The 144,179-nt window shown below is 39.5% G+C and overlaps 2 protein-coding genes across 9 annotated transcripts in view; both read right to left on the minus strand.

Moving 5' to 3' along the window:
* Positions 1 to 9,011: 9,011 nt before the first annotated feature.
* Positions 9,012 to 110,145, minus strand: ltbp1 (latent transforming growth factor beta binding protein 1). Of its 8 annotated transcripts, XM_079833436.1 has the most exons (34): positions 109,449 to 110,145; positions 108,367 to 108,437; positions 93,306 to 93,648; positions 75,012 to 75,166; positions 59,914 to 60,081; positions 54,347 to 54,550; positions 53,475 to 53,734; positions 52,377 to 52,479; positions 47,682 to 47,741; positions 41,926 to 42,048; positions 40,628 to 40,795; positions 39,953 to 40,168; positions 38,998 to 39,017; positions 37,330 to 37,432; positions 36,869 to 36,955; positions 36,504 to 36,629; positions 35,102 to 35,227; positions 33,483 to 33,602; positions 33,220 to 33,342; positions 32,741 to 32,863; positions 32,519 to 32,644; positions 31,309 to 31,437; positions 30,774 to 30,896; positions 30,537 to 30,668; positions 28,499 to 28,627; positions 22,198 to 22,338; positions 19,956 to 20,117; positions 18,524 to 18,616; positions 17,693 to 17,821; positions 13,893 to 14,030; positions 12,854 to 13,021; positions 12,386 to 12,562; positions 12,151 to 12,300; positions 9,012 to 10,158 (listed from the first exon to the last, which is right to left on the minus strand). In XM_079833436.1, the coding sequence occupies exons 1-34, from the start codon at positions 109,775 to 109,777 to the stop codon at positions 9,986 to 9,988; spliced, it is 4,998 nt and encodes a 1,665-aa protein (XP_079689562.1). In that variant the 5' UTR covers positions 109,778 to 110,145; the 3' UTR covers positions 9,012 to 9,985. The 8 variants fall into 8 exon arrangements, with proteins under 8 accessions (XP_079689562.1, XP_079689564.1, XP_079689563.1 ...); XM_079833438.1 differs by lacking the exon at positions 40,628 to 40,795 and having other exon boundaries at positions 109,449 to 110,104; XM_079833437.1 differs by lacking the exons at positions 37,330 to 37,432; positions 38,998 to 39,017 and having other exon boundaries at positions 109,449 to 110,104.
* Positions 110,146 to 119,969: 9,824 nt separating this feature from the next.
* ttc27 (tetratricopeptide repeat domain 27) overlaps positions 119,970 to 144,179 on the minus strand; it is a 98,523-nt gene continuing 74,313 nt past the window's right edge. Inside the window, exons 14-21 of the mRNA XM_079832563.1 lie at positions 137,254 to 137,481; positions 135,299 to 135,397; positions 134,821 to 134,873; positions 130,415 to 130,580; positions 124,342 to 124,539; positions 123,762 to 123,873; positions 121,132 to 121,232; positions 119,970 to 120,437 (exon numbers count right to left, since the gene is read on the minus strand). Coding sequence (XP_079688689.1) covers positions 120,318 to 120,437; positions 121,132 to 121,232; positions 123,762 to 123,873; positions 124,342 to 124,539; positions 130,415 to 130,580; positions 134,821 to 134,873; positions 135,299 to 135,397; positions 137,254 to 137,481 — 1,077 coding nt within the window. The 3' untranslated portion in view covers positions 119,970 to 120,317. The remainder of the gene's footprint in view (positions 120,438 to 121,131; positions 121,233 to 123,761; positions 123,874 to 124,341; positions 124,540 to 130,414; positions 130,581 to 134,820; positions 134,874 to 135,298; positions 135,398 to 137,253; positions 137,482 to 144,179) is intronic.

A 144,179-nucleotide genomic window follows, 5' to 3' on the forward strand; every position in this document is an offset into this window, starting at 1 on the left:
CATCCTTGCTGGATTGTCTTTCAGCTTATCTTGGCAAATATTAATAATCAGTAAAAAAACTACTATACACTGATAGCATTGGAATAAAATAGCATGGAAGTTTGAGAAATATTGTAGCCTACATACCAGCACATGCAGGTGTATTGGTATTTGTACCGTGATGGTACATCAAAGAATAACAGGGTAGGCTATGTACAAAATTAATTAATGTTGTTTTATCTACGTTACCTGTTTTATTGTGAGCTACTCAGGTCAGTGAACTTCATTGCCTTATGATGTGTGCTTTGAGAAAAAGATTTACAGACAAATTGAGAAAAAAGGTGCAAATAAAGCACACAAATATTTTTCCAAATTCCAAAGTGTGACGTAAAAATAGAAAGAAAGAAAAAACTTACTATCGCTAGTGATGGTGAAATAGTTCTCCGTCAGCACCAAGTATAGAGGGTCATAGATACTACTATTTATATAGATATGCACATGATATGAACATGCCCCCTCAGCCAGGACTGACTGAGACTGAGAGAGACCTGAGTGGCAGAAGAGCCTGCATGCCTGGACGATTATGTTCATCGATATGTTCCTTACAACTAGGCTACCAAAGATCCAGTGATCCATGGATATTGACATGCAGCCAGGAATCGTGTTTTCCTGACATTTATATGAGACTGATTTTGATACATAGATATTTATCACTGTCTGTCAGTCCTCACAATTTCGAGAGTGAAATCCGCCAGTAACTTAGGCCTATACGCGGATAAGCGCTATTGCGCGCATGTGGCCACTTGTCAAGAATGGAAAACAAACGTTTTATTCAAATTCCATATTAGACCTAGGTCTATAATATATATGGAATTTGAATAAAACGTTTGTATTTTACATATTTATATATTATATTTTAGCACCTAGACTAGGCGCCCTTAATCACTGAAAGCTGTCACTCATTCAACGAACATGATGGATCTTTTTATAGGCTGCACCGGATCTTTTGTCAACTCCTTTTCGCTAATAATAGCATAGCCTATGCTATTATTACGAATTCTTACAGAGAATTATAGATCTTAGACCAGCAGCGTTGGGCAGTTTTATATATATATATATATATATATATATATATATATATATATATATATATATATATATATATATATATATATATATATATATATATATATATATAAATTACTGATTTTGTGGTAAATTTCCCCGCGTAGAGGATAATTAAGTAGGCTAATCAAGTAAACATAGCCTCGTGTTTTCCCCCGTTGTTGTTGTTTGATTAACATTAATGACAGACTAGCGGATGCTATATTAGATTGCGTTCACTGGACCTATAGTATCCTAATGCGCAGATTCAACATTGACACACGTCTCCCAATCTTGTTCACTCAAGACATAACCACCAATATGGACATAGGCATAATGATGTGTGTATTTGATCGTTCAAGGGCAATAAACGAACCTAAATAGAACATATTCAGCATCTGGCATCTGTGTGGCAGTAGCTTACCGAATTGAGTAGGCCTACGTGTTTTACATCACTTTTATTAACTCTTTTTTTAGTGATATCGTAGGCCTACGTTTTGGTAATTCACTTGCGTCGCTTTGCCCGGTCCTTAATTGGCGCTTATGCGAAACGTCAGGTGAAAAATGTAATGGATCGCCTTCGCTCTCACAAACGCGGAACTGGAGCAGTATTAGCTGACAAATAAAATCAGTTTTGTTTCTGTGGTACAATCAGAAAGAGATTGGCTGTAATGGGCTATACGATGCATGTTGGTCTCAAAAATACAGGCGGCAGGGCCGTACACAGAGGGGTGGCCCGGTGGGATTGAGCCACTGCCCCTGCTCTCATCGACTGAGGGCACGTTGCCCCTCTCGCCCACCTCACTTCCTTTCCTCCACTCACAGCCAGAGGATTCCCATGAAAGCATTATCGCTCCGCTAAAGATCCACTGATTCTGCTAATCCGCTTCGTGTTTTCCCCGCTCGCTCCCCAGCATCTACTCTGGAGAACGGAGAGGAGACGACAGTTCCAGAATGTGTCGTCCCATTGACAGGTAGATAACAAATTACAATCCACATTACAGTGGTTTATCGGCGGAATTAGTAATTTGGTAGTTTGTTTTTGTATTTCTGTCGGTAATGTTTTGCCCCTAATAGTGCTAACAACTTGTACACAATATCTAAGAGAATTAGAATTATTGTCTAATCAAACTATTTTACCAGATCTGATCTAATATAAATAACATTTGCTGACCAAACACTTTGTTGACCAATAACAATGCCTGCACACTGTCACAGGGTGTTTGGTGTTTGTTCATTGTTCTTGGTTCTGTTTTCAGTTTATCATGTTCATGGTTATGTTTGAGTTTGTCATGTTCACAGTCTTGTCATGCACTTCCTGGTCTTGTCATGTGATTCCCATGCCCTCATGTGATCTTGTGTCTTGTCCTGTCATTGGTTCATTGTCTCATCACTGTTTACAGGTGTCACTTGTCTTGTCATTAGTCTGTGTGTGTATTTAAGCCCTCATGTTTGCCATGTGTCTTTGTCTGTTATGTTTAATCAAGCCAAGTTTATTGTCAAGCCAAGTTTTGTTTGTTGTTTTGCCAAGTTTTGAGTTATGTTAGGATTTATGTTTGGATAAATAAATGCTGCACATGGGTTCTGAACATTTGCCTCCAGTGGATCTATATGTTACAGAATAACAGACCGCCATTATGAACCCAGCAGTTACCATTGCCCACCCTTGTCAAGGCCAGCGTCCCATAGGGGACTATGTCAGAGACTTTATTCGGTTCATGGATTTGTTGCCCTGGAATGAGACCTTACTTAAGAGGTGCTTTTGTTCCGGTTTGGACTCTGACATTGCAGCCCTCATGCCATCAGAGGAACACCCCTGCAGCTTCTGGCAATGCATTGATTTTATTTTGTTTCTAAGTGGCTCAGATTGGACGGTAGGAGAGGCAAAGGACTATTATAGCCACGTCCATGCTCCAGCCCACGTCCATGCTCCAGCCCACGGCCCCGTCCAGGCTCCAGCCCACGGCCACGTCCAGGCTCCAGCCCACGGCCCCGTCCAGGCTCCAGCCCACGGCCCCGTCCAGGCTCCAGCCCACGGCCCCGTCCAGGCTCCAGCCCAAGGCCCCGTCCAGGCTCCAGCCCACGGCCCCGTCCAGGCTCCAGCCCACGGCCCCGTCCAGGCTCCAGCCCACGGCCCCGTCCAGGCTCCAGCCCACGGCCCCGTCCAGGCTCCAGCCCAAGGCCCCGTCCAGGCTCCAGCCCACGGCCCCGTCCAGGCTCCAGCCCACGGCCCCGTCCAGGCTCCAGCCCACGGCCCCGTCCAGGCTCCAGCCCACGGCCCCACTGTCCCGCCCAAGAAAATTTTGGGGGGGGGCAAGGGGTACATGGAGGCCATGAAGGCCACGCCTCTGTGGCCCCCTGAACCGCCATTACTGCCATGGCCTGTAGAACTGCCGTTGCCGCCATGGCCGCCCACGCCACAGGGTCCAGGTCCGCCCACGCCACAGGGTCCAGGTCCGCCCACGCCACAGGGTCCAGGTCCGCCTACGCCACAGGGTCCAGGTCCGCCTACGCCACAGGGTCCAGGTCCGCCTACGCCACAGGGTCCAGGTCCGCCTACGCCACAGGGTCCAGGTCCGCCCACGCCACAGGGTCCAGGTCCGCCCATGCCACAGGGTCCAGGTCCGCCCACGCCACAGGGTCCAGGTCCGCCCACGCTCCCAGGCCCGGCCGTGTCATGTCTGGGTCCGATGCCCCTGCACGGGCCTGGCCCACCATCCCTCCCCCAAGACCGCCCCCCAAGACTTTTTGTTAAGACTCTTTGTTAGGTTATTGATGTGTTGGTGTTGTTTGGGCGTCAGGGGCCGCCCATAGAGGGGGGGATCTGTCACAGGGTGTTTGGTGTTTGTTCATTGTTCTTGGTTCTGTTTTCAGTTTATCATGTTCATGGTTATGTTTGAGTTTGTCATGTTCACAGTCTTGTCATGCACTTCCTGGTCTTGTCATGTGATTCCCATGCCCTCATGTGATCTTGTGTCTTGTCCTGTCATTGGTTCATTGTCTCATCACTGTTTACAGGTGTCACTTGTCTTGTCATTAGTCTGTGTGTGTATTTAAGCCCTCATGTTTGCCATGTGTCTTTGTCTGTTATGTTTAATCAAGCCAAGTTTATTGTCAAGCCAAGTTTTGTTTGTTGTTTTGCCAAGTTTTGAGTTATGTTAGGATTTATGTTTGGATAAATAAATGCTGCACATGGGTTCTGAACATTTGCCTCCAGTGGATCTATATGTTACACACACACACACAAAATAAATAAATCATCATAGCCTATAGAATATTTAGCAGACAGTTTGTCACATTTAACTCCTGTAAAGTAGGCTATATTTCCCGTTATAAACAATTGGCTTCCTTAGTTGATACTAATCTATAATCATATTTATAATATTTTATTAAGACCATATTAATGGTAGGCTACACATTTAAAAAAAAATAAAAGGGAAATATAGGCTACTACACATGTTCTAAATGAGTTGTATAGCTAGTATATAGCTAATATAGCTATATGGTGTATAATACTAATTAAATGTCTACTACTTCCATTCCAGATGAGGCAGAGGCAGGCTCACAGTGAGGGAGAGACCACTGAGCTTCAGCTAAACCATTAAACTGGCTGAGTAAAGGAAATGCTAGAGTGTGATAAGAAGAAAGATACATTAAATTATTTGAATGGATGAGTAATTACAATAACATACATTTAATTAGACAACAACATACATTGAATTAGCACTAAGTCTAACAATTGTATTTATAATATGATTGTAAAAGGTTTGTTATTCATTTTCTACATTAAGATGATACTGCCTCAGGGTTGTGGGATTACAAATTTAAGAATCTGTTTAAAACTAAGGGAAGTAGCTACATTGTATTTAGCATTTAAGGTAACGATGATGACATCAGATGAATTATTCTGTTATGCAAAGTTTCCAGCAAGATATTTCTGCCAGTTCCTGTTCTCTTTATTGTAGCCTAAGTCAAATGAGCCAGCTTACTGAGATTCTCACCTTTTTGTCTTTTGTCCCATTTTTGAATCATTATGCTGATTGGATTAGTATTGGAGTCTGGTGGAAGTCTCTTTACCTGAATAATTAATTTGTATGCCTTGTTTAAGGTCGTCACCCATTTGCTGTGTAATCCCTCCGCCTAAAATGTATATAACCTACAGTTTTACTGTTTAAATCAGACTTGATGACTGCAGCTACCGACAGCACGTGTTCTCAATAAAGAATCCTGCTGAAGATATATCCAAGTCTCCTGGTCTTTGGCTTCTTATAATTTATCACAACTCACCAAAAAAATTAATCTGTGAACATAATATTGATTTTATGATCCATTGCAATGTTAAAAACATCACAACAATATCTCTTAATATAAAAGCCCAAGTATGTAACATTTTTGGTGGTAAAATAATGTATCGTATTGCAGCTTAAAGGTGCTGTATGTACGTTTTTGACTGTACTAAAACATAAAAAGACCATAATATATTTGCAAATATTTAGGAAACACGCAGAGTTCAGATAGCACTCGTTTCTTCACAAAAAAATGCTACAGCCAGTTATTCTACTTTGAAATGCGTTCGGTGTCGGAATGTCTGTTTTTGTTTTGGTCTGTGCGATAAAACACGTTGCCAATTTACCAATAGTATTTCGAAACCACAGGTTGCCAGTTGACAGAAAACACATCATATTGCTGCCATGGGTCAGAGACATAGACCGTAAAAAAGGTCAGAGATCTCAGATTCTACCTGACCTTAAAAAGTCTCTACATCCATCTAAAAATCTCTATGAACGGAAGCACGCTATAGCACGCTTGTCCGACCAATGGCAGATGGGGGGCGTATTCAAGGAAATAATGGCTGCATGATGCATCCGAAATCGCATATTCTATTGATTAGGTACTTATTTTGAAGTAATTACTTCACGACCGCTAAAAAGTACATCCTATATAGTATGAATGTGTGTAGTATGAATGAAATCTGGACATACTGTATTCGCCACACTGCCATTATGTGACATAACCTTCAGTTATGCCTACTCTTTTATGAGAACCAAATTCGGACATAAGCTGCGTTTCCACCGCAGGAACTAGGAACTTTGGAGTGGTACTCTGTGTGTTTCGACCGCAGGAAACAGGGTCCATAGTTGCCAAGTCCGCGTATAACACGCAACTTTGGGCTTCTTTTTTTTGTCAAGTCGCGTTAAAAAATCACTTGACGAGTTGCGTTTTTTTAGGCTTATTTTAAAAAATTTGGTTGCTTGTTAGGAAAATATAACAAGCAACTTCGTTTCTTTACATTTATGGTCACTATTTTGTCCAATACATTGACTGACACTGTCTTCTCGCAGCTAATAGCCATTCAGTGCAACGATACAAGTGATGTAATCCGTCCTCATATAATCTCGCCTCCTTCTCCCCCTCACTGAAGAAAAATCGCGTTCCACGTGCAGGTATGTGACGTTATAAATGCACGTAATGATAGTTAGTAGGCTTAAATAGACGTATACATTTTTACAAACAATGCCACCAGCAGAGATGTACAGAGATGGAGAGGAAACAGGGAGGAAAGGCACCTAATTTAATTTAAAAAATATTTTTGTAATGTATTTAAAATTACAGGCTATTATAAAAAAACAAGCATACTAATAATAACAGTTGGTATGGTTTGAATGTATTTTATTATAAATATGTGGCTATATTGCAGCGCTCCCTTAGTGCTTGCCTGTGTCCCAATTTGCATACTATCCATCCTAAATAGTATGTGACAGTCATTTTCAATACTATTTATGGCAGATAGTGTGCACATTGAGATGTAGGGCTTATCTTTTTCAAGGTTTGCAGTGTGTGTGTTCACTACTCACTGCCCCTAATATATGTGCACTAACTCCAACTATGGGTTACCATAATTGGCCTTCATGTCACTTTTTTTTTTTTTTTTCAAACCTCTTCTGTTCACAGCTGATCGGAGGATATTGTGTGTCCTTTATTGCAATTTGATGATTTTTGTAAAATCACACCTGTTTTTGCTTTTCAAACTCTGAGAGGTTTCAGTTTAATATGTTGCAGGCTCATTTATTGATAAACAAATAATATAAATAATATTGATGATAATAAATAATATATTCATATTGGGCTTGTTTTTGAATCTGCGGTTGCTTATTTGTCTCGCGAGAGTTGGCAACACTGCCAGGGTCTAAATTAAGTTCCGGGTAAATATTTCCCCCTCCAAGAGGCCCTGCTTGCGAGGGTAGTACTTTTTCAAAGTTCAGGAACTTTCGGAGGTGGGACTTGAGCGCTGAACATGCTGATTGGTTGAGCTCGCAACATTTTATTTCAACCGGTATTTTTAAAAGTCTTGCGAGGTTGGTTCTGCGTTCAGTAAATATCAGTCTTGCTCTTTCTGTCCGATGGCATGGCGTGCGTTGTCTCAGCAATCGCATGGTCAACGTCCCTAATAGCTGATTATAACATACGTCGTCTTATTTTAAATCTAGCTTTCAGAATACGGTCTAGTATCAGTTGTCTCTTTTCCGCCATTTTGTTAATTACATCTTTAGTAAACCAATACATAACTAGCAAAAGCAGCGCTGCTTGCATCTCCTCCATACTTGTTATTGTTGCAGACAGTATCGCACAAAAAATGATTACAGTGTCGCGCAGTCCCACGTCTCTGGACTATATTGCCTAATCTTCACGGTACTTTAGACCGCAGTTGAAACACAGACAATAGCAGGTTCAAAAAAAGTTCCTGGTACAAATTGTTTCGGTGGAAACGATATACTGTTTTTTGCTTAGTACTATGTAGTAGGGAAGTATGTGTTTAGGGATGCAGCCAATGTTTATATTTCCAGAAATCACATACTTGGAATTCACATACACATCAGGCCTACATGATAATAGAGCTGAACTATTAATGTTAAAACTATACCTAGTTTTAGGTATGAGTTTCACATGTTTCATGAAACATGACTGCAGTCATTTCAACCACACATTATCATTATTGCAAATATTCAAATTATCACAGAAGTACTGGAATTAAAGTTTATAGTTTATATATAAATACTGATGTCTACAGAAGCTATCAAAATGACCTTTTGAAAGTAACTAGTTCCCACTTGCCAAATAATGATTGTATCATTGCTGCGCCAGTAGGTGGCGACAAGTGACTGTTAAAAACAATTCATTCAAGAGATTCATTCAGAAACGCTGATTCATCCAGTAATTAAACAAGTCAAATATTTGTGAGTGAGTCATTGAATCATTCATTCAAACAGATATTTTAAATAATTATTTCAAATTAATAAAAAAAAATATATAGACTGCAGCAATTAGGCTAACATTTGATCAGAAATGTACACATTATTTTGTTTAGTTGTCTGTTCAGAATCATAGGAGAATTGTGATCAATATTTGGAAAAAAGTGATTCTGAACTCTACATGATAGTAGCGTTGGTTTCACTTACCCAGATGTCTTCTACAGTTACCACTGATGGCAGGGAATATTAGGAAACATCAGCAGACCTCTGGATGGCGCCAATGACCAATCGGGATCCAGTATTCAAGAGAGCCATACAATAATGAGTCATAACATCCATTTGATATCAAAGCCATTAGTTAAGTTTGAGCCATTGTATTTACTGATGTGACTCATAAGTCACCTGACTTCTCACACAAGATTACTTCTCAAAATAAACAGGTAAGACCAAGGACATCCTTTCCATTGGACCATTTGTGACAACAGAACAATTTGGTGTAAATCTACTTTGGACTACCCCATTATTTGAGGTGATGGTGTAATGATATTCTGCGCTTTGTCAGACCCCAACGATTGTTTGAAACATTGTTTTGTTTTTTCTGTCTGCGACCCAACAACCCATATTTGGCCATGACCCAGTTGAGAAGCACCGATATACAAATGTAGAGAACGCAGCATAGCTAAATGTGTGTAAACATCACCATCTCCAATTTATTTCAAGAGTTATATATGGATATTCAGACGGTATTTATTCATGTACAAATTACAAATACATAGTTTTTAATAAACTCTTCAGTTTAAATGTACAAAAAAAGAAAAAAAAGTGAAAATACCAACGGCTGTTTAATAGCAGCTTTGCAACCTGGCAAGACATTTCGCCCACTCAATCAAATGCAGTAAAAGATTTCTGTAAAAAAAAAAAAAAATACATAAAAGGCACTTCATTTTATTATTTTCTTTTTAAAGAAACATAATAATAATAATAAAATTCTAGAAGAAAGGTGAGGTTAAAGGTCATGCCTGCTCCACAGGGCAGACATCTGCAGTGGACTAATGTCCCAGACACAGAGAATTAGCTGGCGTCTGTCATTAATACAAAGCAGCTTGTATAAAAAGCTTATTTTAAAGACTTGACACTGAAAACATGTGCATGTTTCTTATGTTTGGTGTGGTCTGCCTCACTAAAATCACGTGAAAGTAAATAGAAAAGAAAAGAGCGATAAAAAGAAAAATCAGCCGATAAACGATTTAGAAACAGAATAAAAGAAGAAATCAAACGAAAAGAAAAGTGGAACGAGTCTGGCTTTTGCACTAGTAAAATATCCACACGCTCGGTGTCTTTGACTGGGTAAAATAAAGCAGTCCCCCAGCTTAAGGTCATAGGGTTTGTCAGTTTGCTGAAATATCACCTCTGCTGTGTTCAAACAGCCTTTCTACTTCCTAATACAGTAAAAATAATACACTTACATAGACCAATAAAACAAATATTTTATACAGTTCTCTCATAGACACCATTAGATAGCACATTAAACTCTTCATCTCAAGTAGGATTTTTTTCTAGGTTTGTTTTTGGGTGTTTGTTTTATACAGTGCAGAGTATATGGGCCTTGATTAAATAAGAGTGTTTTTAGTATATCTTGCGCCCTCTGCTGGTCACTCTGTGCTTGTGCTGGTTGCATTCTGTCTGTGAGGCACGCAGTAGTTGTGCTGGGCGGAGTGGACAAATCCTGGCAGACACACACACTTGTATGAGCCTTGCGTGTTGATGCACTTGCCGTTCTTGCAAAGAGACATCTTAGTATTCAGCTCTGAACATTCGTTGATATCTGGAACACAAACCACAAACCGTGTCAGCGTTTGGGACTAAACAATTCAAATAATAATTATCTTGGTTTTCATAAAGGAAATGGAATTTCAAAATGTGCTTTTTTAAAAATGACGAAATGTGGTATGATTTCATTCATTTCTCATACAATACTACTGACAAAACATACTGTATGTGTATCTTTAACTAGGCTACATGTTGTCATATCAACCAGTCAGACACTACAGTATGCTGATCTAGTCTCACAGAAAGCTGTTTTTTTTTTTTTTTGGTCACTAAAATAACTTATAAGAGTCATTCATTTACAATTTGCATACACTAGTTATGTTGAATGTTTTTGATTCACTAAAAAGAACCAATTCATAAGAATCATTCATTTGAGAATTGGACTACATTGGTTGCGTGGTGCATTGTTGATTCACTAAAAAGAACAGATTCATAAGAATCATTTATTTGGGAACCGGAATACACTGGTTGCGTCGTGCATTTTTGATTCACTCAAAAAAGAACCAATTCATGAGAATCATTGGCTGCATCCGAAAACTGAAAAATGCTGCCTTTGAAGGACACATTTCAAGGTAGGAATGCATCAAGACACGCCCGAATCTAATGTTAGCTTCACTTCCTGTCTCTTGAGATCCCTTCATCTGATCAATTTTTGAAGGCAGCATAGATGTATCCTTCGCTGCCTCTTATATCCCACAATCCTATGCGTTCCATTCGGTGACAGTTGAGCTAGAAAAAGAAAGATGCCGTCTGAAATTTGCGGTTGCTAGTCAGTTTCGGTAACACTTTATAATAAGGTTCATTAGTTAACATTAGTTAACTACATTAGTTAACATGAACTAATAATGAACTGCACATATAAACTATATAAACATTAGTTAATGCACTGTGAACTAACATGAACAAACCATGAACAGCTGGATTTTTAAGAACTAACGTTAAAAAAGATTGACTAATGTTAACGAATACAACTTTATTGTAAAGTGTTACCGTTTAGTTTTTACTAAAGCGCACTTTATTTTGCTGTGGATCATTCAACTGTTACTGTTTCGTGAGGTACCTTCATGCTCTTACGCTGCCTTTCAAGTCATTGCCTCATAAGGCAGCGAGGAAACAAGTCAGCTGCCAAGGTTTTCGGGTGCAGCCATTTATTCGGGAAATGGACTACACTGGTTGCATGGTACATTTTGATTCACTAAAAAGAACCGATTCATAAGAATCATTTATTCAGGAAATGGACTACACTGGTTGGTAATTGATAAACAAATTGGTTTGAAAGTAGTATGAATCATACTACTTTGGTTGTGCAGTATATTTTTATAGACTAAAAATAACTGACTCTAGAGTCATTCGTTTAGGTATTGAACTGCATTGGTTCAGTATGTTTTTGATTCACTAAAAGAACCAATTCATAAGAATCATTCTTTCGGGAATCAGACTTCTTTGGTCTCACTGTCTGTTTCTTGCTGTAGATTCTGTAGTAGTGTTGCAATGTCACTGAATAAGTATTGTCATTTTTTTGAACTGGTTCTGAATAGGAACCAGTTCTTGGTTCGCAACTCTGTGCCGGGGCGTATATCATCTGCTCAGTCATGCCTCATTTCAAGAGATTAGCCGTTATAATCACATCACTTTTCTCTGACAAGGTGGGAAAAGCATTCACTGGTAAAGACAATTTTGAAGTTGCCTGACAGATGAGGTTTTGAATTACCTCCAACCATTTGAGCTTTTATGCCTTAACATCCACAAATTAAACACAGTCACGTATAAAATTACTCTACATACTACTGATTAATTGTATTATTTTTATCTCATTTTGATTTATCCTGAAGCTCAGACACTTGTGCAGGAACATTTGCACCCAACAGCACCTAATTATTAATATAGTAAATGCATAGATTTTTAAATAAATTCTTTACGGTTGAAACGATCTGAAATTTAAACCCTGAGCTAATCCCACCCCCCCCCATGTGAGACTCTTGCTCACCCACGCAGGCCATGCGGGACATGTCGAGTGTGTATCCATCGAAGCAGTCACAGGTATATCCCTCCTGCACCCGCACACACCGGCCGTTCTCACATCCGTTCAGCACACCGCATTCCTCTGCTCGCAGTCCTTCAAATGCATCATATGGATCTGTGAGGGAGAGAGAGGTTTTGACAGAGTAAATGAATGACAATTTACATTTTAGGGTAAACTTAAAGTGTAAAATTGTACTCACTTCTTGGTGCTTCGTAATCATCATAGAAGGGCAGCGTGCTGTCAGGATTTGGGGGCCTAAAGTCATATTCAGGGCTGATCTCGTATTCATGAACTGGGCCAGCAACCAGAGCATCCTGACCATATGGCCGACGGGAATCACCAAACTGACGGATATTACACATAGTGGCATAGGCAGCTGGATGAGAGTGAAAAAGAAAAAAATCTATTTTTGCAGGTTCTTTGTGTCCCCGCAATTGTGCAAGAAAATAATTACAGGCCAGTCAGATCTGTGTGGGAAGTCTACAATCATTTTCAGAAAGAAGACGCATGTCTTGAGGTATAATATAAACACATAACTTTGGAAATAAAGCTGCATCCCTAATAGCTAATTTCAATACCAAACTAACTAATTTTCCAAATGGAAAGGCTTTCAAAGCTGATACTGTATGGTTTTTCTGTGTTTCAATGTGTAGTTGTGTATTTATACCTGTATTTTTCTGTGGGCAGAGAGCACAATCCATGCCCCAGGCCTCTCCGTATAAACAGCAGCACTCTGTGAATGTGGTTTGTCTGATGGTGAAGGGCTTTGTGCAGGTCAGCCTTTCTGACACGGTCTCCCAGCAAACACCTTCGTACACGTCATCTTCTCTTTGCCCTGTAAAAACACAAACATCCTTCATCTGATCTTTTCTAGTAAATGAGCATTTTAAGTGGTGACGAAAAAGTGTGACAATAACAGAAAACTGAAACATGTTTATGTAAAGTAAACTGTGAGAAAAGAAATCCATAGAAAAATTGATATTGTCCTGGCAAATTGCCAGTACGTTTTCTGGATATTTCCGTCAACTCTTAAAACACAATGCAATGCGTAATTCAAAATGTGACAAATCAATATGGAAAATTCTATATGGGCCGTATTTTTACAGACTTTTCTTAGAGTGTAGAAATAATTTTGGTGCCAGGCAATGGCAGAAACTGTAGTTTCTACAAAGCTTCTTTCAATCCTAAAACCTAAAAGAAATGGAACTGCTTTTTACCCTCTAGATGGCAGTATGACACTGTATAGAATTGTTTTGTGATCGAGACGATCAATAGAGGTTAGAGATGATCAAATAATGATCTTAGAAACAAAAGGTTTAGTTTGGTGTGTTTAAAAGGTAAATTGTAGGGTTTCAGAGGACAGAATACAGGTTTTAGAGAATCTAGGGCTTGGATTAAAGGATTTAGAGCATTGCTTCTCAATCCAGCTCCTTGAGGAAGCCCAACAATGCATATTTTAGGTGGCTCACTAATCTGACACACTCAATTCAGGTCATGGAGAACTCTACTAATAAGATAATGAGATAAATAAGTGTGCTAGATAAGGAAGACATCCAAAATGTGTGATGATGATGATGGCCTCCATGATGGATTGTGGGATTTAAGAGTTTATGGTGTGAGTTTTAAGGTGTAGTCTTTGGATTTTCGGTGTGCAGGGATTTGGTTGTGGGGTGTAGGGTTTTCAGGTACATAATAGTTGACTTTACCTGCCAATGCGGGTGGAATGCAGCGTGCGCTGTCTTGTGCAAGAACCAGGGGAGGAGTGCAGAAACACTGATATGACCCAAGTGTGTTCAAACATTTACCATCTATACAGTTCGACTCATCTGTACATTCATCAGCATCTGCAGAGCCCAGAGGCGGAGAGAAAAACAAAGATAAACAGACTCCGTGAACAGGTTCAAGTTGCTCAAAATATACACAATATAGATGCAAAAACAATTTCACCAGAATTCACCACTTCTGCAGTATTCAAAAATCCTTCATAAGAGACAAATAAAAATGGATTATACTATGGGGCTGCAGAATGCTTTATTCTGATTGGTTGATAAACACAAAGGTGTGCAGTTAGTTTCCAGTAAATGCACAGCTAGAGTAGTTCCAGGCAGGTTGTAACCAAATTACAGTCCCATATCACTTTACTTTTCAAAAGTTCTTATAGCCTACAGCAGAAAAATAACCAAAACCCACAAAGATACTGGCTGTCACAAACTGCTCTCAAATGGGTTGAGGATCCAAACGCAGCTTTGATTAGGGTAATCCACATTTGTAATCCATATGACAGGCAAGGATCAAAACCATAGGGAAGACAATGCAAAACAAACAACATAGTAGAAAGCACGGTCAAACGGGGGAATCCAGGATATCGGGCAGAAGGTCAGAACCAAAACACAAGACAAGAGAGTGTGACAAGACTTCACAATGAGTGACTGAAGAAACATGGGCTGAATCTGAATTCGCCTCCTAAACCCTCAATCACTATTCCCTACATTAGTCCACTATACAGTTCATTTGAAGGAGTGAGTGAACCTCGGACAGCCGTTGAGTGTACATCGGCTGTACACTTATTGTTGCGGTGCAATGTGGGATATAATGAGTGCACACGATAATGTCCACTATGGTTTCGGACACCAGTTAAATGGCTGTCCTCTCAAATAATGCCCTATTGAGAGTATAGTGGGTGATTTCAGATTCAGCCAGGGCTTATGTAGGCAGAGTTAACAAGGGTAATGACACACAGGTGGAAGTGATCAAACAATAATGAGTCCAGGCACTGGGTTATGGGAAATATAGTTCATGATGGAAGAGCCAACTCAGTAAATATAACACAAAAAAAAGGATAAAAATGACAAACTATTGCCATGTTTTTACCATAAAATTTTGTTTTATTATCTATGGAAAGCGTGCTCTCTTTCTCCCATACAACTCCAACACATACAGTACACACACACTAGCACACACACACGAAAACATGTATGTGCACAGAACGAATTAGTTATTTTTTAGTAGCAAGGTAGTAACGTCACTGTTCTTGAAGCAGTTAAACTTTTAGCTTCACTATTAGTAGAGACACTGTTTCTGAACACTGATAAGAGCCGCACAGACACATTTAATCAATCAATTTTTCTCTTGCTCCCTCATAACTGTATATGAATGGCTCAAGCATCCGTTACTAACTCTAAAATTATGCTTTGGAATTAGCAACAGCGGCTTAGATTGAGATGCGCAAGAAAATAGACAAAGACAAATGCCTTGAAATAAAACATGGTAAATCGTAACAGGAATAATAGATTGACATAAGAATAGAAAACTCTTATTTATTATTAATTTTACTATTATAGTATTTATTAATAATTTAAATTAGCTTTGGTTTTTATGTTTCCAGTTTTAATTTCATTAATTTTCAACTTTCATGTTTAGTCATTTTATGTGCTTTTGCCATTTTTATTCGTTAAATTTATATATATAGCTTTGATTTATTTTATTTCTGTTTTAGTTATTTTAGTTGCCATTCATCTAATATTTATATTTGTTAGAAATCAATGAAAATAGAGAAATCAATGTTAAGTGGTCTCTTAATTTTTTCCAGAGCTGTATATACATTGCTTCAGTCCAACTAAAATCAAACATTTAAAGTGCATGTAAATGCACTTAGTGTGTGTTTGTGTACATACAACCAGATCTGCCCACAATGTGTATGTAACATTTTGCGGCCTTCTCCAGAACCTCCACCCACTGAGTTAAAAAAGACTGACACATGAAATCAGAGACATATTTGTATGTGTGTGAAAAGTTTGGAAAAGTAAGTGGGTGTTCATATATATATATGTGTGTGTGTGTGTGTGTGTGTCAGAGGGTGTAGGAAATCAAATGGTTGTGGCTACACTGAATATGTGTGTGTGAGGCAGGCAGGGGTGTGGCAGCTTTGAGGCAGTGCGGCCGGGTAAGACTCCTTGGCCGTGGGTCTGTGGTTTGTGTGAGTGAGTGTGTGTATGTGTGTTTAGGCAGGCAGACAGCCTGCGGTGCACCATAGAGCTGTGGCCTGGATCATAACGGCTGTGCCGCCCCGACCCGTCGCGAAATGTAGCCTTTGACCCATGCTCACGCACAGATATTACCTGCCATCACGATGCACGCATAATGTGGCCGCAAGCCACAAGCCGCGGCAGGTTTAAAACTTAAATTTAAATCCAATTGAAATGTGTTGGCGTTATGGTGAGCCAAACTAGGCCAACACTTACATTCACACACACACACACACACACACACACACACAAACTATCTATTCAGCATGTAAGCTTATATGCACCCACACAAAAACACCCACACAAAAACACACACACACACACACACACACACACACACACACACACACACACACACACACACACACACACACACACACACACACACACACACACACACACACACACACACACACACACACACACACACACACACAAGCCTGTCATTCCAAACCGACAAAAGTACACAGTGACAATCCAAGGCCAAACATCACAAGCAATAAACGACTAAAGCTGGATGCTATAAATAACAAACCCTTCTAAGATTACTTGCTAACCTTTCTAAGAATACTTGGAATAAAATAAAACGCTTTCATGTAACTTTTTATGTTTCTGAATACTGTCTAATATTTATTCATCAGGATGCTTTGTGTGTGCAGTGATATAAACAGCACTATGAGAAACACTAGAATATAATATTTAATCATTTCTTTACATTCATTACATTTGTGTATTTCAACATGTGCATGTATGTTTGTTGTTCAGACAGGCAGCAAAAATCAGTTTTTTTTGCCTATTCTGTTTCTGATTTCTTAGACTAAATAAATAGATCAGTCATTTTCTGACGTCACTTGTTGACAAGAACAACGTGCGTTTCTCGGCAGCTATTAAATGTCATCAATGTGATTCTTAATGGACACGATAAGGGTGTAAAAGACAACAGAACATGCTGAATGCTTTTCTTACCGTAGCCTGCTAATCCTGAAGTTAACGGCCCTCTTCAAAAATGTAGAGTATGAATGCACTTTTTGTAGGTCTTTACCCCTCACTAAACTGTGGTAGTGATAGCAGCAACAAATACTGCATGTAGCACCATTTCACATTTTGGACACTTTTCTGTGTTCAGACTTGGATACTGGATACCCTCATGAAAAACATGAAACATCTATTGCTAGAATTTCATGCATGCCGAACCAAGTTTACCTTGTTGCTATGACAAATGTGGACATGCTACAAATGTGGACGTGCTAGCAAAAGCCTGTCTGAACAGAACAAAACCCTGATCTGGATACATCTAACCTGTAATCAATCTAAAAAACATTTCCATTCACTTAAACCTGTTTGACGTTTTTTTCTTCTTTTGTGCTCTGCAAAAGACTTTGGAACAACATGAGGGAAGCATAATCAACTGTCCCTGTAGATGAGACTGCAAATTAACAGATGTTCAGAGATTACATGCCGATTGTGATTTTGGACCTTACCAACACACTGTAGTTTGCTCTCATCATAGTAGAGTCCAGCCTTGCAGTAACACTCGTACCCACCAAGGGTATTGAGACAAAAGCCGTCTTTGCAGATCTCGTTTTCAAAAAGCTTGCATTCATCTGCGTCTGCAAAAGAGACAAATCAACACGGTTTCATTATTTCATTCTAAAACATGTGAGCCTGAAACCCTGGACCACACCTACAGATCAGCATGCATCTGGCAGCATACAGACTCTCCACTGAAGACGCAATTACTCTGGTTAGTGTTCTTATTTGGGGATCTGCTACATGCAGAAATGTCATTTGACTGGAGACCGATGGGGAGGAAATGTCCTTTCCATCCATAAGCATTCCATTCAAAAGTACACCGACACACACACACACACACACACACACACACACACACACACACACATATCCCGACCACATTGCATTTACTCGCACTGCCACCAGCCAAAGAGAAACCACACTCTCGCTGCATTCATAAATTAAATCAGTGCATTAGACTGGCCCTGGGACTGAGGTTTCCCCACACTGGGAAGCAGGCTGCTGAGTGTGTGTGTTTCAGCATATGTAGGTCAGATGCTAAGCCATGTCTGCGGCTGCTTCCACACATTACAAAGTCAAAAATATGTGTATAAAATGGGGGTTAAAAGTGCAAGACACAGTTGTTTGGACCCCTTTGACTTTCACTGTATAGACCAAAAATCTTCAAAATATCTTCTTTTGTGTTAAACAGTAGAAAGTAATTCATACAGGTTCGGAACAACATAACATTTAAAAATTTTAGGATAACGATCCCTTTAAAATTACATAGACACACAGACCGTTGAAGCTTTCTGGTAAGCTGGTTGTAGGAATTATGGGATCACCAGGAGGAATGTAACCCTGGCCAGCCGGACACATCTGTGAGAACTGATCTGCATAAGAGAGTGTCAGTAGTTAATACAGGAAACTGTCTGCTGTATTTATTCAATAATAGCCATTATTATTTGAAAAGTGCAATATAGAGTTGTAATTATGGCTTTGGTAAAGCAAAATAAACATGAGAGTGATTGTTTATCATTTATAAGATATCCAGATTCATTCAGGTGAATCATTAGTTGCAGAAAGGTGCATATTCTTCTGCATTGAACCTTATCTATCTGATAACAATCCTATTTGATCTGCCTGTCTGAAATTAAGAAAAATGACTAGACGGATTCATAAGCACTAATGTGCAACACGACAAGTGCACTTTGATGGAAAAAGTGCAGGTTTAAAATAAGAATCATTACAGTTTAAAATTATAATAGGTTTAAACATGTTCCGTCTCTCTTTAATTCATTTTTCCTACTTTGAATTTCCTACATGGAGTTGAATTTCTCTAGTTTGGGCTTATCTTTTTAAGTTCCTCAGATTCCCCACCATAATATTTTTTTAAAAGAGTGTTAAAATAAGGAAAATTAAATTCTACTTCCAGTTTGAAAGGAATATGTCGCACGCAGGGCGAGGCCGAGAGCCGTGGGAACGGAGCGAGGCCTTTGGCGCAATTGCGCGCCACACCACACTGTAAAAAAAATTCAGGTCTCCAATTGAAAATTTTCTAGTGACCGATCACATCTAAATTTTTCAGTTGGCCAAATTGAATTTCTGTGAATTAAACTGCATTATTTCACAGAAAATCAATTTGGCCAAATGAAAAATTTAGATGTGATCGGTCACTAGAACATTTTCAATTGGAGACCTGAATTGTTTTTTACAGTGCAGCCGAGTCTCACTGTCGTCACTCCTCCTTTTCGCCTCCGGAGCGGCTCCGTGAGACTCGAGGCCGTTGTGGCATGCTCATTAGCAATCGCACCACCGGCTCTCTGCCCCACCCAGCTTGCGACAGAATATCTGAAATGAACCAGGTCAACTGATTCACTGCAAAGAATTATCTCAAAACAATGATTTGTTCACTATTCTCAAATTTAACTAACTGACTCGATCTATACAAAGGTGTCCTCACAGTTTCTATTTTGAGTTGAATTTCTCTAATTTCGGCTTATCTTTCTAAGTTCCTCACCATGATATTTTTTCAAAAAGTGTTACGTTTTACTTCCAGTTTAAAAGCAATAGTTAATCTAAAATTCACTGCAACGAATTGAATTTGTTCACTATCCTCAAATTCAACTCACTGACTCAATGATCCATCTATACAAAAGGGTTCTTACAGTTCTATATACTGTACTTTTTTTATACTGTACTTTGTGTGTTGTGCATTATGTAAATCAGTACCTGTTCCCGGTATGGGGCAGGGATGGACCTCACAGTTGTCCCCCCAGCCTGCTCCCAGCGTACAGCAGCACTCCTCTTTAGTCATGCTGCTGGCCAGCACCTTATCACACAGGTTCTCATCATTCAAGTTGAAGTAGCACTCTTTCCTCTCCACCGATGTGTCTGCAGGGTACAAGACAACAAACAAAGCAACACAGATAACTCAGACAGTTGTCCTTTTCTCTTAAAATATTCAGCCAGTTTTGACACAAAGCATAAAAAAAAAAGATTTGGAGGAAAGAATCAATAAATAAACATAATATTTCACTGCAACACGGTTATCCACAAATGAAGAATACCTTAAAAACTTAAAGGGTTACTTCAGCGATTTAGCATTAAGCTTTGTATCAGTAGAAACCCGGTAGTTTATTCAAATTATCGTAATTTCCCCCCTCATGTCCCGCTGAGACGAGAGAATTATGCATTTTATTTACCAATGACGCAAATAGACTGCTCAGCTCCTCACTCTTGTGATGAATGAAATCTGACTCCTGCTGCGTTTGTGTTGTGACTTTCGTTCGGCTCACTCACACTTTATTGAAAAAACACGTTCAGTTTTTAATTGTAGTGTCTGTTCTCTAACTGAACGAAATGATTGTATTACTATGAAAATCAAAACGACGGTGGGGGCGGTGTCATGGTGGGCAAGTGATAACCAATAGCCGTGGCTTTGGGAGTGGCCTCGTAGGGCAGCAAAGCAAGTGCATTCTGGGAGTTGTTGTCTTTCATCCACATGAGACAAAAATACATTTTCTGTCTTTTCTCAGTCTAGAAGGCACCAAAATCAAAAATAATTTCACATTTCTCCTACATAAATGACCCAGTTTAAATACACATTCATCTTCCCAGCGCTGAAGTACCCCTTTAAGAACCAATGTCAAGAGCACAACAGGAACTGTGCATGACATCAGAGAGCAGTTTTACAGTTCAGCCTTGTCTTTTCAGTCACTGAGAGATACTTTTGAAGATTTCCAGATTTTTTAAAAATTCTATTGTGATTCTAGTTTTATGGTGTTCTGCCGCCATCCTTAAATGCAAAAAAGCATGATTTACAGCTCTGGTAAGAGATACTAGGGTACTTCTTGCAAAAATAAAAAATAATGTTTATACTCAGGAGACAGTGCGGTTTTATGGGGGTGGGAGGAGGATTAGGTGGGTGGATTTGAACAAAAGTCCTTAACTAAAACAGTTGGCTAAGATCTAAGGAAATGCTTCCTGTTATTTGATCTTCCAGGCACAGCTGGTGTGCAGCAACTCACACACATATATCCAATCAACATTATTCTTTTATTTCCCAGTTTCACCATGTTCTTCAACTGGAGCACTAGAGGAACAAATTGATTCCAGTCTAGCCAGTGCCAACCCTTAAAACTAGAACTATTTATTTAACATTTTTAATATCTTTCACGCCTGTTCTTCTTTAGTCCATTTATTTTACAGGTAAAGAAAACTTCCCAGATTTAGTGGCTCACTTTACTTTTGAAGAAATCAATTTTGCGGCCTGCAAGTTGGGGACCTGCTTATGCAAATTGCGTTGAGGTTACATTAGGTTGCTATATATTAGGTTGCTATTTTTTGGTTATATTTCATAAATGTCATGCCAAAAACAACTTAGACAATATGCAAATAAACACTAGCAGCAGGCATTGTTTAAAGAAGAACAATAACACTAATACAACTAAATATAGGCCAATCAGGAGAGTTTTAAAAGCAGATATCTCATTCTGATGGGCCTTCCTGTATTACTCTCCGTACTGGTCTTTTTTATCTGAGCGTGGGAGCTCCTTTTTGGCTCTTACGTGCTTCGGGGCCCATGGTGCTTGGGTCCCTCTCTAATCCTCAGACTGAATCTCATTTCTCTCCTGCCAGATCGTTTACAACCCCCATTTATCACGCCTTGCCTCCCTCTGTTCTACTCGGAGCTGGACCCTGATGATAGGAAGTTAATGTCCTGTTGCACTAGAGGATCTCTATGGCTGAGATTAAAACGTGAAGAGCTTCAGAATCATTTCAGGTACACTGTGAAGCCAAGAAGTTTCATAGGATGAGGACAGGGGTCATCTGTCCAGATAAAACGTAACCTGTGGAGTAATGGTAGCCTTGCAGGTTTGGGTTAGGGCACTGTTCGTGGAAAACATTTGGATTTCTGTAGCATAATGATTTGGTCGATCACGTTGCGGTGGTTTCCATTAGACTACATTACCTGGTGGTGTAGAGAAGCATTTGCCCAAATTCCGGTCAAATTCTTGCGTATCATCAGGACACAAACACAGGTAGGAGCCTTCGTGATTCTCACAGATGGCCTCACCACACACATTACCGAGCAGCTCACACTCATTCACATCTGCAGGTAAGAAAATATGTTTCATTATTGAACTGAACAATCTGAACTCCAGGAGTGAAAGTATTTTGCGTTGTCAAGTGCAGATGTGATCGATCGTTGTTCTACCACTAACAAGCTTCTAGTTTAAAAGGAATAGTTCACACAAAAAATGCTCACTTAACGGATTCAGTAAAAGAGTTTAAAAGAATAATTCATTCACTTTTCTCGAGTTCAACTCAATGATTCGGTGGAAGTGGTTCTTGTCTAGAGTGGAAGATCAGTGAATAACTTTTGAATAAAATAAGTGAATATCTATGAATATATAGCTATCTTGTGGCTTCTAAAGGTTTGGAAATATATAATTAGTTGTATGGACTGCATGTATGATAATTTTTGGTTTTTTTTAAGCTTTAAAATAATAATAATGAACACCATACCGGTTTGGAATGAAATGAGGGTCATAATAAATAGTATTATAATCTCTACAGCAATAAATATTACAAATATAAATAACTATAATAAATGATAGTATAAATAAATGAACTAAAATAAAAATAAATTCCAATTAAAAAAAAAGCTGAAAAAAAATAAGACTTAGAATTATTTTTTGTTGAAATAAGAATTGTTTGTTGTCACAAAAAAAAAAAAAAAAAAAAAAGACTATAGAAACAACTGTTTCATCAGACCTCTGGGGCTTTCACAACCACAAACTTATTTGAACTCCAAAGCCCATGAAACATTGGTCATTATCTAGTTACAGTTTATCATTTCTATAGCTTTGTCCTAATTGGCTCAGAGCCTTCTGCAGAGTTTTCATACATTTTCCTTATCAAAACGGTGGCTTTTGGGAACCTCATAGAGCAATGACAAACTGTGCGCACGGACGACTTCAGTAAATAAAACAGCCCAATTTTTCTGCCGACTGTCTCTGACAGCTTGAATTTATGACGACCAAAGTAGCACCATAATGCAAGTGTCTGCTTCCTGCAACATGGCTCTCTTTTCCTTTCTCTCTTTCTTTCTCAATGCTTCACACATCTGTGACTCTCATTCTCTCGCTTTTATCAATCATCTCAGAGCACCACGTACAAAAGGATGCAATAAATCAACTTATGTGGAGAGCCTTTATGTGCAATAGACTCTGAATGTTCTAATGGAGCCATCCTGCCTGCCAGACGCACACACGTACACACTCCAGACCCTCTCAGTGATGGTGGGCCAGCTCGTCAATGAGCCTGTAAGTGTTAAACGGTTGTCTGGAGTCGGTAGCAGCGTGGGTGCTGCACCACTAGGAAATGATAAAAAGTTGGAAAAGGATTTCAGTGCCAGAAGAACAATGTAAAAGACAGATACGACCTCATAAGAGCTGATATATACTAGTGGCTTTTCATGCACTCCAGAATAAAGTAGGGTTTGATGGGTAATTTTTTTTTTTCATGTATGCAGTGCTTTCTGCACCGCTTCTTAATCTACAACACCATAACAATTAAAATTATTATAACTGTGAGTTTGCAGTCTGAATTGAATTTGATAAGTTAAAAAGATTTCTATTTCTGTTACATTGTCACTGATGGCTGAACTCAAAGCAAACATACACCACATCCAGTGTATTCTGATTCACATTCAAATTACTCTTATGAGCTCTTTAAATGATTCACAAACTCTGTTTAAATCAGTCTGACGAATCCTTCTCTGAATATGTCAGAGCGGCTCCTGAATCAACATGTGACTCACTTACTGAACTGCAAACCTTTACTCTAGTGTCCCACTCAAAATTAATCTGCTATATGTATTTAAGGTTCATGAAACTTGAATCAGTGTCCTGAGCTCCTCTAACAATGCTAAGCTTCAATCCCCAGAGAATGCATGAACTGATATGTTTGCATTTGCCAAAATGCTTAAATGTAAAACAACTCTGATTTGTTGTTCGTATAATTAAGATACAGAACTGTTTTTTTTTTTTAAATCTATTTTTGTAATTCATTTAAAATAGAATCAAATGAATGAACAAATCATTTCAAAATTAAACTGTGAAATAAAAATGTCAAACATTAAATGTATATTATTTATAGGTGTTTGTGTGGATGGGAGAGCAAAACATACTTCTGTTCAGTTTATTAGGAATTCTGGCAACACAGTGAGAAGCAATTTATTTTTTGGCGGCAACAAACAGAATAAGAAATTGATTCAGAATGGCTTTTCCATAATGCTTTAATGATCCCCCCCCCCCCAAGTAGAGCAGGAGTTAAGATGTTCAGTCTCTGGAAAGGGATTAGATGTTATCCTTTTGCTTCATTAATACATAGTTCAAGACACAGAGAAGCTGGCTGGCACAGAAGGGCTAAAACTGATCTTTAGAAACGTCTACAGATCATATATGTCTGATCTGGCATTTGTTTTTGTTCTTGTTGACTGCATAGGGCAAGAAAAGCTGGCCTAGCTAATGTACAAGCTACAGACACATTGAAATGGGGTGCTCAGTGATGCAGGAATCTTGTTGCATCGCATTTGGTCACAATATTATGCCCGAGATCTTTCTCTGTCTAGGTAAATGGTGGACAAAGGGATGAGAGGGGAAGAGAAAGAATAATGGATGCGGTAACAAGAGAAACTGAGGAGGGAGATGGAAGAATGGATAAGGGTAGGAAGAGAAAGAGAGATAAGTGGGAGGAAAAGTGGAATTCAGGTCTTGTGTGTATTAGCATTTGTGTGTATTAGTGTGTGTTACGACTGTGGGAAACCAGAAACTATGGAGGTTGTTTGTGGCCAGTTACATAAGCCAACAAGACAAACAACCTCTGTTCAGAGACTGAGAGAGAATGGGTGCATGGCTCACTGTTTGTTTGCTACAGTGTGTATGAAAATTCTCTCCTCAAATTAAACACAGAGTGAGAACAACACAGATAACAATATACTGTATATAGGGGTGGATGGAATAAATATCATATTATGATACAATATATAATTCAATATCATGGTATAAGGGGTGGGAGGAAAAAAATAAATAAAACAAATTTTAAAAAAAATGTATAAAAAAAAAAATAATAATAAATTGGGATTTTCACGCACAACCATTTCTAGGGTTTACAAAGAATGGTGTGAAAAGGGAAAAACATCCAGTATGCGGCAGTCCTGTGTGCGAAAATGCCTTGTTGATGCTAGAGGTCAGAGGAGAATGGGCCGACTGATTCAAGCTGATAGAAGAGCTGTATATACTGTATATACACTCACTTAAAGGATTATTAGGAACACCATACTAATACTGTGTTTGACCCCCTTTCGCCTTCAGAACTGCCTTAATTCTACGCGGCATTGATTCAACAAGGTGCTGAAAGCATTCTTTAGACATGTTGGCCCATATTGATAGGATAGCATCTTGCAGTTGATGGAGATTTGTGGGATTCACATCCAGGGCATGAAGCTCCCGTTCCACCACATCCCAAAAATGCTCTATTGGGTTGAGATCTGGTGACTGTGGGGGCCATTTTTGTACAGTGAACTCATTGTCATGTTCAAGAAACCCATTTGAAATTATTCGAGCTTTGTGACATGGTGCATTATCCTGCTGGAAGTAGCCATCAGAGGATGGGTACATGGTGGTCATAAAGGGATGGACATGGTCAGAGACAATGCTCAGGTAGGCCGAGGCATTTAAACGATGCCCAATTGGCACTAAGGGGCCTAAACCAGGCAACATTTTTACAGTCTTCAACTGTCCAATTTTGGTGAGCTTGTGCAAATTGTAGCCTCTTTTTCCTATTTGTAGTGGAGATGAGTGGTACCCGGTGGGGTCTTCTGCTGTTGTAGCCCATCCACCTCAAGGTTGTGCGTGTTGTGGCTTCACAAATGCTTTGCTGCATACCTCGGTTGTAACGAGTGGTTATTTCAGTCAAAGTTGCTCTTCTATCAGCTTGAATCAGTCGGCCCATTCTCCTCTGACCTCTAGCATCAACAAGGCATTTTCGCCCATAGGACTGTGGCATACTGGATGTTTTTCCCTTTTCACACCATTCTTTGTAAACCCTAGAAATGGTTGTGCCTGAAAATCCCAGTAACTGAGCAGATTGTGAAATACTCAAACCGGCCCGTCTGGCACCAACAACCATGCCACGCTCAAAATTGCTTAAATCACCTTTCTTTCCCATTCTGACATTCAGTTTGGAGTTCAGGAGATTGTCTTGACCAGGACCACACCCCTAAATGCATCGAAGCAACTGCCATGTGATTGGTTGATTAGATAATTGCATTAATGAGAAATTGAACAGGTGTTCCTAATAATCCTTTAGGTGAGTGTGTATATATATATATATATATATGGCATTGACTTATTTTACAAGAAGTCACAATACCACAATATGGCTTATTATTGCTGGAAATTCACCACATTTTTTGTCTGACAGCCTATTTTTGTATAATATAGTCAATTAAAATAATTTAAATGAAAGATATTTAATCCAATTTGATGTCTATCTCATTTATGATTATTCATAAATTAATTTTGCATAATACTGTCATTCAACTGAGCCCTACTCGTAAAATGAAGGCAAAACTTTCTCTTTCTCCTCTCTTGCTCTCTTTTAGAAGGTGGGCTGCACAAGAACAGTCAAGATGAAAACATGTGTTATTTTAAAATAGCTACCAACTACAGAGCTCTCAACATAAGGACACAAAAATACATGTGGCTTCATCACTTTAATAGGACTTGACTCTGTGTCAGTGTATTAACGTGTCTGTGTGTATGTGGGGGCCATTGATGTGTTTAACCCTGGTCGCTGTGTTTTAAACATAACCAGGGTCTGTGTCGTCCACTCTCAGACTGGAAGAAACTATCAGAAACATCAATCATGGTTCTAGCAAAACGTCTGCCACCTTTTTTATGTTGTCTGAAAGGAAGTGGCAAAAAATCTCAGAAAGTGGACTCGGTTCAAATCCAACACTGGTTTACGAGGTCTTTACGAGCTTTACAAACAGACCAGACCACATATCCATTAGTTTGACAAGATACAGTTTGAGACATATTACAGGTGCACTAAATATTTTTTCCACTTAAAAAAAAATTAAAGGGTTAGTTCACCCAAAAATGAAAATTCTGTCATTAATTACTTACCCTCATGTTGTTCCACACCCGTAAGACTTTTGTTCATCTTCGGAACACATATTAAGATATTTTTGTTGAAATCCGGCTCAGAAAGGCCTCCATTGGCAGCAATGACATTTCCTCTCTCAAGACCCATAAAAGGTACTGAAGACGTTGTTAAAAAGTCCATCTCACTACAGTGGTTCTACAATAATTGTATGAAGCGACGAGAATAGTTTTTGTGTGCAAAAAAATCAAAAAAATGACTTTATTCAACAAGTTCTTGTCTTCTGTCTGGGCCTCTGACGTGAACGCACGAAGCACCACGACGCATAAAAGTCTTTCTAAAAGTCTTCCTAAAAGTCTTCTGAAGTCACACATTTGCTTTGCTTGAGGAGTAGACCAAAATTTAAGTCCAGTACTCATTATTTGCTAAAAATTATTCCTTCCTCTGCAGCTCTTTGTCAGAGTAATGGGTTTGTTTTGTATGTTTTGACCGTCTTCCTGTCATTACTAATATGATTTTATCTTTGTTTCCTAGCTAACTCATTAATTAGTCGTTTTGTTCATCTGGTTTTCATTAGTTCCTTTTGTCTGCTCCTGTGTATTTAAACATTCTAATCTTTGTCTGATCTTGTCGAAATTCTCTCTAATTTGCTGTGTTCCATTTTCTCCAGTGTATCTCCAGCTCTTCTTTGTGTTAGTAATACAGTCATTTCATAGTACTGTTCGTTTTCGTGAGGTTCTTACACAGCAACTTGTGACTCTTACATGTCACTCTCAAACTTGGTGCTTGAAGACGTGTTGCACCAGAAGTTTGCCAAAAGTTTGATAATGTGAAAGTGTAAAATATTTCTATTTGTGTTTCATGCGGAAAAATAAAGTCATCAAGCTTTGAAACAACATGAGGGTGAGTAAATGATGACAGAATTGTAATTTTTTTGGTTGAACTATCCCTCAAACAAGAAGCAATGACCACACCTTAGCTGTTAAGTTTAAGTTAGGTTTCTAACAGTGATCATTCATTGAAAATACTGTTCATTTTATGTCTACTTTTAAATTGTAGAATGAAAATAACAGAAACTAGAAAGGGAAAAAACGTACCCACACAGCCCTGTCCATCCTGAGAGTCCTTGAATCCCTGGTCGCATTGGCAGCTGAAGGAGCCTATTGTATTCTGACAAGCACCATGACTTCCACAGGTATTCTCATTCAGAGAACACTCATCCACGTCTAGAACGAGAGAGGGAGGGACAATAAGACAGAAAGCAGGAGATAGTAGAGCTCTTTGTGTGCTGAAATTGGCAGAGATGAATGGATGAGAGAAGCTCTAAAATCACATACACTTCTAAACATAAGTTTGGGTTTTTGAAAGAAAAAAAACTCACCAAGGCTGCATTTATTTGATCAAAAATACAGTAAAAACAGCCATATTCAAATATTATTACAATTTAAAATAACTGTTTTCTATTTGAATATATTTTCAATTGTAATTTATTCCTGTGATGGCAAAGCTGAATTTTCAGCATCATTACTCCAGTCTTTAGTTTCACATGATCCTTCAGAAATAATTCTTATATGATGATTTGGTGCTCAAAAAACATTCCTTTTTATTATCAATATTAAAAATAATTGTGGAAACTGTGATCCACATTTTCATGATTAAAAAGTTCAAAAGAATACCATTTATTTTTTTAACATTCAAATAAAATGGCATTACTGTCACTTTTGATCATTTTACGCAGTCTTTCTGAATAATAGTATTATTATGGACAGGTTTGGTGGTATAGGTAGGTTTTGGGTGAGTTAAGCTGTGAACACACTTAATGACTAGCCAGGTGCGACGCAAGTGTTTTTTGCTAGTTTCAGCCAGACACCGTTATCATTTTCATGTCCTGTGCCACGTTGTTTAAATAGCAAATGCACTCGCGCGCATCTGTTCGCCCATGGGTGTGCTGGTCTGAAAACAAGGTATTTCCAGGCGCATTGTTGGCACGTTGCTATTTTGAGGCAACTGAAAGCAACTGCGCCATTGACCAAATGAAACCTGGTCAAAGTCAATGGTGTAGTATTTTTTGTGTTATTTATAGGGCGCGTTAGTAATATGCGCCTATAGGCGGATGCACAACGTGCATACACTCTGCTTGTTACACACACAGGGACGCGCAGCAGCGCACAAACATTTTTAAGTATTAAAAATAAAAGATTCCTCTCTGAAGAAGCTCGCAAATTCCGCCATGTAAATAGCAAATCTGCCATGGTGCAAGCACCACTAGCTTTTAAAAGGACTGGGAGATCAGGCTAATTGGTTTATAGCATATTACGACCAAAACACACCAATGACTCATTATTTTTCCGTTTTTTCAGACCATGCACACAGATCGTTAAAAAAGGGCCCTAGGATTGAACTCAACACACTTAAAAGACTGTTTCCATCGACTGGAGCAGATTTAAGTCTTTAACAGTCAGAGAGGAGCACAAACTTAACCACTGAGTAAGTCACAGCGGGATATTCTGCCAAACAGTGCGAGATCTTACTGAAAAAAACATGGATGTCAACAGACAGCTGCCGCTACTTATTTGCAGTGCACCGACTGTAAACACAGACTGAGCGCAACTCGAACAAACGCTGAGCATGATCAGTCGTAACGACCAAATTACATTCATAATCTGCCTGTTTTTTTATACACAGTCATGTAGTGTGTTCCCGGCTTTAAGAGGTAAGGGAAGGACCATCAGTGTAATTATGGATGTAATTAAAGAAATTAATTACAGCTGTAAATACATGCAGGTATTTTTCAAATATAAGTAAAATGTAAAAACATGTATGTACACAATAAGTGCATTGTATCAAATTATTAATTTAAATGTTAGTACATCGTAGTTACAGACATCTTATATAAAGTGCGACCAATAACAGTTACTAAATTGAACATGGAATGATGGGTAAACATGGAATGATGGGTCTGAACGGGAAGAAAATTGCAATCTGCAGTGTTAATTAGCAAATGTTAAAGCCACATGAGAAAAAGAAACAGCTCTGGTCATAACCAGAAAATGGAGATGTGCAGTGCAACAATGCGAGCTGGGTGGATTTAAGGCGATGACATCATGGCTGAAGCTAGTGCCTTTGGGCACTCACCAACGCAGATGCCGTGTTCGCCTCGGGAAAGGCCAGGGGGGCAGGGCACCTCACATCGGTAAGAGCCCGGTGTGTTCTGACAGGCCCAAACCCCACAAATAGACGTCCCCAAGTCAGCACACTCATCAATATCTGACAGACAGTACAACCAACCAATCAGTTTACTAATCAACCAATCAGCAAAACGTTTCTGGGGGAGGGGGAGAAAGCGAATTGTTTTGGATTCTAGGTTTTTACCCTGGCATGTCTGATTGGTCGGCTCCAGGCGGTAGCCTCCTTCACAGTGGCAGAGATACGAGCCCTCTGTGTTTGAACAGGTACCATTTACACATCTGGTGTCATCCACACATTCATCTACATCTGAAAAAGCCAGCAGACACACATTGGTTTCGAGTGGGCCATTTTAAAAGAATATAGTTCTTGTTGTCTAGACATCCAGCTCAAACGCTTCCTTCTTTCCGTTTTATTGCTGGACGGGGCATTTAAACCAACTCTGGCACCTCACTGGGCCCCAGGAGCACATACATACGTCCCACCAGGAAAAAAAATAACATTGGCTCATATGTGAAACCCATTAGACACACAATACGTTTCTTTCTCTCACTCTCTCTTGTGCTGCCAAAGACTAGGGCTTTTCAACAAAACAACAGATTAATTTTGCCTAAACATCAGATAAATATCAACACAGCACCGCTGAGAATCAGGACAAACCACAGCAGGATGCATCGATGAGAGAATATGTTTGTGTCTGTGTGTGTGTGTGTGTACGTACCCTCACAGCCTGGCGGATCCCTGGTGGACACAAAGCCGGCATCACACACACACAGGAATGAACCCTCTGTGTTCAAACACTCTCCGTTCAGGACGCACAGTTGTGTATCATCCTCACACTCATTAACATCTATTGGGATGGAGAGATGAAATCAGTGACAGTTTAAGACTTTCATTCTGGTGTACTGCATACTGCTTTCTATTATTTGTTTTTTAGATAGTATGAAATATAGAACAATACATATTAAAACATTACTGAATTTTCCATGTTTAATTAGGAAGTGGCATCCAGTTCTCTTTCTCGAAATGAAACTGTTGATTACAGCTTTTAAGTTAATGTAGTGTGAAAATTACAAACTTTTGACAGTCCAATCTTAAAAATGAGATAGAAACCAGGCTTAATATTGCTTTCCATTGCACTGGAAATAGGAGGTCAGGTCATGTGCATTGCATCATGGGTAACATTATTCCAAGCAGTGAGCTGCCTGCTAAAAAATAAAACACACACACACACTTAAAGCCTAAGTTGGTTTTCTAGTCATTGCTGGTTTAAAGTTAATCTCCCCAGCCTGGCCAAGGTGGTGTTTAGCTAGGCAGCCAGATGTTCTCCCAGACTGATCAGTAGACAAATGCCCAAAACCTCTCTAAAAACGACAAGTTTTTTCCCAGCAGGACACAGCTGCATACTTCACATTTTGGCAAATGTTGTAGAGCTCATCCAGGTGCTTTAAGCACAGACAATTTACAAAAAGCCCAATTAAATTCGCAAATGCACACCAGCACTCAAAAGTTTGGATGTATTAAAGTGATCAAATGTGAATTGAATAATCTAAGCTTTCTATTTATCAAAGAATCCTCAAGAAATGCATCACCATTTCCACAAAAATATTAAGCAGCAAAGCTGTTTTCAATAATGATCAAATAAAACAAATGCTTAAACACCAAATCAGCATATTAGAATGATTTGGAATACATTTTAAATATGTTAAAATAGAAAACAGTCATTTTTAAAGTTGTAATAATTTATAATATTACTAGCCTAGGTGAATGTGAGAATTCTTTTAAATACATTTTTAAAATCTTACTGACCCCAAACCTTTGAATGATAGTGTACTACATTCTGCACTAACAATAAGAGTAGTATAACAATATCCTATTCCAAACACAGCCTCTGTACTGTATGTGTGCGTTTGTTTGATGGATTGTCTCACCGTGGCAGCTGGTGCCACTGACTTGTCTATATCCCTGTGGACAATTGCACTGGTAAGAACCCAGGATATTGACACACTGCCCCACACCATCACAGGTCTGAGGTAACTCCAAACACTCGTCCACATCTGTAAACATCAGAATATCTCAACATCACACAATCATACAATCAATCCCGACACCCATAACACAAATACATGAATACATATCACACACTTTCGTACCGTCACATTGGTCTCCTGTGGACGACAATTTAAAGCCGGGCACACAGTTGCAGATAAATGACCCCTCTGTGTTCTGACAGTGACCTTGGGTACACACGTTGTCATCCTGGCATTCGTCAATGTCTGTGACATACAAAGTTGCTCATTCGCATTTTATCTTTTTGTGTTTAACCTGATTGTATGACAATCACAAATATTAAATTCCTAATAAAATGTAACGGTGGTAGCCCTTCAAAAGTATTTTTATTAATAATTAATAATTCTCCAAAGGAAACAAAACCAAAAAAACACACCAAACGATTTGAAACACCACAATTCAAAGTACAAAATAAAAAAAAAACAACAAGACTAGACAAAACCAAAATAACTTGAAAATATCTTAAAAGTTGAAGAGCTTATCTGTCATTTGTTAGACAAGACAGAGACAAACAAAATCTTTGAAAAATACTAAAAGCTGCTAAACTGTGAACGGATAGTACCTGTGCAGGCCTTGCCATCAGGAGTGAGCGAGAACCCTTCATCACACGTACAGATGAAATAGCCCTCCAGATTCGAGCACTGACCATGAGCGCACACTCTTTCATCCAGACACTCATTTATATCTGCACAGAGAAGGTCACGCACACAATACATCTGAAGAAAGACACCTCTGTGGATCACATTTATAAATGCCCTCACATTTGTCAAAAAGTAGCTGTGCTAAACACATATTGTATAAAAGCAAGCAAAAATAGCGTCATACCAACACATTGGCCATTTCTCCCTTCGAACCCATCCGGACATGGAGAACACATGAAAGAGCCCAGAGTGTTATAGCAGAGACCGGATGGACACACTCTCCCGTCCTGACATTCATCGATATCTAAATAGACACAAGAAGAAATAATCAGACTTAAACAAAATATATGAGTTCATGATATTCATCCAGCCAGTTGCATGGCAGCAGAGGTCTGCATGTGCCAGCTGTGAAGGTTTGATAGGAGGAGAGTATGTTCTTATGGACGGGTGTTATTGCCATCCGACTGTGAGGAGAACAGGATACGATTGACTCGTGCAAGAAAGCTCATTCCATTACACCATTATTAATGTTACTTGAAGAAAAACATCTTAACTGCGAAACCGCTCTGGTAGCGATACCATGATGTACGATGGTTTCATTCACCATGGATGCTTCATTCTACACATTCAACCATTCATTCACCTTTATTACCGCTTCCAACGGCTGCCAAAGTCTCTTCATCTCTATACTGAATGGATGTGTTACATTAAAACAGTTAGAGTGTGAAAACACATCACCTAATCACAACCGCAACAGATTTTTAAAGAGCTTTACATTAGATCAGACAGCTGCATTTACGACAACACATTTTCAGTAACCCTAAATTTACATGAAAAAAAAGAAGAGCTCTGGGCATGTTGAGGTGCTCAAATCTGGCTTGTGATTCTATTAGTAGTCTGTCATTTAACATATGGAGAGACTGAAAAATAAAGAAATTGTCAGGATCTTGCATAAGCAAAGAGTAAAATCTGTAAAAGTAATTTCTGTCTCATAGGCTGGCTTAAAGCATACAAACAACGCCCCCATTCCGTGGCAGTTTTACAAATTCTATATTGTGGAATAAAGGTGGGACAGATTGCTAAATGGAAAAGTGAAACCACTTTACTGGAACAGATTACTGGGTCAGTTAAACCTGTTAACCAGATAAACCAATGTGCTGGCCATATCAGTTTAAATGGATGTAATGAGTAACTCTGGGCAAAAGCTTCCGGATATCTTGTACTTTGGATTTCCTAATATGAGGAGAAGATGTGTTTTCCAAGTACCGTGAACATTTCCTCATCTGCAGCAGCAGCGCTGAGGTATTTGGGTGACTCGGTTGAGGGTACGATAATACCTCTCTTCTTCCTCCACAAACCTCAAAGTGTGTCACAGGGAGGTGGTTTCTACCTCGTCTGCAAACCCTGAAAACCAGCTAATGACACACACACACACACAGGATGTGTTTGGAGTTGAGAAAGAGACAGAGCTGTGCCTGTATTTAGACAACCACATTGCGGTTCAAGACCAAAAGCAGACTTCATATGAGTGCTGATCTGTCTGAATCAAAATAAGAGCCAAGAAAGGGGAGGAAAGAACTTGTAATGGCTCACGAGGAAGGATACAGAGCTCCAAACGAGCCATTTTTTCACTTGTGAACATGTCCACAAAATAACTAACAGATCAAAGATTCTTCAATTCTGAACAGCTGAAGAAATTAAATAGTAAAAATATATGTAACAGACAAATATTGTGAACCCTACTTTGACTCGCTCAGTTTGTGTACATGGGTGAGTTTATATGGGACAGAGACTTGTAATTACCGGAGCAGCTGGTGCCCTGCTCGTTAGGCATGAAGCCAGGTTCACACGCACACAGGAATCCACCCGGAGTGTTCTGACAGTGACCATTAGCGCACAAACCCGGGCTCTCCGCACACTCGTCGACATCTGTCAAAAATAATCATCAGGTAATCAATGGAGTTTTCATAACAAATCGTCTACTGAGATGTCGTCATGAAGTCTTATAGACTAAGGAATAGACTAAAAATGGTGACTGATGAAGTGAAAAAGAGTAAAATTATATATAAATGGTAATTCTTCCACATTATGACCATTTATTAGCCTAGAAATCTAGACGCACCCTAGCGGCAGCAAATCTAATTTGCAGCCAGGGTCGTCTAGCAACTCTCCGTTGGCTTGCGAGCTGGAAAAAGCCAAACTCTGGTCAGGCCAATCACATCGTGTATAGAGTCGGTGGGCGGGCTTAACACAATGACGGCAGAGTTGCGGCGGTTCCGCATGCTACTTGTAAACAAAGAAGCAGGCGAACAGCGGTCTTTGGAATCGGCTTTGGCTTTTGAAGTTAAGTTTTTCTTTGAGAAAAGAAAAAAGAACTGAAGTCATTCTTAAGAAAGCAAGATGTGTTCAGAGTTATGCCGACCGGATACAGCGAAAGTTTAAACTATCAACTAGCTCCGCTTCACCTTCTTCGTTGCTCTGGTTGGTTGTATCGCTATCCTATTGCGTGCAGAGGGAATTTTAAAGACAACCGTTTATCCCGCCGCTCGGATTGAGCCCTGCCAATGGTGTGTTCCCAGACACAACATCTTGATGTGGGTCTGGCTTGTCAGGCTAACCATTTATACATAGAAAAAAAATTGTTGCCTGGTTATGTCTGAAGATCATTTCCTTTGTTTTAGATTATTAGATGTGACGTTATGGTGACTAAGAAGCCTGTTTTCTTGAATGGATAGTTACACTTAAATATAATATAAGTTATATCAAAAATAATACTTCTGTTCTCATTGTTTACACTTTATTTTGATGGCCCCCTTCCGACATGTCAACTAACTCTCATTTAGAATATTAGTTGAGTATTAGTAGACTATTATGCAAAATAAAGTGTTACCTTATAATTTCCTCACTCTCATGTAATTTCAAACCTGTATAACCTTCGGTGGAACCCAAAAGAACGTATTGTGAAAAATGCCGTCTTTTTTGTCCATAAGATGAAATTCAAATGGAATCTAGTCTTGTACAAAAACAGTTAAAATATTTTCTAAAAACCTTTAGAGTTTAATCAGTGACGGACTATATCACATAGATGTATGATGGATTTATGGATGCATTACATCAGTTGGATACGAGATCCAGTTCTTGGTAGTGATAAAAGATAAACTGCAGTATCAATACTGTGTATATAGTTTAACCTTTGACCTCTCACCTACACATGTGGTGCCCTCACTGTCTGTTCTATAGCCGTCGTCACAGATGCATGTGTAGCTGTCAGGGGTGTTATAACAGATTCCTGCACCACAAATATCAGGTCTCACTTGACACTCATCAATCTCTATGAAAACAGGGAAAAAAGAAAAAGATCTTGAAATATGCCCATAGGAAAACAAAAGAGAGAGGGTGCTAGCACTTAAATTATTGATTTTTAGTGTTTTAGTGTATCATAGAGTATTTATTTATACAAAATAGTATATATTGACTATTTCAGTTATTGGCCATACCATTAATATAATTATGCACTTATCAGTAAAATTGTGCATCCCAAATATATAGTATACGATGGATGAGACTCACCTGCCAGCTGTGTTGGGGAGATGCCCTGACTTTCTCTGGAAGGCAGAATTGCTACTGGAGCAGGTGGTGACACTTTCTCCACCACCTCTGGAGAGTGACAAGGAATGGGGCAACATAAGAAGAGAAAGAAAAGAGATGTAAGACATTCCACAATCTGCTCAGAAGTCCTGCTACAGTACATGCCAAGAACAAGGTTTGTTACAAAACAAACTCTCTCAATATGATCAACAAAAACTGAACATGTCCATCATCTGGCACCACAGCAGCTGATCACAGATCAACCCTTCGTTGTCGTCATCTGGATGTGTTATTTGGGGCCACTTCTACACATTTTAAATGAAATCTCAATTGAAACAGCACTTCAGAAAACTTTGCATAAACCAGTGGGTCGACTATAACATTAAAAGAGGTGAAGAGGTGTTTATGGGGATATGCATGTACAATACAAGTGGGACTGAGACCTGGGAGGGCAGGATCCATCCTGATTGTAGATACCCCAGGTGACAGCTGGGCCTGTTCAGGCTGAACTACTGACCTATCAACACTCATGTGGGTAAAAAGCTCCTTCAAACAGATAAGAAACAAATGACACACACAATAATTGACTGATCCACAAAGAGATATACTGTAGCAAATGTATGGGCAACTAAAGCAAATGGGTAAGCTGCTTCTGCTCTGACTGCATGGGGCGTTAAAGTCGGCAGAGCTGTAAATATAAACGGCCCTGTCCCAAATGACACACTTAATGCACACCTGATGCATACTCTTTGTAATTTTAGGCATCAGAAAGGTTCTCAAGAGCGCACCCCTGAGACAAGGTGGCACTGATGTGGACTACTATCTCACAGTCTATGCAGAATTACATCAACAAAGTGTGGAAATGGACTGCAAAGTGCTTAGGGTGGCATTTGGGACAGAGTCAGTTAAGTGGAAGAAAGCCATGTGCAATCTCACAGATCTGCAACCCTCTCTCTCTCTCTCTCTCTCTCTCTCTCTCTCTTTCTCACACACACACACACACACACACACACACACACACACACACACACACACACACACACACACACACACACACACACACACACACACACACACACACACACACACACACACAAAACACATGGAAAAACTCTCGATTTACTTCTAAGAAGAGATCATTAAACTGTAAAAATTGAAATACTTGTGGAACAAATCGGGGGTTCTTCAGATTGTCACACTGACAGAACCCTTCAGAAAACCTCTAGGCAACCTTTGAAGGTCCCTCAAATATTAGTATGTATTTCAAGTGAAACAAAACCTGACAGGGTTAATGGAGGAACCATTGACAGACTTTGCAGTTCTTGAAGAAGCTTACGGGTTACGTTTTGTACATTTCTCAGAGAACTGCCTTTTTGATAGGGTGCCTAGAGGTTCCTCCAGTGGGGCAGTCTGGGGAAGTATCTTTCATTTTTAAACTCATATGCTGTGGGCGGTAAAATGAAATGTGTTTTGTTCCACACACAGACCAGACACATTAAAATAAGCCTCTTTATTTCACCTGAAAACCGTGCTTTCCTAAACTGGGCTATTAAACAGTCTCAAAGACCTGACCACATAGCAAGATCTTCCCTAATTACTTCATTCAAGAGTGCTCTTTAATTTGTATGCCCTCTTGAAATAGTTGACCATTTTATAATCTCTATCTTTCATAGACTGAAGAGACATTTAGGGGCAAACCAACTAAACACTATATAGGCCTAATCCAATTCTTATTGAGGTAAAAGTTTGTAAATGTTCTCCAACAGTTTTAGATAACCAAATCATAAATCTTAAACTTTAAAATCTTAAAAACTACAACTTAAAACGACTATTTTCTAAACGTTAACATTGGCTGGACAAATATAAACATTAAAAACACAGGTCACATCCATCATACACAAAGCGACGGACACACAATGACACACACGCAGAATGCTGAGCGCACAGAGCAGTCATGCAGTAGTGATGACATGATGTCATGCTTTGAATGACTTTTAAAGAAGTTTTTAGCTGCCATTTTGCAGTGCTGCTTTGACGTGTGCGTTAAAGCATCAGCATCAGCTGTGCAGCGCATTTAGCAGATCTTTACTGCTGAATCAAACCCAACCTACCTGACGGGGAACTGTGGGACCTGTACAGCAGACCATTACGTCATATAAAAACACAAAAATAAACTGTCACACAAAGATGTGAAACAAATAGTCATACATATGTGAATTCAATACAGTAGCGCTGGCAACAATGCTTCTGAATTCACGGAAAAATAAAATAAATGAAAATAAAATAATCAAATAAAATATCCACATACTTTTGGTCATGTAGTATGTAAGGGGCTCAACTTTAGTTCCAGAGCGACTTTGAAACACGGTCTCCCAGCAACAAAACTTAATAAAGCCCAAGGACAAATTCTTTCTCTCTGAACCTGGCCCACCTCCACCGCACATTTCAGCAGTGCAATGCTTTTATGGGCTGCTTTTGCAGAGAGGCTATAAAAATCTGTGCAGTTCATTTTGTGCGAGAGAAGTGAAAGGAGAAAATATGATGTGATGCACTGATCTTCTGGAATCCTTCATCAGCTTTGACATTGGTTTTGCAAAAGGTGGAAGCAATACTAATGACTCTCTCCCACACGCCAAAGAGAGAACAGTTTTGTGTTCACTTTCTATAGGAACAACAGAGGCTTGGCTACATTTTGAATCTCAGTCTTCTCCAGACCAATGCCAAGTCTCATTCCATTGCCTGGTGCCAAGTGTACATGTGATGACATTTAAAAGAGAAGAAAAGGACAGGGAAGAGGGTGAAAGAGTTCTTGCTGGTGTAGCTTTTGCGTGAATGTGCCTCTCCTTCATAAAACGCATCCAGGCAGGACATCATCTAAATAAACTTTGCATCACAAACCCAATTCTGGCAGCTTTCCTTCACACGTGTTTGTGATATTCTGCATGAGGCAAAACATACAAAACCCAATGTCTGTATATTCACAGACATAATTCAGACTGTTGGATAGAGCAGCTTAAAGTCATTCATAGTTTTTGTCCTGTGTGGCTAATAACTTGTGCAACTCACCAGGTAGCTGCCTCTCTGTGATGCCGAGAGCTTCCACAGGCTGCTGTAAGGTGGGGAAGGGCATGGGAGGGTCCACGGGCGCTTGGTGTCTGATGGTGGGCTTGCTCTGGCCCGGACCGTCTGAATGGCTGTGTACATTGGGCGGTTTGGGCTTATAAATGTACGGTGTGGTGACATGGTATCCCATACCTCCTGGACAAATGTCTTTAAACGCAGCTGAGAGAAAGAAAAAAACACTCACCAACATATTCATAGCACAAATCTATCTATCCGTCTGTGCATCCATCCATCCATCCATCCATTCTTCCATCCATCTATCAAGCCATTAAAATTGATTTAAAAAAAAATCTCAAAAATCAACAAAAAATATTATACAATCCATTAAATATATGGAGACTGTATCATTATTGTTGCCCAATATAACTTTCCTTACCTACCAATACTGTAAAGCAAAATGCTGACATTTAATTTAGTGAAGGTAAATACAAACGGGACTTAGTATGAAAACGAAACAAATCTACAGGAGAACTAAAAAAAAGAGTGAAGGCGTGTAAAAGCATCTACGTAGCAGAGCTGTGGAACACACATGCACACCACAAAGAACTGGAGGACAGAGATGGAATGATACCAGTAGAATAGGTGGGGTTGATAGGGGGCGTGTCTCAGGCAGCTTACCTGTCCCAGGTAGAGGGCAGCGGTCACAATGAGGACCCCAGGCCTTGCCCACACTACAACAGCATAACTGTTTACTCAGCTGAGTGGACACAGGGTGCAAGCACTGCCTCCCCGGACTGACAAATCGGAAGCAATCACCCTTCTCCTCAGGAAGAGCAGGTGTTTCGGCTGGTTACCATGGAGATGGAAGGAGGGAGTGAGGGGAGGAGTGTACACGGTGTATGACACAAACATGGAAGAGAGAGAGAGAGAAATAGAGAACAACAGAAGAGAAAAGAGATTCCCTTCACCTTGGGTTCCATCTATGCACAACTACAATGCCATAACAAAAGAACAACTCCCCCTATATAACCACATTAAGAGTGCAGGGGACAGATATCGTGTATGAAAAGTGATACTTTTTTCAAGACACAAGATAGACAAGAACACAGGACAAGAATACAGCTAACAGTGCAAAGAGGTCAGTTAAGCAGGAAGCATTTAAGTAAGGTTATATACAAGGCATGATCTAAGGTGACGGTAAAGACTTTTACATAGTCAAAAGCAAAATTCGATTTCAAAGAAATGCTCTTTTGTATTAAATGATCGTTTTTAAGCAACACTTCTCACAATATTATACTTTTTAATGTATTTTATAATTAAATAACTGCGGCCTTGGTGAGCTTAAAATATTTTTCCATTCATTTCATTTACCACTTTAACAATGTATAATTCAAATTTTCATATAGAAGATAAAAGATTTGTGTTGACAGACCTTATACTGTCAGCCAAAACACACTGTATACATGAGCAAAGAAATGATTGACTGAGGGCTAAAAGGAGGATTAAAATTATTCTCTGATCTTCTCTGAAAAAAAGGACATGACGGCGTGTTCCAGAGGTATAATTTGGCAAATGCTGGAATGCTTCCAGGAGAAGGATCAGCCTCTATATTTATCACAATAACACAGACAGCACACTCAGGTTACCTCATTAGATCACAGAGAAAGCTTGAGTGTGTTTGTGCCCCACTGACCGACTGCACGAATGATTCCAGAACGTTACAACCTCGCCTGAACAGCAGACAACCGTACGCTCTTGTGACAGCCACAGTTAGTGTTAGAAGTCATGCTAAATCATGCTGCTATCTAGACTAATCAGCACATCTTACTGGTACAAGCTGAAGTGGTTAGCTGCACTGAATCAATTTACATTTGTAGAGTAGGTACATTTGTCTTTGAGCAGGTAAGCATGGAAACAGAAGGAACATGCCAAAGACATCAGCCATCCAAGTTAGCCGGAGAGGAGAGGAGACTTACGGAAACAGGTGGTCAGGGTGGGGTCAGGCACAAAGCCTGGGTTGCAGATACACCTGAAGCTGCCCATGGTGTTGATGCATTTTCCATTGGGACAAACACCTTGAATCTGGCATTCATCAATATCTGAGGGTGATAACAAACATTAGGAACTCATTTTCATCTTTTTTTGGTGGAACACAAAATGATATATTTTGAAGAATGTTTCATGCCATAACAACATTGACCTTCATTATATGGACATTAAACACTGAGGATTATCTTATTTTGTGTTCCACAGAAGAAAGTCATACAAGTTTTTAAGGGGGGGGGGGGGGGGGGGGGGTGAAATGCTGTTTCATGCATAGTGAGCTTTTTACACTGTTAAAGACTTGGATTCCCAAGGTAAACATGGACAAAAGTTGGACGTTTGATGTCCTGTGGCAAAAATACTCATTCCGGTTTCTCATAAGTTTCGGAACGTTTTTTTAGAGTATGGGCCAAAGTGACATCAACAAGGGCGGAATGTCCTTGTACGGACCGTACGGGTTCTTCTCCCGGAAGGGCGCGCGCGCGACTAGAGCGAGAGAGCAAACACTCGCCCATTAACGCGCTGTGCTCAGCTGCAGTCACAGGACTTCACGAAATCAACAATGTCACCAAATATGTGTGTTTTTGGTTGTCAGGGCAAGAAAACCCTGCACAGCTTCCCAAAGAACCCAGTGTTAATGGGACAGTGGATGGAGTTTGTTTTTCCGGAGCAGCAACAGAGTTGTGGAAGTGTTTTTGTTTGTTCCCTGAATTTCGGCGACGATGGTTTATAAACAAGCCACAGTTCAATTCCAGATTTGTAGCTTGTCTAGTGCTGAAAGATGGAGCAGTCCCAGCCATTAAGGTTCACAGTCGTGCATTGGAAGCAGGCGGTGAGTAAAACTGCTTCAAATGTCTTTGTGTTGTTAGCTATCGACTCGTTCATTCAAATGCGCTACTATTCCATTGTTTTTTCTATGTAAACACGCACTAGTCTGATGTGCAAAACCGATCCGCTTGCTACTGCTATCATTAAATCGCATACAATAGCCCATAAACCAAATGTTGTACCAATGTTGTAAAACTCGCACATGACAAGCCTCTAACGAAGTATTTAAGTTACAGTTACAGTACATACCATAAAGACATCCTGCTGTAGTCGTCGTTGCTGCTTCTCCTGTTCAATTTCAGCCTCTAGATCTGATTCTGGATCATATATGTATGGCTAAATCTGATTGATCTCCATAGTTTATTTAGGATAACGTTTTTTTTTCAACGTTTAAGGATGTCACAGCTTTCAGACGCTCTCAACGCAATAGCTGCGCGCCCTCGTGATTTTTTAGCTCCGCTCAGAAGATACGCCTCCAGGCGCTCGTTTTTTTTTTAGGAAAGACTCGGTACAGCCTATCTTTCTTTTATAAATATAATAAAACTAAAGACTTTTCGGAGATATGAAGGATGCAATACTACTCTAAAGGTACTCAAGATTGACATGAGATTGACTGAAACTGACTGTTTCACCCCCCCCCCCCCCCTTTAAATGACATAAAAGATGGCAGAATTTTCATTCTGGATGTTCTATCCATTTGATATTTAAACATATAATAAAATAATACTGTAACAGCAGTCATTACATTGGCAGTAGAAGAAAGGAGGCTTGAGACACACACACACTGCAATATATACATACTGTATATATACACATACATGCATACATACATACATACATACATACATATATCCACTGTATATATTAGTTCTGATTGGCTCTGAGAGTGATTCCAGTGATATTGTTCTTCTGTGTTGTTAACGGTATAGTTACGGTGTGTACTCATTTACTATTCTCATTTAATTGGAATAATTAAGTTATCATTTTAATTATATTTAGTCATCATACTTGGTATGAACGGGCCGTAGATCTCTAAACTAAATTGTGTTAGATTTATGTTTAAAACAACAACAAATATTTCACAATAAATAATAAGGGTCATCAAAATAAAACAATTCAAGATTTCCTGACAACAATTCATGATATATCGCAAATTTGCCTCACAAGTATGTATCTTTAAGGATGTTTAAATTTTTTTAAAAACAAGACAATACTAATAAATATATGTCTTTTTGCGGTACACACACACACACACACATAGAGATGCATGTGATTCTGTACAAACTGTATATTCTATCCACTTACACACTAAACTGAAAACTTTATGCATTTTTACATTTTCAAAAAACATAATCTAGTCTGATTTATAAGCTGTTTTCCTCATGGGGTCCAAACATGGGGACGTTTTCTCCTCATAATGTAGGGTTTACCTGAACCACACACAGACACACGTTGGGTTTTTGTGCTTTATGAGGACTCTCCACAGATATTATTTTATACTGAACAGATTTTACATTCTCTTAGCACTAACCCTACACCTAAACCGAACCCTTACAGAAAGCATTCTGCATTTTTACACACACACTTACCACACAAATACTTCTCCAAGAGGCCATTGAGTGCATGTTAAGGGTGTGGGCAGTCATCATTCCCAGTCACTTAGAGTGAGACACACATCCAACACATGTCCTAATGTAATGCTAATGTGTTCATGATGACAGTGATGCTCATGCAGAGAGGGCATACACTCAATCCCTCAAGCATCCAAACATCTGCACCAGAACACAGATTTAGAGGAGCTGTCAATCACTGCTATGACATCATAATGTCCCTATTATACAATGATACCCTACATCTCTATACAAAGTACACAGAATGACCTGAAAATCTCACTAAGGAACTGCGTCATTTTTGTACATATTTCAGCAGCCTGGTTCAGTGGTTCAGAGACAAAAAAAAAAGTATGGAGACCAGGCGGATTATTCTCTGTCAGAAATGTTTATGTAAACGTAAACCTGCCAATGTGGACAAGATTATGACTAATGACAGGAAAAGAGATTCGACAGCATCAGAGCCTGGCAGAAAACCCAAGCCACAGGAGACTCGTCCATTTACACAGTAAAAGCTTTGGCCTGACGCAAGAAAGCGCCAAAGGTTTAGTGGGCCCTCAGGCTGTGTTATCAGGACAGTGATTAAGTTCAAACTTAACGGAACTCTGAGGGCTAAAGACGTCGCCTCAGAGAACAGCACATACTGAAATATTTATTAAAATATGGAGCCCATACTGCTTTCAGGACTGTTTATTAAAACTATCTAGGGTACATCCTACATACCTATTCATTGATGCTAATGATGTGAAGAAATTAAAGAAGCACTACACCTACAAAATTAAATAGTACTCTTGAGAAATGTAGTGATCTTAACATAAGATCACATGAGCAACAACTATGCTTTTGCAGACCATAAACAAAAATGGCTTCGCAGTTTTAATGAGTGCAATACCTCATATAAAAATTATATTTGGCTTATTTGATAGTTCACTGGAGACTTATTGTTATTAGTTTTATGCATTTCTTTTTTTTCCTAATCAAGGTTTTATCTCTCCTGACCCAGAGTGCCTGTGGCCAGGCCACACGCTGGGCACTTCCCCTAACACAGCCTGCTTCACTTTTAGCTGCGGTTCAGCTCTGGGTTTGGCAGACTGAGACAGCTGGTGGTGGCTGCTAACAGCAGATGTGTTTGGCTGTAGGTGTGTGGAGATAAAAAAAATTGACTGGCGCCAAACTTTTGAACAGTTATGAAATTAAGAGTTTTCAAAACATAATTAAGAGTGCAATTTTATAACTGATTAACATTAATTAAAGGCACAATATGTACTTTTTTGCCACTAGAGGTCACCTATTTTAAAAAAAAAGGTGCAGCTTGATGATGCTAAGATTAAGTGTGGAATTTTGGGCGTTGTCTTCACCTCTACAGCCGATGGAAAAGAACCAGGACGGGACTCGGGCAGAAATCATGATCATGGATGAGCTTATTAACTTTACTGTAGTATGAAGCAGAGCAGGGCCGAGTGCTGTGGGAGCTGAACGAGGTTAGCGATTGCTGATAAGAGACAAGCCCGACACGGCTTGACAGCAGCGGAACTTTTATTATGCCACAGTCACCACTTCCGCTTCTTCGGGTCAAGTGTATGTGGGGTAACGCAGCGCTGTTCATATTAGATACATTAGAGTGTGTTGAAAATTATGCTATAACGTTACTCTGTGCATTCGTACCGCGGCTGCTATGAGACACTTGTTGCACATTGCAGTAAGCTAGATCAATAATAGAATATCATATTAATAAATACTGGATGGCATGCAATTAATAAAAAAAAAAAACATATTGTATGATGGAGAAAATGCTGTGCTACTGTTACTAAAAATAAAGCTGCATCTGATTATGCTATGTTAGCCAGCCACTTGACAAAATAGTGTTTTTCTCTGAGGCATGGTGAACATGCAGTCACGGAAATCAAGAAAATGAGATTCAAATAATAAGTCCTAGTCCACAAGTAAACAGGTATTTTTATAAACTGAGTTTTTCCTATGAAGCGCTGTCAAGAGCATGCCAAATCAACAGGTGGCTATATAACCCTAACCGTAAAGCCATGTTGGCCAATTAGAAGCCTGGAAAAAAGGTTATTGCCAGTTCCGGTTCTGACGTAACAAGCCAAAATCTCTGGTTTTGCTCTCCACACGATAACACTGCAACCAGAGTTTCTAAAAATGTTCACCCTGGCAGGAGTTTTCAAAAAAGTTCTGTTTCAGTGACTGGATACTGCGTTTGCATGTGGACAAACGGCAAAACCACATATAAAAAGCTGTGGTTTTGAAAATACCCGTGTTCGTGTGGACAGGGCCTAAACGTTTTGAGCTATATAACAATAATTAGTTTTCTGTCTATAAGTGTATCCAAACAGCTGGTCCCTTGACTAATAAAACATATAAATATATTAAAGCATCTTTGGTGTTTCCATGGTTTCTTCAAGATAAAACCAAGGGTAAGGCAGGCATGACATCATTGATAGGCGACGTACGTACAAGGTCCATGTCCTGGTTAAAATTTCTCTAGATTTAAACATTATTGGAAACATCCGGGATAATGTAAGTACACAAGTCAACAAAATATCTAACACTGATATTTTAATCCAAAAATCTTACATTTTGTGCCTTTAATTAACAAATAATTAAAACAATTTTTTTAAATAAATAAATTTATTTTTAATTAAATGTATTTATTAAAATATTTTTATTTACAATTAAGCTATTCTAATCTCAAAATGTATAAAGAAGTATTATTAACATGCTAAACAAAAGTTTACTTTGCTAAAGCATACATTAACAATATATGGCAGTATGAGCATTACTTCACTTTGATTCTAAGGCTGAGCAAAAGCACTGAAATCTTTCTGGCTGCCGGCCCTGATGTGTTGGATCTCTGGCTATTACATCCAACTTCAACATAGATTAGAAAGATCTATCAAAGATGCCACCTGTCTCTCCTCCTGTCTGTCCTCGTAACTGTGAAAGAGAGTCTTCTCTGTGATAGATCTGTGTGGCAATTTAATAAAAGGAACAGTACATAGCTTACGTGGACAGTTGTGACATGCAGAGGCCAGTGGGGGGCGAAATGAATTATATATTCAGTATGTGACACTGACACATACACTCTTATCAAAATCATCACAATCGATGCACAACTACATAAACACAAAAATGTTCCACAAACATACAGTCCACACACACTCACTGCAGGGCTAAAAATACACAATTAAAGCATATGCATGAATGCGCAAGCAGAAACAAGCCGTGGCTCTTACCGATACAGCGAGTGGCATTCAGCCTCTTATAGCCTTGAGGACATTCAATCAAAGGAATCGCTTTGGAGGAAAGAGAGAGAGAGAGAGAAATAACAGCACATTTAGTTACAGCTTTATAGACAAACATTCCAGCAAATGTAAGGAAACTTTGGTGTAGTGAGAATACATATAAAATCTAGTCTTACTCAAATTTGTAAAAAAAAAACATGAAATTACAAGCAATAAGTGATTGTCCACTGTTACAATAATCCATCATGATAACCATTGTAAGCGCCAAAATACCATAGTTACCAAAGAAATCATTCAAATAAGCTTATTTTGTCAGGATTCTTTGATGACTATAAAGTTCAAAATAGCAGTATTTGAAAAAGAAATCTTCGCAATGTTATAAAAGACCTTGCCAAATAAACCTTACTGACCCAAAACTTTTGAACAGTTATATATAAAAAGGTTTTTTACGTCACTTTTTTTTTCTAAGGCAGTGATGGTAAATTTCAAGTTGCTATTACATTATTAATGCAGCAATAACTATTGTACCTATGGTATTTGGCCAGATGATTACCATGGTTCATTTTTGTACAGGACATCCACAAGAGTTCAGATCCTTAATCAATTCACACAAGAAACTAACAGGATATAATGGAGAACAAAATTACATTTTGTTCTTACGTGTTTTTACATGTTCTACACAAGCACACTAAACACAAACACATTCACACATAGATCATTAATCACTCTACAGTGTGATGTTAAACACACGATTGTCTTTGAGCTCATCACCTTCAGATTAATAAAGCAAGCAAAAACACTGTACATAGTTCTGTAGTGACTGTTTTAAGGTTTGTCTCTGTCTATGGTTGTTCTTTGTGACTGGGAAATGTAATAAATAACATAAATAGAACTAAATAGACTGGGAATCATGGGTAATAAATAACATAAATAGAACAAAGAGAGAAAGTGAGACAGAATGACTCGGTTGAAACAGAACACATTGTCACCGACATTTCCAAGGGTCATATTTTGGGCCTGCTTCAAAAATAAAAGGGGGCTGAACTCCAGACTTGTTTGCATCTTCATTACCCCCAACACTTGTGTAACGTTACTGCCGTGCACTTCTATTTCCATTCAGTGCCAGCTGCTGATGTCCTAGTAAGTGCTCGCCTACAGCTGCTGCAAACAGACCTCAGAGACAGCGGTAATGTCACATCAACTTCACACCACTCATTGCTATATTGAATCGCTGGTTCCTCCAAATGGAGTAAACATCAATGTAACTGAAATGAACAAGTGTGAGATGAACAAACCACACTTTTCAAGTAAAGAAATAACATTTTAATTGGCCTTAGAATATTAAAAAAAAAACTTAAATATTTCATACAATCATGAAAGTTTGTTTTGGTGAGGTCCATAAGGTTTAAATCAGCGATATGTCTGGGAATGCACAGAATGCAGGGACGCCCATATATGGGCAGAGAATTTCACAAACATCTACGGACATACTGTGAAGGGAAAGCGCGGAAGAGAGAGAGAGCGATAGGGGTGGTACGCTAACAGTTTTCTGTAGGGACTAACTTCAGTGAAGTGACTAAGCAATAAGGAATCATGACTGTATGAGTAAATGTGTGTGTATGTGAGGAAGCATTACTAAAGCTGGAGTGGGTGCCAGGTGAGTCAGCATGTCAGTAAGTTCAACACAGTGTGTGTAACCAGATACCTTACAGCTTTCTCTTTCCTTTGCTCACTCATTACGTACTTGCCTTTTCTCTGTGGAATGCATCCCTTTCCTCTTATTCTTGATATTAGGAACATGTGTCTGTTGAGTCACAGCCACTTGGAGGTTTGACATTAAATAGTTTTTAGAAGTACCCATCATAGTCTCTTTTAGTTAGTGAGAAATCAAGGCTGGGCCTGTTGATGAATCATTGCTTTCTTGCTCTTTTGGGACCGCACTACTGTGGAATACTCGGCACAATCATACTGTAAGTGTGATTCACCTCAAATGAGGCCCAGACATAGTGAAGTTTAACACTGTGTCTCACTCTGAACATACAATAGTTTGTTTCAGTCATTTTGGTCATTCAATAAACAGATTACAAGTGAAAATGTAAGACATATGCTTGAGTGTGAGACAGATATTTGTGTGTGTGAATGTAAAACAGATGTTTTAACGAGAGAGAGACTAAGGGTTATGTGAGAGTGAGACAGGCATTTTTGTCTGTGAAAGTGAAGCAGATTGTCTGCATGAAGGAGAGATAGATGTTTTTGTATGTGATGGTGAGACAGGTATTTTTGTGTGTGAGTGGAAAATGTACTTCTATTGTCTGCATTCTGCTCTGGTTCGAGGACAGTCTGTGTGACAATTTTCATCATCAGTACACTCCGCTGATGTCTATGTGCAGCTCGGATTTTGTTATTTGAGCATATTTATTTGAGCAAAATGTCCATAATTAGTGTGCAGACCCAGAACGTGTCCATAGGCTCAGGGTCAATAGTGAATACATTAAAGTAGGGCTGGAAGGTATGACCTAAAATCAAAATCTCGATTAATTGAATGCATTACCTCGGTTACGATTAATGAACAAGGTTTGTACTGTAAATATGCTCAACTATTAAAGTTGGGATATTTTTTTTAATGAAACAGTGCATTTCTTATCTTTGTCATTTTAAAATAATTGAAGGAAACTAAATTTGATGATGACTTGATAAAAACCTTGAACCGGGACTCAAACTCAGGTCGCCTTGCAGAGCTATGGCAAAGTTCATATTGCTCCGACATAACAACTCACTTTCAGCAGTTATTTTGTCTATGGGTCATAATTTTTTTTTTTACTGATTTCTACTCATTTTAAATCATATGCAGATAAATTTAGCAGAGTACAGGTACATTAGACCCTTTTCAAATTTACGGGTTTCTCAGAAGCGGAAGTCGTCATAGTTGGGTTAACTTTTATAGCGGTGAATGAGAGAATACATTATTCAATATATTTTTTGTGTTCCCATTTGCTCCAATAGCAAAAAGAAAAACTCCACAATAGTGATTTTATAACTTTCAAAAAGAGGGGAAAAATAGAGTGAGATTGAGAACGAGAGAAATATGTTAATTTTACTGTAACTCCCATAGACGCTGTATTAGAAACACAGCAACGCTTAATTGTTTTTTTGTAATTTGTTGCAAAACTAAAATAATAAAGTATTAGTGTCATAAATGTACATCATTTAAAAAAAAAATTTTAATACAAAAAGCGTTGCAGGATTTGCGATATTGATGACCGTTAAAACGCGTCATCACAGTCTGTGAAAAGGGTCTTTTATTTGAATGCATTAATGAGAGAGCGATTGCGTGTGTGAATTAGTCATACCATATCTCTATTAATTGTGAAGCTGTGTGTTGTAGTTACTATGCTATAACTGTTTTTCTAAGCTACTTTAGTGATAAATCACAGGACAGAGTTGACACAGGACAGCTCCTGAATGTTTCTCTGCGTGCGATCTTCACCGGATGTGTGAGCTGCGAGTCTGTTTGAGTTCAATATAATGATACATCCAATGGTCTAAAATCGATTGAATGTTAAAACTGGCAAGCCTTAAAACACCTACAATTGACAAAGTTTACTGATGACGCAAGTGAAAGTGATCTGGCTTTGGGGCTTGCGCGTTGTCAAAGACATGACACGGCTCGGCTCTGTCACAGAAAACAGCTCACTGAAGTGCAATGTTTTCCATGTTGTTTTTGAATGGTGTAAAACCGCTTGAATGTTTAAACTGGCAAGCCTTTAAACACATACAATTGACACTTTCGTGAGGACGCAAACGAAAGTGATCTCGCTTTCCTCGCAGTTTTTGTGTGAAAGTGAGCAAGTGTTTTTGCATGTGAGGGTGAGACAGGTGTTTTTGTTTGTGAAAGTGAGGGAGATGATTGTCTGTGTGAAAGTTAGAAAGTGTTTTTGCATGTGAGGGTGAGACGGGTCTTTTTGTTTGTGAAACTGAGGCAGATGTTTGTCTGTGTCAAAGTAAGACAGGTGTTTTTGCATGTGAGGGTGAGACGGGTGTTTTTGTTTGTGAAAGTAAGGGAGATTATGGTCTGTTAGACTGAGACTGATGTTTATGCATGTGAGGGTGAGACGGGTGTTTTTGTTTGTGAAGCGAGGGAGATTATGGTCTGTTAGACTGAGACTGATGTTTATGCATGCGAGGGTGAGGTGGGTGTTTTTGTTTGTGAAGCGAGGGAGATTATAGTCTCTGAGACTGAGAATTGATGTTTTTGCATGTGAGGGTGAGACGGGTGTTTTTGTGTATGAAAGTGAGGCAGATGTTCGTCTGTGTGAAAGTGAGACAGGTGTTTTTGCATGTGAGGGTGAGACGGGTGTTCTTTTTTGTGAAAGCGAGGGAGATGATTGTCTCTGAGACTGAGAATTTATGTTTTTGCATGTGAGGGTGAGACGGGTGTTTTTGTGTATGAAAGTGAGGCAGATGTTTGTCTGTGTGAACGTGAGACAGGTGTTTTTGCATGTGAGGGTGAGACGGGTGTTCTTTTTTGTGAAATCGAGGGAGATGATCGTCTCTGAGACTGAGACCGATGTTTTTGCATGTGAGGATGAGACGGGTGCTTTTGCTTGTAAAAAAAACGAGGCACATAGTTGCCTGTGTGAGAGTCTAATGGGAGTTTTTGTTTGTGAGAGTGAGACAGTAGCTTACATGTTTTCTTGGGGCATTTTTGGCATTTGTGGAATCCCCATGATGTTCCCACCGTCCCACAACAGGCATCTTGTTTAGACAGGCCAGGCAGAGCTTTCCCACACTACAACAAAATAAAACACGATCAAACCAAATAAGTTAACGAAAGAAAGAAAAAGAGAGAGATACTCATCTAAACCATTCACCACACAAAATAAATAATTCTGCTCACACACAGCTCTTGATCCCGGTTCTTTCTGATCAACACTCTGATATCTCCCTCCTGACTGAATCTAATCTGCTGAACCAGGCACGAATTGAACAACAATCTGAGAGACAGCAATGATATACAACTCAAACAACCTGATAACACCCCACTCTCTGGTGACATGAAAAGACAAAGTTGCAAATTAAGTCTGAATGGTTGCAAAAACATCCACTGCACTTTACGTTCAGAGAGAGTAAACAAACAAGACTGAGGTGAACTTGATGATAATAACTTGATAGACTAACAACTGTGGGAGCGGAAGACAACTAGATGTTCTATTAAGCTGGAGGCAGGTACTGAGTCATAACTCTTGAGAATCATTCTTTTGCGTTTCATTTGCAGTTCTCTTCTAGACAGATGTTCCCTTGAGCACCACAATGTTCTGGAGAGAGTCTCATCTCACTATTCATTTTGTCTTTTGCTCTATTTGATTATCCAATGATAGCTGAAATTGAGTTAGTTTAAAAGACATTAAAAGTGAGAGACAGAGTAATAGAGGATGATTCACAGCTCACAGCAGTGGCGAGATGGATAGAGATGAAGAGAAAGGTAAAGTTAGAAAAATATATTTTAAAGAGTGCTTCTGTCCAGTCAATGCAATTCAAAATAACTCTGGAGCCCATTGACTTTCATTGTATGAATCAAAACTCTGAACTCTAAAAGAATAAAGAATAGTCATAGAGTTTTGAAACAACATGAGGGAGAGTAAACGATGACGGAATTTTTATTTTTAGGTGAAAAATCTACAAAGCTCTATGGAAGCAGGGGTGCATTTCAGATGCAAACCCTTCGATATTCAATACCAACATCAGTATGAGTTTATATATTCAAACACTTATGGTCTCTCTTACTTGCATCCCGGCAGTCTCCTGGAAGCAGCGTCCAAGCTGGCTCTTGGATGTCACCGGCTGGTATTGGAGGTATGTTTGTTGGTTGGGGTAAATGGCGCCGCTGTGAGCATGTCCATGCTGGATGCTCTGGCTGCTGCTGTGGTAGGTGAAGGAGTGGCTGGACTGCGTGTTCTTCACCTGCCCGTTACTGTCCACTGGAGACACCTGATGGATCTGGACTGAGGCTTCGGGGGGATGTTTCACATGGACATTCACCAAACCTACAGAAAAGTAACGCTCATTCAATATTCAAAGTATTCAATATAAATTCATATGGGTTCAGTACAGGTTTAATACAAGTAAAGCTCAAAAGACAGTATATGGCGTAATGTTGATTACCTAAAAATAATTTAGCTCGGTCCTTGTTTTCTTTAACATACAAGTGAAAGTCAACGGGTACAATTTCCGTAGCTGAATAGCTGAAATGTGAAACTTATAATTTTATAAAAGCACTTCTATCAAAAAAAAATTGTTATTTGAGATGTAAAGCTGTTTTAAAGTTTTTACAGTCATTTAAGAGTTTTATGGTATATGGTGTTGTGTTGTCATGGAAATGACGGTGTTAGTAAGCATTTTGCTGGTGTATTGTGGCTATAATACTGAAACAATAAGTATTTAAATGTTTATTCTCTTCCATTTTAAGTGCCTCACTGTAACCCAGATTGTTCATTTGTTTTTTAAAGAAAACAAAGGGCAAGTGTAAATACATTTTTGTGGTTATTCTAAACCCTGAATATTCCTTCAATAACAACAGAGCCATGTATGAATAATAGCAGAAGCCAGATTTAAAGATTAGTAAGTGATTGGTAAGAACAGAGAAATAAAAGCGTTACCCTGGTTTTGTCCAGTGCCGTAGGTGAGAGGTAATGTGTGTGTTGAGTGGACGTGCGTCTTCTGCCCGTTTACAAGTGTATGTTGCCCCTGGTGACTGTTTGGATTTGCCATTTGGCAGAATTTTCCAGTAAAGTTTGGCGGGCACTGGCACTTGTCCCGAGCACTGCATTTTCCTCCATTCATGCAGGGCAAATGGCAAACAACTAAAACACACACACACAAACAGAGCAAAGCGAGGTTAATCACTGCTATGTCGGGTAACATTTTTCAATGTTTAGTTTAGCGACTTCCTGTTCAGAGACCCATCACATTTAATTATACACAGATGAACCAACAAAATTATCATGAAACTTTAGTTTTGTCCAGTGTTTGAGCAAGTGTTTGCTTGCGGGCCGTTGTGTGCGTGTGTATGGGCTTAAATGCTTCACAGAAAATCAATTTAGGAACTTTTGTGGTGGCATGTAAGAGAGTTCTACGTGACACATTTTCACTAAAACATGCCATTATGGTGACGGACCATTCTTTCCCTCTTTCTCTCTCCCTTGCTCGCTTTTAGCCATTTTTCACAGTGCTTAAATCTCACTTGAGCTTGGGCTCAGTATTAATACCAGAAAAATGATGAATGGATTTAATTATCCCACAGCTGAGGTAAATAAACGTTTTGGGGCTTGATATTTTACAGCAATAAGTTTGTGTTGTGGTATAGGACATTATTTCAGACATACCTCATACCTCATTCTCCTGTCATGATATTTTTTAAAAACCTTCCCAAACCAAAAGCCACATCATATAATTAACCATCATGAACTAATCACGCTAAATGCTCATTAAAAAAGCATGGCTGTCCTAACCACCATTCCCACATGGCACAATGTGCTGCAATTTCCTCTCACACCGCATATACCTCCTGTGGCCAGACGCACAGTCCATTACGACTTCAGAGATCGGAGGGAGGAAAGACTAAATGACAACATAGCGTAGTCTTCTATTATATTTTATACACACTTTTTTTTGCCTTTATTAGAGATTTAAAAAGCAGTATTTTATTCATGAAGAATTATTTCATTAATTTTTCCAAATGAAGGCATCCCCGAATGTCCCTAAGGGAAGGATGTGTCATATTTAACTCTCTTCCAGGGACATTTTTTTTTGCCTTCAAAGTATAGCAAAACAAACCCACACTCACACACAAACAAATAGATACACATATTTTCTCCGATACATTGCTGCATTTATATAAATATTTACATGCACTCTGACAAAATATGATTTATACACAACATGTGCACACACACACATTCATTATTTCTGCTCTAGTGGGAAATCTAGGACTATTCCACAGTGCCTACACTGAACCTCAGGCAATATCTTGACACACTCATGTATCAACATTGAATCACGCACACTCATACACATAGACACACGCTTCCCATCCTAGCTAGTGAACAGCACTGCACTACTCTCTCCCGGATAGGAGGAAATAGAGCAGCATGACAGTAAACAAATGAAATGTGGCCGAAATGGTAAGATAACCAGCAGGAGCAGGATGACAGACCACATTAACTTTCACTCTCTGACACACATAAATGACTGCTCTTACATGGTTCATTTGATAAAAGAGGAATGTACTAATGTACACGCTACTAATATGGTGGTGAGATGATTTTTATTGTCAGAACTGGCAACTGACTCTCAGATAAGCTGACAGCCAGGATAGTCTCCAGTATAGTTGTTTTCATACTTGCTGAATATCTCTGGTGGAATAAACATGAAAATCCAACTAGGTGCAAATGAAAATTTGAAAAAGAAATAAAAAGAAAACAAGTCTGGTTTCTATTTTAATATATTTTAAAATGTAATTTATTACCATTTTTGACAAACATACCTCACAAAATCACAAAATATTTTTTATAATTGTCAATTATGAAAACAGTTGTAATGCTTAATTTTTGCATTAATACATTTTTTTGTGTGGAAAACGTGCTACATATTTTTAAGGATTTTTTGAAGTGATGTGACATAAAGGACAAGTTTTGGTAACCCATACTCGGAATTTGTCCATTTAACCCATCCCACACACATTAGAAGCAGTGAGTAGTGCACACACGCACACACACACACACACACACACACACACACACACACACACACACACACACACACACACACACACACACACACACACACACACACACACACACACACACACACACACACACACACACACACACACACACACACACACACACACACACACACACTACAAACTGTGGACACACACAAAGCAAAACATAGACATACACACCAGGAAAAGTGGGCAGACAATTTTTTTTGGTGGTATTGAAAATCGAACCTGCAACCTTCGGGTTTACCAGTCTGACTCTCTGACCATTGGGCCACGACTGCCCTTTGATGAATATAAAGTTTAAAAAAACATTATTTATTTGACATAGAATTTTTGGGTAACAAAATAAATGTCTTTACTGACACTTTAGATCACTTTATTTCACCCTTGTTAAATAAAAGTATTCATTCTTAAAAAAAATTCTGACCCCATACATTTGAATGGTAGTGTATGATGTCCAGTTCTCGAGACTCAGACTTCCTTCAAATGTACACCACTCTGAACTACAAATTATCACCACACACACACACACATAAACACACACACCCAAAAGCTTTCCAAAACCGGCAAATGATTTTCACACAAATGAGAACACAAAAGCAAGCCTTAGAGCTTTATCCAATCGAGATGTCATTAGCCCACCTGGAATACCCTTTCATCTGAAAAAAAGAGAGTATCCACCCACAGCCCTTAAACAGATGGAGTAACATTTTCCTGTAAACCCCAACATCTCTGCTAGTACAGACAGGTTCACTGGCAGCTCCATGCGGATGACTGTTAAAACATCCAACACAAATGCGTCCAACAACGTGTACAGGTGAGGCATATATAAAGAAAACAATTCAACAGTCTGGACAACACTGAGGATGTTCAGAAGCGCAGTGATACATTCCCATCAGTGCAATCATGTATAAGGAACATGCAGCCACATATCGATCTGCTATGATAATGCTTTAGTATTTCCATGAGACAGTTTATTGATCCATGACTGTCAGAACCAAGCATGGATCAATGATTCACAGGTTTGTACGGCACATTCTCACTGTGTGCATGGAGTAAATAAAATACCATGATACAATGTCATTTTGCCAATTTTGTACTTGACCCATACGACAATATGTTGCTATATGCGCAGTTTGGCGGTTCATGCAGTTTGATGTGAAATTTTAAAGCTTATGCAATCATGTATGAGACTCGATGTTTTTTAATGAATTTGTCTAAATTTCTGAATTGTATAATGTTTTTATCAGACAACAGAGGTCAGACACAACCATTCAAAAGATTGGGGTCAGTAAGATTTTTGTATTTTAATTAAATTAATAGTTTTATTCATCAAGCATGCATTACATTGATCAAAAGTCATTGTGAAGACTTTTACTCTGTTACTAAAAAAATATATTTCAAATAATCAAAAATTGATGATTAAGTTAAAGAATATATTAATAATTATAAGAAATGTTACTTGAGAATCAAAACAGCATATTAGAATGATTTCTGAAGGATCATGTGACACTGAAGAAAAGCTGAATTCAGCTTTGTCATCACACAAATAAATTAAATAATAAATTAATAAAAAAAAAATTAAAATCTTACCAACCCCAAACTTTTGAATAGTACAGTATGGTTTAAGTTATATTTAATTATTGCATACTTGCACTGAGATCATCAAATTACTGAATGTATTGATAGCTCATTTCATTTTATCACTCGCCTGAGGTTGTTTATTTGTTGCTTAAGGAATCGATTTAGCATCATCACTGAGGTACGAGACGCTGGTTCAGAGAACCGAAGCCCAAATCTTGGTATTGATCCAACCCTAATGAGTGTATGTGCGTGTGTTTCTCCATTATCCACAGTGCTGGAGCTCGGCCTGCGATCTCTCCTCCCAGCTGTGTCTGGATCAGAGCTGACAGAACGTTCTGTGTTCCTTATAAGGCCGCACACACTCACACACTCACCCACTCCAGACGTTCACCTCATTCAGTAAGAGAGACAGACAGAGAGAATGACATCTTAGCACCACGCACAGCCTCTGCTTACACTGAGATTAGCCATTCGAACACTACGCTTCTGAGCTTACCTGACCCTCTTATATGGAATACAATTTCAGCTGCTCACCCTGTTGGGCGCAGATTACAAAACCCACTGGTGAAAACAAACCTTAGCTGAATGCTACCCTTTTGTCCACAGAGTAATTGGATTCAAAAGTAAGCCTTATGTAACCACCATGGGTATAAATTGTGTCTATTGCTTCATTCTTGACCTTAATGAAAGACTTGCAAGTCACAAAGTTACTTTCTACCATCCACGATAAGGGACCATAAAGAGCAGAAGGCTAAGAAGTGAAAGTACCAAGCTATGTTAGCTCTTAGCAAACTTTTTGACTTTACTTAGAAAGGACTACAATGTTATTTTATTTACAATTTAAATTGTATTAATATTTCAGTACCCCTTCATTCAAAAGGTACTAAAGTATTAATACACATATTAATAAATATAAGAAAAAAAATAGATGTTTATAAATGCTAAATAGTATTATGATAAATGCTAAATAGTATTATGATGAGTTAACTGTCCATTATTTGAATGATTCATTTTAAAACGCCATCTTTACATCAAACGACTATGTCAAAAACTCACAAAGTAGCTTCTGCTGTCTGCTATAATAAGACACCTGAGTTCGTTTGTCTTTCAAAGATTTTGACAGTTCTGGGATAATCACAGAGACACGTTCACAGAGATAAACCTAATGCCAAATATTCTTATAAATGACATCTAGATGGAATGTTTAACAAAAGTAATTTGCACTCGTTGTATAGTGGAATTTAAATATGGTAGTATGAAACTTCACTCATGTTGAGCAAATACACCATAGGTTGTGCAAACGAGAAAAAAAAAACTCTACTAAGACAAAATCTAATTATTTCCAAGTAACCCTGATTGGGAATGACTGGACTACACAACTAAGAAATGTGCAAAGAACCCAGACTGCTCTATTTCCATTTGGTAAATGAATGTGGACCGACTGAACCAGAGGGCAGAAGACGTTCGGCTGTGTCATAACCACATGCTCTTGAGCCATTCTGAGCCCTTGTTGTGAAATATCACTGCTGCAACCGGAACTGAAGTCAAATAATGTAGGCTTTTCAGACACAATCTAAAGCAACTTTTCCACAATATCTGCCAGGCAAGTAAAAAAATCCCAGCCGAAATGCGACTAGAAACACATCCAAACATCAGCCATAATTATAGACCTGTCTGAGGCTGGACATGATGTAACAGGCCCACGGCCAGCTGTTCTCTGTTCAGTATACAGCAACGCAAGCGTACACACATACATTCAACACAGTCGAGGAATTAGATGTTCAACAAAGCCCTGGATGAATGAAAACTTCACACTTTTCCCACAATACACTGAGAAGAAGAGCTGATACCACTCACCGACTCTGAAGTTGGGGGCGGTGAGTGTGTCTGTAGCGTGCCCGTTCTCACTGATGATAGTGGTGGTGTTGCCCTTCTGACAGCTGTTCTGACAGCGGCTGTTGGTGCAGGTCATCTTGCAGATAGTCGGGGTGAAGACCACCTTGATCCGTCCGGTATGGTTCCCTACTGCAGTCCAGCACAGCAGAGATATCAACAGAGAGAAGAGAGAAAACTCCATCAGTCTGGATGGCATGGCTTTCATAAACAACACTCTTTCACTTTTGTAGGCAGTGTCTGGCAGATCGGCTCAGGAGTTCAGCTTTAAGAAAGTGAAACGAGAGAGGGAGCGAGAGGCAGAGAGGCTGGAGAAAGGAAAAAAAGGCTTTCTGTTGTCTTGTCTTTTCTTAGTCTCCTGTACGTATTCCCCTGTGACTGTCTGATTCCTTTTTCGTCCATTCCCTCCTTTTCTCTGTCCTTGGTCCAATATCTCAGTCTCTGGAACATGAGGAGGTGACTGGGGGAAAAAAAAATAGGAGCAAAAGAGCGAGAGAGAAAGAGAGAGAGAGACGCCAGCAAACAACTCTGGGATCAGACCCAGTTCTTCATGAAGGATTTGGACAAAGTGGCCACAACTCCAAGCCTTATACAGAGACGAAAAGAGGAATGTTGGCTTTTCCCAACTAACTTCTAATCATTTCCTTTCTAACTAAGGTTACCATAAAAAAAAAACATTAATATTATGATAATATATATATATATATATATATATATATATATATATATATATATATATATATATATATATATATATATATATATATATATATATATATATATATATATATATATATATATATATATATATATATATAATGATACAAATTTTCCAAAATCCATTTAATTTAAATGATGTTACTTCAAATTTTACTTCAAAAATTTACCCACAATCTCCTTTAGTTAATTAATTAATTGTATTAGCAAGTACTGTATATGGTTTAAATTACAGTATGATAATCTCCTGGCATCACTGTCTCACTGAATATTTTCCAGTCAGGTCTCTGCAGACATTTATGGCCGGTTTTCTTCTTGATTACCAGACTGATTTTATGTCTGCTTCCGGTTTTGATTGTTTCTTCATCTCTATCCCTTCCACTATCATTCATACTCCATCTATCCAAAATGGCATCTTGTCACAGAATTATTTCACAGAAAAATACTAAATTAATAATAATAAACTTCAGGCATAAAATACAGTTCAATGTGCTTTACCTACAATGATATAGTCAATTAAAGCGGCAAGCAGTGATGAAAGGGCCCTTGCACCAGGAGGCCTCAGGAAAACAGCAAATAGTGGGCGACATGCATTTAAGCGGGTAAATATAGGAGAAAAATAGCAAAGTCATTTTAATGTGCCACATTTCCTTTTGCCATCAGGTGCGCTTTGATAATAACTGAATATTGCCATGTAGATGTCTTCAGGTCAGGACTATTATCAAACGTGAAGTTTGAGTTACAACTTCCTGTTTTGTGGCGTTAATCGCATACATTAGCACTTAGCCATGTGTTGCATGATTTAATGTGTTTCTAGCATGTTCAGCAGTACTTCATGGCATATTTGAATACATTTCTGGGAGTGAATTACAGGTGGCGCTATGACTTACTGAATATTGGCATGTAGATGTCTTCAGGCCAGGACTCTTATAAAACATGTGAAGTTTGGGGCAGATCGGACATTGTATGCCTGACTTCCGGTTTTATGGCGAAACATCAGACTTTGTCAGGCCGCCACTGACAAGCCCTTCAGCGAAAACTGAAATCTTCACAATTTAACATCGCAAAGGCCTTAAGATTAGACTGTGCAGATATGATGTTGATCTGATTAAATCTCTAGGAGGAGTTTGTTAAAGTACAGCAAAAACTGCACATTTTTGCAGAGAAAATTCTAAATATCTGACTTCCTGTTGGTTTTCAGATTTTGCACTTACAGACTTTTTTGTAGGTATTGGGCTGTTACATGTGTGTACCAAATTTCATACTCGTATGTGAAACGTATCGCGTATGGCGCTTAATTGAAATTTTGTAGGTGGCACTATCGAGCCATTTTGCCCCGTCTAATTCTGAAACACATATAAGATTTAAATTGTCACAATTCTGGCATGTGTGCAAAGTTTCATGAGTTTTCAAGCATGTTTAGGTCCTCAAAAATACTATTAATTTCGAAGAAGAAGAATAATAGGCTGAGCAATCCCAATAGGGATTCACACCATCGGTGCTCGGACCCTAAATATCCAGAGCAACATCACATTCAATACAAGCATGTGCACCAAACATAAGAGATACAAGAAATTAAATGCAACCCATACAGGATAAATATATAAAAATATGAAGAAAAAATATAAAAGTAATCAGCTACAACAATCTAATAAGAAACGCTAAAACATACAGGAGACCATTTATTAATAAGTAACTAAATAAATGCCAGAGTAAAAAGATACGTTTTAAACTTTCTTTTAAAAATACTAACTGCACTAGCTTCCCTAATATCTGATAGTAGTGTGCTCCACAGTTTTGGCGCATAATTTGCAAAGGCCGCATCACAGATTTTCTTTCGTCTAGCTGGGAACCTCCAATAGACCTGCATCAGAAGGTTCTTGATGAAATATAATTATGGTGTTATTGGTGTTTTATGTTCTCTTTTTTAGTTCTGGTTAGTAACAGAGCTGCTGAATTTTGGAGTCTATTAAGTCTATTAATTCATTTTTGATGGGAAACCAGTAAAAAGTGCATTCCAGTAGAATTAACAACTAAAAACATATATGATTAGCCGTCATGTCGTTCCAAATCCATGATAATAAATACCATGAAAACATAGTAAAAAAGTTTCATATCAGAAACGTTTTACAAAAGTAGTCCATAGGACAGATTTGAGTGAAATTTGAATTTAATTTGGCTGTGCTTTTGAGTCACTCCAGATTTAAAGGGTTAGTTCACACCCAAAAATAAAAATTCTGTCAATTCCTCACCCTCATGTCGTTCCAAACCCATAAATGACCTTCGTTCATCTTTGGAACACAAATCAAGATATCTTTTATGAAATCCAAGAGCTCTCTGACCCCTTCATAGACAGAAATGTAATTAACACTTTCAAGGTCCAGAAAGGTAGTACAAATATTGTTAAAATAGTCCATATAACTACAGTGGTTCAACCTTAATTTAATGAAGCGACTAGAATGCAAAAACAAACAAAAATAACTTCTTTATGCAACAATTTCGTTCTAGCCTGTGCCAGTCTCCTACGCAGTTTACGTTGTAAAAACAGTGCAGCTCCCGCGTCCTCACGCATGCATCGGCTGCTGTAAAACTCGAATTCTGCACTAAACTGCATAGGAGACTGGCAGAGGCTAGAATGAAATTGTTGAATAAAGTCATTATTTTTGTTTGTTTTTGTGCAAGTATTCTAGTTGCTTCATAAACCACTGGAGTCTTGCAAAAGAATTGTATGATGAATGTATTGATTATTGAAAGCTATTTCTGAAAAGGACTGATCTAGATAAAAGAATATAGGTATAGGAGGTAGTTGGAAAAGGTATGTTGAGATCTTGATACCTACTCCTAACCAGCAGGTGGCGGTAATGCACCTCGAAGTTGTATGCCAACCGCCATAAATCCATAGACAGTAAAAGAAATGGACACAGCGACCCCATAGACTTCAACGGACAAAAGTGAAGTCAAGTAGAAGCACTCACTTCCTGATGGCTGAGAGTACTGCGCAGCCTCAGACTGAGCTTGACGACGTAGATGTGACGTGAGCAACCAGTCTGACAGTTGTAAGTCTTCTAGTAGTTGTGCAAAGTGAAATCTGAATCACGTTGTTGAAATATTTTGTCCCGTGGCTTTTGGCTCTCTATGGGTTTCTCCCCATGCTTCTCCCTTGACTTTATTGTACTTTATGCCTCCACGTCCCCCCGATTGCCTCAAAGACAGTAAAAGATTGCCTGCGAGCTTCTCCTCCTGTCTACACGGTAATTTCTCAACTATGCGACAGAGTCGGGAGGTTTTGATGCAATCATTAGCCTATTTTTACAAAAAAGGCTTCTACTGGGCGATAGTGTAAGATACAAGGTAATGGAGCCTTTTATACATTGTTGTGTTTCTTTAGAAATAAACAAAGGACAAATGGAGTCTTTAAACGCCTCAGATGTAAAGTTATTCGCTGTCAAAGTGACGCAAAAATGAATGGGAATCAATGGGATGCTAACAGCAGGTGATGGCTTGGTTAGCAATGGCTGCCCCTATGGATGGTACGCTTTCCGGATGCTGGATTACCCCCTTACATAAATCAAGAAGAACCACCACCGGAGTCATATGGACTATTTTAACAATGTTTTTATACCTTTCTGGGCCTTGAAAGTTGTAATTAAATAGCTGTCTATGGAGGGGCCTGAGAGCTCTCGGATTTCATCAGAAAAATATTAATTTGTGCTCTGAAGACGAACAAAGGTCTTACAGTTTGGAACGACATGAGGGTGAGAATTTTCATTATTGGGTAAACTATCCCTTTAAGTATGTAAGTCCACCAAAGTCTCTATCATAACCAGTGATGGGAATAACGGCGTTACAGATAAACAATAGGTTACTGTCGTAACCCCGGTTCTCTGAAACATCGAGTGGAGAGATCCACCTATGGGAAGGGCATCCGTACCTGACCTCTGCAGAAGCATCCAATTGCACCAAGTCTGACAAGACAGGCAGGAGCGCGCAGCCAATGCCCGGTAAGGCCCCGCCCCTTACCTGCGGGCATATATAGCCTGCACGCGCTACTGTACTCCAGCTTCTCGTGCGGCAAGCGGGGCAAGGCTGGTGGATCTCTCCACTCGATGTTTCAGAGAACCGGGGTTAAGACAGTAACCTATTGTTCTCTTTCATCATCTCGTGTTCGAGATCCACCTATGGGAGAGACATGGACAGCTCCCCGATTGCCCAATATACTCACAGTGAGGTCCTGTTAGCCAGAAAAAGACGGTCACCCCCAAGGGGGCGGTGCTTGACACGTCTCATAATCATGAACCCGCCAAACAGACGCACACACGTAACTGCGGTGTGCAAGCAGGACATGAAACGTGTGTGGCACACACAAAAGAAGGCAGGGTCAGGAAGACCCCACCCCCAAGACCGAATGTGCTACCGAGGTTCTGGTGACATCCAGCCAATAGTAACGCACACATGTATGGGGAGAAGCCCAACTGGCAGCAGAGCAGATATCCTGCAGTGGTACTCCCCTGAACAGAGCCCAAGAGGCGGCTAAGCCCCTCGTGGAATGAGCTCTGATGCCCCCTGGGGGGTTGCACTCCCTTTGATTCGTAAGCCAAAACTATAGCGTCCACAAACCAATGTGAAAGGCATTGTTTAGACAGGGGATCCCCTTTGTGGGGAGGAGCCCATGAAACAAAGAGTTGGTCACTCTTCCGGAAAGCACTGGTCCTAGCCAAATACGTCTGTAACGCACAGACCGGACACAGGGCATTCAGCCTTTGATCCTCCGCGGAGGAAAAAGGGCAGAGGGTGAAAAGCGGAAAGCTCCAACACCTCCGATGTGAACGCAGGAAAACATTTCGGCATTAAGGCTGGATTAGGGAAAACCTTAAGCCTAAAACCTGAGGATGGAGGCGCCAATCTCCGAAGAGCGGGTTCCCCCTCGATAGAAGATCCGCGCCTCTGTTCAGAATGCCCAGAACATGAGTCGCGCGTAACGACAGGAAAAATCGACTGCTCCATACCAAAAGCTTGTAAGCTAGAGCATGGAGTTTCGACGAGCGCACCGCCGCCGCCTTGACGATTGATATAAGCCACTGCCGTGGTATTGTCTCAGCGTACGAGCACATTATGTCCCTGCAGACGGGGCAGAAAATTATTCAGAGCCTTCCAAATAGTCAGAAGCTCTAAATAATTTATGTGCTCTGAACGTAGTTTGCTCGGCCACAAACCGTTCACAGTTCTGCCCTCTTGGGTGGCACCCCAGCCTGTTATGGACGCATCTGTCGTCACAACTTTCCGCAACATAACCGTCCCGAGAGGGGCGCCCTGTGCGTAAAAGTCCACGCTCTTCCAGTGGCGCAGAGCTGCAGCGCGGGTGCGCGTCACTGTCACAGAACGGCAAAGATCGTGTAACGGGCTGAAATGTAGTGACAAAACCCACTTCATGAACGCCCTCATTCTCAGGAGTCCTAGTGGCAAAACCTGGATAGATGGAGCCATAAGACCCTGTAGCCTGAGACATGTGCGATATTGCACCCTCGCCCCTTCTCTGAACTGCGACAAACAGTTCATCAGAGAGAGAACGCGCTCCTGTGAGAGACGCGCTCGCATGGAGACTGAGTTAAGCTCCATGCCCAGGAATATCACATTCTGGCTGGGTGTAAAATTGCTTTTGTTCACATTCACCCTGAAGCCCAGAGATGTTATGTGCGCGAGCACGCGGCAGGTGTCCTGCAACACCTTTCCCCTCGAATCGGCTATGATGAGCCAATCGTCTATGTATGTCAGGATCCGTAGACCAGACATTCTCAGGGGAGTCAAGCCCGCTTCCGCACACAGACAGGAGCTGCGAGGGCTTAGACTCATCAAACGGCAGGATCGTGAATTCGTAACAAATGCCTTGATAGGCGAAACGAAGACACTTCCTGTGAGGTGGATAAATGCTTATGTGGAAAAAAGCATCTTTCAGATCGACCGATGTGAACCAGTCGTTCCGTTTTATGGCGCGGGCGAGCGAACCATGAGTTAACATTCTGATATTGTATTTCCTCAAATGTTTGTTCAACACCCTGATGTTCAGAATAGGACGGGGGGAACCGTCCTTCTTTGGAACCAGGAAATAACGAGAATGAAAACCCTGGTTTATCAGATTGGGGTACCACCTGAATCGCACCTTTGCTCAGCAGAGAGGAGATTTCCTCTTTCAGAACGCGCGCCGTGTTTTCCTCTGTGTGAGAAAAACGAACGCTGCTGAAAAGTGGGGGTTTCATTGCAAACTGCAGACGATAGCCCTGCGATATTGTACACAATACCCATACGGGTGGTTCTGCAGCTCGCGAAGCAGACACACGGCTCACGAGCGTGCCCACTCGCACCGTGCTGGCTTCGTGTTTGCCCAGCTGGCTTAGTGTTTGCCCAGCTGGCTTATTTGTGATGCATTGACACCCTCTAGTGGAGAAACTAGGGACGGCATGCGTGGGTTCAGAGAGCTGTCCACTCTTTGCAGAGAAAAGTGCTTTCCCTGCAGAGAGAGGGTATCTCTCTGTAACGAATTAATATGATTCGTCTGATTTAACGTGTTTTTGTGTGTTTTGTTTTAGGGAAAACACTGGGGTTTGGGAAAACTGGGGCCGAAGCCTTTATTAGCTGAGTGAGGGGACACAGTATGTGCGGTGTGGTGACACTGCTTTTGCACTTTCCCTCACAACAGACCCCCTGAATGGGGTGGAGACACACCCCATCCACTAAACACATAGGCTGGGCAGCCACGGGAGGGGGGCACCCTCCAGAAGAAACCCTCCGTCTTTTGGACAGGGTTCCTGCAGAAGGAGAGTTCAAAGAGCTTGTCGCTCGAGACACACCCCATCCACTAAACACATAGGCTGGGCAGCCACGGGAGGGGGGCACCCTCCAGAAGAAACCCTCCGTCTTTTGGACAGGGTTACTGCAGAAAGAGAGTTCAAAGAGCTTGTCGCTCGAGAACGGTTTTGATGAAAGTTACGTCCCGGGGCCGGGGAATTAGGCAAACGTGCCTGGCTAGGGGCCGCCTTCCTAAGAAGGCACAACTTGAAGGCCTCGTCCTCCTCCTCCTCCTGGTCACATTCTACAAAGCAAAGTGCCATGGAGCGCCCAAAGGTTTGAAAGGCCTGACGAGCGTTATGGAGAAACGAGGTTGTGAACCGTGATGATCTCCTTCCATAATGCAGGAGAGGAAGATCCCTAGCTGTTGGCCCAGGTCGTCCAAAATTTCCGCCTGGTAAGCGGAGAGGAGGAGACATTTAGGGCCCTAACAGCCAAGGCCGAGGATTGGCCTGGTGCACCGAAGCAGAAAACGGTTCATCAGGGCGAGCAGCCCTCCCTGGACTGGGTTGAGGTGCCTGGCGATCGCTCAATAGCGGGCGGTTAACCCAAGCCGAGAGCCGCCATATTTTAACCTCCAGACCCGCGAGACCGAGCTTTAAGGTCGAGCGGGTCGCTCCAGTAATGCCGTGTGTGCTCAGCGCACGCTAGGAGAACGTGAAAGTTGTTACCTCAGGCCGAGGGGAGCTCCCAGCATTTTACCGTCGTAAATATCCCTCTCCTGGTCGGTGGCGCTCTGTGGAGCCGATGTTGAGACAAGCGGCCGCTCGCTGACACATCCAGGAAGATGGGTTGAGGCAAGGCTGCGGGGGCGCTAGCCTGGGGAATGCCAGAGGGTGGGATGGCCTCCTCGTCCTCTGATGGTGCGTTCACACCGGACGCGAATGAAACGTTTCGCGCGAGTGATTTACATGTTAAGTTACATTTCATGTTAAGTCAATGCAAAGACGCGAATAGGCATTCTGCAGCGCAATTTGCGTGAATGAGAAGTCCCGCACGTCGTCATCACCGGACCCTGCCGGATCGTCGGCGAGCGGGGGGTTTCCCGCAAAGATGTCCTCTTCGGGGAACTTGTCTGGTCAGCCCAGACAAGAGCAGTCACGCCCCGGGAGGTCCCCGGTGGCGGGCTGTCGTCACTATGTCCCACTGAGTAGCAGCACCTTATGGTGGCGTCGCAGGAGTAACTAGGCAGCACCAGGCAGTGACTGCAGTTCTCCGGATTCTCTATGGCCTCTTCCGCGTGCTTGAGGCCCGAGCAGACCGTGCAGAAAGGGTGAATATCATAGCGGCAAGAGCACCACACGCGGCCGGGCAGGCCCGTGATAAACTAGCGCCGGAAAGAAGCAGGAATAGAGAGCGACATACCGGCGAAGAACTCAGAACAAATCTGTAGCGGCAGCCGTGGAACAGGAATGACGAGGAAGAGCGTGGGCGGCTCCAAGAGCAGACACAGAGAAACTGGCAGAATAGGAACTGTCACGCCCGGCGGAGGCTGATACGAATATATTTCCTCCTGCAGACAATAAGTGAGCAGCGCAAATTCGACCGAGCTGTGTCAGTGCAGAGATCGCGAGAAGCGAATGTCAACTGGAGTACAGTAGCGCGTGCAGGCTATATATGCCCGCAGGTAAGGGGCGGGGCCTTACCGGGCATTGGCTGCGCGCTCCTGCCTGTCTTGTCAGACTTGGTGCAATTGGATGCTTCTGCAGAGGTCAGGTACGGATGCCCTTCCCATAGGTGGATCTCGAACACGAGATGATGAAAGAGAACGGCGTTACTAACGGAATTATTTTTTTCAGTAACGAGTAATCAAACGAATTACTGTTTCTCCCGTTACAACACCGTTAGCGTTACTGAGGAAAAAAAATGCGGCGTTAGTCGCGTTACTATAATTGAGCTCACTGAAGCGCTTTTCATCCGAACAGGCTCTCTGTCAGTCGGACCTGCAACGTGTGTGTGTGTGTGTGTGTGTGTGTGTGCGTGTGTGCGCGCACCAGCCATGCGTGTTGGGGGTGGGTGCGGTGGTACACATAACTGATGATGATTGGGGGGTGGGAGACAAGGTTGAAGTTGATAGGTTGAGTTCACACCTATTTTTTTTCACGGTCTATGGTTCACACACACACCTATGACGCACACGCATATGCACATTCAGCGATGGTCCAACGACTTCAAAGGTAGCTTTCGCAAACTGGAAGTATAAGCGCTACTTTTTCCTCGTTGAGGTGAAAGGTAAGAATATTTATGTAACGTGCAACTTATGCCCAGGAAGAAAGAGTCTCTCCACGTCGGTGGCAAGTGATTCTGAAGCGCCTCACATCATCATATGCCACAAAATTAGTGGCTAAAAACCCAGGTGATAACGTGAGCTCCTCTACCAAAGGAAAGTATAGTACTGATAATATTTACACAATATTTACACTATAGTAGGCCTACTGATAATATTTAAAATAATGCATTGAATTTGATAGGTGTCTCACATTCTCCCACAGCAACATTACAATAGTGTACATTAATGTACAATGTTTTATAATAATAATTTATTCTATTTAGTGTCCAATTCATTCATTTAACATATCTAATATTGGGGGCATCCAAGTTTGACATATTTGAACATTTGGAAAAGAAAAAAAAAGTAATGCAGTAATTACTTTCCCTGGTAATTAGTTACTTTTATAATGATGTAACTCAGTTACTATTTGTAAGAAGTAACTAGTAACTATAACTAATTACTTTTTTAAAGTAACGTGCCCAACACTGATCATAACATTATGTCTCCCTCCCCCCTCCCTCTGTTATGTAAAGCAAATCCACCAGAAGCTAACATATAACCTTTCCTCAAAGATCAAACACCGTCTCCACAGACATCAGTCAGCAACTGATGACACTAACACACACCTAGAGCTGTAATGAAATGAGAGATTAAGGTAAATTGAGGAAAGCATACTAAGATTATTCAGCAACAGTGAGAAGTAGACGACAGGAGACGAATGGCTTTACCAGCACACAACCACACACAACCACACACACACACACACACACACACACACACACACACACGCACACACACACACGCACACACGCACACACACACACACACAGGGCTGCTGACAGGCTGTCTCTCATGTGGGACAGACCTCACCGGGTGCCAGACGCCTAAGACATTGAGAAACTAGTCAGTCTGCTACATCTACCTTTAGCCACACACGCATGTTTACTTGGCAATTCTAAATTACCATAGGAAATACCATAGACTTGTTTTGTTTTTATATAAAAGTAATTATAAAACCCCAGGTTTGGTGCTAGGATTTCAGCCCCCTACTTGAACATGAGCTGATTTGGCTTAGAGGAATATTTCTTGCCTTTCACGCAGAAGATTGCAGATTTTTTCTTATAAATTCATGTATAAACTGTTTCATCGTCTATATTAGCATCTGGCACACTAATTCTAATGTTACCTCTTTAGTCTTTTTCGAATGATTCATTAAAAGGAATTTGCTAATGTATCACTACTCTGATTGCTTTTTTTTTGATTGGTCTGCAAACTTGAGTAATATACAGATTTTATTTTTATTTAAAGAATTGAGATCAATCAAATTAAGACATTCTTAACCCTACCCTACCTGTGTCTACTTCTAACAGATTGTGCTAGTTTGCATTAACTTATCTATGAATTGTTTTTAACTTGAAAAACGCACCCGAATGTACGTTTTTGTCAGATTTAGCTTGAATTGAATGTAATGATATACATATACAAATTACACGTATTGCAAATATTGCGATTATTATTAAGATTTCTGTTCAGATTGTAGATCTAATTCCTCTCCCCTCTCTCCTTCAATCAATCAAATCTATATATCCAATCCAAACTACAAATGTAACCTGAGGTCAACAGGAAATCAGTCAGATGCTTGTCTCTTATGACCTTCAGACTAATGTAATGTAATATGTAAAGGTCTGTCTCCTCTGAGTGAACCCGGTCATTTCTGTATGATCCGACATCCAGTCAGAGTGCGGTTTGGCTGAGTTTCAAAGCAGCGAGAAATGGCATGTCAGACCATAACACCGTGCAAAAACAGTTACCCAATACCCCACGGGCTCCTCCTTGCATTAGTATTACAGCAGAGCTCTGGCTGTATTTGGCTGAGTTGTGTAATGCTGCCAGTCTGCAGGACAGGAAGAGGGATAATAGATGTCATGCTACACATTAGTTCTGCCGATCCACCGTCCCCTCATTCACATGCAGGACTACTGTATCTAATCGTCTCACCTGCCTCCTAAGAGTACTTCTCTTAATGACCGTTTATCGTAACGCTCTGTCATTTAATTTCCCCCCTCTCTTTTCTCTGGTTCTTGCCTTCCCTCATGGCTGGGCTTTTATCTAAAATTACCCAGAGAAAATGAGGCTAATAACTCACTTTAGACAGTGCAGCGCACAAGGCAATGCTTAAGTCTTTATATGATTTCAACCAGAGGATCCACTTGAAAAAAAACAATGGGGCCATAACTTAAGGGCCGACCTGCAGCAATACAAAATTACAATAAATGAGACTACAGCAGCAGAAGTGCGCGAGAGAAAGGAAGTGAGAAAGTGGGGTCTAAAATGCACATGCCTGTGGTTGTGAACCATCTCACCACTAATTTGTACGGTGGATTTCATTTCCCACACCTTTTGATCACTGAATTTCCTTTGCTTTTCCATGACATTTCTATTTTCCTGTTGTTTGTGATGGATAAAGATGTTTAACAATCGTAGTAAACGCATAGAGCGTTGAGATTGTAGTTTGAGATTAGCTTGAATAAATTTCAATATTGCATACATTTTCATGACTCATCCATTCTTGGAAATCAGTTTTAATATTCATCTTTAATATTGATGACTGTGGGAGCCCTGTTCTATCATGGTTTTCAACTCTACTACAGCTGTAAGACAAAATCGTACTGTCATCTCACAGCATTGCCGACACAGAGCTAAATGTTTCTAAGCGAGTCAGACATGCTGTCACTCTCCTCATGGAATATTCCACGGTGTGTGTGTGATCCGTCATTCCGTCAAACACCCGCGGCTTCATGCGGAGTCAGCGAGACTTGTTGAAAAATAAAAACTGATACACGAAATAACATTTTGAGATGCTGATGTCACTAGATCTTAAATTTCCCCAACAGAAGGAGATGCTTTGGGATTATCAACATGTCAAAATTATAGAGAGTGGCAGCCAAGACATGCACTAACGTTCAAAACTTTGGGGTTGGCAAGACACATTTGCCCACCAGGAATGAATTTATTTAAAACAACTGTTCTGCATTTTAATATATTTTAAAATGTAATTTATTCCTGTGCTGGCAAAGCTGAATTTTCAGCATCATTACTCCAGTCTTCAGTGTCACATGATCCTTTAGGAATCATTCTAATATGCTGATTTGGTGCTCAATGTTGAAAATTGTTGTGCTGCTTAATATTTTTGAGGAAACTCTGGTACTGTATATTTTTTCAGGATTTTTTAATATATAGAAACTTCATTTTGATGAAATCTTTTGTAACAAACATTGTAACAACTACTCTAAATGTCAAATATTATTTATTTAGAATGCAAAAAAATCATATTCTTTCTTTCACTTGAGAAGCAAAATGACACAGACATTTCATTCAAAGAAAACTAACAGAATGTTGTGAGATTTTTGCTTAAAACAAGAACGTTTAAAAAAAAAATTCCTTTTGAAATAGATTATTCTTACTCAATTGAAAAACAACTTTTTCTTGTTTTAAGCAAAAACATCACACACTTTTAGATTTCTCTGAAAGCAAGACATAAAATCTTCATAAAAATAATTTTGCTTCTACAGTAATGTAATCTTTCAAGAGTGTTTAGATAATTGTACTGGAAAAACAAGAAAAACACATAGTAAGAAAAATAGTTTATTTTCTCCAGTGTATGGTGCAGGTTAGACGGCAACAATCATTGGTTTTCACATGCCTTGTGTCCAAAAGTCACAGGTGTCATATTTGATTAGATTTTCCATAGATATTGACTTAAAGGGTTAGTTCACCCAAAAATGAAAATTCTGTCATTAATTACTTACCCTCATGTCATTCGACACCCGTAAGACCTCCGTAAGAAAATGAAATGAAGATATTTTAGTTGAAATCTGATGGCTCTGAAAGGCCTCCATTGGCACAATGGCACTTTACACTCTCAAGACCCTTAAAAGGTACTAAAGACGTCGTTACAAAGTCCATCTCACTACAGTGGTTCTACAATAACTTTATGAATCGGCGAGAATAGTTTTTGTGCGCAAAAAACCCTAAATAACGACTTACATAGTGATGACGATTTCAAAACAAGGCATCATGAAGCTTCGAAGCGTTATGAATCAGCGAGTCAATTCAGCAGTTTGAATCGCCAAATTTCAGCAGTTTGGCGGTTTGACACGCGATCCGAATCATGATTCGGCTCACTGATTCATAACGCTTCGAAGCTTCATGATGCCTTGTTTTGAAATCGTCATCACTATATAAGTCGTTATTTAGGGTTTTTTTTGCGCACAAAAACTATTCTCGCCGATTCATAAAGTTATTTTAGAACCACTGTAGTGAGATGGACTTTGTAACGACGTCTTTAGTACCTTTTAAGGGTCTTGAGAGTGAACCGTGCATTGTGCCAATGGAGGCCTTTCAGAGCCATCAGATTTCAACTAAAATATCTTAATTTGTGTTCCGAAGATGAACGGAGGTCTTACGGGTGTCGAACGACATGAGGGTAAGTAATTAATGACAGAATTTTCATTTTTGGGTGAACTAACCCTTTAAATATCAGTCTGTTCCTCAGACATAATGATGAACAGACTGAGGAACAGACTGAAATTTAAGTCTTCATAAGACTTAGAGCCAGGATAAGTTTTCAACGGGACATGAGAGACTGCAACATCTATTGTCTGTCCGAAACATGGCTCACGCCAGCGGTCCCGGATACAGCCGTGACGCCGTCCGAGAACTTCTCTGTTTTTCGGATGGACAGAACAGCCGAGGCCGGGAAATCTAAAGGCGGTGGAGTGTGTTTCATGATAAACAAGAAATGGTGCGATCCTAGGAACATCTCCATTCTTTCGCGATCCTGCTCGCCTCACTTGGAACATTTAACTCTCATGTGCCGGCCTTTCTACCTACCGAGGGAGTTTTCCTCGGTCATCGCCACTGCCGTTTATATTCCACCACAGGCAGACACGGGGCTGGCTTTATCTGCCCTCCATGATGTGACCAGCGGCTTCATAAACAAACACCCCGACGCTGCTTTCATCGTCGCGGGTGATTTTAACAAAGCTAACCTTTTAAAAAATTTACATTTCACTGCCAGTTGTATATTGTGTATATAACTGTGTATGTGACAAATAAAACTCTTGACTTAGAATATAGTGCAAGGACTTATGAAATACTTCATTGTGCTTTTTACTGTGCTGCAAAAGATCACAAAAAACAACAACAGCACTAGATGGATTGTACTTACCATGAATTGGGTTGTGTCCCACTGAAAGTGGGATGGCCCGGTTCAGGTTAGGTCCGACACCATGCACCTGCGTGTGAGTGTGGTAGTTTTTCTGTTGGACCATAAACTTCTGAGTTTTGCTCTGGTGCATCGTCATTGAAACTGGGTTTTGCACTCTGCAAGAAAGAAATTTCAAGAAAAACAAAAATGTCAACATTTTACTTTACAGCGTTTTTTTATTTGTGCGTAACTTTTTCTTTCCGTCTTTCTGTTACAATGATTTACATCCATATTGAAATATTCTTATATTTTATTTATTCATGTATTCAATTTTTAATTCATGTGGTTTTCACTTTGATTAATTACCTGCTAAAGGCCATATGGAAAACCACAGTACCCTGAACACACAGACATGCTTCTGGTTACATGTAAATTAAACTAATCACTTGCAACATATACAAAACACATCAGCAGTCATATGAATCATTATGTTTATCACACATACAGTTAAATGCCATTTGTACAAACTCATACAGCAAACACATGGACAAAATAATCATCTCTCTCTCTCTCTCTTATTTCTTTCTGATACAACCATAGTTTCTCTGTAAACTCTTTGTTTCCTTTCCATTCTTTGAATCAGAATAAAGTTCACTGGCCTCACTTATGAAACCCACTTACGAAGAATTAAATGTGTGCAATACACAACTGAGTTCAATACAGTTTGATATTAGCATGCTATGTGACATGATTCTCTAAGAATAGGGCTAAAAGTAGTTCTTAATTTTAATTTGATTATACTTTTACACATTCCAGTACTGACTGAAAAAGTATACATTTTTAGTCAATTCCCATCTAAAATGAATTTTATTCAGTTTGTTGCAATTCATTCTGGTGTTGCCTTTTCCGCCAATGTTGTTATTGTTCACTAAAATAATGTGGAAATAAAATAAAATATACATTTTACATGAAACACTTAAACTTAGAAATGTTGCCTTTGCAACTAACTAAAATAAATACATTATTATTATTATTAATAATAATAAACTTTATTTTATAAAGCGCCTTTAAAAGTTGCATCTCAAAGCACTTTACAAGAACATACAAATAAAATACATTGAAATGAGACAAAAATAGAAACATACATCAACACAAATTTAAAAGACAAAAAACAGAATAATCACGTATATGCTAGCCTTAAAAAACTCTTTTTATAAGTGAAGATTTAAAAACACTAAAAGGTTCAGCATGTCTAATCTCAGTGGGAAGAGCCAAAGAATAAAAAGCCAGGTCACCCATAGAGCTTAAACGAGTTGAAAGAACAGTTAAAACGCCAGAATTGGAAGAGCAGAGATTTTTATCTTGGGTGTAGACAGTTAAAAGTTCAGACTGATATTGTGGCGCTCAACCATGCAAGGCCTTGTAGGTAGGCATGAGAACTTTCAAATCTATGCGAAACCTGACAGGGAGCCAGTGCAAGGGCACAGCACAATGTACAGCCAAATTCCCTGAATGAAACTCTGTAAAGGGATTACGGATACTGATAATTATCAGCTACATCTGTGTGAAAGTAATGAACGTCTTGCTAATAAAGAGACACAGCTGTGAGGAAACGGATGTGAAATGTAATCTGTATAATTTCATACATCTATTAAGATGAAGAAAACAGGGATGCGGTCACTCAGAATCACAGCTGGGAAGCCTCATAAGACGATGACGCACTGGACTAAATCAGGGTCGGCATCTCAGAATAACAGCACAGACCTCAAATCTGTCTGAATGGTGTCTGTACTTTTAGGGATTGTCCACCCAAAAAAATGTTTCGGGTCCCATCGACTTACTGTATTTTTTGTCCATATAATGGAAGTCAATGGGAGCTGAATCTGTTTGGTTAACAATATTCTTCAAAATATATTCATTCTTGTTCCACAGAACATCATACAGGTTTGAAACCACACATGGGAATATGAAAGAATTTTCCTTTTTGACAATCCCTTTAAGGGTAAATCGACTTGCAGTTAAAAAGCGACCAGATATCACAAATTTTCGATGACTGAGATACTGCAGAGCTCAGCTTTATGCAAATGAACAGTGACACGATGTGTCAACTACCAATGGGAGTGCAGGCGGTGACCACCGCCTTTCAGTGTGAGCCAGGCTTTAGACATAACAACATGCTTTTTTTATCCACAACAGTCCCACAACAAAGCGACATGTGGACAAAGTGTATAAACAGCGTCTGAAATCTGATCAAATGTAAGAAGCAGATACACAAAAACAAGCAAATACAATGAGAATATTTAGAGGGAAAATGTAAACAGAGGTTGTTTTTCCCAATGTTCTTGTCTTTCACACTATTCAAGTCTGCGTCTCTGTCTCTGTCTTTCATCTCTCATTTGATGTTCCCAGAAAGGTCTTGTTTTGAAATGTATGTTTGTACTGCTCTTAATGTCATGCAATGTGCTGTAGTGCATAGTTTGTCATCCTCTCTCACAGTCTCATACATTTAACAGTTTATTTCCATGCCGTGCATGTGTACCAACACAAACAACTTAAAGACCAGTCAATTGTCTCAGTGTTTACAACTCCGGGGTTGAATAACACAGACATGCACAAATAGACCCATACACGCACACACAAAAAAGGCAACTATTTTGTATTCTAGATATAACTATGGGAATGTGAATGGCAACACATTTAGACACACAAGTCAAGCCTTGAGCAAGGCCTAATTGAATTTGTCTTGGAACGGCATTTAATAGTTTCTAGTTGAGTTTGAACCCTCCATTCAGACCAGCACAACACAAACCAACTAGACAAATATATGGTTCCAAGCATGGTTGCTGGGAAAACAGGGCCATGATTGTTTACCAGCTAAACCAGGACTAGTAACCAGCATAAACCATCCTGACCTGAACCAACCCCTTGCAGCAAGAATATTCAAGCTGGTCTTTTCAGGGAGTAAAACTAGTTACACCCCACAAACACAGAACATAACACCCTACAAAGAGCAGACCACACACATAAAATGAAAAGGCGTAAAATGTTTAAGTCTGCTCTTGAACAGGTGAAAAGCAATGATCTGTGTAAGTGCTTATAAACACACACCATCACATATCCTAAACAGCGGAAGCAGATATGTGGTGAGAACATCAACTGGAGGAAGATGTGTTTAAGCTTTTCCACATGTCTCTCTTCTTCTCTTCATCCTCTGTACCAGCGATGGGCACTCAAATTAGTGACGCATTTTATTGGACTTCAGTCTTGACCTGGAGTGACTTTAGACTTGATTTGACAAAAAGGACTTGGGAATATTTCAAAAACAACAAGTCTTTTATCCTTAACTACTGATATCATAAAGAATTTTTTTATTTGTATGGTTTTATAATATCTGACTCGCTTATTTCTGTGGTAGATCAGACCAGTGTCATTGAATTCGATTTCCGAATGTCTGTGTATTGCGTGTAAACTCCAAAATATGACTTTCAGATGAAAGACTTGTGAACATCTCTGACTGTCACAGTAACAAATGAGCGGTGCCAGAGGTAATTCGGCATCTTGTCTATCAGCTTCCAAAGTTTGTAACTCCTTGTCTGTGTATTCTGGCTCAAAACGATATGGTTCTGGATTTTGGTTTGATACAAAGTAAAAATCCTCTGACAATTCCTCAAAGTCAGCCATGCAACAGTCACGTTCGCTACTATCTTCCTAGTCACGTTGGTTTTGTTGACAGACGTAACAGCGGGGCTTCTCCGGTCCTGCGAGCAAATCACTCCGCCCTCCGCAGAAGTAGAGCAGTGCTGCGCCTTCTGAGAATATAGTTGTGGCGAACAGCGAGGCAGAGGGACCGTGAGGGCGGGACGAGGTGGCGCTCATCAGGGAGGATGAGCGCCAGCTGCGCGCCGCAGCGATCTCGGCCCTCGCGGAGGAGTGAGGGACTATAAAGGAGGAGCGACGACAGTGAGGGACGAGAGAGGACCAGGCCTGGACGTTTTTGTTATGTGCACGCTGCAGTCGTCCGCGAGGGGCTGCAGCCTTTTTGTTTTCATTTTGTGTTTGTGTGTGTGTAGGCGGCAGTCGACCGTGAGGGGCTGTCGCCGCCATTTTATTTTGTGTTTATGTTTTATTAAATACTTTGATTGTTCGCCGGTTCCCGCCTCCTTCTTCCCGTACAAACAACTTTTACTACAATAGTCCCCAGTGTGTATAAGTTTATAAGATGGCTGTGTCTCATGTAACTTTGTTATTTGTACACACTGTGACTATACACATCACAACATGTAAATAGGAAAACGTTGGTGTAATTTTGTCACTTATTGAGCAGTAGGCTAGCTGGAGCCATATACCTCCAGTCTTTGTGCTAAGCTAGGTTAACGGTGGGTGCGTCAGACAGAGTTATGGCACGCATTGAGATGAGAATGGTATATATGGACTTATCTAACTCTGGGGAATATAGTTAATAAGCCAAAGTCCCAAAAAGTTGACGTGTTCCTTTAACTGCAGGTACCTGCTTTTCATTCAGAATAATCCAAATTTATAACCAATGAGGGAATGAGCAAATTTAATGTATGAGAATTTTACGTGAGAACCTTTTCTGCCCAACTAAGTAAGAACACTTACTTACTACAATTACACAATTACTAATGAATGCGGTGATGCTGGGTGTTTGGCTGATTGTTTGGGCGTTGACTAAGCAAGCACTATTACTAATAAAGCCAAGAGCATTTATCATTTTAAAGCCAGCACTCATGGACTTCCTAATAAGCTGCATTACCAGACCTGGTGTGGAAAGAGCTGTGGGTTTCCTGCACATGTAGACAGGAAAACTGAATTGTGTGTGCGTGTGTGTGTGAGGGAGGCCAGCTGGCTTATTCTAATCTCCTCCAAGAGGACTGTACTACACCATGACTGTCTCTCATGTTCTTATGCCAGCGGGCATCTCATAGCTCTTCATCAACAGGTGCACGATCTGGCGGCCACAGTGACAGGGAGGACATGGGTATCTTTTATTGTCTCTCCCATTGCTCCCGGGTGTCTCGTCTGACAGGTGTCTGGACAGGTCTACCGCACTAAACCCGAGGTGCTCCATGAATCCAGACTCTGGTTCACTGCCAGGCTGCATTACAGCTTGAAACCAAACAGCACAAGAAACCTAACCAGCCCAGCACCTGTGGAACACTGCAACAGTTCAAACACATACACACAAACACATCACACCACACCAACCCTCTCTAAATACATACACACACATACTCGAGCCAAACCACACCACACACACACACACACACACACACTCTTTCTAAATGCCTAACCACACACCCAGAGACACACAATCTGTAAATACATTTAAACCTACACACCAACACCAACTATGAACACACGGTTCCTCCCTAAAACACCAGACCTACTTAAAATGCTTATAGACACGCACACACGAATGAGGACAACATTTATAAAAATATCAATCCGTAAGACACTTAGAACTCTGACGTAAAGCCCAAGAGCCCAGAACCGCAGCTGAGACAGACAGCGTAAGACTATCCCTGACGAGAACCCTCCCTGAAGGACTGACTGGCCACTTTCAGCACCACATAACGCACATGTGTAAATGTACACAGCACATTTGATGTATGCATGTAAAATACAGCACTCTCTTACACTTGTTATTGAATGTTCAGCAGACGGTGACATAAATCTGTGAATACATGTGCGGCGTAATGTAAATCATCTTAAGGAAAGCATTGGGTTTGTGCCCAGATGTGCTCAGTGGCCCAGACTATTTTTTTTTCTCCTTTTGTTTAGCTGAGAGAGCTGAGCACTGTTCAGGTTATAATTGTCTTCCTGCTCAAATGTGGACCACCAAAAGGGATGGAGATGGATGATAGAGTGCAAAGCACTCTTCAGTGTACAACATATTAAAAAAAGAATCTACTAGTGTGTTGACCGAAATGAACAGTTGACTATTCAGTCTTGAAGGGATAGCTCACCTAAAAATGAAAGATCTGTAATTGTTTACTCATCCTCATGTCATTCCAAATATGTATGACTTTCTTTATATTATGGCACACAAAAGAAGTAAAGTTTTTTTTTTTTGGGCCATACAATGGAAGTCAATAGCCACGTTTCCACTGTTGGACCAGTGCAAGCCAGGGCTTTCAGCAGGCCGGACTGGGCTAATAGCCTCAGACCTGTAGCACAGAGCACAAAACTACACTGCGCTTCAGAGGCTCCGCAACGCTTCACACTAAAACCCGCCCGTAACATGCCTCTCTGGAACAACTTCACACAAACCCATCATTTCATCAACTAATGGAAGTTTTATCATAAAACTAATCACTAGAAACTAGCGAGATCGCACAACCAACATGATAAAAGTGGCCATTTGTTGGCATTTGTGTTGTTTCCTTAAAGATTTAAAACCCAAGTATCAATGTTTTACCACAGTTTTACAATAATTAAGTGATACATTTATCAAAATGAATTCATTTGTGTCGAGATTAGTCACACAGAATGATATAAAGTGTTATTTACCATTATTTTACAAAAGAAAGAGGACACGCGTACTCTTTCTGTTTGTTTTTAGTCACAGGACAGTAGCCTATTACATCACAACGGAGTTGCTTTATTTTGTGACATGAATAAATATGGATATCATACAGTCAAGAGACGAGACCTACTGACAAATAAAATAGCCTATTTGTCTGATTTCTTCAAGCAGTCGTATTTTCCATGTTTACTATGGTAATGGTTAGCGCAAATAGTCTTTTGCATCACTACTTCTGCCTTATACAGTGATCAGAATCCACATCAGATCACAAACAGAAGTTATTTCAAACACTTGCTGTTTTGAGCTAAAATGATTTTAAAAGTCTTTAACGCTGTTAGCTGGTAGCTTTATGAAATCATCTGTGGCGCTACTGTCTCCAGACTCGGATAAACTTCGCCTTTGTTCGTAACCACTCCTCAGGGCCGAGTTGGCCCGCTTTGAAACAAGGTACTCGGCAGGCCAAATAACCCTGGACGTTGGCCCCAATTTTTGATGAATAGGAAGTTCAAAAGAACAGCATTTATTTGAAATAGAAATCTTTTGTAATATTACAAATGTCTTTAGTGTCACCTTTGATCAATTGAAAGTGTCCTTGCTGAATAAAAGTGTTAATTAAAAATATTAATCACCCCAATATTCTGAAAAGTATTGTAGATCCATTTTATGATTTTAATGGTACTTTAAAATGGTCAGTGGGAAAATGTCTAATATAATTTAAAAAAAATTAAACCCATAATCTATGTATTTTCATTCCGAATGTGTCTAGAGCTCTCACATGTCTAATCAAACCATTGTTCTTTGCCTAAAACAGCAAAGTTTAAAGTGATGCAGCAATATTAACAAAAACAAAAAAACTCTACAAGGCCCTGTGAGAATTGAGTTTAATATGTTAGTATGAAACTACTTTAGTATTTAGTTTTTGAAATGAGGTTTGCAGGCGAGCAGTTAACTGAACAGACTGTGTGGTCTGCAATCAAATATCTCAATAAAAAACCACAACAAAAGATCAACGGGATCTTTTATAGCCTTCACACATCACTAAAGCAGGCCAGTAAGAGAAAAAGTTTACTTTAGAACAAAGCCAGACCATTTAGGTATAGTGATCCCAGCTGATTTCCGCCCACAGTGTCTCTTCTGGTAGACAGGTTAGAGCAGCAGGGCATCTTTTTACATGTGCCGTCTCTGATGAAGAGGAACCTGTCTGAGACTGGAACTGAACCCCTTCACTTCTGGATTCAGAATGCGCTCAAAAGAGCCAGTCAGCACTCCTTGCTGCTCCTGTGGCAATAAAGCCACATATTTTGCTTTAAAAAAATCACTAATGTTTATTTGCCCTAAGATTATTCTGCGCACAGGGAGCAGGAGTATAATGAGCTGTTTATATAGAATTTTTACGACACTGGGCAGAGATTCAGAGTAAATCCTGGTAATATGAATTGTAATTATGGTTTTTGGAGCATAGTGGTTGGACACGTGATGCGGCTCTGCTCACTTCTTCCAACGCGTCTATTGAAGCCCAGCAGTATAATAACTTGGAATGTCAATATTTTTAAAATACATATTTTTAAAATCAAATAGCACTCATGAAGAAATATATATATATATATATATATATATATATATATATATATATATATATATATACACATGTACACATATTTTATTTTTAAAACATATACTCTACTCTACCATTTAAAAGTTTGGGGTCTCTTATGCTCACCAAGACTGCATTTAAAAAAAAAATTATAGTAAAAACAATAATATTGTCAATAACGGTTTTCTATTTGAACTAAATTTAAAATGTAATGTCTTCCTGTGATGAAAAGTTACATTTTCATCAGCCACTACTCCAGTCTTCAGTGTGACATGATCAAGCAGCAAACTTCCGGTCTCTCTCTTGAATCCAACACGGAAGTGACTTAAACTGCAATTAATCGACTAGCTGCTAGAGACAGGCTCCAAAAGGGAGTTAATCCCATAGACCACTCAAGTTAAAAAGTCCAACTTTACAGCAGAAAAAAGGTTTTGGTCTATATAGCTAATTTTGCCCTTCATGACAACTATGAGGGGGGTGAATTGTTTTATAACTCATCCGTTTAAATTATATTAAGCCTTAAAGTTCTGCATAATTAAGGGAATGGCCACTTGAGTGACATGTGGATTGCCGCTGCTGTCACAACTAGCCGTTTGTCTGCTGTCTGTTAGTCCACCCATGTCCCGCCTCTTTGCCCATTTTGTGTTATCCGGGAGTGACGCGCTGCCAAGATGGCGACGGCAGGCTCTGCCCACTTTGGGCTTCAAAAATGCTCTTCAGAAACCTACGGGTGACGTCACTGACACTACGTCCTTTGTTTTATACAGTCTATGGACATGATCCTTCAGAAATTATTCTAATATGCTCATTTGCTGCTCAAGAAACATTTCGGTGGCACTTTATTTTATGGTGATGTAGTTACATTGTACTTACTCAAATAATTACGGCGTAATATTAAAGGGGACCTATTATAACCCTTTTTACAAGATGTAATATAAGTCTCAGGTGTCCCCAGAATGTATCTGTGAAGTTTCAGCTCAAAATACCCTGCAGATCATTTATTATACCATGTTGTAAATGCCCATTTTTGAGTGAGCGGAAAAACATACTGTTTTCATGCATGTATCTTTAAATGCAAATGAGATGCTGCTCCCCACCCTGCTTTACAGAAGAGGGCGGAGCCTGTACAGCTCGTGCCTCGGATACTCTGATTGATTTTGGTTTTGATTTTCTCTATCTCGATCACGCGACATTAATACTTCATCATCATGAAATCTGCATATGTTTTTTAAAGCCATATCAGTCTAAACATGCTGATACATGCTACATGATACATGCTTTTCTGAGCGCACACATCCAAACCACACGGACAGAAAGCTGGATGTCATTAACTCTTTCCCTGCCAAACACAGAATTTTCTGGGTTTCCACTAGGGGTGGTGAAAAAAATCGATTATCGATTAATTCGCGAGTATGTTATGGACGAGTATGAATCGATAATTAAATTTTCAAAAATCTATTTTTTTATTTATCTAAACCTGACACTACCACGTGTGTGTGTGTGTGTGTTCATTAGATGAATGTAAATCTGTCGTTAATGCTGAGATGATTCTGAGGGAACACTCTACAAAATCCTCCCGCCTCGCCTCCTCTGGAGCTCAGGCACATTAGCATTAGCGCGTTAGCACGGCTCAGATTCGCGCACAAACACCGAATAAACGCCTTCAATCCGCAGATTTATGAGCGCGTCAGATGAACGAGCGCGACACACATCGACGCGCACATTCGCGGGAATAAAGGCGATCCTGAGGACGCGATGAGCGGATCACACACACACACACACAGCCGGACTGATGCTGGAAACACACACAACGCCACTCTAAAGCAGCACAGATGTCTGATAACGGGATGGACAGGCCCGTCTGATCTCCCCGGGCTCGAGTCCCGCGCTCCGTTCAATAAAAGAGTTAAGTAATTCAGTAGCTGACTTTTTTTTTATACTGCACTCACTTTGTAGTGTATTTTCGTTTACTGTTGTGAAATGGAAAATCAATAATCGCTAATCGAGAATCGTTAATAATCGAAAATCGACTGTAATCGAATCGGGACTTCAATAATCGTAATCGAATCGAATCGGGAAATCAGACAGATTAACCACCCCTAGTTTCCACTGCTATACGCTAGGGGACACTATTACGCATCTTCTGAATGAGTACAAAATCTCCTGATCAAAACACAGGCGAAGAAGGCGCAAAAAAAACAAGCAATCGTATGTAAGCAGATGCATATGTAAAATAACGCGATCATCAACATTACACAGCATATAAATCAAAACTGCGCCGTAATATTACTCAAAACAGGACTGTACAAGCATTAGGGGTGTTGATGGACACGATCTAGTCGATCTGTGTTTTGATCATCACTCTGAATCTGATTTGGATGTAGTCTTCGACAAAAACCTGATTTTCTCAGCTTTTTGTTCATAATGTTGCTTTTTTTATGAAACTTACCCATAATTCAAGTATTGATAAAAAAGGAATGCATGTTTTGTTAAATTTTTTGGTTTAAAAGCAGAGGGTCTGCTCTTTCTTGTGATATATTCCATTCTCAGATATTCATACAACAAAATATTCTATGAGTCATTACATTTTTGTGAAAATTATAAAAAATGCTGGCGCTGCCTGGCAACTTTAAAAAAAAAAACTCTTTCACGTCTTATTGCGCTTAAACTGTCAAATACACAAAAGGTTATGTCAAAAACACACAAAGTTCACATGGTGGTTGTGTACTGTACACGCACTGCCAACACACATTTATGGTCAAACATTGTGTAAAAGTGAATTTTGCATAATAGGTCTCCTTTAATTAACTACATGTACTTACTTTAGAGTTATGGTTAGGTTTAGTAATTTGTAATTATGCATAATTTACTGTTATTAGTAAATACATGTAGTAACGTGTAACAACATCACCTTAAAATAAATTGTTACCAACATTTCTAATTGGCAATAAAAAGTTTTACATTATATTTAACTGAAATAATAAGCAGCACAACAATTCTCAGCAATAAATTATTGCTGAAAACAGTTGTGCTGCTTAATATTTTTGTGGAAACCATGATACAATTTTTTAAGGACTCTTTGATGAATAGAAAGTTCAAAGGAACAGCATTTATTTTTTGTAACAATATAAACGTTTTTGTTAAAATTGTCTCCTTGCTGAATAAATGTGTTTTTAAATGTATGTATCTTATTGACTCTAACTTTTGAACTGTAATGTATACATATTGACCATAATAATAAACAATTTTATATTTGCTCTTAGTTGGCAACTTGTACTGCATTCACAGTCCACTAAATTGGAATAGCCAAGAATGTAATTTGTAAATGGAGAAAGCACTACAATATATTGTATAACTGAGCTAAATGAATAAATAAATATGAAGATAAATGAATTTGTTTTTGTTTTCAAATTTCACTTTGGATGAACATTTAACGTGAATTCTATACGTACGAATCATCCAGCTACTAGTGAAGTCCACAGCTGCATCAGAGAAAAGATGAGAGTGCGAGGGGGATGTCAAAGAGGGAGAGAGACAGAAAGTTATAAACATAAGCTCCGATTCCAGTCTCAACAAAATAGCTGGCGCGACCTCGCACACTGGCAGACGTGCTGTAATTAAAATCGAAAAAAAAAAAAAATTACTCTCTCTTACTCTCTCTCTCTCCTCACAATCAAAACTGAGATACATAGGTTTGACCTCCCGTGATCTCCAGATGTTGCTTATTTTCACATAAACAACTTCATTCTTTACATGTCCATTTCTCTCTCCATCTCCTCCTTCACTCTGTCATCTATTTCTCTCTCTTTCTATCTCTCTCTCTCTCTCTCTCCCTTTACCATTCTGCCCATCCTCCTTCTTTCATAATATCAGTACTCTGACCATCTCAGTTTTCCATTTCCTTCTCCCACTTTTTTGACCACTTTGTCTATTCTTTTCCTTTCCGCTCTTATCCTCTTGTTATTCCTAGAATCTGGCTGAATCCGCTGCGGTTCCTCCCTCGTGCTCGGCGAGACGCTGCTCAGCTCTCTTTGAATGAACCCAGTGACCCTCATCAGGATGCTCTCTTCAATATCATCTGCAGAATGATACATACATTTTTGTTTCCTAAACACCAGCAGAGTCAAATGTATCACTCATGCGCAACACTTGCGGTGCGTCTCAATCAGCTCCCTAGCTTCCGAGGTTGTGAATCAGCATATCGCGTACAAGAATTCAGGCACTGGTAATGACAGTAAGGACCCTGACTCACTACAGGACACTGATGACAACATCACTACTGGTATTTATGAATATAAGCAGAACTGATTTTCTGACATCATTTTTTTTTATGTTAAAGTACATTATGATAAATACTTTGGTTGTTACATCTACATGCAACATTTCAGCCGTGAATAAATTATGAATGTTAGCTAGATTATGTTCATTACCTGTCTAGTGATGCATGTTTATGCTGAAATATAATGGTTTGTATTTTAAAAAACATCTATTGCATGTCATTATGTGATAATGTAAATAAAACATAAATATAATTATGAATCTGCTGGGTTCCAGATTAATAAAATTACACGAGAGCCACTAGCTACAACAATGAAACATTTATAGTACAAGCTAAATTACATTATTGCTCATTATAAAAGTAAAAATAACATCAAAATGGAGCATTCCTTTTTTCATGGAATTTTGCAGTAATTATTATAAATGATGCATCTCTTCTCTGATGACATGTTTATCGGCATGAGGGCGGGACAACCTGTCATTCACATGAGATCACAGCAACAGAAAACCACAATGATACAACAATCCAAACAATTCCCGATGGAAAAAATCAAGTCCCGGTCTACATTTTTCTTGTTCAGCAAGACAGTTCACACTTATCCACAGAGCACAGAGGAGGGTGACTGACACTTCAAAGTCCTACCAGACATGAGAGAAGCAGCAACTCCAGACCTCAGTGATTGACAGGAGTTACAGAGCCAGGTGTGTGTGTTAACAGCACTGCTCTATTATGGGTGGATTTTTATATCTGGAGGCTAATGGTAACGTCATGCTATGGTGGAGTCAGCATGTGCTCCTCACAGAGCCGATTACGTATACTCTAAGAAAAGTCCCTAAAAATACAGCCCAATGTACTGTAATATGAAGGAATTTTTCGTGTTTATTTTTTTTACCTGTATTTTGAATTACGCATTGCTTTAGGGTTGATTTTTTTTCTTACAGTGTAGAGTGCACATACAGTATTGCTGCGTCCCAATTCGCCTACTTATACTACGACCTAAAAGTATGTATTTTTTTTGTGAAGAAAAAGTAGTACATACTTTTGAGTGTGTAGCAGACGAGTAGGCAAGCTTTGGTGCGTACTACTTCTTCATCTTTAACGGACAGCTCTGTCGCTTAGTTATATGCATCCTGTCACAGCTTTAACTGCCCTGTCAATCATCTCGTCACAGTTGAAATCTTCCAAATTCAATTTAATTTAATTTCCTACCGTATCAGAGATAAATGTAGTAGCACGTTGATCTGCCATTTGGGGGTCTTTCATGTGGAGACTCTCCTCATGTGTTTGCAATCTGAATATAATAATGCATTTAAAAGTTAATGACCAAACCTATCATTACATAAGTTAGCAATGCTGTTGTAGATGAAATATAATGTGGTTAATATTAAATAAATATATTTTCGTCTAGTTAGATACTGATAATTATTAAATCACTCAAATCCCTTTATCTAAAGCTCTCTACTTGACCGTCGGACTCGTACATCCGTCATGTTTGTAGTTTTTTTTTTTTTTTTAGTTTGTAGTTCTAATCGAATCCTCGTCCAACTCGCAATGGGTTGTATTTTATATTAGCCATCAGAGTGTGCACGGATCTGCACTGGATTCTAACCGGAAATAGTAGACCATCCGGGTATCATATTTTCGAATACTATTTAGGATGGATAGTTTGCGAATTGGGACTGTATGTATGTGTAAATAAGCTGCAAGCTTGACTGGAAACGGGGACAAGCCTGTGCTTGCTGGGAACAGGTAAAAGAGTGAAGGAAGAACATACAGTATATATCTATATACCCGTACAGCCATACATTTACACACACACACACATATATATATATACATATATATATATATATATATATATATATATATATATATATATATATATATATATATATATATATATATATATATATATATATATATATATATATATTAACTATTATTAACTTTTAATCTTATTTTAGACTAAAAATTGATTTGATTAGTTTTGAACAATACACTAAACTGACTGTCAATTCAAACTTATGGGTATTTACAGTATAAGGAAAAATGTCTCATACTCACCTAATGGTCACCTAAACTGGCAACAAAGGATTCATGAGTTTACTTGAGATCTTGAAAAGTCAACACAGAAAAATCCTCAGAGCACAAACGCTACATGACTTCATCATAACCTCCAACATTAAACACCTCAAATCACTTTAGTTAAACAATAGGATCAGAGTAAACACAATGTGCCACACAGCTCGAGCACAATGCTCGGCATTGATCCAGGCTCGGAAAATAAAGCGTCAACACAAAACACTCTATTATATCTCGCCTAAAGTGCCTAGGGGCCAGTCTCGCTCTTTTCCATGACCAGCAACTTTCCTGCAGATGGATCAGGTTTTCTAGACACACATAGACAAACTCACTCAACTATAAATTTAAAGCGCTTTCTCACTATATATAAGATCAATACACGATCTCTGCAAATTCAACTCTATAAAGTCTATAAATTCAAAATTATGGTAGCAGAGAGATGTTTTCAGTAAAACTTGTGCACACTGAACCCACTTCACACCTGTAAAACAATGCCACATGAAACCGGTTTGTAAATAATACCTTACAATATTGTAGTGTTACAGAGTTCACTCAATCGTCAAAGATTTATGAATCCTTGGTCAAATGTTTTTACATTTATACATTCCTAGATGCTTGTCCATAGTTAGGCAAAACAAGTAGGTTCCCCAAATGTTTGAATAACCATTTCACTGACCTGTTTCTGCGGTGATGACACCCAACCACAGCTTTACTACACTTAACTACACTAAACCCACACTGATGAGTCACAGCTGCCTGTCACACTCACACCAACAAATCATTCAATCGGCGCTTCAATAAACCTTTCACTCCAACTGTCTTGTGGATTTGGATGGAAATGCGGGCTAATAACTGTCACATGTTGACAGTTACAAATATCATATTTGAATGTTAAATGTTTCTGTGCGGAAAATATACAAATCTTTGCTGCCATGAATTACCCTGGCAACCCCGAGACGCCATCTAAGGCCTTGTTTACACCTGGTATTAAGATGTGTTTAGGTCGATCGGATCACAAGGGAGGGAGACACATACCTATTTACACCTGGTGTTTTAATCCGTCTCTATTGTCAACTTTCAACCACTTCTGTCCTGATTTCTTTGAGGGGAGGGTCAATGGGAAAGTAAATTAATGGGTTATTTCAGATCTTTCAATCGGATGGACAAAATAAGTTCGCAAAATTTACATATGACCGCACTGCAGACAACAGAAAAACATACGGATAGCATCAGCTTTCGTTTCTGCTCTGATAGCCGCAAGACCCCGCCAAACAATGTGAGTGCATGTTAGAAATCAGGAATGGAGACATTGTCCTTGGTATATTTTTCCTCTTCAAACAAAACTTGGGTCTTCTGCTGACTAATTTTAAATTCTTGTCTAGCTAGTGCGCTTCCCATAATGTTTACTCATTAAGTTAGTAGGCGGAGGAGAGTAGGCAGTCATTTGCTGCTGTTGGAACGCATTCGACCACGAGGGTTTACACTACGAAAGCAATCCAGTCTAATGTATTTTATACTACATCTGGAAGTGGTAGAAAGTGGACAAGCTCAAAACGTTAGAACCCATTTACACATGCATTTAGCGTCGTCCACTTGTGATCCGATCGATAGAACCAACATGGCAACAGTAGATCACTAGTTTTCAAAACTGTAATGAGATGGGACGGCAGGATTTTGATACTTTGGTATCATACAAATAAAATATTAAATAAATAAAATAAAATAATAAAATAAAAAATAAATTAAATTAAATGAAATTAAATGAAATAAAATAATTAAAATTTAATTTAATTTAATAAAACAATTTAATTAAATGATTACTGGCTTATCAATACTCTTTACTGATATTCAAACTTTTTCAGTACATAATCGGTTCTCAATTATCAGGTTAACTATTAAATATCTGGTATAATTCTGTAAAAATGTCACCCAACAATGCCATTACTGTACACCATTGTGTGTTCAACCGAAAAATAAAATAAAATAAATAAATAAAAAAATCCACCCAAGGGCTGTCTGTCTGACTGACTGGTGACTGTTGGTTGCCATAAAGCCTGTGTATTTCTTGCTCAAAACAACTGTCTTGACAAAATATTAACATAAACACAAAATGTTATGTAAATTCTGGTATCCTGACAACCCTACCAACACTTGTCTTTTTGGCTTTCGTAACCTAAATATTATATTAAAAATATAATGAAATACTGATTACCTGTACTGAAAATATTTAAAATAAACTAAATATCTAAAATGCAGGAAATTCCTCTCAAATGTTGAGCAAGAAGTTTGTCTGCAGCTGAGAGGAAGGGGAGTTCTGGAGAGAGGCCTACCTCCTTCCTGCACACAATAAACCCTGTGGAAACCCACAGAAGCTTTCGAGGACAGGTCTGGTTGCAATTACCAAGTAGAAACGTCCAAACTCTGACTGAAAATGCACGTCAGTCCCAGCACATAAACTGCTTTCATTAATATTTTAAGTACAATTCATCAATATCCTGCCCTGCCGCAGTATTACAGCTTTTCCCGGAACCAACATGGGGGCAAATTCCGTGGCTTTCCCCCACATCTCGAGATTTTGACTCAGCGTCTGCAGTCAGTCTGATTTGCTCTGATAGAAAGGAAGAAAGAAAGCTGTGCCACATGTCCAATATGATAGTGAACTTTACAGCTGTCTAAAGCCGTGGCAGTCAAATCAAACCCAGAGCCAGACCCCCAAAACCCAACCCTACTCAAAAACAAAGGTAAAGAGTCCGCAGGGGGCTTTTCACGGTAAAGGAATCTCATAAAAAATTGTGTTTTGAGGGCAAACAAAAAATTAAAGGAGAAAACTAGGCTGACATCAGGAGTTCAGGAGTCACGATTTGGTGAGATCCCAAGTGTAAGTCATGTAAAAAGATTTCAGTGAGTCAGAATTAAAAACAGTAGGTATTTCTGTAAAACAGACCCAGGCTGAGAGGCAGAGTAGTAGGGGGCATGAAATGGGCAGAGACCGTTAACATCTGCAGGTCTGATGTCTGGAATTAATATTGAGCTATGGAGTTCATTCCAAAATAATAAAATGACAAAAAGCCTGAGGAATCTAAAAAGTCCAAGGTACCTTCCTCGCACACATTTGCTGTGTGCAGTACTATGCTAAACTAAAACGCATACCCTTAAATCACAGTCTCATTATTGGTTTATCAATATTCTATACCGATATTCACACATTAATCGGTTCTCAAATATAGCAAGTCTTTTTAATAGCACCCAACAATGCCATTACGCCACTGTGCATTCAACATTATTTGACTATTCAATGCAATATAAGTTTCTTTTTGATTGTGTCAAAAAGCAGAAACAGAACAATAAATGAAAACCATGTACTGTATATCAGTTTTTGGACACTTAATAACCAGTACCAACATTGGTTCTAAATAATAACTGTTTATAAAATAAATAATAACGGTTGATTTCTAACTATGTCCAGTTCACAAAAAACTGTGGTTGGACTTTATTTAATATCAATAAGATGGGTTTTCCTGCCCAAGTGGCTTTTCTAAGCCGAAATCATTTACAACGTGGACCAAGCTTTATGCTGAAATCAAAAATCTGTCAGTGAAAATTTTCTAAGAAATTCTGTACTGTCCTTTTATTAATAAATATAAACAATTAGGAATGTTTTGGCCTGTTTGAGATGCATTTGTTGACCTAAATAACCAAATTCCCTTAAATCATAATGCCAGACAACCATCACGACTGAAAATTCATCATGAACCATGACAGCCTTACAACAGCAGGAGGCTATAAATGACTAAATCTAGCCATCATACTCACTGTGGTTGATAAGGAATGGGTCCATTAGGTGACGGCTTCATGGACAGAGTCAGATGTCCCCCGTTGGAGCCTGGCAACGGTAACGGCACTTGACCTTGGCCTTGTGGGAAGATCTGCTGAGGAATGGGGCGCTGGGGAATTACATTATGACCGTTGGTGTATCCATTCGTATGACCTCCGTTTGGAAGTCCACTATTGGTGTTTCCATTTAGTGGTCCGGTTGGATGAGAGGATGGGGGGAGAGTGGTCTGTTCACAGGACTTGCCTTTAGAGCCTGGCTTACACACACACATGTGGGGCCGCAAGCACATCCCTCCATTTTTGCATGGGGGAGTACAGTTAGCTGTAAAAAAAAGAAAAGAAAATTAATTACAATCATAATACAATAAATATAATATTATAAATTCCATATATATTGCAATTAGCATTCAAGATGTCCACAAGCATGTTTAAAAAGGGGCTTGCCCAAAACTTTTCTAAGAAACCTCGTAAGAAACCAAGTTTAAAGAAAAGAGTCTCCCAAGGCTGGTCTGGTTATGTATATACAAGTTGTATAAATGAATATTTTCTGTCGGCATGCTGTTGAGTAAGACAAATAATAATCTGTTGTATGATTAAAAGCTATACAAAGCAAAACAAAAAGCAAAGCAAAACAGAACAATACATGAAACAAAAATGCAGAACGGAAAAGGTCTGGCAGGGTGAAATGGAAGGGTCTAAGGGGAAAGCAGTTAACAGACTTCAATTATACATGCAATTATTTGTCAATGCTTTTGAGTTCTCTCGCAAATGTGTTGCGTTCCCCCAAGAAACTTTGTGTTCGCTCGCAAAACATTTGCGGTCCCCCTGGAAACTTTGCGTTCGCTTGCAAAGAGCTCAAAAGGTTTTGCGAGCCTAAGCAAAGTTACTCAAGGGAACGCAAAAGAAACCGCATCTCATATTTTTTTCAATCACCATGTCCTTTTAGGCGCTCCGTAGTGTAGTTTATCTATTTATTTTAGATTTTTTTAAAATAAAACTATCTGTGGTAATCAACAACATGCCATGCTACCTATACAAATATATTCCTGTAATATTTTCAGCATAAATTAATACTTTAGAGACTCTATAAGTTATTAGTTTTTGTACACAAAATGTCTCAAAAAAGTTCATCATTTTCTGAGGAACAAAATCTATAAAAGAAAATGAAGGGCAGAATTGTTTTCTGCACATATCATGAGAGAAAGAAAGAGCAAAAGATAGACTGGCAGAGAAAGAGCAAGAGAGGGAAAATTAGTGGATAACCGGGTGTTGACTTGTGGTCTGTAATTACATCATTGGGGAGAAGGAAAAAAGCTGTCATTCAACTACAAAGAGCCTAGCGGCCTCTATGGCTAATGAACACAGACACTTACACCGTGTCTACACCGGAGGAGCTGTCTAACTGGATGCGACAAAGCGACCATTGCAAAGCATTTGTCCATCATGTCAGAACGTCATAAATAGAACAAGGCTTCAGTTTACTGTCTGGGATTTTTCGTGTCGCGTCACGCCGCATCCAGTGTAGACAACATCACTGATTATAGTGGGCTATAGTGTCTTTTGTCGTGTCGCATCGCGCCGCTCGCGTCTGGTGTAGACATGGTGTTACATACACACACACACTTACAAAATCAGAGCAGCTTGCTGCTCATCAGTACATTTACAGTTAGTCACATTAAGTGATCACACAGTGCGCAGAAGTCACCAACTTTCTACTGAGTCAATAGCTACAGACCTCCAAACTTCATGTGGCCTTCAGATTAGCTCAAGAACAAGTGCATAGAGAGCTTCATGGAATGGGTTTCCATGGCCGAGCAGCTGCATCCAAGTCTTACATCATCAAGTGTAATGCAAAGCATCGGATGCAGTGGTGTAAAGCACGCCACTATTGGACTCTAGAGCAGTGGAGACGTGTTCTCTGGAGTGTCCAAACACGCTTTTCTGTCTGGCAATCCGATGGATGAGTCTGGGTTTGGCGGTTGCCAGGAGAACAGTACTTGCCTGACTGCATTGTACCATGTGTAAAGTTTGGTGGAGGGGGGATTATGGTTTGGGGGTGTTTTTCAGGGGTTGGGCTTGGCTCCATAGTTCAAGTGAAAGAAACTTTCAGCATACCAAGACATTTTGGACAATTTCATGCTCCCAACTTTGTGAGGACAGTTTGGGGATGGCCCCTTCCTGTTCCAAAATGACTGCGCACCAGTGCACAAAGCAAGGTCCATAAAGACATGGATGAGCGAGTTTGGTGCGGAGGAACTTGACTGGCTTGCACAGAGTCCTGATCTCAACCCAACAGAACACCTTTGGGATGAATTAGAGCGGAGACTGCGAGCCATGCCTTCTCGTCCAACATCAGTGCCTGACCTCATAAATGTGCTTCTAAAAATCCCCATAAACACACTCCTAAACCTTGTGGAAAGCATTCCCAGAAGAGCAGAAGCTGTTATAGTTGCAAAATTGGGGGGCCAACTCCATATTAAACCCTACGGATTAAGAATGTCATTAAAGTTCATGTGCATGTAAAGGCAGGCGTCCCAAAACTTTTGGCAATATAGTGTAAATGAAAATCAATACAAATTTATATACACATTTTTGCCACATATTGTACAGAAAAACACACAAGCTGGATAAAAATGAGTATTTCATTATTATACACATGCCTTGTGACAGAGGTGAGAGTGATTACATCAAATATGACATCATAAAAACCATTCTCCCTGGTTTGAGGAGTTTTTCATTTCAGTTGACATGACCCACAGCAGGGGATTTCTGTTTTCTTTTCCACCCTCACTAGGTTTTTCCTCCTTTTCCCCTGTACCTCATTGGCCCTCTGGGGCTCTGGGTTACAAAGTGAGACGGCCCTCAGAAACAGAGTACACATAAGAACACTGTTCTTGTTCATATCATGCCCGTGTACACCTCCTCTTCTATATATATATACAAACCGCACACACATGTTGGCACATTGTACACAGAAAATCATTATTTTAAACTAAAGAACTCACCCCAACATACACATTTACAAACAGGTTAAGTGCTGCATGAGTTAAAGGAACAGTACAGTGAAAATTAAAATTCTGTCCTCATTTGGCTTTCATTCTTCGGTGGAACACAAAAAGACGTGCAAAATCTGCGAAAAGCCTAGTTAATGGATAATGCAAAATTGTGTTTCAAATATTTGTAGTGAATTTCATGTACAGTAAATATTGAATATAAATATTAAACTCTTAATTAAAATAAATTAAATTCCCTTATATCACATTCTCACACACCGTCCAAAAGTTTGGGTCAGCAATGTTCTATTTTCTTTTTTGAAAGAAATAATACTTTAATTTAGCAAAGATGCATTAAATTGATCTTAACAGACAGTAAAGACATTTATGTGCAGTGGCTGTAGAGAAGCGTGCACTGCGAAGTGTATCAGAAAATGAATCCACAAAACACACAACGAAGCTTCCCTGAGGAGGGAAGGTGGAGTCTCTAGGAGAGGACGTGGAGCAGGCGAAAGGCAGGAACCGATCGAGAAGTGCTGGTGGAGGGAGAGATCAGGGTGGCAACGGGAGTGGAGAAGCTAGGGATATGCCAGGGAGCACCAAGGTAAAGACCCAGCAAGGATGACCTACCAGAGAGGAGGCCGATGGAGGTGGAGCCCTGGGCGAAGAAAGAGAGCAGGTGGGACCGGGCAACACACAGGCTGAGCTGCAGGTTCTGAGGTGGAGCCAGAGTGCCTGAGGACTGAGGACTGAGGCAGAGCTGGTGGGGCAGAGGACTGAGCCAAACAGAGCCGAAGGGGTACAGAGATGGAGTGCAGCGGTCCGTGACGATGGCAGGGCGACATCTGACAAAGGCGACACCGGAGGGACTAGGGAGCCTGGTGGTGCCGCAAGAATGATGATATCTGGTGGGGTTGAGGGAGGAACCAAGGCAGAGCCAACAGATCAAGGGCTGAGGCGGAGTGATAGGGTCAGCAGTTAGAGACAGATCTGGGGGGAAGGCGGAGCTAGATAGAGCCGAAAGGGTGGAAAGACGGAGCGCAGCGGGCCGTGGTGATGGCTGGGTGACGTCTGACAAAGGCGAAGCCAGAGAGGGATGAGGGAGCCCGGAGGAACTGCAAGGACAATGGTATCTGGTGGGGTCGAGGGAGGAGCCAAGGCAGAGACAACAGGTCAAAGGACTGAGGTGGAGTGACAGGATCAGCAGAGCCGGGTGGAAGGAGGAGCCAGACGGAGCCGAAGGGGTGCAAAAACTGAGTGCAGTGGATGGTTTGTAAGTCTGCAGCCTAGGCATGGTGGCGCTTGACAAATGTGCAGCCGGAGGGACGAGGGAGCATAGTGGAGCCGCAAGGACGATGGTATCTGGTGGGGTCGGAGGAGAGAGGAGCCAAGACAGAGCCAAAAGGTTGATGGACTGAGGTAGAGTGACAGGATCAGCGGCTATAGGCAGAGCTGTGGGATCTACTTGCCTGGGCGACGCTGGAGAACTGAAGATTTGAGGGCTGGGTAAGCAGGGAGAATCAGGGAAATAAAATCTAAATAATTCCCAGGTCCACCTTTTAGGCTCTGGCTCATGCATCACGGCAAGCTCAAGCTCCGTGCAATTAAATAAAAAATAGTCAATATATTAAAATAGAAAACAAATGTTTTAAATTATTTTAATCTATTTTTTTTTATTTATAAAAATGGCAGCTTTGGTAAGCATAAGAGATTTCTTTAAAAAAAATTGAATAATCTCAAAAACCGCAAACTGAAAGTTTGAACGCTAGTGTACATCTCCATTATTTTGGCCACCCAGGTTACTAGCTATTGGCATCAGCCATTGAGAATCAAACATTCGTCAGACACATTGTGTTAACACTACTATCCCCAGATAACACGTATAGCTACCACACAAAGCATCCTGTCTCTCAATATAAATTTAGAATGTAACTTGTAGAGTACGTCAGAGTACAGAGTTAGTACATCACAAATTATGTGATGTAAATAATGCTGTGCTACTGTACAATGTGGAGGTTAAACCCTCTGCTCAATGCCTCTTCAAACAAACCTTCCTGCTGACTAAACTGTACAGCAAAGAAAAGAACACAAGAGATAAAGTTAGGTCTCAGAAAGGCAGGCATGAGAGAGAAATAAAAGGGCGATGTTGCTGACTAAGATGACCAGGCTACGGGGAGCAGTGCTGGGTAATTCCAACATGTCCAGCTTCTTATTAGTTTTATCCCTCAAGTCAATATTGAAATCGGTGTTAAATGTGTTGCATTGTACCCTCAATGTGCTCAGCGGTGTAGGAGCTCCCACACAGCTGAATGCGCCCAGACAGAATGGTCGATAAGCCCATTTCAGTCTGCTAGTATTTCACAGCAGACACAGAGCCAATTAAAGGCGACTGTGGTCAGGCCATTTCTCCGCTGAGCTTTATACATGTAACACATCTAAGAGCTCATTCAAGAGGATCTGTTGCAGAGCTCTCCAACAGCTCTAACCTCTTCAAATGTGTTGAATCTGAAAGGTTCAATTTGGATTTGCTTGAACAAGAAAGTAACGTGGGTTAGCATGCTAAGCTACTACCTGAGGACTGGAAGCCTGCAGTGTGAGCAGACAGGAGAGGCATTTCACAAGTTTTCATGGAGGTTGGTACAGCAAACTCCTCTCTAACACGCAATGCTTTAATTAAACTGGAAAACAAGCATTTTTATTAACCTTGAAGTGAAAGTTCACCAAAAAAGATAATTCTGTCATCATTTACTCACCCTCATGTTGTTCCAAACCAACTTGAAACGACAACTGATGACAGAATTTATTTTGGGAATTTATTTATTAACCATCCCTTTAATTACACTACTGCATTGCTGCATGCTTGATTCTGATTGGTTGACCAACGTTCCAAGGTGTTAAGTTATATCTATGAAGGACTTTTTGTGCCACATTACAGTTCTATATCACTTTGTGTTCACACTTTAGATTAGGGTCCAATTCTCACTATTAACTACGACTTTTGCCTCAAACTCCTAATTACTGGTTATTAATAGTAAGGTAGTTGTTAAATTTAGGTATTGGGTAGGATTAAGGGATGTAGAATAAGGCGTTAATATGTGCTTTATAAGTACTAATAAACAGCCAATATCCTAGTAATATACAGGCAAATAAGCAACTAGTTCATAGTGAGAATTGTAAAGTGTAAATGTAGGCTAAGCAACGGCTCCACCATACAGTGAGAAATTTAGGATTATTTACAAGTTCCAGTTATACCAATAATTGGAATTTCAATTTTGAATTTATTTTGCTACAAATGTTTGTCTATCAATCTATTAGTCTGCCTTTACATTGCTTTAATGCATTACTAGTATTTTAACATGTCATCTTCCTGAGAACCAGAAAAAAAGTTTTGAAAAAGCTTTACATAGTTTGGAGTATAAAAAACAAATGGATATGTTTGGGTTAAAAAAAAAATCCAATGTTATATGCTATATCCTCTGCTCCGTAGAGGACACCAGAACCCATTTATTGAGAAAATGTCAAATGTAAAAGACATCAATAGGCAAAAAACAATGGGATTTTTTTTTTTCATTCACCAATCAATTTTTATGCTTCAAGCTTTTTTTTTTATCCAAACTTTGTATAAAGATGATTCTCAACCATGTTATGAAAGATAAAGGCCTAACAGAATAATTAATGATAAACATGGCCATGCCATTCCCATTCTATGCAATGCATCTATACACTATATCTAATTTGCATAGTAATGTGTTTTTGGGACAATATGTAATGTAAAAAGACGTGTAATAATGGGAGTAATAAAAAGGAATATTTTCATAAGAATATCATATTTCATTAAGAATATCCAGACTTAAAATTGTGTTGTCAGAGAAATTCACTAAAATATAATGTCCTCTACAGAGGCAAAACCTCTATTCTGGGTCTCAGGAGGATATTTCTGTCTTGTGCAGAGTGAAGCATGCAGCCTCTTAGCAGCATGAAAATCAATAGTTTTATTCAATGGATTTTATAGACTGTATAGCCTCGAGTTTCACGAGCCTGCATTAACTCAGCACTGAATATAAACTCTGCCGTTTTGAGCGGTGAGATTCTGATCGCTTTCAAGAGATCAAGAACTATATCTGTGATTGGCTACATTACTCACCGCTGCAAAAACACATTCTAAATAGATGCATTTGGTGCTCTCCAGAGCGCGAACACAAATGTGCAAATCTGCCCAATCTGTTGCACCAGTAAATTATTACATTATCAACTGATGGTGCTTTTGCTTGTTTTTGAGGGTCTTAGCACCTGAAGTGTTATCCACTTTGTCATGTACTTTTCAAACTTGTAATGGTGTCTTAGGCCAAAGAGATTTCATAAGTGGCATAAAGAAATAAATGCTTTAGGGACGAAAGCAAAAATTGTCATGAAATTACACTTGAGCATGTGCTAATGCTAACCCCAACATAAGTGGAATAATTGACTCTGGACCGCTGAGTTTTGAAAATTAACGCATGTACACTGATTATTCTTTAAAAGTCAAACACTGGAAAATATAAAACCACTAAAGCAAACCTAATCGCTCAACCCACCCCGGTCAATCTGAAGACTGCAACTGCTGGTGACATATTTGAGGACCAATTTAATCTGGTACATTTTCTTAAAAACTATAATACAGTAAGCCTAATTTACATATAAATGTAAATGACTGTTTGTGTTGGTTACATTGCATTACAGGTGGTTAATAAATAAGACACGGGGTATCTGTACTGAATTACCATATGCATGAGGGGTGCAACTAGTGAATTCGGAGAACCAAAAGAATTGATCTCTTCTCTAGTTTAGGCCCATCACAGCAGGTTCCTCAACCTAGTCACCTGTTCCTGCAGATCCAGGACACCTTTTCAGCACGGACAGCCAGGAAAAACGTATCTGTCTCTCTGCCGTGCTGTGGAACCCAGGTGAAATATTTTCATGTTGTGTTTTATCTGGCGAGGGACGTGAATGTTTTGGGCCGTGTTCAGTTGAGGGACGAAATAGACTGAGCAGTCTTTCAGCGGTGAGCTGTGCACATATGCCTGAGCTCAGGAAAAACACTCAAACACTTCAGATGAGCAATATGAGAAATCCAGGCTCAGAGGAAAGACATGAGCGTTCATTGCATTTTACATGTTGTAAAACTTGTAAAACAAACTATAAATTAGATGTTAAATTATGTCGTGGCATTAAATCGAAGCTGTCATCGATTCAAAAATCGTATGCTGGTCCTAAATTTACATTACAGGTTTCACCATCCGCAAGCTCTTCATCGCTACAGTCCTCCATTGTGCAGACAAATTAAATCACCCATCAACTCCCCCAAACCCACGTCTGTCTGAGAAAAACAAAAATGCTCTGAATGTTTCCTGATGATCTCAATCCAATAAAAGAACTCAAGGAAAGTCTGAGAAGCTTCTGAATGCATATCACATGGCAAATGCCAGCACGAAAACTCCTCAGGGAAGAGAGAACAACAAGGTGGCAGTCATTCTGTAGACTGAACCTAAGCTCACTTCATGACCTCTGTTCAAACAGCTTTCAAGCATGTCTGCTGGTTTTTCACAGTCAAACTCAATTCCGTTTCTCAGAAGTCTGTTAAATATGTTAAGCCGTATTTTAACACTGCATCCTAAACAACAAGATTCCAATAACAAGACATTTTTTTGCCTAGATAAGATTTTGCCGGGAATAACATGACGCTTTTATTGTTTGTAGCTTTATGTCCATAATGACAAGTGTAACACTCTGAAAAAGTCCATTTATCCAGTTAATTTGTGTTCAAAAAAAGCCCGGTGAGATAAATAAGGCGCTTTAAAAACCGGATCCGTGATTTACTGATCTTAGTTCTGTACTGATCTCCAGTGTATGGCTGCACAAGCTGGTCTTATTTAAATTGGGACATAAAGTTCACTAAGGGCTTAGTCACTACTAATTTGTCTGTACTTGGTCTAAGGATGGGAATCACAGGGTACCTCATGATACTATACGACACATGGCTCATGATACTGCTAATATCACAATACAGCAATTCTGAGATGATCAATATATATTGCTAGACAATCCTATGATGATTCATCATGATATCTGTCAAAGAAAACAAAATGCCAGTATAAAGGTCAAGTGCAGGTTTTCCAGACTTTGGACTTAAACATGGCTGGGGATTTTATTATTTTTCTCACACTGCCGTCCGCCAATACCATTAAAAACCTCTTTTTCTTAGGATAGTTAACATTTCCCTCATTCATGTGTTAAGCGTCACTTCGAGAAACCTTATTTTATTCATTAAAATATCGATATTTGGCGGCAGCGTATCGATTCTCGTATCGCACGGAGAAGGACAACTATATATTGCCCAATCGATATTTTGTCCCACCCCTAACTTGGCTGCACCATTTGTTCTTAAAACTAATGTTTTTTTTATACTGTTTTCTGAGGTCTACTTGTGACGTTTGTGTGGTTTTTACATTCAAAAACATCAAAAATGAATAAGTAAAAATTTCCAGCCCTGGTTTTGAGGCTCTCTCAAGACACGCTCGGTTTTTATGGGCGTGCCGGACTGAAGATTTCGAAGTAAATGCCCACTGCTATGATTGGATAAGCTTTTCAGACTTAATGAGCTTCGGCTCCCCCATGAGTACGCGTGAGGGATTGTTTTGAAAGCGTGTGGGAAAACGGCAACCGGAATGATTCGTCCCTCAGGGCTTACAAAATGTCTTTATCAAACAAACACAATGATTTATCTCTCATCCACCCACAATTAATATGAATGTTATTTTATATAACTTGGCCCGCCCGATCGGTGGATATACGCGCGCGCCAAGCTTGTTGCAGACAGCATGATCAAAACTTTCGCAATTGTATTTTTCCTTCAAATATCAAGTCAAGAGAGTGAACAATGCACATCAAGAAAGCAATGTTATTTCCATTGTTCCAGCCCCTCTGGAAAACACATAGCCTCGGAACGCTTGGCTTTGCGAGCCCTGTGACAGTGTGTTCAGACATGTACACAATGTAACATTGTATTTGCTTCATTCATTCATGTAATCTCATCCTGTCTGCAAATCCAGTCTCTTGTTTACAAACGAATCCGGTGAAATGAACATACGTGCAATGTCTTCCCCACGTGAGCTGGATATTCATTCATATACACACATTTCCAATATTAGAATCCGAAGGAAGCTTATGCAGCGACTGTGTTCTTCCACAACTAGGCACAGCGCAATATCTAGCTATCTTCAAGCATGTTCGGTAACGCGATCCATTTAGCTCCACGAGTCGGTGGGCGGGGCTACAGAATCAGGCGTACATATTTATCTGTTGAGGCGGCGTTTCAGCATACGATGACGTCAAGGGTCGACATATTCTGAGATTGAGCATTTTCTGGGCCTGGTGTAAATAAAAGCTTTTCTTTGACTAACAAGGAAGTTTTCAAACTTACAGGATATTCTTATATCATGATGAACTTTTATACTTTATATCAAAGGCTCAAGAGAAAGTTGATTTCTCAATTCATCACCCCTTTAAGGCAAGACTTAACTAGTAGTTTGTAAGCTCTCCGTCAAGTAATGTGCATTTGAACAGAAACAGAATAAGCATAATAGGACATTTACTATTACTGATCCAATAAGCCGCCTTCAAAATTGTAAGAAGAAATTGTGTTAAAAAATAACCAAAAAATGTAATTAAATACATAATTACATTCATTAGTCCAATTAGTCCAATTAATTAAATACATAAATAAATAATTCAGGAACTGTATCTTAAAGGGCAATACATTTTTAAATAAAAAATTGAAAATGTGCTATTTATTTATTTTAAATTACATATTTTGTTTTGAAACCCTGGCATGCACAAATGACAGGGTGAGGCACACTGGAAAGTTCACCATTAAGATTGGTTTCATGCAGGAGAGCTGCTAAGAACTCATTTATTCACATAAAGCTCCCTCTCTAAAAATATAAATGGGTGTAAATGTCAACATCATTTATCTGTCAGTTAAAACATGAGCTCATTGATGAAATCCAATCGTTCTGCTAGTTTATACCAACTATTATTCCTGGTTGAAGTCTTCCGTAAATATTTAGTTTATATGTAGGGATATGTTTCAACTAAATTTAATGGTGCAATGCTCAAATATTTAGCAGTGCATGTAAGTTGGCCCCTGGTCTACATTGCCATTTATTTATAGGACTTGATGGGCCAAAAAAGAACCAGGATTAACACTCTTCCTGTTCCGTTAGAGATAAGGAACTGGAGTGCAATATCCTGGTGGTAAAATAAGAAGGCCAATATCCCAGTGCCCCTCTGCACTGTACAATAATAGGACTCGATGTCAGCGACAAAACCTGGATGACTGACAGCTCCGGGTTAAACACTTCACCTACGAAGTTCCATGCAGCTCGGAAGAACCAGCCAGGAAAAACAAAAGCTGCTTTTATTCAGACAATTCTCTTTGTTACCACTTTCTGAGTGAGGTGAGCATTAAAAGCTGAAAAATCAAACCCCATTAAACTTTTAGCAGGAAAATTTACGATCAGGTCTATCTTTTGAGACAGGAGAGGTGGAGAGAGGAGACATAGTAATTCTAAAACACAAATGGAAAGGAAGATATATAGACACAAGGGGAGGTACTGACTACAACCGGGACTTTTTCATTTTCCCCCTATATAGAAAAATATATGAGCAATGAAACTGATGAAAAATGGTAGACCCATGATTTATTCTCGCTGCTATGTCCCAGTCACCATGAATTCCTACATCTAATGCTGCTGTCAGATGAACGAAAAAGGTCATATTTTATTCTTAATTTACTCCAAAGCATACATAATGGTGACCCTATATCATAAGTCACGTTTATGAGAATAACCTTTCACAAAAGGTGGGCAAAACATAAAAACAAATGGTTTTGTGACACTATAGTGACATAAAAAAAATTTAAACAATATAAACCCAAGATTTCCTGAGTCAGCAGAAAAACGGTCATAGAGACGTTCTCTGAGGTGTTAAAGAGGCTTCCCTTTCCACACTCAATTTTCCTGCAAGGTCTTCCATTAAAAACGTTCTGTTACATTTCAGCTCAAATTTAAGGGCTCTCAGGCCACTCACTGTGCAGCTGACATCAAACTATAGACGCCTCCATTGAAAATAAAAGGGATGGCTGAAGCAGGAATGTGCTCTGGGTTTGCTCCAGATGGCCTGCAAAGTGATTCCTTTGCCTGTGTAAACAGGACCTCTTTCTGTAAACAGGGGGTTTCTCTTTTTCTCCCTCTTTCTCTCTGTCTATACACAATAAATGAATAATAGTATAATTGTATTACTAATATTAATTGCAAACGTACATATATGATGCCTTCTGTTCAAACAGACTTTACTGTGCATTATTGTGTTGGGGATTTTTTCGTGATTGTTCTACCAGTAGGTGGAGGTACTTTATGACTGAGTCACTGGATAATTCACTCAACCAATTCCTTCAAAAAGCAGAGAAACAAATTACCGAATCACTTACTTACCGTTTTCAATATTTTTGAGACCAGTTCAAAAACGGATTTGTTTAAGAACAAAACGGCACAACTGTGTTTTCCTGGAGAGGCGTGACAATTCATTTTTCTTTAGCTTTGTTTGGAAATTTTTGCTTTGAAAAATGACAAAGACAATAAGTAACTGCCAATATTGGTACAATATTGTTATTCTAAAGGTTTTACACCAAATCACTGTGGTTCTGTAGTGCTTTCAAAACATTAGTCTGCTTGTTTAAGCAGTCCAACAAAAAGCCCCACCCCCAAACTCTCCACGTAAGGATTGGTTAAAGCAGTGTTGCTGTGTCAGGCTCAAACAAATCGAGCAGTATCTTAATAGTTGTCTGCACTTTTTAAAGAAATCAACCTGACTGAATGGTTGACGTAGTCGTCAAGTCATTAAGCTGTGAAAGGATAAAGTATCTGCCACTGAAAAATTACAAACTGTCTGCAAAAACCCATATTCTCTATGGCTGTGTAGTTTGCAGACAAGCCCATGAGAAACAAAACCATATCCATCAAATATAGAACCAAGGCTGACTTTAATGTATGAGAAAGATCACTTGGATGAAATTGTCTGCATAATCACTGTACACTAGTAAAATGTACACCTGATGTTCGAAGCAAAGCTCCAAGACAAAACACTTTGTCAAAATGCAGCAGACATCCAAGACACAATCTTGGAGGTGCCATAGACTGTACACACAAAAACGCCAATTTATCATTCCTGAAAAACAAGGGGAAGGAAGGAGGAATGTCACTGGAGACAGGGGATGTAGACACAATATTGATCGTCTAGGATATGTGTAGAAGGTGGGTAAAAGGAATGTGTGTTGGATGTAAGACTGAGACAGCGGGTGGAGGTGCAACTCCTGCTTTTCCCTGGTGGCCTCCATGTCCTTCCACACATACAGTGGCCGGTTCTTATATAACCTGCTGGTAGAAACACACAGGCTAAGTAAGGATAAACTGATCCAGCCCTTCCACTGGTTTATCATACTCTCTATACCTAAACAATTGCCCCACACCTCTGTGTACTTCTAACTTAGTTTTCTATGATTGTACTTTCTGTCTATTGCATTAACTGAAACATTTCTGTCAGTAACAGAATTTTAAAATGCCGATGAATTATTCAAAACGCTTTCTGTCATAATCCCATAGTTTTCATTCCCATGTTGATGCTCTGATTTTGTCTGCAATAACTTGCAGATTAATGTTCAGATTTTCTTGTAACTTGAGCGTGTTGTGATATACTGAGTGTTTGCTGATATACGCTATCACATATCATCTGCCGCCACCCACTCAAAATGTACACCTATGATAACAGTAAACACCCTCTTTTAAACCACCCCCCATCCCTCTACTTAAGATCTGACGAAGACAGTTTTGACTCCACTCACAGGTGGGCACTGCAGCTGTCTGTCTGGTTGTTTATGAAGGACACCATAAAATGTCTCAGCATATGCCACTTTTTAACCACAGCAACTGCTCATGGCATTAAAGAGAGAGTTCAGGCAAACATGAAAATTCTGACATTTATTTACCCTCATGTTGTTCCAAATCTGTATGACATTAATTATTTTCTTTGTCCATTCAATAAAAGTCATTGGGGTCCAAAACAACACTTGACCCTACTGACTTTCATTGACAAAACACATTTTAAAGTATGTTTTTTGTGTATTCCACAGAAGAATTAAAGTCATAATCACAACACCCTTACCCTGTATGACTTTAATTATTCTGTGATGACGGAATTTTAAATTTATGACATATAGAGCTCTAAACCATTAGTTTAATATGTGAATTCAACTATTCTTGCTTATATTTAGTATACATTTGTGTAGCGTTTCTGGACAATGCATTGCAGTGAGACTATGGTGCAAGACAGTTGAATGTCTTGCTCAAAAGCACATAGCATGGGTTTGGAGCCACATTTAAAGTGATGTGATGTGTAGCCAAGTGGTGTCCCATACTTGGAATTTGTGCTCGGCATTTCACCCATCCAAGTGCACACACACAGCAGTGAGTATTGAACACACACACCCGGAGCAGTGGGCAGCCATTTTTGCTGCGCTGTTCATTCACTCCCCCCACTTACATTTCCTGCCGGTATACTGAGACTCGAACCCATAACCTTCGGGTTACCAAGTCCGACTCTAACATTAGGTCACAACTGCCCGACCCAACATGCGCGACAGTATGTGATCAGTAAATGATGATGTCCAGGATTGGTAACTCCAAGATGATCCCTAAATACAATGGAAACAGCAACTTTCTGTTAAAAGCCTAAACCTTTCCTTATCAGACAAACTCAACCCCCTCTTCCAGATTTTGTTGAAAGCTAATTTCATGTGACACCCACAGTCTGTAGCAAAACACCATTCTGAACTTGACTTCCAGGGTGATTAAAGGGATTCCCTTGTCCAAGCAAGTTTTTAAAGTGAAGTTTAAAAGAAAAGACTTGAGAGAACCCAAGCACGTGCATGATACAAAAGAATCGTCATAACTCACGTTTAGTGCAGCGCTGAGATCCTGGGGTCTTGCTCCAACCAACACAGCACTGCCCCCCACAGACGTTCACTCTGCAATGACATCAACAGTCACACTCACACACAACCCCACTGAACATACTAACCTTACTGTAACCCCCAACCCACTCAGCCCCCACCCGCCCACCCAGAGCGGTTTCTGATGTAAGTCTGCTCTCACTGAAGTGATGTGAGGGCCTGGGGCCAAAGCTGGTTGAGGCTCCAATATAATCAGTCCTCTTATTCCCACTGTGCAATTTCATACTGTACTTAACAGCAAATAAGAGGAACTGATCCAAAGTGCAGAACATATGAAGAAATGCAAGGCTGGGATGCACTCAATACTCTTTGTGATTGTAGGGAATGTGGAAAAATCTTTGTGAATGGCCTGCTGAACATTTTTAAGGGGCATCAGGTTCATTGCTAGGGGAGCCGGTAGCCTACATTTAAACTGGCTTGTGTGGTTTCCTGAAACAACAGATGTTAGTGTGCTTTTTAGAACATTATGATCACTGTAGACTTTAATTTATCGGTGCTTAATGGCATCTGGCTGTCAACAAACCACTGGCGATCAAAAGATAGAACTAAAACACTCACATTCTTATTTCTATTAACAATGTAATGAGAAACAATTTAAGTTTATCATTACAATGGACGCATCACTTTAGAATTTAGCTTTCATATAATTGTTTCTTCTTATGGCTAATTTTTACATTTACTTTTAATGAACAAACTGTAAAATGAAGACAGCTCAGTAATCCGTTTTTTTTAAACCGATATTTATACCAATAATATAGTCTCTAAAGAAAAGCACTCAATATTGGTATTCCCAGGTAAAGTTACTTTTAGTGTCAGTTGTTTGGAGTCATGAACTTTGTGACCATTTAGACCGCAAAAAGATAAAAAACTTTTTTAACACTACAATACTCATTAATAATCCAAAGATAATACAATATCTCAATATACAACATAATTATCATTCAAATAAAATAAAAAAGTAGGCTATTTTGTTCGACATTCAATGTAAAGTGTTGTGTACTTGAATATATGTGGCTCTGATCTTACCCTGACACTTTCATATGATGGCTGGTTGTGTGTCGACCAGGCTGCGCGTCCTGGCGTATCGGAATGCTCGGGTTCGGTTGGTGACCCATTCTACGGGTTCGGACCTGGCCGCCGAAGCTGGCTTTGAGTTCCACATTGTAGGAGTGTGGCTGTCCCGACGATCCCGAGTGCGATGAAATGGAGCTCACGTGAACCCCGTCCGTACCGCTCGGTCCCGGCTGCAGTACGTACAGTTTCCTGAAGCCTCTCTGATCCGCCGAAATCAACGCCGGAGAAATAAATAACGTTAGAGAAACAATGATGTCCCACATGAGCACAGCCATATCCATAAGAAGTGAAAGTGTTGGGGGAGTTTGAAAAAAACACTATGTACTATATACACACACTATAGAAAGAAAGATACAAAAATAAAACTATATAAGTGCTACACTCTGTCGCGTGTGAAGCAGTTGTAAACCCTCGCGCGCTGTCATCTATTCGCCATACACATACCTCTAAAAGAGTGGGACAATGCTTAAAGTGAAAGAAAGTTTCAAAGCACGAAACGGAAATCTGGGAAATCGGGAGTCAAGGAGGCGAGAGAGTTCGAGTGCGCGCGACTTGAGCTCGAGCAGAAGTTTGAAAACTCTTAGAAAAGTTTCAGCGCGCGTGTGTGCAAGGGCAGGAGTTTGTGCTCGAGCCATATAGCCAATCTCCTGCAGACATGACGTCAGGGATGGAGCTCTTATTGGAACACACATGTGGGGCTGAACCCTTAAACCAAAGGGGGAAAAAAACTGTAGAACTCTGCAGACTTATGATTTTGAAGATGGGGGTCGTTTGTAGAAGTGCATCCATAATAAGTCAAGTCTGTCATATAGAGGGCAGCCAATTCCACAGTTTCACACATCTCTTTACGAAAAATAAGTTATTCTAGTGCATTGGGCATCAAATGTGGACTGAACATTATACACAAAATTGCATTAGCATAACTGGCTAACGCAATGCCGTGATAAGCTGAAGCTCATGTAAACAGAATACAACAATTATGCGCATAATTAGAATAACCATAATCGGAGTATCTGTTTTAACCACATTTCTTCCATTCTGACAAAAATGCGCATGTGTGGAAGAGAAGATACACTTCGAGGGAGCTCTGGAAACAGGGTACTTAATTAAAAAAAAATAAAAAAATAATATTGACTGAAACCTAATGTAAAATGTTTCAGATGGCTCATATCTTACCCTGACACTTCTATACGGTGGCTGCTTTACTTGACAAAGAGGTATTGATTGTCAGAAACACTGTAATGGAATCATGAAAAAATGGTTGGGTATGCAAGAAATGGACAACATTTCATATTTCAAAATGGCAAAAAGTATGGCATATGGATTGAACACTTTGTGGGTGATTAAAAAAAAAACAAGGCATTGGTAACAGGTTTGTCTATATGAAAGCATCTTAATCTGATTAATTCCATACTTGGCACTAACCAGTTTACAAATATAGCCATTGAAATGTAATGTATTATTATTGTGTTTTTTGAGAATAAGGGCACACCACATAACCTGCCCATATTGTCATCTGTCTAATTTGGCTTAGCCTATTCTAGAATTTGAAAAAATACAATAGGATTTGATTAAACAAGTCAAGTCACCTTTATTTATATACACTCCAAAACAAACAAAAAAGGTTCTATATGGCACCAAAAATGGTCCTTCGTCATAATCATAGAGGAACCACTTTTGGTGTTATATAGCACCATATCTTAACATGTTCTGTATATGGTAGCGGTGCTATATAGCACCTTAGTCAAAGAACCGGTGAAGAACCACTGAAGCACCAAAATTGGTGCTATATAGCACTTAAAAAGGTTCCCCTATGATTACGAGCCAAGAACCATTTTTGGTGCCATATAGAACCTTTTTTTTTTTTGTGTAGCGTAGCGCTTTTTAACAGTTCTCCTCTGCATGGTCAACAAACGAATAGTAAATGTTTATGATTCATAGCAGCATTTGATAGCTACAAAATAAAAATAATCTCCTAGCCTGGTCTGTTGGCTGGATTTAGAGAGTTATTGGACATGTTCAAGCTGGCCAGTTTGGAACATTATTTGACTGCCCAGATAACCGGGCTGAACACCAGCTTGGCCAGGTTGGGAGACCAGCTAAGACCATCTTCTGGTTAAGCTGCACGGCATCTATATTGCCATCTCAACAGAAATATATAAGCAATTACATTCTCAAAAAAACCCAGCTTGATTTATTCAGCTGCTTATGTAACAGTCAGAAACACTGAATCAAAGCCGTTTGTGTTGTTCTAAGCAGTTATGTGATCTAAATGACTTTCTCCCTGCAGCATGCCTGACTGCTTACCAGCTCTAAATCTGACTTTGAGAGCCTTCTGCCCATGAACGGGGACCCTATAGCCTCCCTACACGTCAAAAACCGGATCCTATTAATACAGCATCTACACACCCTCCTGTTTCGACACACAAATAGATGAACATACCTCCATTCTTTCACACACTCACAATTCCCTAAACTTAGCCGAAAGTCTCTGTCCTCCTACAGACGCTTGTTATCTGGATTACCAGAACGTCTTTACAGCATTACTGAAAAGTGACTCAGAAACATCCTTAGATCAAGACCATTTTAGGCCTAGACCGAGTTCAGCCCACTTTAGGATATGCGTGGGTTAGACGGCCAGAGAGACAGATAGACAGACAAGGAATACCATTCCTCATAAGCTTTGGAGTATTTGGAAGGAGGTCCCAAATTGATTTATTGAAAGCATGAGATCATCCTTGAGGAGAAACGAATGTCTTGGTAGAAGTTGTTCCTACACAACCTGATAAGTGTGAAGGAGTCCATTTTTATGATGTACACAAGCACACACACTCCCTTCTGTGAAAATGACTGCTGAATTTATTAGAGTTATATTTTCATTGATGATCTTTAATTGAATAAAAAGATAGTTCCTGCCAGGTCTAATGGCTAGATTCGGTTAAGGAACAGAGAGAGAGAGAGGGTGCTGTCATAAAGCTATTCTTGGGTCATAGCTATTTATAGTTTAAAAATAATGACCATCATAACTAAAAGAGAAAAAATAGAGAGAGAGAGAGAGTGTGTATAATGTTAATGGAAAGACTTTGGCATGCTTCAACAAAGTAGTTTACACCATGCACTCTTATATCCAGAGTTATCTTATTTTAGTCTGTGTGAATCCATATAACTTGCATCAAAAGTCAATGGTGAATCGCACTCAATACACAGACACTGAAGAAGGCATGAGAGCCGAAATGTTTGTGAAACGTCCTTTTTCCCCATGTGACTTTTTGATTTTCATTATTGAGGTTTTGAATAATTTGACATAGTATATTAAAAAAAAACTGACATAGCTCTATGAAATGGTTCACAAATTAATGTACAATAGGAGCAGGAGTAACTGTAACACTAGTAATAATGCACTCAGCCATGTAAGTTATGCGCATATGCAAATTAATTTACCTCATATCCAGTGACATTCAAATTGGGTATTTAAAGAAAATATAAGAAAAACTTAAAATGGATTCACTAAAACTCATTTAACAATATTTAAATACATTTCAAACAGTTCTTTCTTCAAAAGTCATATACCATATTCATGGGTCTGATTTGCAATATAAAAAAAAATAATTAAAAAAAACAGCTTGAATTATCCAGGCTGTGAACAGTTACTGTGGTACTCAGTATCAGTAATGCATAAGAAATAGAAAGGCCAACTCGCCTGTTTCAGCTGTCATTGCTTACTGGGAAAATCAAAAGCCATCCTTAACTCTATCAATGCAGTCACAAAATGTGATGTTTTTTGTATCACAAATAGCTATACTGGATGAATACTTTGCATAAAAGACAGTATACCCCAAAATAATATTGTGTCATAATTTACTCGCCTATTGTTGTAAACTATTTTTCTTTTGTGGATCACAAAAATATATATATATTTTGGAATTCACTGAGGTCTAAACAACACTGGACCTCATTGACTTTCATTGTATAGACAAAGAACACTGAGACATTAATCTCCTAACAAATAATCTCCTTTTGTTTTTGGACAACATGTAAAAAAAATGGGTAAAAAAAAACAGAATTATCTTTTTTGGGTGAACATCCCCTTTAAGGCCGTGCTCAAAATTCAAATCCTTAAAGGGGTGGTAAACCACGATTTCACTATTCTAACTTTAGCTAACGTGTAATGTTGCTGCTTGAGCATAAACAACATCTTCAAAGTTACAACGTTCAAAGTTTAAAGCAAAGGGAGATATTTGCTTTTAAAGAAATCAGTTTCTAAGAACTACAGCAAACGGCCAGTAGGCGACTACAGACATTCCTCCAGGGTTGGTGACATCAACAGGCTCAATATTTACATAAACCCCTCCTCCGAGAATATTAAATAGGGGGGGGGTGAGGCCATTTTGTATGGCGGCGCTGTTGTGGTATAACGTTAGTTAGGCTGGAGTGTTGTTGCCGCGATGCCAAGGAAACGCTGTTATTTTCATCCGGATTGCAGGTCTGGGGCACTTGCTCTGTTCAGCCATCCTTGGGACGGGGATGCGTTGCAGAGCGTTTAACATACAGCATGTTATATGCACGTGTGTTTGAGTCAGCGGGGAATCAGGCGGGCGCAGGGCTCCCGCAGCACATCTAACAGAGGAAAACATCCACCGTCTTCGCGATTTCAATGCCGGATTTGCACAACGTCAGCTGCGTGAAAAAAACACTGCCGGTGCGTGGATGCACGACGCGCGCGCTGCACATTTCACGGAGGACAACACAATCTTCCACAAACTTCGCGAGTTCAATACAGGATATGCACAACGGCTTGTCCTGAAAGCTGGATTTACAAACAGAAGCTGTTCACGGGCCACAACCTGTAAGTCTGATTTATTTTTCATCGATGTGTTTTCCTGTAATAGGTTGTAGCAAGGAAGTAAACAGATGACAACACTGTTCTGCAAACCAGTCTGTTAAAAGCTCATTCATACTTAACGTTATCCGACAAACACCTAACGTTACAAACACTAACGTTAAAATCTCAACAGCGAACCTGGCATTAGTGTAAATGATTCTTTGATTAGAGCTTTTATGTATTGTTTATCTACAGGCATGCTAAACATGGTTCTGTGTGTGATTTGGCTAACTTACTAGTTAAAGCCAGTGTTTAGTGTTCGTTTTGGGTTTGTTCTTGCGACAGATATTTGGCTATAATCGTTCTAAAAATACAAAAGTTAAAGTGCCATTCAGTAGCGATCACTATAGACCCGCAGTCTTTACTCTTGAGGAATGAACAGGTTCTGCTCGATCATCTTCACTCAAATGTTCTGGGTCTGATTCGGGCTCATATGGTTTTATTGACGCCATTGTTTCTAATACTGACCAAAGCACAGCCTCCGGTAAGGGGCGTGACGTTTCCGACATGCACTGCGGTTAGCGAATCACAACACACTGGGCCAGCTAACCAATCTGAGCCCATTGCGTATTTTTGAGGGACTGGCTTCATACAACCCGGAAAGCATCAGACCGTTTTACAAGGAGGGACAGAGCAGTGTAGAATAAAGGTCAAATATATGAAAAATAAGGCAATTTTTTTTAAAACGAAGCATGAATACATGTTACAGTGCACCCCACAAACACAGTCAAGCCTTCAAAAGAATGTGTTTTACCACCCCTTTAATTACTTATCTCGCTTCTTGGGAATATCAGAGTCTCTGCTGCTTCATCTGCACAGTATAGGGCCTGAAATGCAAAAGATCAATTGTATCACGATCAACTTTTACGAATATATAAACCGACAGAGAACATAATGCAGGGCCATTGGGTTCTTAAATTGTTCATTGGTGCACAAGACGGCAATTAAACTATACGGCAACCACACATGCGGCCCACAAAGGGAGGACAGGAACTTCACACTGTATCAGTGATATCACCACAGCCCTGTGGGAGGAAGGAGAGCTGTGCTGGGGAATTAACAGTTTATGTAGCTAAAAATGTGCTTTGTGATTGTTGTCAGAGCCAGCAGGACAGCCCCGGTGGGAGGGAAGCAGATGTCTTCTGTCAGCAACTTTCTAATGTAATATGGGGGTTTCAAATACAATGTTTTGATTTTAGATGCTACCTGAGCGACACCATTTGCCATTTTGACAACGGCATCCTTTAGGAAAAGCGAGGAGAGCTTGATATTTATTTTAGGCACATCTTGCTAGCTTCCAAAAGCATCGAGTACTGCCTGGATGAGGTATTTTGGTCAAGGACAGCCCAAGAGGACGTTTTACTGACATGTAACCGAACCAATCACAGTTGGTTTTGCTCCGCGTCATGTTTAGGGTTGTGAAAATGTAAAGTTGATGTCCCTGCAATTACAGACCGGCGTGCATTGATAAATTATTCATTCAAGAACACTGTGCAAGTTTACTGCAACAATGGAGTAGGGGTTCTTCATACTTTTGAAAACCCAGCACATAGTTGATCCTTAAAAGGTCCCATGGCATGGATTTTTAATTTTATTTTGTAATGTATTCTGAGGTGTACTTATATTGTTAGTATGATTTTTACACAATAAAATGTTTTAATTTAGAAATAAAAGCCATTTTTTCTATACTGATGTTTGCCCTCTGGCTGAATGCCCTGTTTCAAGGGGCGTGTCTGCTGTGAGACTTCAGTAAAAACGCCCACTGTTGTGATTGGCTGACATCTTTGCATTTGAAATGAGTATTAGATCTTGTAGCGGAGGGGGCGTGGTTTAACGAGGTCTACGAGGCACGAGCCTGCCAGAGAGACGGATGGACCTGAGTTCACTTCTCATCAGTTCTCTCAGCACGTCGCAGTTCAGTGAACTGTTGTAGTTACTAGCATATACTACAGGTTATTTGTTTATTTCTAGTCGGAGGGACTGTCACTCATGTCAAAAAGTTAGTAACTTTAGTAAATTATGGATCAGCGCTGACTCGAGACGCGAACCGTTTAGAACGATTCAGTCCGATTTGGTGAACTGGTTCGACCGGTTCACTAAAAAGAACCGGTTCAAAAGAATGATTCGTTCACGAACCGGACATCACTAGGGGACCAGAGATGGAGCGATTGCTAACAAAGTTATATTGTAACTACTGAGTTATGAGAGCGCTGTCAGCGCAAGTTTATTTTGTTTGTATCTGAGAGTTCTGAATAAACACGAGTCTCAGTCACGCCGAGCCCGCCTTCCTCCTTATTCTACCAACCTGTACCATTACAGCTGTCGAGATGGACGAGTTACGAGTAAGTGTTGATTATAGCATTATTTTGAGATATTTTCCTATCATATGAAAAGCGTCAGTGACGCGCATTGAGTACACAGCGCAAACATAGACACAACAGCGCAGTAATCGAATGTAATCTAGTTTATTGTGGTGATAGCTGGCTAGTCTAACCCGGAGACCCCCACGCTTACCCCCCCTTCTGCTTAATCTTGCGCCGCGTAAGGCGCCTCCGCTGTGGGCCAGATGCAGTACTGGGGGTCGGTGATGTTGAAGGCCGACCGGTCAGTGCAGGCCGAGCTTAGGCGTGCGTGAAGTTTATCTCTAAAGATGTTGCTCTGCCGATGTTGAGCAGAAACTCACGACTGTATGCACATTTTAGAACAGATAGACTCACAAGATAGAAAACACAAAAACACCGTACTGTCGGGAGAGAAGCCGCAGCGTGTGCACGAATAATAAAGTTCTGTGTGAACTTGAATAATTAGCTACACATCAGAAATCACTGATCACAGATCAGAAGGAACTGAAAAAAGACTTTTGAGAAACGGCCAGCATTCACTCGTTCACAAGCCATGATCTCTCAAGGACAAACAAATATGGCGCTCGCATGGGCGTGCCAAATTCTCTTGGCGGAGGAAAGGGAGGTAACCGCTCCTGTTATGACGTCATAACAGGAAAATTCAAGATCAGCTCATCTGAGCTGTCATTTTCTCAAAGGCAGAGAAAGACAGCCAGAACTCTGTTTACACCGATCAAAATTTCTAGCCACTTGGGGACAATATTCAGGCTAGGGGAACTCATATTAATGTTGAAAAACCTCATAAAATGAAAATTTTATGCCATCGGACCTTTAAGCGCTCGTCGTCAAAGTTGTAAACGCGACAGCATTTGTTTTCAGGTGGACAGTTAAAGAACACATCACACAGGTCTCGTAACCAATCAGATTATGACTTCGAAACTCCAGAAGCGTTTCCAGAAAAGTGTGCCATATGCATCAGACATTCAGCGGTGGGCGTGAGACTAAATAAAAAAGCAACATTTTGAACAAAAAGGCTGTAGAATTGTTTATCTGAGAAACAGGTAGGTGAATTTAGCATGTTTTTACTTATCTGCAAGCATATTGTATTATGCTTTAGTAAAGTGAAAAACTTACATACAGCACCTTTAAACGTCATCACACAGAACAGGTAAACTGACTCACTCATCTGCTTTGGGTTCTCAGCCTCATGTTCAATCATGTTCTTGCTCAACAAAACTCAAATTTTAAGGGAAAATGTTTAAATTGTTATTTTTTAAAGAGTTGTAGAAAGCTAGTGATGGTGACATTGAAGTCATGCGAGATGAGACTGTGGTGTAGTTTTTTTTTAATAACCCATGTTTAGCATTTTACTTCTGGTGATTTTATTGAGACTTAAAAGTTAATAAAAGTTGTGTTCATTTGCGAAGATTATCATGAAGATCAAAACATTTAAGATTCATACACTTTTGTTTGATCATAGAGCTTATGTTTTGCAATAATCCAAACGGAAAAATCCTATTGGGTTTTTGTTGAGGGCACAACAACGATGCCGTCTTCCGGGTTGACATACAAAAATACTGCTGCACTCCATTCAGAACGTTCTTGAAGAACACTTTTGGGATGATGTAGAAGCATTCGCTAAACATATATGTGACATTGTGATCGAACTAACAGTGTGCTCACATTGCGTAATCTCTGGAAATAGCTCACTTGGTTGTTCCCAGAAGAGACACAGGATGTTTGCTTTAAGTCAGCTTCATGTTTTAGCCCCCAGCTTCCCAGTAGGTTCTCTGAGGGAACTTACCAGGCAATATTACATCATTTGTCTACATAACCAAACACTGCCAAATCTCCTGGTTTCTCTTAACAGTTAAGCAAACAAAGAAACGTTCTCACAATGAAAGCTAATTACTTACAGATATAGGTATTTCTCAAATACCACGCTGAAAAGTTACTGATGGTCATAAAGGCGCAAAGACGTGCATGCAAGACGTGCGTCAGACAGGAAGAGAGTCTGAGAAATCAGATGGTTAAATATAAATCTCTAAATTTGATAAATCTCTCAAATTTAAATTATATTTCATAGAAATACTGACAATGAAATGAATCCACATTCAATACGAGTAATCTTACGGCAGAATTGAAAAAGAAAGCAGTTTTCACAAATATATTAAACAGCACAACTGTTTTCAACATTGATTATAAGGTATATTTATTGAGCACTAAATTTATCATATTAGGATCGTGATATAAGGATCATGTGACACTGAAGAGTAATGATGCTGAAAATTCAGCTTTGCTATCACAGGAATACATTTTTTAAAAATTATTATTATTACAATTAAAAATATTTATAATTTTCTGTTCTTTTGATCAAATAAAGCCTTGGTGAGCTTAAGATATTTCTTTTAAAAACATAAAATCTTACCAAACCTAAACTTTTGAATGGTAATGCACCTGCATAGATATTCTTGAATAATCAAATATGGGATTTTTTAAATTTTTTATTTGTAACAGTCAACCAACAGTCATAACTCTCATTTTAAATGAACAAATGCTAAATTCTGGTTAGCCTAGGGTTAAATATTTGCCTTAAATTCAGTGCCCAGTGAACCGGAAGTAGCAACTGAGTTTTCTTCAGTGCTGTGATGCATTTCCAAGTGAAACGGAATATCGAATAGAGGGCAGGGTTTCACTTCAGCACTCCTCCTCTCCATCCCTCGCTCATAGCAGACTAACGGTTGGAAGGGAGTGGTTAAGCATATTCAAACCCAAGCCATCAAACTGACATCATCGGAAAAGGAACGCCATTCCAGACCGGAAGTAACTTTTCAGATTTTGATTAAAGATTACCACGACAAACAATTATTTTCTGTGTATTAACTTGCACAGATTAATTGTTCACCCAAAGACCTGTAATATGTGCTAACAAAGAAAATAAGATCGGTTTTGATTTCATGAGGACTTTAAGTTTAGTTTGGGGGAAAAAAGAATAGCATTCTTAAATAGTTTATAGCAAACATTGTCAGACTTTACATTTTGTGCAAATAGTCTTGTAGATTCTTGTGATCAAGCATTTAGACTCGGATTCAATCTACTGTACTCCGGTATTGACCTAGACTCAAACTTAAATGAGCTACAACACTGACGCAACATATCTGATGTTGTGTAACCTAGATGTCAGTTGTGCAAATCCTTCAATATTAATTGACTGTACGCATGTTCAAAAAAACAAGCAGAGACATTAAATATGTAAGAAAGTATTGTGTACTATTTATTTAATTGGAATAAGGCAACGTTGTACAAAGGAAGTTCATTTCCAGCCTCGAAGGACCTTAAAAAAAAAAATCACACATTGTGTAATCGCAGGAACTCGGATTAGGGCAAAGACAGCTGACTCTGGATCAGGTCATGATGACAAACATTTCTAACCCAGTCACCAAGTTTTTCTATTAGGTTTTCGCAGTTGATTGAATCCTGAGGACTCCGGGATCTCCAGATGGGACGTTTTGTTTGTCTAAAACATGATGTTAAAAATGCACAGTTTAAACTAATGAAAAAAAGGAGGAAAAGGAGGGACAGCAGTGATATGGCTTCTCATTGGCTGCGTAGCTGGGCACTCAGGTCCTGTAGCTCTGTGACAAGCTGCTCGAGCTCTGTGACATCACCTCTGAGGTCATCAGGGAGCTCACCTGTGGCAACATCAGTGTACATTTGCTGTGAAGAGAAAACGTAACAAAGGTGAGATGGCAGGTAATACAAATTTTTTTTTTTACTTTAAATAATTACATTTTAAAAACACACACACACAAAAAAATCCTGTAATACATATAAAGATAACATAAAACCAAAACTGACACCATTTGCTTTCATAATACACATTCTTGGTCTTCTTATGAACGAGTCATCATTGCAAAGTTATTTCATATAAAAAAGTCAATAATATTTCATCAAAACTTTTCAGAATTTCATTCTGAATTTTCCTTTGATAGGAAGCCCACCTGTCATATAGTCCACTTTTTAAAATCCAATCAATTCCTGATACACTACCGGTCAAAATTTGGTGTTGGTAAGATTTAAAAAAATTTTTTTTTTAAAGAAAACTACATTTATTTGACCAAAATATATTGTGATTTTCTACTAACATATATATTTTTTTATTTAATGCATTCCTGTGTTGGCAAAGCTGAATTTTTAGCATCATTACTCCAGTCTGTCACATGATCCTTCAGAAATCATTCTGCTGATTTGCTGCTTAAGAAACTTTTATGAAAATGAAACTTACACATGTATAACTTCATTAAATAGCCAAAAATGGGCAAAAAAAAAATGCAACTTCCACAAAAGACTTCAGCAAAGCTCTTAAAGCAACAGACTTTAAGAACTGAGTGTGTGTGTGTGAGTAACTCACTTTGGCTTTGGAAACCAGGCTCTTCAAACTGAGTCGAGCTGAAGACAGCAACTGCAGAGCCTCTTGAGGATTGTGCTTAGACCTGCTACAGCTGATGGAGACTGAGATACAGAGAGAGACAGAGAGGAATTACTGAAGTTTCATCTCCAGCAGAGTCACGGCGGTTCAGAGGACGACGCTGGAACATTAAACATCTGCATGCTGCGCAGCCAGTGAAGGGAGAGACTGAGTGTGTCGGCTGTCAAAGATCACCAGAGGTCAGGTGATGCAATATCAAGGTCTGTGGCCTAACAGAAAGAGCTGGCCATTATTTTCTGTATTGCTATCGTGTGTGCGTGCGCACAGTTTTGTTCACATTAATTGATGGATCACAACCTCTGAGCGACTCATGTTTAATCACTACAGCTATTAGTGCAGCATCTAACACCATTAAAACATTTAACACCTGTCACCTGTTCTACACATTTCCTCCACAATGAAACTCATTCTTAGCAGCATCTCCAGCAGAATATGATAATCAAACAGGGCACTGTTTTGCATTCCCAGCATGCATTTGTGTGCTATTTACCTGCTCTGTTTATCTTCCCCACAGAGATGGAGGAAACAGCAGATTCACAGGTAAACATCTACCTCAGTGTCAAAGGCCTCTCTCTCCTCTCTTCACACCTCTACATACACATCTTTCCTTGTCTTTTATTCCATCATTCTTTCATTCCTACATTCATTCTTTCCTAGATTCATTCGTTGCATCCTTCCTAAATTATTACCCTAACTGCTTTCCCCCTTTTCTTGTTTTTCCCATACTTTCCTTTTCCTAATTCCTTCCTTCTTCCCTATTGTTCCTCCCCTCCTTTCCTTGATTCTCTTTCCTTCTTCCCACATTCTCTTTCTTTCCTTCTTCCCCCCTTTCCTCTTTCTTTCTGGCAAAGTTGGCTATTCTAAAATCCCATAAAACGTGAAAATGTGGGAGAAAATATTGATTTGGTTGGCATGCTTAAATCCTTACTAGAGTACTGGGTTGCTGTAGAAATGCATATTGTAAAGTAATATATATATATATATATATATATATATATATATATATATATATATATATATATATATATATATATATATATATATATATATATATATATATATATATATATATATATATATATATATATATATATATATATATATATATATATATAAATATATATAAATATATATATATATATATATATATATATATATAAATATATATATATTTTTTTTTAATGCAAGTTGGAGTGTGAAAGATGCTCTTGTGGTGTGTGTAGAGTTATGGTTTAAATAGTGATATGCTTTTTTTCTTTTTTTGGTGTAAAGATTGTTTTAAAATAGTTAAAAATGAAAAACGTCTTTTTTCTACATTCCCTCCCCTTCTTTCTAAATTATCTCCCCCTTTCTTTTTTAAATTCTTTCTTTCATTCTTTCTTTCTTTCTCTTTCTTTCTAAATGATCCCCTTCTTCACTCTAAATTCTATTTTCTTTTTTTCTTTCTAATACCTTTTAATTTTCTTACTTTCTAAATTCTCATTCCAAATTATTTTTCTAAATTAGTTCTGTATTGCTTGCTTGTTTTTTCCCCTTTCTAAATTTACTGTTGCTATTGCATTCTATATATTTTTTTTTTGCTTTCATTTCCAGCCATTCATCCATCCTAAATTCTCTCTCTCTTCTCCCATCTCATCTTCATGTTGCTGCCTGAAGCGGCGAGAGCAGAAGTGCTGTGATTAATAAGCGCGGAGCTCATTCACCACACACACACACACGCGCACCAACACATACATGCATACAAACAAGATCTACACAAATGCACAAGGTAACACAAATCAGTGAAGAATGGACTCTTACGCATGCTTACACACTTCCCTTACCCTTATCATCGATCGATCCTACCCAAACACACACACACAGAAAGCAGGCTAGAGTTAGTGGGAAAGGATGGGGGCGTGCAAAGGGTTCTGCTACATTTGCTGAGCCACCCCCTTTATAAATCATTAAGATCAACAACAAATAGCCTGCACACTCAAGGACAACATGCTGATGGAGAGAGTGTGTAAGATGGAATAAGAGACGCTTAAAAGATGATCACAATTGCTTATACTAGCTTGTCCATGTTCAATGCCAGCTGAGAATAAAATGAGGCATTTGAATTTAAGACACAGAAAGTCCGTTAGAAATAGAGGAACAATTGCTATTCAACCCAAAACCCGTGTTCTGTCTCAACTGATGTTTAATTCAACACACACTCACTGACCAAATCCTCAACATCCTTCTTAATGAGACACACACACACACAGATGGACAGACAAAAGCAAACCCATCTGGAAAACACACAGGCGCACGTGCCCACACACACAAACAGAAGTCTGTCTCTGGTGGAGGTCAGAGGGGTAAAAGGCTTGTTTGTCGCTTTTGCTCCTGCTCCGTGTTCTCAATCCATCAGCCCTTTCAGACGGTTATGCGCTGCCACATTAGCCATGATAGAGTGACTCTCTGAATGAGTGCAGGACCACGATTCTGTACGTCTCTCTCAAATGGCCTTGTAAAAGAGAAAGGCAAAGCACGGCTGTGTGTGTGTGTGTGTGTGTGTGTAGTCTCACCACTAGCCATATCTTTGGCACCTTTCACCACAGATCTGAAGCTGCCCATGTCTTTCTCCCAGCCAGCTGTCTGTGTCTCACACCGATGGGCTTTACTCAGAAACTGTAGTGCCTAAAAAACATCAAAAAAACATTAGACATCATGACCAAACCAGATGTAAGGTAATAAAGTGACAACCAATAAAAGCTCTCTTCCATGTAAAACTGAGTTTGACATGCTAGGTAGTGCAGTGTCATGTTAGACAACTCCGCCCCCAGTAAAATTTCAATGGTGTAACTTACCGCTCTTCATAACTATATTTCCTTTATGCATTTTATCCAAAGTGACTTACAGAGCATTCAAAGTATATATTTTACCAGATGCACATTGCCTGGGGATTGAGCCCATGAGTGCTCTACAGGAACTGACAAAAACTATATCAAACACTGAATATTTTAAGGAGAAAGAAGCGATATTTGCTAGAAAAACTTTGATCTATTGTAGAAAAACCTCAGGTGCTCTTTGCTTCGGTTAACTCGATGTGAATACAGAAAAATAATAGGCACTTCTTGAAATTAAATAAAATAAATAAAAATGTACCTTTTCGTTGTCTTCTACATTGTTGCTATGGCCATCGCCGTAGAGTCGAGCGTACTGTTTCCATATTTGGGTGTCTGTGCTGCAGCGGGCGGAGATTCGACCAAAGAGTTCCTGCAGTTTTGCTTTAAGATTGGAGGCTTGTTCGCCACGGTTATCTGTCAGGTTATCCACTACTGCACGCACCAGGATTTCCAGAACCTGATGAAAAAAAAACAAAAGATAAAGAGAAATATACAAAACGCCAAAGGAGTTACCGTTCAGTAGGGTGAAACTGACTGCTGTTTAAACTCAAGAACCAATCGTGAATATCCAATGGGAAAACTGACATTTACCCTCTACTGTGCTGTGCTGTGCCTGATCCCAGCCCCTGATTTAACCTTTGCAATGATGTCAAAACCGCAATCCCTAAACTTGACCTCTGCATTCTTAGATGTTCCTCGATAGGGACTTTTTTCCCCCAACTCTTACATTTACACACTAAAGCCCCGTTCACACACACCAAGGACTATAAAGATAACGATACAGTTCTAAAAATCTTTCTAAATATAAAAGAATAGCAGTCCACACCACAACTATAACGATAACGCCACAGAGCAACCATATAATTGGAATCACTTTCAGAGCAAATTTTTTCCATCTGATGAACGATAAAAACAAAATCACAGCCAATCAGAATCCAAACTTTGGTGAGAACAGGTCTTAACAATTCTCTGTTGACGTTCTGTTTGCCTGCCTCTATTCTGACTGACAATTTTAATAAAAAAATATATGATACACACACATACCTAGCTAATTGGCTGTGGCTGTTTCATAGTTTATAGTTAAACTGCAATTGCATGAGTCAGACACAATGAAACCTTAAAGGCAAACCCTACCCTTACATTTTGTCAGACAGACCGACAGATATATCCAGATGTTTTATTTTAATTTTTCGTTTAGATTTAACAAAGTATTGCAGCAGACACACCTTGATGAATAAGACACACTTCTTTCTACACACACACACACGCGCCACCAACAGAGCTGGGAGATTAGAGATGCTGTTTTCACTGTTCGCTATTCTCCCACACAAACAAATGCAGACGCTCCAGAGTCTGTACATGTGCAGGAGAAACCAGAAAAAGCCAAAGAGATCAAACCTCATCACATCTGTCTGAAGAGGTGCATTTATGAATATCCCTCTCACACATTCACAAAATAAATAACTGAATGGAGACAGCATTTTTGTAGACACGATTCCACAGAAACGTAGTGCGTCTGAGAAACTATGGTGCGGTTTACACCTGGATTTAACATCAATCTCGGGTGCTCATCTCAAAAGCTGTGAAATTGCAGTTTATACCTGATAGTATGTAAATGCATGTTGATAAAATTTTCTAAACAAGTTTGTCAATGTTAAAATATATAAATAATTTAAAATTTTTGGACTCTTTACACTTGCATTTAGCACCGTCTAATACGGATCACCTGAGACGGATGTCAATACCAGGGTCTATGAAGCCTTCAGTGAGGTGTGACTAGTCAGAAGTGTCTGATTCCCTCGAGGGAAGCTGTTAAGAGCGAGTAAATGCATGTGTGAGACAGAGAAGGCTTTCTCCTCAAACTCCAAAATCTAAACTAAGCACACCACACCCTTAAACTTCACTAAACTACCAGAATACTTGACCTGAATGCTGGGCTCCACATTCCTCACTCTGTGTGTGTGTGTGTGTGTGTGTGTGTGTGTGTGTGTGTGTGTGTGTGTGTGTGTGTGTGTGTGTGTGTGTGTGAGAGCGCTATTAATCATGGCCTTCACACAAAGTTCCACATGTGTTTGTGTGTCTGTATGCTCTGTAACTAACAAGCTCCTAACTGCACTGTAATTACTAAAGCAGAACCAGAATTTGTGGTCATTAACTTTATGTGTGTGAGAAGGACCGGGATGTCTTTGCTTATACACTGTTTTGCCTAGTTCTATTAAGTGTATATATGTATATGTATATGTATATATACACATGTTACTGACTGCAAACTTTTAAATGGTAGTGTATTTTAATCTAAACTTTTGCATTTATATTTATTAATTTATGCATTTTTTTTATGTACCATTTTTTAATTAGGGAGGTGAACAATATTCTTCATGCTAGCCTAGTCACAATATCTACAAACCAGTGACTACTATTAATGCGATTTGATCGTGAAGACAATAAAAGTAATAGAAATATGATGGTGTGTTATGATTGACAACTCCACCAAAGATGACTAATGATGTCACATTTCAAGCATTCCACTTTAGTTCACTTCATTAGTAGCGGTTGTTGTTTTTTTAACGAAGATGCAACATGGAAAACTGACCCCAATTAATTTGACATGTCCACATGTGTGCGTGCTTGTGAGTAGCAGAGACAAGGATGACTCTTAAAAAGACAGAGAATGTGAAAGAGATGCAGTGATGTGTATGTGTAAATACACTCACCCAAGACTAATGTTCACACTTTAACTGCAACCAGACTGATAGACCAACTTCATCCGAGCAAACAGCCTCCACAGAGATCAGTGTGTTTTTTATGTGGACCACATGTTCTCATGACAGTGCGTCTGTATGGCCACATTGTTCTTCTATTTAAAGAGGCTTTCACCTAGACTTTTGTCTTTTTTGACTTTTTCTTAAATGTATACATGCATGTGTGTGTATTTGTATATACATAATAATTATACACAGTACATACACACACTTTTGCCATCACAGGAATACATTACATTTTAAAATATACTACCATTTTAAATGGTAAAACTATTTCACAATAATTCACAAAAATTGTATCCAATTAATGCAACCTTAGTGAGCATAAGAGACCATTCCAAAAGTTACACAGTTCCATTTTTACACCCACTATTCAATCCAAAAAAATAAATGAGAGTCTTTATGGTACCTGTGACTGTCCGTTGGTAACATGGAACATGTGAAATGACTAAATGGGCTTACTGGATAAGACTCCTCACCCTCATGATGGGGGAAGTGAATGGGTGTCTAAGTGTAATTCCTGCACTATCCCCTTACAGCATTAAATTAAGGAGAGAGGTAAAATTCTCCTGGGAAGAACGAAGGAATGAAGAATGGAACAGAGAGAGAGAGAGATAAGAGGATACTTGATCCATCTGTATTCTTTTTTTAGCTCAGGATGGAGGAAGGATGGGTCGCTCTTTTCTCCGTCTCTGTGGAATGTGAATTAATGGGTGGGATCAATGACAGAGAGACAAGTCTTATGACTGTAGACTGAGATGTTCGCACACGCACCGCATTTTCCCTTTATTAACAGATATTCTCAACTAATTTCCCACTAACACGCATCTGAAGCATTTCTGTATGAAGAGAAAGATGATGAAGGGAGTAAAATGAACAGTAGAGAGAAGTGAGTGATGATTTTCAGTCCAGCCAAGCGCAGAGATCCCAATTACCGTCTGTAACTCACAGGGGCTGGAGGCGAATGCTAGCGGTGACCTTTTCAACTTCTGTGCTTTCACATCACAACTTTTAATTGACGAGCTACTAGCTTCTCACCAGACGCAAACGAATAATCAGAAGCATAGAAAATGGAGGGAAAAACAGGAAATTATGCCTAAAGCCTACTATTTTAAACCTTATTCAGAAAGAAATTAAAAGTTTCAGTACATGGTTGTGCGTGTAAAAGAAGCTGGCATCCTGAAACAGGATTATATCTGCGCCCCTTTGACCCCGACACTTCCGACATCTAAATTTTTGTTTGCTATTTAGAGTACAAGCTTTTTATGGATGTCTGCTTCTACCTCAGAGTAAATAAAGAAAGAAATAAAACAAGTAATTGTGAACATTTTAAGGCGAGACACTATAGGCAAAGACACTTTTTTCATGCATCTGACAATTTTTTGATTTTGAGCTAGTGCAAAGAACACATTAAAAATACAGTTTTAAGTGTCGCTTTTATTACTCTATCTATTATGTATGTATTATGTTATGTATTGTGTATGTAGATTTCAATTACAATACATATATTTAAAGACCGTTTTCTCAATTAGTATTAGTATCTAAATATTGGGCCACACTTTTGCTCCCCACGTGCATCAATGAGCCGTGGCCGCCCATGACCCTGTCACCTTGGAGCACTTTTGATAGATACTGACCACTGCAAACCGAGAACACCACACAAGAGCTGCAGTTCTGGAGATGCTCTGACCCAGTCGTCTAGCCATTACAATTTGCCCCTTGTCAAACTCACTCAAATCCTTACTGTATATGTTATAAATAATATTTATATACTAAAAATAAAAATGAAATAAAACAATAAAAACTTTAAAAATTATATAGATCAGTTACAGCGATAGATATATCCGTTTCCATTGGATATCTATTTTTAACATAATTGCTCCGAATTAAATGGTAAATGGACTGCATTTATATAGCGCTTTTAACAGACCTACGGCCATCCAAATCGCTTTACATTTTTGCCTCACATTCACCCATTCACACACAGATGGCGGAGTCAGCCATGCAAGGAGCAGCTGTGGTTAGGTGTCTTGCTCATGGACACCTTGACACTTGGTCAGGTGGAACCGAGGATCGAACCACCAACCTTCCAGTTTGTAGACAATCTACATGAACCACTGAGCCACTGCCGCCCACAAGCCACTGCCGCCCACAAATTAAGACAATATAAAAAAGTTAATATCTCTATTAATATGCATTAATATGCAGTCTCCTAGTGCATGTGTACACAATTCGTTTTTGTGTTTATTCTGGGCCTGATTATTCCTAGGCTACTTGCTCATACACTGCTAGAGTTTCAGATATTTTGCATAGTTTACAAAGTAGGAGGTGGGTGTTAAAAAATTAGAGATGCATGATACAGCTTCTTTAAGGTCAGGCCATAATTTCTGTGAAAATAAAAGATAATTTACTGCCACGTGGTGACCCAGGACCAGCCGTAAAGTGAAGGAGGTAAACAACTACCAGGCAATTTGACTACCAAATGATAAAACAAACGACGCATTTAATAGGATGTAGCAGCTGGTACATCAACCAGCCGCAGCGCAAACGTGTCTAATGGCGTAGAGCTTTAAGACACGCGTGTTATGACAGCGGCGCTATTACATTCACAGCTGACGGAACAGAGGTGTGATGGGGCCAAGGATGCAGAGGGACATACAGGGGTGCTTGGATGAAAGTAAGCAGACAGGAGCCCATCTGGGGTAAGAATTACTTTGTATGTGTTATATTGGTGGATTAGGGAGAAGTCATCTCTCTCTTCTCTCACACAAACATTCACTTATCAACACTCACTCAGTCACTCTCACTTACACACACACACATACACACACAGCCTCTCACATGACTGTTTCATCTGCGCATGCCGTCGGGCAGCTGTTAGTGTGGTCGAAACCATGATGACAGCAGACTCCAGCTGCTTTACAATGGTTACACAAGCCAAAAAAGTTCACGTTTATGTTGTTGTTAGACATTTAATCTGAGAAAAACTCTGAAAATGTATGCAAAAAGAGTTTTGTAGGGCTGCTCCCTAACAGTCGACCAAACGTTAGTCGATAAGAGGAGGCTTGGTTGACCAAATTTTAATTGGTCAGTTGGTTGCAGAGAAAAAACAAAAAACTCCACACAAAGTGGTGAAGTCACACAGTCCATAACATTCATTAACACGGCTGAACCATGTGGTAATTATGTTGGGCATGAGATTCAAACTTTCCCTATCATTAAATCAAACAAAAAAATGCCTTATCATTTGAAACATGTTTTGAAACACTTTACATGGCTGTTCTCTCTAATGTTAACCTAGATAAATGTACACTATTATTAGGCGCATGTCCAAGTGTGGAAGCTAAATTAGTACAGCGCTTACAGCATGACATTTAACTTAACTCTTTCCCTGCCACTGACGGAAATGTATATTTACAGAGTATATATTTAAGTAATTAAATGAATATCATAAACATACGACTGGTCGACTAATTTGCTTAAATTAACTAGTTGACCAGGAAAATCTTTGGACAGGGACAGCCCTAGAGTTTTTGGGTTAACCTGAGAAAAACTGTGATGTTGACTCACCTCCACGTCCTTGTATTTGTCCTTGAGGTCCATGAGCCGATGGTAGGCTCTGATAGCCTCACTGAACTCGCCCAGGTCTATACACACAGCAATGAAATTCTCCCAGATCTGCCATCGCTCATAATTACACTTGAGCGCTTCCTGAAGGGTGCGGAATGCCTTCTCCCTACCACACACACACAAAACAAAAACATCAGTGTGTTTAGCAGAACTACTATAAGCAGAAGTTGCTCATGGATGAATTAAACTGTGCATGCCAGAACCAAGTTTTGGGTTTTCCCCTCCAAAAAAGGGTTTTGGCAAACTAGCTATGTGGCAACGTTTAATTGTTCTCTACCCAAAACCTAGAGAGAGCTGCACAGAGAGCATTTTTAGGTACAAAGGCTGCTCTAAAAGTTAGCATTATTACACTGCCTCACAGTTGATCCCAGAGTTTGACGTTAAAGAGTAATTTTGCCAAGTTAGTGGTCTGATGCTCCTAGCATAAAAAGATAGCACAAATTTACTTAATGAACTAAAGTGTAAAGTGAATTTTTCCTTTTTTAATAAGATTGAACCATTTATCAATCTTTGATTTTTAATAAAATGTGATGCTATTCAACATATCCTAGTCTGATATGGCAAACTCAGAATGCTTTGGGGTGAGCTAAATGAAAAGTCATCCAGGATGGGTGGTTGAGTTAAGAGAAACGCCAATCATTAACATTTTAAAACCTTTATTATAATAATAATAATAATAATAATAATAATAATTCCTCCTCAAAATCAAAACAGTACTGTCAAAGAAATAGAAAACGATAGTTTGGGCAATTGAACGAAAAAAAGTGTGGGAAAAAAACGCAAAAGAGAGAAAGAAAATACAGAAGAAAAAGAGCGAAAGAACAAGCACAAGAAAGGAAGAAAGGGTAAAATATCGAAAGAGCAAAACAGAGCGAAAGAAAGAAAAAGAGGGAAAAGTGCAAAGATAGAGTGAAAATGACAGCAAGCATGGTGAAAAAGAAAGAATGAAAATTGCAGAAAGAGCAACAGACAGACAAAGAAAGAGCGACAGACAGGAAGAGAGAGGACGACAGACATAAAGAGCGACAGACAGAAAGAAAGAGCGACAGACAGAAAGAGAGAGGGCGACAGACAGACAGAAAGAGCGACAGGCAGACAGAAAGCGAGAGGGGGCGACAGACAGACAGAAAGAGCGACAGGCAGACAGAAAGAGGGCGACAGACAGAAAGAGAGAGAGAGGGCAACAGACAGAAAGAGAGAGGGCGACAGACACGGAAAGAGAGAGTAACAGACAGAGAGAGAGCGACAGATAGACAGAAAGAAAGAAAGAGCAACAGACAGACAGAAAGAGCGAAAGGCAGACAGAAAGAGAGAGGGCGACAGACAGAAAGAGAGCGACAGACAGACAGAAAGAGCGACAAAGACAGAAAGAGAGCGACAGACAGAAAGAGAGCGACAGACAGATAGAAAGAAATAGCGACAGACAGAAAGAGAGAGGGCGACAGAGACAGAGCGACAGGCAGACAGAAAGAGAGGGCGACAGACAGAAAGAGAGAGGGCGACAGACAGAAAGAGAGCGACAGACACAGAGTAACAGACAGAGAAAGAGCGACAGATAGACAGAAAGAGAGAGGGCGACAGACAGAGAGAGAAACAGAGAGAGAGAGAGCGACAGACAGACAGAAAGAAAGAAAGAGCAACAGACAGACAGAAAGAGCGAAAGGCAGACAGAAAGAGAGAGGGCGACAGACAGAAAAAGAGCGACAGACAGACAGAGAGAGGGCGACAGACAGAAAGAGAGAGGGCGACAGACAGACAGAAAGAGCGACAGGCAGACAGAAAGAGAGAGGGCGACAGACAGACAGAAAGAGCGACAGGCAGACAGAAAGAGAGAGGGCGACAGACAGACAGAAAGAGCGACAGGCAGACAGAAAGAGAGGCAAACAGAAAGAGCGACAGACAGAAAAAGAGAGGGCGACAGACAGAAAGAGAGGCGACAGACACAGAAAGAGAGAGTAACAGACAGAGAGAGAGCGACAGATAGACAGAAAGAGAGAGGGCGACAGACAGAGAGAGAAACAGACAGAGAGAGAGCGACAGACACACAGAAAGAAAGAAAGAGCAACAGACAGACAGAAAGAGCGAAAGGGAGACAGAAAGAGAGAGGGCGACAGACAGAAAGAGAGCGACAGAGACAGAAAGAAAGAGTGACAGACAGAAAGAGAGAGGGCGACAGACAGAAAGAGAGCGACAGACAGACAGAAAGAGTGACAGACAGGAAGAGAGAGGACGACAGACAGAAAGAGCAACAGACAGAAAGAGCGACAGAGACAGAAAGAGAGAGGACGACAGACAGACAGAAAGAGCGACAGACAGACAGAAAGAGAGAGGACGACAGACAGACAGAAAGAGCGACAGACAGACAGAAAGAGAGAGGGCGACAGACAGAAAGAGCGACAGACAGACAGACATAAAGAGAGAGGACGACAGACAGACAGAAAGAGAGAGGGCGACAGACAGAAAGAGGGCTACAGACAGACAGAAAGAGCAACATACAGGCAGAAAGAGCGACAGGCAGACAGAAAGAGAGAGGGCGACAGACAGACAGACAGAAAGAGAGAGCAACAGACAGACAGAAAGAAAGAGCAACAGACAGAAAGAGAGCGACAGACCGGCAAAAAGAGTGACAGGCAGACAGAAAGAGACAGACAGAAAGAGCGACAGACAGAAAGAGATAGGGCGACAGACAGACAAACAGAAAGAGCAACAGGCAGACAGAAAAAGTGACGGACAGACAGACAGACAGACAGACAGACAGAAAGAGACAGACAGACAGACAGAGACAGACCTGAGAGAAAGAGCGGCAGACAGATAGAATTGGACAGACAGATTATCTTACCCAATATTCACATACACAGGTAATTTGTATGCTTAGAGTACTGGATCATTAGCTTTGCATTTGCAACATGCTAAAATCAAAGTGCATTGGAATCAGCTGCGCGTTAAGCTTCCAGTTGTGCTTCATGAGAAGAGTTGTGTGTGGCACACAGATTGCTAACAGAGCATTCCAAATCAAATCACTTACAGTATGAGGTTTCAGTTAACACACTGCCTGTATGGACTGTGGCAGCAACACAGATCACCAGGCTTTGGAAGAGAGCTCATATTTTTGTAAGAGCTGTCAACAAAAGCCTATGACACAAGGGTCGACACGGGTTTCATTGTAACATCTAAAGCCAGGCTTCCTTTGAACACATGCAGGTGTGTGTACAATCTCACCCCCACACACACACACACACGCACACTTCCTCTGTTCTATGGTCCCTAGGAGCGTTAATAAGGTTTTAATAGAAGATTCCAAAGACTCATCTCAGGGATGAGTGCACAGGGCTAATTGGACGAGGAGCAGAGGCGAGGAGAGAAATCATTCGCAGAATCCCTCAGGTGCACGCCGTTACAGTGGTGTTCCAGGAAACACCTTCGTTCCTCACAGGAAATCAGCCAAAAACTTCCAATCATGTCAAGCAACAAATATCCTAACTGGCATTTAGCTTCCAAATCTGGTTAATATTGGCGGGTTGGTAGTCATGGCGAAGCGCTGGCTCCTGAGGTAGACACCGCAAGAGCCCGGAGGAGATTTATCTTTGCAATTACAGCTGCCAAAGTCATTCCTGCAGTAATTGAAAAGCAAGGAGGGTCCCCAGCGGATGCAGGATGAGGGAAACACAGAAATGCAGCATAAATCAGGTCAATCGGAGCCTGAATAGGGGCTTATCTACAGTTTGTGCATGGTGGCGATTTCAGTGAGAGATAAGTGCGTGGGAGCAGTGCTCACTATTATTTACTAGTAACTGAGAAATTTGTGCTGCTTAATATTTTTGTAATGAGATTCTTTGATGAATATATAATTAGAAAATTTATACAAATAAACCTTCCGTAACACTATTATAAATGGCCAGGAAAAAATGGCTGCATGAGACTAACTTCAACATACTCTGAAAATTGCCATAATTAGTCAACTCTGATGGCTGTTCAAAAGTAGCCATGTATTCTGACAACAAAAAAACATACAAAAAAAAAAAAAAAAAATATTTATTTATATATATATATATATATATATATATATATATATATATATATATATATATATATATATATATATATATATATATATATATATATATATATATATATATATATATATATATATATATATATATATATATATAATATTATGCTGCCTTTGGAGTCACAGCTTATTCAAATATTGAAGGAAAGCTTAACTCAGTGCAAAAACCCTCATCGAAAAAATGTAATGCTGGTTCTACTCTTATTGGATTAAAACACCAGAAAAACAAAGCTTCTTTGATGTAGCCTTTCTTTTAAGCGCTTACACTCATACTCACTTCATTCTCAGTTTGATGTAGGCCGTGGAGAGGTTGTTCCATGCTTCTGAATTCTGAAAGGAGGAGAGAAACGATCAGAGTCAGGTCCACGGGTGAAAGTCATTTGTCAAAATAAACCATATAAATAAAAGAGAAACCAGACATCAAGAGAATATTTCCTAACAGCTTGTTTACTCGTATCCTGGACGGAATATTAAGCCTGCCTCTTGACAACATTTGAATTTTAAGTACACTATTAGGAGCATAAGAGGCTCATGTACTACATCTAATAGGGTTCTTGGTTTTATGGAGCTTTATAGGTGCATAAAAGTGAGTAGAAGCCTGAAAGCACAAAAACAGGGAGGCATTCGTAGACACAATCTATTGATTAAGAAAGACATAAATCAGATACGACAGCACAAGTACTGAATAACTAAGCACAAGCCCTTTCTTTATGGTCATATGACACTGATCTCCTTACAAAGACCGTGTGACTTACATCTGGTTCCAGTCCGACGCATCTCTGGAAAGCTTTGGCGGCCCCTTCGTAGCCTTCCAGTGCAAAATACGCACAGCCCAGGGAGAACCACACACCCAACTGTAGAGAAAAGACGGAGAAGACAGCGTGGAGAGAAAATTGATGAGACTCCAAGTGCTTCACTCGTCTTTTAAAAGTGTTATTCGGCCCTTAAAATTGATGTTCTTTGAACCCATGAACCTCTAGGAATAGGTCTCTTTCTTATGTTTTAAATCATCGGTTTCTTCTCCCGAATGCTCATCTTTCAGGCACTCCTCTATCCTAACTTCCAGTTCTAGGCCCGAAGGCAGTATTAGCTCTGAGAGGCCCTGCGGCAGCGCTGCGAGGCAGTGTAAAAGATCACGCTGGGGTCATCAATGAGTCCCTCAGGAAAATTACTCCATCTTATTGCTGCCTATGCTTCTGCATTATGGATGAAGGGAGGAATGAAGAATGAGTAAGGGGGAAAAAAAGAGGGAGCTGTGCACTTTTTTTGTACTCTGTGGTGGATGATACCGCTCATCCGGATGCTGCTGTCTTGCTTTTTATCTACCTCAGTGTTCTTTGACGTTTTCTGTCAGCACTCAGCCAATCTTCTCTATACATCCATCCTTGTGATCTTCTAGAGCTTGTGCATGTGTGGTCAACATGTGGTCACGGTCACACAGAACAGGTTTTTGCATTCCACTGCACTGCTTTCCCATTGTTTTTCTATGTAAACATGCTAGATGGACGTGTTTGACTGCTGTGCTCATGTGTTTTGCAGAGTCTTGCGCATGGCACAGAATTCTAAATAAGCTCTCTAGACCTTGCTGCTTTCATGATCCCTAAAGCCGTGCTAGCACATAACATCCACAAAATAAAAAAAATGCTAAACAAAAATAGATTGCTCCCATTACAACGACTACAATCTTGTCTCTATATGAAGAATGTTGCGCTGCACAAGTGGCTCCAGCCACATTGTGCCCGTTCATCTAAAATAGCAATCAATTCACATATCTGCTTATTATTTTATGAATTGTATTAGTAATTAGTGCTGACCAATATGTTGAGAGTGCCATAAAAAATACATTTGAATGTTAAATATTTTCATGAAAGTCTTAAGACTCAAACCACAGTACTTTCATTTATTATTTACTATATTTATTTACAAATAATACATCTGAATTTATTGCTAAGAATTTTCGGTAACACTATTTTACAATGTCCTTATTATACGCGTTACATGTAGTTACTATAGTATAGTTTATATAACTATAAATTATTCATAATTACATGCAACTTACCCTTAAACAAACCTAATCCCAACCCTATAGTAAGTACACATAGTTAATTAATATTACTCAGTACTTAAATGTATGATTACACTGTAACAAGGACACCTTAAAATAAAGGGTTACATTTTATTTTAAGGTGTCATTGTTACTGTGTAATTATAGATTTAAGTACTGAGTAATATTAATTAACAACATGTACTTACTATAGGATTAGGTTTTGGTTGAGGGCTAGTTGCATGTAATTATGCATAATTTACTGTTATTCCTATGGTAAGTACATATAACATATTTAACAAGGACACTGTAAAATAAAGTGTTACCAAATAAAGTGTAACCGAATTTTCTTTATTATAGTTGCGACTGTAAACAGACACTCAAATTACTTTAAAAGTTCATTTGTTTTAAAAACTTGTACGATTTGTAAAAGGCAACAATGAGCTGTTTATTTGTTATGTTGAAACACTGAAATGAGAACCGAATGACAGCATAAACAGAACCACAGAAACGCTGGCTAAATCTGACAAAAGTTTGCAGAATCCCCAGCTGAACACCTGCATCATTTCAGGGGAAAGGGGTATGGGTGGTTAACGTCTTCAAGTTTGCAGGAAAGAAGGATGCATGGTTAAGTACTATAAAGTTATGCACTAGTACACGTCATACCTGCATTGTGTTGATTTGCAGCGAACGTTCAAAACATTCCACGCACTGCTGGAATTCTTTGTGGCGCAGGTGATACAGAGCTTTGGACCGTTGGGCACGTGCGCTGCGGTGTTTGGAAAGCTCCCATGCAAGGTCATAATACTGCGGATCCTTCAGCACGTCCCCTAACAGACAGTAAAGTGACGGCGTCTCCTTTTTCTCCAGCTCACGTCTCAAAATCTCCTCCGCCTGAAAGAGAAAGTTCCACCAGATTAAATCAACTTTGACTAATTTAATCCTCACATTGGAAAGCGTACATGACCAAAAGTATGTGGAGACCTCTTTCAAATTATAGGGTTTGACTAGGTCCCTTAATTCCAGTTAAGATACCATGTCATGTAGAGACATTACATGGAATTGTGTGATGAAACTTTGCTGGATCAATTTAGGGAGGGACTTTTCTATTCTATTCCAGCATCACAAGGAATGATATACTCAATCTGGTGTGGAAGAACTGGACTGTTCCACACAAAGCTAGACCTAAACTCTATCGAACACCTTTGGGATGAATTTAATCCTTCAGATCATTTGCTAAAGGTTCCATTTGTTACCAATAGTTAACTGCACTAGTTAACATGTGCAATGAAACATACATTCTTAGTTCAAATGTTGTATCTGTATCTGTCGTAAATGTATTTTAATCAGGTCCACTTAAGTCAAAAACAACAGACAAACTTTTAGTCAACTTTTTTATTGGCATATTTAGCAAAATTTACATTTGGCCATATGGCTCTGTTCTAAATTTCCCATTCTTTTCATGAGCTCCATGAAAAGCCAAGACAGGGAACAGCAGCAGCTTCTGGGGACAACCTCACATTTTTTTAAACTGGGAGGGCAGCATAAATCCCCCACTGAGAACAGAGCATGTGTCAATGACAACAGAAAGACATTGATTAAGTTAAACACAATTTAAAGAGGAGCTGGGGTTGCGGTAGGTTGCAAAGCAGCGTACAGTGGAAGCAGCTAAGCAGGCAGACTGAACTTAATCTGCGCTTAAGTATTCACCCTGTTTGAGAGTTGCCAATTGAGTGCATAGGAATCGGATCAGCTGATATGGGTGGGGTTGGAATTGGAAGCTGAAAGCAGAGCTTGACTACGTGGCCAGCCTGAACTAACGCAGAATGCTTGATTTCTCATTGTTAATGTTAATTAATGCAGTCATTTGAACAATGGGACCTTATTGTAAAGTGTTACTGATAATTTTGTGTCTAAATAGGAGCAAAACCACAAAATTGTGTTCAAAATTTAGGGACCCAGTCCCTATTAACGCCAATGGTTTTGTAATTGGGTGTGGTGTTTGGGTGTCCACTAGGGATGCCACAATTCTCAATATTGAACCGTTCGGTACGGCATTCATGGTTCAATACGCGCTTGTGAATTGTGGTTATTCGGTTTTTAACATGCGCTTTCCGAGCGTGCGCACTAAACGCCTGTCAAACACGCGATTACTGGACTAAGTAGTCGTCTTACTGCGCTAATACTGTCAAATACAAGTTAACATAAACACAGTCGGTTATGTCTGAAGTGAAAGTAAAATCGGCGTGTGTCTGTATATTAGATGCACGCAGGTCTTATTGAAAGACCTCTGAATTGACATCAGCGCAGCCTAGTGAACACGCTGTCCTTAAAGGGACAGTTCACCTCTAAAATTATGTAATTATTTACTCACTCTAATATTGTTCCAAACCTGTATTCATTTCTCGATGACAGAATATTCATTTTTGAGCGAACTATCCCATTAATGTTAATACAACAACAAAAGACAGAAAATCACTCACTGCTCTTGACTGAAAAACTAATACAGTAGCTTTAATAAGAATCAATGTATATTTTATAGTTAAGTCTATGTAGTGTTTTATTTTTACATTTATTCATTCAATATCTTATTTAAATGCTGCTGTACTGCTGAGCTGAGATGCCAGTGTAAATCTTTATATATATTTATTTTATATTATACAATACACTAGGAATGTGTACAAGGGTTTTTTTTTAGGTAAATTTTTAAGTTTATGTAAGGTTTTTCAATTATTTTAAGTAAAATAAAGAGTATTGCAATAAAAAATAGTCTTTTTTCTCCTTAACTTCTTGCTGTTCCTAAAAAAATAGGAACAGCAAGAATAGAATAAAATAGAATAGAAAAAAACTGAAGTGACAAGCCATCAGAACCGAACCGAACCGAAAACCGTGGTTAAAAACCGAGGTATGTATTGAACCGTGGACTAACTGTATTGTTGCATCCCTAGTGTTCACATACTTTCGGCCATAGTGTGCAAGAATTCAATTGAGGACAAGCATGTTGCGACAATTTTTATATAATTAACCACATTACTAAAAAAAAAATCATAATTCAGCAGACAAAGGCAAAAAAAAGTTTTTGGCAGAAGAGAAAGAAAAATATTTTGGAGAACAGGATTTAGGCAGTCTTAAGACTTTGTGTCCAAAATGAGAAACAATGGACCTTCACATATTGAGAAAGTGCGATAACCACTAGGCTTTGGCCACAAACCCTTTTGAATATGAGAACTTGACATGATAGGACTGACCAGTGCTGAGCTACAGCCATGAAACAGCTTCTCAAAGTAAAAATCTCCAGATCTAGCTGGTAAAATTGTGCTTCTGTTAACACATGCCCTTGTACAGTCACTGTGAATGTGGCTTCACTCTGAAATACGCTGGACGCTGCGCTATATTACAGTGCATCTCACATCGGCTCCTGCCCTTCCACCCCTGCTGGTGCTCATGGGGATGGATGGATAAAGGGCTTTTTGCAAACACTTAAAACTGAAGCCGTAGTGGGAGAGAGGGGGTGGGCAGCAATAAAATTCACATTGCTTGGCCAGCACTTCTATTTGGGTGCTTATTTATTTCCGAGGGTACACATAATTTGAGAAGTGGGAACAATAGCTCTTCCTACTCGACACAATAGTTACATAAAAAAAGAAAGCTAAAAACCTGAAGGCCCAGACAGAAGATGAATAAGCTATTTACTTGGGTACAAAAAGTCTCATATTTCTGTTTTATTAGAACAACAATGATAAGACGAGGTAAGAGAGAGAAATACAGAAGAGAAAGAGAGCCCCATGGTTTTGACAGCAAATGAATGCTCCTTTGTTCCTTAGGGCCATTATTAACTGCACATTTCCCATTGCCCACAAACAACACAGTGCCGTTAGATCCGGCAAGGTTTGTGTAGCCCAGTCAGGCACGGCTGGATCTCATGAATGCCAAAAACACAAATGGATGCTAATCCGAGTCAGGTTGTCAGTTTCACTGCTAATAACAGGTTGGGAGTTTCAGAAGGGAAACAAACATTCTGGTGCCAGATACCATGTTTACCATGGTAAATTCTGGTAATAGTTTGGGGCCAACTACAAGAAACCCCTTAAAAACCCTTTATTTTTAACGACAACTGTTTTCATCATTTACATGGCACACGTTTCTAGGTACTTTATTATAATCATTATAATCTTTATTAAAACCACTTTATTATACACTGTGTGCAGAATTATTAGGCACGTTGATTTTTTTTTTTTTCAGGCACATTTGACACAGTAATCCTAATAACTACTATTTTTTTTAGTATTTAATAATGTATAAGTGATATATAATTGTTCATGAAGGCTGGAAATGAAAAACACCTTATATTCAGGTGTGCAGAATTATTAGGCATGTTTTCTTTTACAGATAAATTGAGCCAAAAAAGAGATTTAACTCAGACTGAAAAGTCCAAAATTATTAAATGCCCATGAGAAGGATGCAATACTAATGCAATACTAGACATTGCAGTTAAGGCGTGACCATTGGACAGTGAAATGCTCGTTGGGTCAGCAGGGTCAGACAAAAACATGTGGCGTGGGAAAATACACCTGTTAACTACAAAACAATTAAGAATTAAGGTGAAGAATTAAGTGTGAAACCATCAGGAACCATTTTAGTCTCCAGCGCCACCATTTTCCAGAGCTGCAACCTTAACCTGGAGTCTTCAGAAGTGCAAGGTGTCAGGATCTCAGAGACTTAAATTAGGTAAAGAATCCTAAAAAATGACCCCCACTAAATAATAAGAATCACAAGCCGAAGTGTTGTAAAATACATGTAGACTGTTTTTTGAGATCCTCTGAGATCCTGACACCTTGCACTTCTGGAGACTCCAAGTAGGTTGCAGCTCTGGAAAATGGTGGCGCTGGAGACTAAAGGGTTCCTGATGGTTTCACACTTAATTCTTCACCTTAATTCTTAAAGGGGTGGTAAAACACATTCTTTTGAAGGCTTGATTGTGTTTGTGGGGTGCACTGTAACATGTGTTCATGCTTCGTTTAAAAAAAAAAATTGCATTATTTTTCATACATTTGACCTTTATTCTACACTGCTCTGTCCCTCCTTGTAAAACGGTCTGATGGTTTCCGGGTTCTATGAAGCCAGTCCCTCAAAAATACGCAATGGGTTCAGATTGGTTAGCTGGCCCAGTGTTTTGTGATTCGCTAACCGCAGTGCACGTTTATCGGAAACGTCACGCCCCTTACCGGAGGGTGTGCTTTGGTCAGTATTAGAAACAATGGCGTCAATAAAACCATACCAATCTGAGCCCGAATCAGACTCAGAACATTTGAGTGAAGATGATCGAGCAGAACCTGTTCAGTCCTCAAGAGTAAAGACTGTGGATCTATAGTGATCGCTACTGAATGTCACTTTTGTATTTTTAGAACGATTATAGCCAAATATCTGTGGCAAGAACAAACCCAAAACGAACACTAAACACTGGCTTTAACTAGTAAGTTAGCCAAATCACACACAGAACCATGTTTAGCATGCCTGTAGATAAACAATACATAAAAGCTCTAATCAAAGAATCATTTACACTAATGCCAGGTTCGCTGTTGAGATTTTAACGTTAGTGTTTGTAACGTTAGGTGTTTGTCGGATAACGTTAAGTATGAATGAGCATTTAACAGACTGGTTTGCAGAACAGCGTTGTCATCTGTTTACTTCCTTGCTACAACGTACAATTCACGTATTACAGGAAAACACATCGATGAAAAATAAATCCGACTTACAGGTTGTGGCCCGTAAACAGCTTCTGTTTGTAAATCCAGCTTTCAGGACGAGCCGTGGTGCAAATCCGGCATTGAACTCGCGAAGATTGTGGATGTTTTCCTCTGTGAAATGTGCAGCGTGCGCGTCGTGCATCCACGCACTGGCCGTGTTTGTCTCGCGCAGCTGACGTTGTGCAAATCTGGCATTGAACTCGCGAAGATTGTGGATGTTTTCCTCCATGAAATGTGCAGCGGGAGGCGCACCCGTCGTGCATGATTCACACTGGCAGTGTTTGTCTCGCTGAACCGCTCATGAATTGCAACGGACGAATATTGTCCATTATTTCACATTTTCCAGTCTTCTCCTCCGACCCTGTCTGTCTCGTGCTTTATGATGGGCAGCATATATCTGAGACCTGTTCCCCTCTGTCTCAAGCACACATGCATACAACATGCTGTATGTTAAACGCCCATCCCCAGACCTGCAATCCGGATGAAAATAACAGTGTTTCGTCGGCATTGCAGCAACACCACTCCTGCCTATACCACTATATCACAACAACAGCGATACAAAATGGCCTCACCCCCCCTTATTTAATATTCACGGAGGAGGGGTTTATGTAAATATTGAGGCTGGTGATGTCACCAACCCTGGAGGAATGTCTGTAGTCGCCTACTGGCCGTTTGCTGTAGTCCTTAGAAATGGATTTCTTTAAAAGCAAATATCTCCCTTTGCTTTAAACTTTGAACGTTGTAACTTTGCAGATGTTGTTTATGCTCAAGCAGCAACATTACACGCTAGCTAAAGTTAGAATAGTGAAATCGTGGTTTACCACCCCTTTAATTATTTTGCAGTTAACAGGCGTCTTTTCCTCACCACCTGTTTTTGTCTGATCCTGCTGACCCAATGAGCATTTCACTGTCCAATGGTCATGCCTTAACTGCACTGTTTAGTATTGCATTAGTATTGTATCCTCATTGACTTTTCAGTCTGAGTTAAATCTCTTTTTTGGCTCATTTTATCTGTAAAAGAAAACAAGGCCTAATAATTCTGCACACCTGAATATAAGGTGTTTTTCATTTCCAGCCTTCGTGAACAATTATATATCACTTATACATTATTAAATACTAAATGAATAGTATTTATTCAGTTTAATGCGGTTTGGAATTGGTCAAATGTGCCTGGAAAAAAAATATGATCAGAAAATCAACATGCCTAATAATTCTGCACACTGTGTAAATAGGAAGGTCACGAAAGCAGGTGCTTAACCTTCAGAAAACTTTCAACATAAACCTCAAGAGGTCAAGCTAAATATAATAAAAACTCATTTATTTTCTATTCATTTCACAATTGTGACTGATATGGTTTTGAAATGGATACATTTTGTTAATTAAAATGAATTTTTATTTATTTTATTTTTATTGGATGTATGGCTCTAATGCTTTGAGAAAAAAACTGTAATAGGACACCAAAGTGGAAATTTATGAAAAGAGACTCCAAACGGTAAATTCCTACAGTAATTTGCAACTACACATTCGAGCTGTAGTGGGACAATGCAATTAACTCTAATCAAATAAACATCAGTACACATCCCAAAGTCCCTCGTGCTTTGAAGATGTTCACTCATTAAACAAACACAGCATCTCATTGGTTAATCCATCAGCAAAACATTTCTTCCCATTCCAGCCTTGATGTCTCACTTTCGCTCTCATATTTCACAAATTTTCTAATTTCTTTCCTCTTATATGAAGCATCACTCCCTTTCGCCTGTCTCTGTATTATATCTTTTACTTTCTTTTATGCATACCTGCAGTTTATGACTAAAACTTTAACATGAGAGCAGGGAAAGGTAGAGT

Source organism: Gobio gobio (genome assembly GCF_949357685.1).
Source record: "Gobio gobio genome assembly, chromosome: 13".
Taxonomy (NCBI): Eukaryota; Metazoa; Chordata; class Actinopteri; order Cypriniformes; family Gobionidae; genus Gobio; species Gobio gobio.

Excerpts from the sequence above, each read along its gene's own strand:
- ltbp1 (XM_079833436.1), bottom strand. The coding sequence starts at position 109,777 with ATGGATATGGCTGTGCTCATGTGGGACATCATTGTTTCTCTAACGTTA. Across the intron at positions 35,228-36,503 it reads TGAGGGCACCACATGTGTAG|ATGTCGACGAGTGTGCGGAG; the intron begins GTGAGAGGTCAA and ends TATTTTTGACAG. Across the intron at positions 10,159-12,150 it reads GTCCCGCATGGCCTGCGTGG|ATATCAACGAATGTTCAGAG; the intron begins GTGAGCAAGAGT and ends TTTGTGTTCCAG.